Source organism: Tachyglossus aculeatus, chromosome 6 (assembly GCF_015852505.1).
Source record: "Tachyglossus aculeatus isolate mTacAcu1 chromosome 6, mTacAcu1.pri, whole genome shotgun sequence".
In the NCBI taxonomy this organism is placed as follows: Eukaryota; Metazoa; Chordata; class Mammalia; order Monotremata; family Tachyglossidae; genus Tachyglossus; species Tachyglossus aculeatus.
In genome coordinates, this window is record NC_052071.1 from 43,942,683 (window position 1) to 44,086,861 (window position 144,179).

At 45.6% G+C, this 144,179-nt stretch overlaps 1 protein-coding gene across 3 annotated transcripts; it reads left to right on the forward strand.

Moving 5' to 3' along the window:
• The first annotated feature begins 429 nt into the window (after positions 1–429).
• Positions 430–85,143, forward strand: LOC119930099 (Krueppel-like factor 5). Of its 3 annotated transcripts, none has more exons than XM_038748562.1 (5): positions 430–597; positions 61,894–61,938; positions 67,327–68,236; positions 74,376–74,435; positions 81,343–85,143. In XM_038748562.1, exons 1-5 carry the CDS (start codon positions 430–432, stop codon positions 81,519–81,521), a joined length of 1,362 nt encoding a protein of 453 aa, XP_038604490.1. In that variant the 3' UTR covers positions 81,522–85,143. The 3 variants fall into 3 exon arrangements, with proteins under 3 accessions (XP_038604490.1, XP_038604491.1, XP_038604492.1); XM_038748563.1 differs by lacking the exon at positions 430–597 and adding an exon at positions 53,563–53,646; XM_038748564.1 differs by lacking the exon at positions 430–597 and adding an exon at positions 53,622–53,660.
• The last annotated feature ends 59,036 nt before the right edge of the window (positions 85,144–144,179 follow it).

Here is a 144,179-nt window from a genome sequence, read left to right on the forward strand (position 1 = left end):
ACGCTTTTAGGAATCCCAGCCACAGGTAAAGGGCCTGGCGAATGGACACTGGGGCCCGCAGCTCAGCTGCTCATTTGATCTTCTCTTGCCCTAAGGAGATGTCTGCTGATTTAGTGGCCCTGGAGTAACTCCAGCTCCCTCTCGGATTGGCTGAGAGAACCTGTCATTGAAGCTGGCCGGGGTAGCGCCTACTGCAGGACAGGTAAGGCTTTCTCCTTGAACAGATCAGACTTCTTAAGGCTGCAGCGCACCTGGATTCCTAAGGATTAGCCATGGGACTTTAGCATGTTTGAATCTATTCCAGCTCCGTAAAGATTTTTTTTTTCCCCTCCCCGCCGTTTTTTCCCTTTCTCAGATTTGATTCAAGAGTCAGGAGCGGGGCAGCAGTAGGGGCGAGGTGGGGTGCGGGGGGGAAGAGAAGGTGGAAGGATGAGTAGCAATGGGCTCATTCTGAGCACACCGACTCCCGACGAAACCTCAGCAATTGTCCAGCTGAAACCAGTTGCTATGTCCGGGGAGACCGGGGAAGACACCTCCGTCTTCGAGGACATCAAACCGGCCATAAGGATCCTGGAAAATCCGCACGACCTGACCCAGGTAAGCGGGGGACCGGCGATTTCCCGACCCGGACGTGAACGCTTTTCAGAACCGTGTTTTCGGGGCGAAGGGTGGAGGGGACAGAACCGGCGAGGGGTGGATTTGTCTTTCCAGATCTTTCCATCCGATGCGTCCCTTCGAAACGTTCTTTAAGAGCATAAGTAAAACTGGAAAATATTTCTCAAAGTTTATCCACACGTTTGGCTACTTGTTTCTCTCTAAATAGCGGTGGAGAATGGATTTCAAAGGCGTTGGTGGGGACGAAAGAAGGAGAATTTTCTTGGAAGTCTTTGGAGAACTTATTTTGTTGTTAACTGTTCGTGGCATGATTGGAAGGTGCCACCGGGGTTCGAGAAAACTGTTTTCTCTGAACTGGCTTTCGGACAGGGAGTAGGGTGTGTACTTGCTGAGATGAAAAAAATGATTCTGGGAATTTGTGCTGGTGCAGGAGTCTCAGCGATCGAGTTGTACTAGTGGAGACAAGTATGGAATTCTCCTGAGTCGACTGGCCCCTCTTTAGGGGCTACAGCGGCACAGATGAAGAATAGGGAAGCCTGTGGGTGGGGGAGAGTTCAGGGGTACACTGATTCCAGGAGAAAGACGGCAATTTGCTGTTTAATTACAGTAGGAAGATGAGCGACTCGTTTTGGGAGAAGCCGACGGAGTCTTCTTTCTCTCTGCTTCCCCAGCCTTAAGCGTGATTCCTCCACTCAGAGAAGAGCTAGAAAGAAGAGGAAGAAGCTTTCTGTTGGGGGAGTTCAGTTTATCAGAGATCCTGGGAAAGTGAGACGAAGTGGGTGAGGGCCTGGAAGCAGGAAGGGGTACAGGGGGGAATGGTTCTTGAATGAAAAAAAAAATTCGTTGGGACCATTTGAGTCTGGTGCCCCGAGAAGGAACTTCCCCGTCCTCCCTGGAGTGACGTGCTAATGTTTAGGAGGCTGGATTTGGCGAGTGATTTCATAAATCGCCCTTAAGCAAGGTTACTCTTGAATTTTTTTCCCTCTTCATTTGGGTGGAATAGACAGGATGTGGAATGCGGGGAACTTGGCTCTCTCAATGAGTGAAGGCATCTCACAAAGAAGATAAAACTGGGGAGGAAGAACTTGGAAACAACCCCCTCCCCCCCCGGATCTGAAACATTACATTTCTCTGAGGAAAAAGTGGTCTCCATGCAGACAGAAGTCAGGTTTTGAGGGTGGCCCAGGTACTTTTTTTTTGAGTTGGGTCAGTTTGCTGGGAGATCAGGGTGGGGCCCTCTTCCCAAACGAACCTGTTGTACCCTGACCCATAAGCTTAGTGGTTTCATTCATTCATTCAATCATATTTATTGTGTGCTTACTTTGTGCAGAGCACTGTACTAAGTGCTTGGGAAGTACAGTTCAGCAACAGAGACAATTCCTGCCCACAATGGGTTCACAGTCTAGAAGTGGGGGAGACAGACAACAAAACAAGTTAACAGGCAACAGTGAAAATAGGGAACGCTTCACAAATTTGCGTGTCATTCATTCGTTCATTCAGTCGTATTTATTGAGCGCTTACTGTGTGCAGAGCACTATACTAAGCGCTTGGAAAGTACAATTCAGCAATAATGAGAGGCAATTCCTGTGCACACTGGCCAGGCTTACTGTCTAGAAGGGGGAGACAGACCTCAAAACAAGTAAACAGGCGTCAATCTAAATAAATAGAATTGTAGATATTTACACATCAAAACAAGTCATTCATTCAGTTGTATCTATTGAGTGCTTACTGTGTGTCATCCCCCCTACCCCGACCCCCCTCTGCCACCCTCGGAAAGTGGGGAGCTGAAGTTGGATCCCCTTAAACCAAAGCTGCAAATTGACTAATATTTAACATCATTCTCGAGTTTCGTTTTGCAGCTCCCGAAAGACCCCTAGGGATAGATGTATCGTCTGGGCCAAGTGGATGGAAGGCTAGCATGCATGGGAGGAGCAGGTGGGGTGTGATAGCAAAGCCCCCAAGACATTGATTTTGTGCAGGGAACATGTTTACCAACTCTGTTATGTTGTACTCTCCCAATCGCTTAATGCAGTGCTCTGCAGATAATAAGCGCTCAGTAAATAAGGTAGATTGATTGATTGTCGGGGCTAGAATTGGTGGTGAAGTTGGCCGTGAGCTTGGGGTGATCACGGGTGGGAAGGATCTCCCCAACAGGGAGGGTCGAGGAGGTCCTTAAAAGCCTCTAAATAATGTTTCCGTCTCCAGCCGAGGACAACTGTCCTCACCCCCTTCCCTGACCCACCATTCCTGCTTGGCTTGACTTTGCCCTTGACTCGTTCTGTGTAGGGACTTGTGACCATGGACGCTTTATTGGACATTTAGTGCGGTGCTTTTCATTCAGTTGCATTTATTGAGGGCTTACTGTGTGCCAAGCGCCATACTAAGTGCTTGGGAGAGTATGCTATAACGATAAGCGGACATTCGCTGCCCACAGTGGGCTTATAGTCTAGAAGGGGTGTCTGTTCTTTTTAGTGTCTCGAGCAGTGGAACAAATATGAGTTTCCTTCGAATCCGCTGTCCTGACTTCTTGCCCTCTCTACGCACTTTCCTTGAGGTGTCTCAGTGGGTGTGACAGCAAAATCTCCCTTTCAGTCTACTTCTGCTTCTCTTCCTGCTCATCTACCTTCCTCACTTTCTCTTTGGACCTCTCTAAGGGGGCAGCTCCATCCGAGTATCTCAGAGTAAGTAAGCTCTGGACAGTGTGAGGGAAGGTGGCAGCATGAACTTGTGGATAGAGCACGGGCTTGAGAGTCTGAAGGCCCTGAGTACTATGCCCGGCTCTGCCGCTTGTCTGCTGTGTGGCCTTGGGGAAGTCATTTCACTTCTCTGTGCCTGTGAGCCCTATGTGGGACAGGGATTGAGTCCAGCCTGATTAGTGCCTGTCTATCTCATAACGTAGAACAGTGCTGGGTAGGGACCGTCTCTATATGTTGCCAACTTGTACTTCCCAAGCGCTTAGTACAGTGTTCTGCACACAGTAAGTGCTCAATAAATATGATTGAATGAATGAATGAATACTACGTGCTTACCAGATACCATAAAAAAAAACAAACACTTAGCTAACCCAGTCTCTTGGCCTGTGGATCCACGATTCTCTTCTGGGTCACCGCCATTCCTCAGGGCAACTGGATAGCAAGGAAAAGTGAGAACAACATGAATTGTTGGAAAGGGCTTCCCACAGGGAAGGATGTTTTGTCAATCAGTGGTTAATTATTGAATGCGTACTGTGTGCAGGGCACTGTTCTAAGCTCGTGAGAGGGTAGAGTAGAACAGAGTTGGTAGACTCATTCCTTGCTCACAACGAGCTTACAGTCTAGAGGGCTGTCCTTAGCCAGATTCCCTGTCTTAGGCCTTTTTTCAGGTTTCCGGAGAGTGGGCTAGAGCCATGCCAGGGCAAAGAGAAGGGGAAAAAGGGATGGAGGGAAATCAGTGATGCCCAGAATCGCTTAGCAAAGTCTTTCTTTCGGGTGCAACTGCCAGCCCAGGTACTTATTTGTTCTGCCTCCGGTTTCTGGGAGGGTGAGAGAAGGGCTTCTCTCTCGCCTCCTAACCGATTGGCCGGCTCTGTTTTTTCAAAGAAACACAAGCGAGGTAATCAACTGTGTGTCGTCATAAGCCGGGCTCGGAGGACATTCCATCGTGCCCTGACTTCCCTTTTGCCTCTTGGACAGCGGTTATGACCCGTTTGGTGCTCATCTGGGCCCCGAGTCTGGCCAGCTGCTGGGGTCGGTTTGGATGTCATGGAAGAATGTTCCCTTGTCCTCACCTTCCAAGGAAACACCTCCATTAAACCAAAAAGGAGGGGCCGATGCAGACTGTGGATTGATTTGCATTAGTGCATTGAAGCAGCATGGTGTAGTGCAGAGCCCGGGCGTGAGAGTCAGAAGGTCATGGGTTCTAATTCCGACTCTGCCACTTGTCCGCTATGTGGCCTTGGGCAAGTCACTTCACTTCTCTGGGCCTCAGTTCCCTCATCTGTGTAAGACCGTGCGCTCCATGGAGGACACGGACTGTGTCCAACCTGATTTCCTTGTGTCTGCCCTTGTTTAGTACATAATAGTTGTGGCATTTGATAAGCACTTACTATGCACCAGAAACTGTACTAAGGTGTTTAAAAAAAAATAAAGCTTAGCCACTCTCTGAATTAGCTATTGGAGTATGGCAAGACTTCAAATACATTAAACTTTGGTGCAGATCCAAAGCCTGGCTCTTGGCCACACAAACCCATGGCATTCCTCTGCCAATTTTGCTCGTGTCCAAGCAAATTGGGTTGGACTCAGTCCCTGTCCCATGTGGGGCTCACAGTCTCAATCCCCATCTTACAGATGAGGGAACTGAGGCACAGAGAAGTAAAGTGATATGCCCAAGGTCACCCAGAAGACAAGTGGTGGGCCTGGGATTAAAGCCAATGACCTTCTGATTCCCAGGCCCATATCCACTATCATCATCATCATCAATCGTATTTATTGAGCACTTACTGTGTGCAGAGCACTGTACTAAGTGCTTGGGAAGTACAAGTTGGCAACATATAGAGACAGTCCCTACCCAACAGTGGGCTCACAGCCATGCTTCTTCTCTAAGTAAGCTTCTCATAGTAAGCACTTAGCAAATACCACCATTATTATTACTATTAGTGTGTCAGCAGGTGTTCCTGCCTCTTCCGGGATCATGTTCCCCCACAAAAATGTTTCCCTTGAGCAGTAAGGAAGCAGTGTGGCCTAGTGGAAAGAACTCGAGCCTGGGAGTCAGAGGACCTGCCTCCACCACTTACCTGCTGCGTGACCTTGGGCAAGTCACTTCACTTTTCCGTGCCTCAGTCCCCCTGTCTTCAAAATGGAGGTTCAATACCTGATCTTGCCAACTTGTACTTGTTGCCAACTTGTACTTCCCAAGCGCTTAGTACAGTGCTCTGCACACAGTATGCGCTCAATAAATACGATTGATTGATTGATTGATCTCCATCCTACTTCGACTGTAGGGGGACTTTTAGTCCCCCTAGGGGACTACTTAGACTGTAGGGGACAGAAGCAGCGTGGCTCAATGGAAAGAGCCCGGGCTTTGGAGTCAGAGGTCATGGGTTCAAATCCCGGCTCCGCCACTTGTCAGCTGGGTGACTTTGGGCAAGGCACCTAACGTCTGTGGGCCTCAGTTACCTCATCTGTAAAATGGGGATGAAGACTGTGAGCCCCCCGTGGGACAACCTGATCACTCTGTAACCTCCCCAGCGCTTAGAACAGTGCTTTGCACATAGTAAGCGCTTAATAAATGCCCTTATTATTATTATTATTATCTTGGAAGGGAATAGGGGAGAGGCTTAGAACTTTTTTATGGTATTTGTTAAGCGCTTACTATATACCAGGTACTTTACTAAACACTGGGGTAGATAGAAGCTAATTGGGTTGGACAGTCCCTGTCCAACATGGGACTCACAGTTTTCATCCCCATTTTACCGCTGAGGTAACTGAGACACGAGAAGTGAAGTGAGTTGCCCAAGGTCACTTACATCTGCCCAAACAGTACAGTTCTCGGCCCGTAGTAACAGCTTGACAAATACCACAGTTATTATTATTGTTAATAATAGCTCATGGGTACACCTCAGATACCACAGGAGTGGGAAAGAACCATTACTCAGGTTTATTGGACAAAGAAGGGTTTGGACATGGGGCAGAGGGCAGGGGGTTGGAAAGCAAGTGATACTTGGAGAGGAGGGAAGACTGAACGCCACTGAGGGCTGGAACATTTGAGGCCACTCCAGCAACGAGTCGCTTAGGCGGCGTCACTGTCACGGTTACCGAACCTGTCCAAGACGTCATCCGTCTTTATTAGAAATTGAGCTTTGCCGGACATCAGCCTGCATGGTCTGAGTCTGGGGACCCTGAGTTCAAATGCCCAGTCCTGAAGCCAAGTAATCTGTTCTTGATTTCCAGCATGTTAATCTCCTCTGCTTTGATTCTTTTTTTTTTCTTTAATGGTATTTGTCCTAAACTCTGGGGTAGATACAAGCTAATCAGGCTGGATACAATCCCTGTCCCACATGGGGCTCCAGTCTTAATCCCCATTTTACAGATGAGGTGATTGAGGCACAGAGAAGTGAAGTGATTTGCCCAAGGTCACACAGCAGACAAGTGGTAGAGCCAGGATTATAACCTCTGCTCTGCAAAGATGATGAGCCCATCGCAGGTGGGTGAGAATCCACAGGCGTTAAGCCACTGGATGATTATCTTTCAGGTTCCTCTAGGGTGGTTTCTCTTAAAACAAAATCCATTTAAAGCTTTAGATAGGATTTATTTGGAATAAGCAGCCCTTTAGATAAGGGCTGGAGATCCCATGTACATAGGCAGGTGCAATCTGAGCACACGAACCCTATACTGGTTTGCTTGACTGAATTTTCACCTTGTTCTCCCCTTCTTCTCTTGGCAGTTAAGGGCCTTGCAGGTCAAGGGTGACTCGAGAATTTCTTCGCAATGGAAATAACATTTGGTGTCTCTATTAGATCTGGCTTCTGAAGGATAAAAGGCGCTTTATGTGTTACGGTGTATTAAATCCTCATCTCTGCTACAATCTGGCAAGCTGGAATAGCTCTTTCCTACAGGTTTGGGAAATGCAGGACCAGAGACTCGGATGAGATTGAATTGCCAATCTGCACATATGGGTTTTGGGTGACCTCAGCTGGGAATTTTATGGATGGAATGAAAAACAAAGAAACCCAAAAGAGGAGAGATTTTCAGGGGCTGAATCTTATTTGCGGACATTATCATGGAAGGGAATAGGGGAGAGGCTTAGAACTTTTTTTATGGCATTTGTTAAGCGCTTACTATATGCCAGGTACTTTACTAAGCACTGGGGTAGGACACAGTCCCTGTCCAACATGGGGCTCACAGTCTTCATCCCCATTTTACCACTGAGGTAACTGAGACACGAGAAGCAAAGTGAGTTGCCCGAGGTCACACAGCAGAAAAGTGGCAAAGCTGGGATTAGAACCCAGTTCATCTAATTCCCAGGCCTGTGCTCTATCCACTAGGCCATGCTGCTTCTCTCTTCCTATCAATTCATCTTCTGTGCCCATCTGTGATCTGATCTCTCTGGATAGAGAGATATCAAATCTAGCCAAAGAATCTCTCCTCTTCTGGAGAGTGTGACATAATACAAAGAAAATATCGGAATATGTTTCCAATTCGTCACAGAAACCCTATTCTGTATCCAGTTCACCACGAAAGATGGTATCTCCAATCTCTACTGTCTCCCTTGGGAAAGCTTGTGGAGAAGGTAAGGTGGGAAGCAGTGTGGCTTAATGGAAAGAATATGATCCTTGGCATCAGAGGACCTGAGTTTTAATCCTGCTTCTTATCTACTGTGTGACCTTGGGAAAGTCATTTAACTTCTCTGTACCTCAGTTCCCTCACCTGCGAAATGGGAATTCAAAACCTGCTCTCCCTCCTACTTGGAGTATGAGCTCCGTGAAGGACCTGATGATCTTGGATCTGCCCCAGCGCTTAGTACAGTGCTTGGCCTCTACAAGTGCTTAAGAAATGCCACAGTTATTATTATTAGTAGTAACTTAAGGGGAATGACGTCCTTTTTGCACTGTCCTCGAGCTGTGTGGAAGGAGGCAGCAGCAGTAGCATATCTGGTCTGGTTGTATTTCCCCACCGCTCCCCAGTGATGTCACTAGAATGTTACCGATCCTCAGAAGTCTCTCCATCCTGAAAATTGTGCCCAGTGGCCTGGAATGTTGGGAATTTGCCCAGTCTCCTGAAGGAGGTAGTCCAACCCTGCGTGGAAGCCAGCAGGTCTGAACAGTCCTCTAGCACAAGAGTAGGCCTGCGTAGTTGTCAGCAGCCTCTTTTCTCTCCCCGTGTGACAGTATAACAACTGGTGGTCAACTCAGGGAACAGAATAAGACTGTGAGCCCCTTGTGGGACAACCTGATTACCTTGTATCTACCCCAGTGCTTAGAACAGTGCTTGGCACATAGTAAGTGCTTAACAAATACCATCATCATTATTATTATTATTAGGTAGCCGGGCCTCCTTTCAGAACAAAGCAGTAGACAAAAGCCCCTTGATTAGTTTGCTCTTTGATCTCAGACAGGCAAGTAGTTTTTTTTTCTCCCTTTTCCACTGTTGGTGGTTAAGAGATTGTAAAGATGGGGGAAGCGGCCCCTTGATTAGATAGCAGCCTCTGCTCCACAGGCTGGAGGTGATTGAATTCACCAGAAGGGTGTCTGTCAGGAAAGCCCCAGAAGCAAAGATCAGGGGATAATGGCTCTTTGGCGATGACCTCAGGTCTCTCCCATCACTTTGGAAGGGTTACACTTGGGGTTGCAGGAATGTCCAGCTGAAGGGTCAACTAGGCCCCGCTGGGTCCACTGGGTGGGGACGCCAGGTATTCATCGTGACCCTCACGAGAAGACCCACGCTCATGAGACGTCACGTGGGTTAACATTGGCCGAAATGAGCCACTCTGAAACTATGTCGCTCCATTTGCCATCCAAGCAGCGTTCTTCAGAGGAATGCTTGATCTGAAATCATAATGGCCACAGTAACAATAATTTAACCAGAATAATAGCAATGCTATGACTTGCTCTCTTTCAACATTCCCTTCCTTGGGCCTGATGTTACAGGTTGGCTTATGCCTATTAAAGACGCTAGGCCTGAGATCCCGCCCTCTGCCCCCTCTCTCTGCCTTTCCATTCTTCTCTAGCTCACCAACTTCTGTCACTCTCCTTGCCTTCAGAGCTCAACTGAAAACTCCTGGCTCCTGGAATTCATTAAGCACCTTTACGGCCCACTCTTCTTAGGCCCGTTTTCTTTTAGGCCGAGCCAAATTTCTCCTAGGGCCAGGGCACCCAGACATGTACTAATTTCAAAGATGGGTGTTAGGAGCTAACTCCAGTACAGGATCCTATTTGAGGCTCGTTAGCTATCAAGAGAAGCTTAGAGCCGCAGGGGGAATAAAGCCGTGATGTGACGGTAGCTTATGCTACGGTGCTTGGCACATAGTAAGCGCTTAACAAATACCACCATCATTTTTAGTATTAGAACCAAGCAATTTTGGTGTTCTCTGAGATGTCCTGAACCCTAGAGGGGTACAAGTGGTAGGTGGGTGTCTTCAGGGAAAGCCAAGGAGTTCTGTTGAGATTTATAATGATCGTGGTAATTTTTAAACCCTTACTAGGTGCCTAGCACTGGAATAGATACATTCCAGTCCAGGCAGTGCGACCTAGCAAATAGATCCTGGGCTTGGGAGTCAGAAGGACCTGGGTTCTAATTCTGGGTCTATCATCTGTCTGCTTTGTGACCTTGGGCACATTCCCTCAGTTCCCTCATCTGTGAAGTGGGGATTAAGACTGTGAGCCCTGCTGTGTGACCTTGGGCATATTCCTTCAGTTCCCTCATCTGTGAAATGGAGATTAAGACTGTGAGCCCCTTGTGGGACAGGAACTGTGTCCAACCCGATTAGCTTGGATCTACCCCAGGTCTAAGAACCGTGCCTGGCACAAAGTAAACGCTAAACAAATACCATTAAAAAAAAAAGGAAAAAGAATCAGATCAGACGTATGTCTGTCCCACATGGAACAGTCTAAAAGTGAAGGAGAGCAGGTATTTAATTCCCCTCTTTACATGTGAGGAAACTGAGACACAGAGATGTCAAGTGAGTTCCCCAAGGACACCCAGCAGGCAAGTGGTGGAGCTGGGATTAGAACCCGGTTCCTCTGATTCCCAGGCCTCTGCTCTTTCCACTAGCCCACTCTGTGGAAAGAGCACGGGATTGGGAGTCAGAGGTCGAGGGTTCTAATCCTGGCTCTGCCACTTGTCAGCTGTGTGACTTTGGGCAAGTCACTTGGCTTCTCTGTGCCCCAGTTACCTCATCTGTAAAATGGGGATTAATACTGCGAGCCCCACGTGGGACAACCTGATCACCTTGTATCTACCCTGGCGCTTAGAACGGTGCTCGGCACATAGTAAGCGCTTAACAAATGCCATCATTATTATCATTACTATTCCAATGGAGGCTCATTGTGCTTTGGAAATTTTCTTTTTGATCCTAAATCGTGTCCAGATAATTGAAGATGAGCCTCTGTTGGACAGTGAAACCGCTCTCCAGACAGCTCCCCTCCCTCCCCAAAGTCAACCACTCCCAATGGATTTGCCGTTTAATTGACCGATAGCATTTACTGGGCAACCACCGAATGCAGGAGGTTGAGAGACGAGAAGAGTAGACACCATCTCTGTCCTCAGAGAGCTTACAATCTGTCATCATCGTCATCATCAATCGTATTTATTGAGCGCTTACTATGTGCAGAGCACTGTACTAAGCGCTTGGGAAGTACAAATTGGCAACATATAGAGACAGTCCCTACCCAACAGTGGGCTCATAGTCTAAAAGGGGGAGACAGAGAACAAAACCAAACATACTAACAAAAAAAAAATAAATAGAAGAGATATGTACAAGTAAAATAAATAAATAAATCTAGCAGGGGAGACAGCCACAGATACAAATTACGGATAAGGAAGAAGAAGAAAAAGGGGATGTAGACTGGAGTGAGTGCGATATGTTACAATGGACCCAAGCGCACCTTTTCCCATTAACCTCAATGACTCCACCTCCGTGTTTGGCGACTCAGTTTCCCCTCTTTTCAGAAGAGGGCTGATTCGAGGAGCGCGTTCGGACCCTGGGGCCACGCGGTTCAGTGTGTGAAAACCCCTTGGGATGCGGGGCCTAGTTTGGAGTCAGGGCAGCACCGGGAGCCGGTCCGCGTGGATCTCGGAGGTGATGGCTCACGCGGTCGCGAGGATGCCAGGGCCCGGCCTGGAAGCAGTGAGAGAGTTAATATTTTGAGGCTCCCAGTGGTAAAGAGTTTAGCAAACCAGTTAGCTGGCTCTAATCTACAGTTTCAAGGATTATGGGAGCCATAAACTGGAGTCAATGGTTTACCTGGGTGGCAATGTATGGATTTAAATTGGAACCGGGCAGAGCGGTTAGTCAGAGAAGCAGGCCTGGCCTGGCCTGGCCACTTAACTCCTTCCCTGCTGGGGTGGCACACCTGAATTGCGAGCAATCCCTCCTCTCCTCTGACATTATTTCCACCCGGGGAACGTGGGCTCGGCCTCTCGGGCGCCCAAGAGAGGGAAACCCCCCCGCATCCCCGGTGAACATCCTGAGATTCATTCATTCATTCATTCAATCGTATTTATTGAGCGCTTGCTGCGTGCAGAGCACCGTACTAAGCGCGTGGGAATCAATCAATCAATCAATCGTATTTATCGAGCGCTCACTGTGTGCAGAGTACTGTACTAAGCGCTTGGGAAGTCCAAGTTGGCAACATATAGAGACAGTCCCTACCCAACAGTGGGCTCACAGTCTAAAAGGGGGAGACAGAGAACAAAGCCAAACATACTTACGAGTTGGGCACGTAGAGAGACGGTCCCTACACAACAGTGGGCTCACGGTCTAGAAGGGGGAGACAAAGAACAAAACAAAACATCTTAACGAAATAAAATAAATAGAATAAATATGCACAAATAAAATAAATAAATAAATAGAGATGCAGGTAGGGAGCCAGTGGGTAGACGGGAAGCTCCTTGTGGACAGGGAATGCATCCCTTTATCGTTGTACTGTACTTTCCCAAATGCTTAATACAGTGCAGTGCACACAGTAAGTGCTCAACAGCTATGATTGAATGAATGAATGATTGTCTGTTTATTGTTGCATTGTACTTTCCCAAGTGCTTAGTACAGTTCTCTGCACACAGTAAGCGCTCAATAAATACGATTGAATGAACAAATGTTTGTTTATTGTTGTATCGTACTTTCCCAAGCGCTTAGTACAGTGCTCTGCACACAGTAAGCACTCAATAAATACGATAGAATGAATGAATGTCTGTTTATTGTTGCATCATACTTTCCCAAGTGCTTACTACAGTGCTCTGCACACAGTAAGCGCTCAATAAATACGATAGAATGAATGAATGAATGTCTGTTTATTGTTGCATCGTACTTTCCCAAGTGCTTAGTTACAGTGCTGTGCACACAGTAAGTGCTCAATAAATACGATTGAACGAAGGAATGAGTGTCTGCTTATTGTTGTATCATACTTTCCCAAGTGCTTAGTTACAGTGCTCTGCACACAGTAAGTGCTCAATAAATATGATTGAATGAATGAATGTCTGTTTATTGTTATATCATACTTTCCCAAGCACTTTGTACAGTGCTCTGCACACAGTAAATGCTCAGTAAATTCGATTGAATGAACAAACGCCTGCTTATTGTTTTTTCGTACTTTCCCAAGCGCTTAGTACAGTGCTCTGCACACAGTAAGCGCTCAATAAATATGATTGATTGAATGAATGAGTGAATGAATAAATTCGACTGAATGAATAAATGTTTGCTTATTGTTGTATCGTACTTACCCAAGTGCTAAGTACAGTGCTCTGCACACAGTAAGTGCTCAATAAATACGATTGAATGAATGAATGAATGTCTTTATTGTTGCATCGTACTTTCCCAAGTGCTTAGTACAGTGCTCTGCACACAGTAAGTGCTCAATAAATATGATTGAGTGAACAAATTTCTGCTTATTGTTGTTTCGTATTTTCCCAGGTGCTTAGTACAGTGCTGTGCACACAGTAAGCACTCAGTAAATATGATTGATTGAATGAATGAATGAATAAATTTGATTGAATGAATATATGTCTGCTTATTGTTGTATCGTACTTTCCCAAGTGCTTAGTACAGGGCTGTGCACACAGTAAGTGCTCAATAAATACGATTGAATGAATGAATGAATGTCTGTTTATTGTTGCATCGTACTTTCCCAAGCACGATGCAACACACAGTAAGCGCTCAATAAATACGATTGAGTTGAACGAATGAACTCAAAGCCCAACAGGGCGGTGTGAGAGGCCCAAGGCCCAATCACCGAAAGCCTGGCGCCGTCTTCGATTCCACTGGGAGAAGATTCCGTCTGGACCCAAGTCCTCCACTTTCTTCTTCCCGTCTCCTCCCTCACCTCCAGCCTCCGAACAGTAAAGTCAGAGATTGCAAAATGTGGGACAGAATTGTACCAAGTTGGCGGGGAGGGATTCAAGGAAGTGATTCCGGGGATGGGGGGCGTAAAGGAGGCTTCAGACTCGGCCACAACTCCGCGGGAAGTCGATTTTCCTAGAACTCCGGGTCAGGACTGATCTCGGAATCGCCCAGAGGAAAGGCTTCTCCGGTTCGAAGTCTGTGGCCCACATTTGTTCAAGAGGATTTAGTGGATCCCTTTAAACAACCTGCTTAGACTATGAATCAGCCTTGCAAATAAGGACCCACGTATTACCAGCCCAACCGTCCTCTCCTCACTTTCTGCTGTTGCCAACTTGTACTTCCCAAGCGCTTAGTACAGTGCTCTGCACACAGTAAGCGCTCAATAAATACGATTGATTGATTGATTGATTGCTGTCTCATTGCCTTTCGCAAGGTAGCCGGGTAGAAAAAAGATAAAATCCACATATTTACTCCCTGCCTAGCGGAAATGGTAACTTGGGCCTGCAATTTGCAGTGGGAAAAATCCAGGAAACACATTTGCTGATTCTCCAGCAATTCTGGCCTGAAATCATTCATTCAATCATATTCGTTGAGCGCTTACTGTGTGCAGGGCACTGTACTAAGCGCTTGGGAAGTACAAGTTGGCAACATATAGAGACGGTTCCTACCCAACGACGGGCTCACAGTCTAGAAGGGGGAGACAGACAACAAAACAAAACATGGGGACAGGTGTCAAGTCATCACAATAAATAGAAATAAAGCTAGATGCACATCATTAACAAAATAAATAGAATAGTAAATATGTACAAGTAAAATAAATAGAGTAATAAATCTGTACAAACATATATACAGGTGCTGTGGGGAGGGGAAAGAGGTAGGGCCCAGGGGGATGGGGAGGAGGAGCGGAAAAAGGGGGCTCAGACTCAAATAGCAAATAGCATCATCACTTAGTGGTCCCTTTTTTTTACTGTGAATTTGAATGGCAGCAAGAGGGAGGCCAGTTCTTTCCCACTGCTTTTTTATTTCTATTTATTTTTTACAGTACTTGTTAAGCGCTTACTATGTGCCAGACACTGTACTAAGTGGTGGTGTAAATGCAAGCTAACCACTTTGGACACAATTCATGTTCACAGCATTAATCCCCACTTTACAGAGGAGGTAACTGAGGTGCAGAGAAGTGAAGTCACTTGCCCAAGGTCACAGGATAGACAAATGCCCGTTGTTGGGTAGGGACCGTCTCTATATGTTGCCAGCTGATACTTCCCAGGTGCTTAGTACAGTGCCCTGCATATAGTAAGCGCCCAATAAATGCGATTGAATGAATGAACTCACGGAGAGGGATTCGAACCTGAGCCCTGTGCTCTATCCACTAGTCCACGCTGCTTCCTTTATTGCTCACCATCTGCTAGCTGACCAGGAACGGGGTTCTTCAATCAATCAATCAATCGTATTTATTGAGCACTTACTGTGTGCAGAGCACTGTACTAAGCGCTTGGGAAGTACAAGTTGGCAACATATAGAGACGGTCCCTACCCAACAGTGGGCTCACAGTTCTTGGAAGGGAGGATTGGGGTGAGTGGGTAGGATCATCTAATGTGACAGGAGCTGGGAAAGGGATATTTTGATGGCTTCCCAAGTGGCTTTCCGGCTCATCCTAATCTCTGTTGGATGGCCCAGCTTCCAGGACCGTGACGACTGTTATTTGGAAGCTGAATGGATGATGAAATTAATTAATTATGGATCTTGTTAAGTGCTTACTATGATGATGATGATGGTATTTGTTAAGCGCTTACAGTGCCAAGCACTGTTCTAAGCGCTGGGGAAGATACAAGGTAATTAGGTTGTCCCCCGTGGGGCTCACAGTCTTCATCCCCATTTTCCAGATGAGGTAACTGAGGCTCAGAGAATAATAATAATGGTGGCATTTTTAAGCACTTACTATATGCAAAGCACTGTTCTAAGCGCCGGGGAGGTTACAAGGTGATCAGGCTGTCCCACGGGGGGCTCACAGTCTTAATCCCCATTTTACAGATGAGGCAACTGAGGCCCAGAGAAGTGAAGTGACTCGCCCAAAGTCACCCAGCCGACAATTGGCGGAGCCAGGATTTGAACCCATGATCTCTGACTCCAGAGCCCGGGCTCTTTCCACTGAGCCACGCTGCTTCTCTGTGCCAAGGGCTGTTCTAACCGCTGGGATAGATACACGTTTAATCAGGTTGGGCCCAGCCCCTGTCCCACATGGAGCTCACAGTCTCAATCCCCATTTTTCAGATGAGGTAATTGAGGCCCAGAGAAGTGAAGTGACTTGCCCAAGGTCACACAGCAGGCAAGCGGCAGAGTCGGGATTAGAACCCGTGACCTTCTGATTGCCGGGCCCGTGCTCCGTCCACTCTGGGGTAGCGGAGGCTTTCTGCAGGGTGCTTCCTGCACGGTGGGGATGGGTCTTGGCCAGGAAAGTTAGTTTCGCAAATAATCTTGGAGCCAATCGCGCTTGTCTGCGGCTCTTGGGGCAAACGCCACATTATGAAAAATGAGACTGCGGACAATGCGCTGTCTGTATGCACTGGAGATTTGCATTGATCAGTGACTGATTTATTTGTGTGTCAATGCTGTGTCATCGGACAGGGTGCTTGTCGGGGAAGCGAGCATAAATCTGATTAAGGTCATTTTTTCAACGGTGAGACAACACTCGTCACTTTCCTGGGCAAATCCACCGTGTCCCTAAACCGTGGTTTGGGAATGCTGCAGTCTCCAACTGGGCATCAAGCTTCGTCGACCAAATTGCCCCATTTAGGAAGGAGACACCCTTCTCTGAGGTGCTTTTACCTCTCCTCACCGTACCTCGCTCTCGCCTGTCCCGCCATCGACCCCCGGCCCACGTCATCCCCCGGGCCTGGAATGGCCTCCCTCTGCCCATCCGCCAAGCTAGCTCTCTTCCTCCCTTCAAGGCCCTGCTGAGAGTTCACCTCCTCCAGGAGGCCTTCCCAGACTGAGCCCCTTCCTTCCTCTCCCCCTCGTCCCTCTCTCCATCCCCCCCATTTTACCTCCTTCCCTTCCCCACAGCACCTGTATATATGTATATATGTTTGTACATATTTATTACTCTATTTATTTTACTTGTACATATCTATTCTATTTATTTTATTTTGTTAGTATGTTTGGTTTGTTCTCTGTCTCCCCCTTTTAGACTGTGAGCCCACTGTTGGGTAGGGACTGTCTCTATATGTTGCCAATTTGTACTTCCCAAGTGCTTAGTACAGTGCTCTGCACATAGTAAGCGCTCAATAAATACGATTGATGATGATGATGATGATGATGAAATACCAATTAGTCCCTTTTCTTCCGGCTGCCGGTTCTCTCAGCTCAGCGGGGCAAAGTCGGTTTCTCCGTCACTTTCCTCGCCCTGTTGCCCAGATTACCCTTTCAGTTGTGGAGTTGATGATGATGATGGTATTTGTTAGGCGCTTACTATGTGCAAAACACTGTTTTAAGCACTGGGGGGGGGGGGGGATACAAGGTGATCAAGGTGTCCCACATGGGGCTCACAGTCTTCATCCCCATTTTACAGATAGGGGAACTGAGGCGCTGAGAATTTACGTGACTTGCCCAAGGTCACACAGCAGACATGTGGCGGAGTCGGGATTCGAACCCATGACCTCTGACTCCAAAGCCCGTGCTCTTGTCACTGAGCCACGCTGCTTCTCAGTTAGGAAGTAACTCATCAAGGGCAAGGCACGTGACTGCTAATTGTGTTGTGATGGACTCTCCCAAGTGCTCAGTAGAGTGCTCTACGCATAGTAAGCATCATACACTCAGTATATACAACGGCTGGATTCATGGAGATTGGCAAGCACCGTCCTGGATCTGCAGACCAGGCACTTTTCATTTATTCAATCATATTTATTGAGTGCCTACTGTGTGCAGAGTGCTGTACTAAGCGCCCTGGAGAGTACAGAATAACAATAGACGCGTTCCCTGTTTTTGTGTTTATTCATTGTCGCATTTATTAAGCGCTTAATTTGCGCAGAGCACTGTACTAAGCGCCTGGGAGAGTACAAAATAACAATAGACGCATTCCCTGTTTTCATGTTTATTCATTCAGTCGCATTAATTAAGCGCTTAATTTGCGCAGAGCACTGTACTAAGTGCCTGGGAGAGTACAAAATAACAATAGATGCATTCCCTGTTTTCACGTTTATTCATTCAGTTGCATTTATTAAGCGCTTAATTTGTGCAGAGCACTGTACTAAGCGCCTGGGAGAGTACAAAATAACAATAGACGCATTCCCTGTTTTCACGTTTATTCATTCAGTCGCATTTATTAAGCGCTTAATTTGCGCAGAGCACTGTACTAAGCGCCTGGGAGAGTACAAAATAACAATAGACGCGTTCCCTGTTTTCATGTTTATTCATTCAGTCGCATTTATTAAGCGCTTAATTTGCGCAGAGCACTGTACTAAGCACAATACAACAGTAGAGAAGCAGCGTTGCTCAGTGGAAAGAACTGGGCTTGGGAGTCAGAGGTCATGGTTTCTAATCCCAGCTCCGCCACTTGTCAGCTGTGTGACTCTGGGCAAGTCACTTCACTTCTCTGGGCCTCAGTTCCCTCATCTGTAAAATGGGGACTAAGCCTGTGAGCCCCCCGTGGGACAACCTGATCTCCTTGTACCCCCCAGCGCTTAGAACAGCGCTTGGCACCTAGTAAGCGCTTAACAAATACTAACGTTATTGACAGTAGAGTGAGGATCCCTGCCCACAGTGAGCTCAGATGTCTTTCACTGCTTCTGCTGGAATAACTTCTGGTTTCCTAGAAATGGAACAAAAGCCGATGAAGAAGGAGAAAGGAATTCTGCCAAAGCAAATGGAGAAGGGGTTTGGTTTGCTTCAGTCGGGCTGGCAAACCGGTTTCGTCTTTGTTCTAGAATGAAACCCTTCTAGAACCCTCTGTGCTACTAAAGGGAACAGGTTTTGGAGCCTTTTCTCCGAGCACCGCATGAATAAAACCCTTTTTTGGCTCCCTGCACGGACCCCAGGAAAACATTCCCAATCCGGCCTGCTTTCTGGGTGCCCCTCCGCTCTTCCACCGCTAATCTCCTCACTGTACCTCGTTCTCGCCTGTCCCGCCATCGACCCCCGGCCCACGTCATCCCCCAGGCCTGGAATGCCCCCAGTCCCTCTGCCCCTCCGCCAAGCTAGCTCTCTTCCTCCCTTCAAGGCCCTGCTGAGAGCTCACCTCCTCCAGGAGGCCTTCCCAGACTGAGCCCCTTCCTTCCTCTCCCCCTCGTCCCCCTCTCCATCCCCCCATCTTACCTTCTTCCCTTCCCCACAGCACCTGTATATATGTATATATGGTTGTACATATTTATTACTCTATTTATTTATTTATTTATTTATTTTACTTGTACATTTCTATCCTATTTATTTTATTTTGTTGGTATGTTTGGTTCTGTTCTCTGTCTCCCCCTTTTAGACTGTGAGCCCACTGTTGGGTAGGGACTGTCTCTATGTGTTGCCAATTTGTACTTCCCAAGCGCTTAGTACAGTACTCTGCACATAGTAAGCGCTCAATAAATACGATTGATTGATTGCCCCGCAGAAGTAAGGGAAGCAGCTGGGAAGCAGCGTGGCTCCGTGGAAAGAGCCCGGGCTTTGGAGTCAGAGGTCGTGGTTTCAAATCCCGGCTCTGCCACTTGTCAGCTGGGTGACTTTGGGCAAGTCACTTCACTTCTCTGGGCCTCAGTTCCCTCATCTGGATAATGGGGATGAAGACTGTGAGCCCCACGTGGGGCAACCTGATCACCTTGTGTCTACCCCAGCGCTTAGAACAGTGCTTGGCACATCGTAAGCGCTTAACAAATGCCAACATTATTATTATTATAATTCTGTGGCAGAGGGCGGGGTGTGTTAACCATTGTGAGAGGAGAGGGAAGGGGAGGAGCCGTGAAATGAGGGCCAATCAATGGTATTTATTGATCGCCTACTGTGTGCAGAGCACTGTACCGATCACTCGAGAGTGTTCAATGCAACAGAGTTATTTAATAATAATAATAATAATGATGATGGCATTTGTTAAGTGCTTATTATGTGCAAAGCACTGTTCTAAGCGCTGGGGGGGTGGAGGGGAATACAACATGATCAGGTTGTCCCACGTGGGGCTCCCAGTCCTCATCCCCATTTTACAGGTGAGGGAACCGAGGCTCAGAGAAGTGAAGTGAGTTGCCCAAGGTCACACAGCAGACACGTGGCGGAGCCGGGATTCGAACCCATGGCCTCTGACTCCAAAGCCCGGGCTCCTTCCACTGAGCCGCGTTCCCTGCCCACGAGGAGCTTCTAGTCTAGAGGGTCCCCTGTGATTTCACGCTCGCTTTTCCCTCCGTATACCTCAGTACCCTTCGTATCTTGGTTCCTTAGAAGCAGGCCTAATGGTAGGCGAGATGTGATTAGACTGTGAGCCCACTGTTGGGTAGGGACCGTCTCTATATGTTGCCAACTTGGACTTCCCAAGCGCTTAGTACAGTGCTCTGCACACAGTAAGCGCTCAATAAATACGATTGATTGATTGATTACTTAGATTGGAAGCCCCAGGTGGGACAGGAATTGTGCCCGAGTGGATTAACTTGTATCTAGCCCAGCGCTTAGTAATAATAAGAGAAGCAGGGTGGTTCAGTGGAAAGATCACGGGATTGGGAGTCGGAGGTCATGGGTTCTAATCCCGTCTCTGCTGAGCCCACTGTTGGGGAGGGACTGTCTCTATATGTTGCCAACTTGTACTTCCCAAGCGCTTAGTACAGTGTTCTGCACACAGTAAGTGCTCAATAAATACGATTGATTGATTGATTGATTTGTCAGCTGTGTGACTTTGGGCAAGTCCCCCCTCTAGACTGTGAGCCCGCTGTTGGGTAGGGACCGTCTCTATATGTTGCCAACTTGTACTTCCCAAGCGCTTAGTACAGTGCTCTGCACACAGTAAGCGCTCAATAAATACGATTGAATGAATGAATGAACGAATGAACTTAACTCACCTGTGCCTCAGTTCCCTCATCTGTAAAATGGGGATTAAGACGGTGAGCCCCACGAGGGACAACCTGATTACCTTGTATCACCCCAGCGCTTAGAGCAGTGCTTGGCACATAGTAAGTGCTTAACAAATACCATCATTATAATAATAACAATCATGGTGGTATTAGAAGCAGCGTGGCTCAGTGGAAAGAGCACGGGCTTGGGAGTCAGAGGTCATGGGTTCTAATCCCATCTCTGCCATTTGTCAGCTGTGTGACTTTGGGCAAGTCACTTAACTTACCTGTGTTCCCTCATCTGTAAAATGGGGATTAAGCCTGTGAGCCCCATGTGGGACAACCTGATTACCTTGTATCCCCCCAGTGCTTAGAACAGTGCTTGGCACATAGTAAGTGCTTAACAAATACCATCATTATAATCATAACAATCGTGGTGGTATTTGTTAAGCATTTAGTGGATGTCAAGCACTGGAGTAGATACAAGATAATCAGGCTGTACACAGTCCCTATCCCACATGGGGCTCATAAGTTAAGTCAAAGGGAAAGCAGGTATTGAATTCTCATTTTACAGATGAGGAAACTGAGCCCCAGAGAAATGAAGTGACTAACCCAAGGTCACACAGCAAGAAAGCGTTTTTAAAAATTTTTTTTGGGGGGTATTTGTTAAGCGCTTACCATTTTCCAGGCACTGTTCTAAGCACTGGGGTGGATACAAGCAAGTTGGGTTGAACACGATCCCTGTCCAACATGGGGCTCACAATCTTAATCCCCATTTTACAGATGGGACAACTGAGACCCAAGGTCACCCAGCTGACAAGTGGCAGAACTGGGATTAGAACCCAGATCCTCCTGACCCAGGCCCATGCTCTATCTACTAGGCCAAGCTCCTTTCCAGTTTTTGGCACTTAGTAAATGCTTAACAGATGCAACTCTAATATAATAATGATGATGATGATTATTCTCCATCCTATTGAACTACATGGATCTCAGCAGCAGTCCTCCCCAGACTTTCTTTTTTCTTTTAAATGGCATTTATTAAGCGCTTACTATGTGCAAAGCATTGTTCTAAGTTACAAGGTGATCAGGTTGTCCCATGTGGGGCTCACAGTCTTAATCCCCATTTTACAGATGAGGTAACTGAGGCACAGAGAAGTGATGTGACTTGCCCAAAGTCACACAGCTGACAATTGGCGGAGCTGGGATTCGAACCCATGACCTCTGACCCCAAAGCCCGGGCTCTTTCCACTGAGCCACGCTGCTTCTCTTCATGGTGTGACGACATCCTGGGGTTCAAAGGAGGAATGTGATTTGTTAAAGCCTCCGCGGGTGATATCTGGGCTCTTCCAGGGTCTCCCTCTGCCTTTAATGACCCTAAATTTCCTAAGGAGGGGCTCTCTAGAGTGTTTGGCTACGTAACAGTAGGATAAGTAGGATAAGTAGGATCATGATCCCTAGGAATCAAGGAAGAGGAAAAGAAACAGGAAGAGGTGTACCTTTTGTCCATAAAAAAGGTTCATTAATTCAGTCGTATTTATTGAGCGCTTACTGTGTGCAGAGCACTGGACTAAGTGCTTGCACTGTACTAAGCCCTTAAGGTTGTGAAGCAATGGAATGGGTTCTTGAGAGACAACGTGGAGTCGCTTTCCCTGGCGTTCCAGAAGGTTTTGCTGACGATTCATTCATTCATTCAGTCGTATTTATTGAGCGCTTACTGTGTGCAGAGCACTGTACTAAGCGCTTGGAAAGTACAGTTTGGCAACAGACACATTCATTCATTCAATCGTATTTATCAAGCGCTTACTGTGTGCAGAGCACTGTACTAAGTGCTTGGAAAGTACAATTTGGCAACAGATAGACACATTCATTCACTCATTCAATCGTATTTATCGAGCGCTTACTGTGTGCAGAGCACTGTACTAAGCGCTTGGAAAGTACAATTTGGCAACAGATAGACACATTCATTCATTCATTCATTCAATCGTATTTATCGAGCGCTTACTGTGTACAGAGCACTGTACTAAGTGTTTGGAAAGTACAATTTGGCAACAGATAGACACATTCATTCGTTCAATCGTATTTATCGAACGCTGTGTACAGAGCACTGTACTAAGCGCTTGGAAAGTACAATTTGGCAACAGATAGACACGTTCATTCATTCAATCGTATTTATCGAGTGCTTACTGTGTGCAGAGCACTGTACTAAGCGCTTGGAAAGTACAATTTGGCCACAGATAGACACGTTCATTCATTCAATCGTATTTATCAAGCGCTGTGTGCAGAGCACTGTACTAAGCGCTTGGAGAGTACAATTTGGCAACAGATAGACACGCTCATTCATTCAATCATATTTATCGAGCGCTTACTGTGTGCAGAGCACTGTACTAAGTGCTTGGAAAGTACAATTTGGCAACAGATAGACACATTCATTCATTCAATCGTATTTATCTAGCGCTGTGTGCAGAGCACTGTACCAAGCGCTTGGAAAGTACAATTTGGCAACAGATGGTAACATTCATTCATTCAATCAATCGTATTGATCGAGTGCTTACTGTGTGCAGAGCACTGTACTAAGCGCTTGGAAAGTACAATTTGGCCACAGATAGACACGTTCATTCATTCATTCATTCAATCGTATTTATCGAGCACTTACTGTGTGCAGAGCACTGTACTAAGCGCTCAGAAAGTACAATTCGGCAACAGATAAGACACAATCCCTACCCAACAACAGGTATGTGATCGAGACGAGTGAGGGGAAGTGTCAGGGGGATGGGGCTCTGAGTCAGGGCAGACGGGATGGGGTCTCTTCCCGCCATTGGAAGCCCCCTGGGCCCTCTGACTCACGGAAATATTTCAGTGCACGGCAGCAAACGCAGAGAGTTCTCCCTCAGACCCCACCTCAATGCTGCTCAAATCCAACTGATAATTATCTCCTTCAAAGCCTTATTGAAGACACCTCTCCTCCCAGAGGGCTTCCCACACCAAACCCTCGCCTTCCTCTTCTCCCACTCCCTTTTGCGTCACCCTGACTTGCGTCCTTTTTCTTCCCCCTTCCCGATCCCACAGCGCTTATGTCCATATCTGCAATTTATTTATTTCTATTGATGTCTGTCTCCCCCTATTCTAGACCATGAGCTCGACGGAGGCAGGGAATGTGTCTGTTTATTGTTGTACTCTCCCAAGAGCTTAGTACAGGGCTCTGCACACAGTAAGCGCTCAATAAATATGACTGAATAAAGGATAAATAGCTGAATAAAGTGTTGGCCTTCAACACTACCATATCATCATCATCATCAATCGTATTTATTGAGCACTTACTGTGTGCAGAGCACTGTACTAAGCACTTGGGAAGTACAAGTTGGTAACATATAGAGACAGTCCCTACCCAGCAGTGGGCTCACAGTCTAAAAGGGGGAGACAGAGAACAAAACCAAACATACTAACAAAATAAAATAAATGGAATAGATATTTAATCAATAGAATAGATATGTAGGGACCATATGAGGGAGTCTCTTGGAGAAAATGATGGATGGGCCCGAGTCCTGCCAGTTCCAGTGTTTTGTGAGGCGTGCGTAGAGGCTAAGGTATTTAGAAATTGTGGGAAGTCCAAGGATGGGGCGGTTAGGGGAGCAGGGCAAAACTTCCATCCATCATGAGACACAAAGGGCTCACCTCTGATGACTTATTTTAAAAAAAGACCCATTAAATATTATTATTATCACGATCTCATTAGTAACGGCGTAATGGCATTTATTGAGGTTACAAAGTGCTTGGGAAAATCCAGCAGAAGCATAAGACATACTCCCTACCCACAAGGAGCTGCCACTCTAAAGGGGGAGGCAGGCATAAAAGTTTTCACTAAGAATCTTGCTACCTCTGTTTCTTCGTGATCATCATCATCATCATCAATCATATTTATTGAGCGCTTACTGTGTGCAGAGCACTGTACTAAGCGCTTGGGAAGTACAAGTTGGCAACATATAGAGACAGTCCCTACCCAACAGTGGGCTCACAGCTGTCCCTGACGTGAAATGGGCCTAGTTCTTAGGTACAGAGGAGTCATGTTTTCTGGGGAACTGTTTAATATAATACTACTATTACTACTACTAATAATAATGATGGCATTTATTAAGCGCTTACTATGTGCAAAGCACTGTTCTAAGTGCTGAGGAGGTTACAAGGTGATCAAGTTGTCCCACGGGGGGCTCACAGTCTTCATAGTAATTACAGTATTTGTTAATCACTTACTACATGCCAGGAACTGTACTAAACACTGGAGTGGTTACAAGCAAATTGGGTTGAACATAGTCCCTGTCCCACTTCATTCATCCGTTCATTCAGTCGTATTTATTGAGCGCTTACTGTGTGCAGAGCACTGTACTAAGCACTTGGGAAGTACAAATCGGCAACATATAGAGACGGTCCCTACCCAACAATGGGCTCCCAGTCTAGAAGGGGACTCACGGTCTCAGTCCCCATTTTACAGATGAGTTCGCTGAGGCCCAGAGAAGTAAAGTGGCTTGCCCAAGGTCACACAGCAGACAATCAATCAATCAATCAATCAATCAATCGTATTTATTGAGCGCTTACTATGTGCAGAGCACTGTACTAAGCACTTGGGAAGTACAAATTGGCATCACATAGAGACAGTCCCTACCCAACAGTGGGCTCACAGTCTAAAAGGGGGAGACAGAGAACAGAACCAAACATACCAACAAAATAAAATAAGTAGGATAGAAATGTACAAGTAAAATAAATAAATAAATAAATAAATAGAGTAATAAATATGTACAACCATATATACATATATACAGGTGCTGTGGGGAAGGGAAGGAGGTAAGACGGGGCGATGGAGAGGGGGACGAGGGGGAGAGGAAAGAAGGGGCTCAGTCTGGGAAGGCCTCCTGGAGGAGGTGAGCTCTCAGCAGGGCCTTGAAGGGAGGAAGAGAGCTAGCTTGGCGGATGGGCAGAGGGAGGCCATTCCAGGACAGGGGGAGGACGTGGGCCGGGGGTCGATGGCGGGACAGGCGAGAGCGAGGTACAGTGAGGAGATTAGTGGTGGAGGAGCGGAGGGTGCGGGCTGGGCAGTAGAAGGAGAGAAGGGAGGTGAGGTAGGAGGGGGCCAGACAAGTGGCGGAGCTGGGATCAGAACCCATGACCTTCTGATTCCAAGGCCCGTGCTCTATCCATACACTATGCTGCTTCTCAACGCCTCTTCTCAGGTCTGGTCTTCAGCATTTTCTGGGTGTGGGCGAGCCAGAGGGCATGTGAAGTGTCTACAGTGTGGTTTGATGGTCCCTGATTCATTTGTTGGGAACTCCCGTGTCTCACGTCTACTAAATCTATTGCATTAAACAAGGGTATTTATTGAACGCTTACTGTGTGCCGACCACTGTACCAAGCACTTGGGGAAATACAAAACGATAGAGTTGGTAGTCCAGATTGAGCCCCCTACATCCCCCCCGCCTTACCTCCTTCCCCTCCCACAGCACCTGTATATATGTATATATGTTTGTACGTATTGATTACTCTATTTATTACTCTATTACTCTAGCCACGGGGGAAGCAGCGTGGCTCATTGGAAAGAGCCTGGGCTTTGGAGTCAAAGATCAGGGGTTCAAATCCCAGCTTCGCCAATTGTCAGCTGTGTGACTTGGGGCAAGTGACTTCACTTCTCTGGGCCTCAGTTATCTCATCTGTAAAATGGGGACAAAGACTGTGAGCCCCACGCGGGACAACCTGATTACCTTGTATCTACCCCAGCGCTTAGAACAGTGCTTGGCACATAGTAAGCGCTTAACAAATACCAACATTATTATTATTATTATTATTTACTTTATTTGTACATATTTATTCTATTTATTTTATTTTGTTAATATGTTTTCTTTTGTTCTCTGTCTCCCCCTTCTACACTGTGAGCCCACTGTTGGGTAGGGACCGTCTCTATGTGTTGCCAACTTGTACTTCCCGAGCGCTTAGTACGGTGCTCTGCACACAGTAAGCGCTCAATAAATACGATTGAATGAATGAATGAATAGTCATGATCCCCGCCCACAAAGAGCCTACAGCCTAGGAGGCAGGAATTAAAATAAACTAGAGATAGGGGAAATTTCCTCTTCCATGCGGTTAGATTGGGAGCCCACTGTTGGGTAGGGACCGTCTCTATATGTTGCCAACTTGTACTTCCCAAGTGCTTAGTACAGTGCTCTGCACACAGTAAGCGCTCAATAAATATGATTGAATGAATGAATGAATGAATGAATGGTCCTCTGCCCACAGCTAGGCTCTCAGGAAAAATGATTAATTGGTTCTGAGCTCCCCCTTAAGACACTGGAACCCCACGTCTGACCTGAATAGATGGAATCTGCCCCAACATTTAGCACAGTGCTTTGTACCTTCGCACGTTCTGGCTCCAAAGACAGAAGCATTGGTTGTAAGCTCATCCCCGAGGATTATAAACCCCTTGTAGGCAGCGATCGCGCCTGCCAACTCTGTTCCATGGTACTCTCCCAAGTGCTTGGTCAGCCAGTCATATTTATTGAGCGCTTACTATGTGCAGAGCGCTGTATTAAGTGCTTGGGAGCGGCAGCATGGAGTCGTGGACAAAGCACCAGCCAGGGATCAGACGACCATGGGTTCTAATACCGGTTCTGCCACTTGTCTGCCGTTTGACCTTGAGCAGGTCACTGCACTTCTCCGCCTTGGTGACCTCATCTGTAAAATGGGGATTGAGACTCTGAGCCCCACATGGGATAGGGACCGTGTCCATCTTGATTGCTTGTATCCACCCCAGCGCTCAGTACAGTGCCTGCTTAACAAATACCATCGTTATTATTATTATGACTACAATACAACAATAAACACACATTCCCTGCCGTCAACGAGCTTAGGACAGTGCTCTGCACACCGTAAGTGCTCAGTAAATTTGGGTGATTGATTGATTGGTTAGCATTGGAAGCATTGGGTAGGGACTGTCTCTATATGTTGCCAACTTGTACTTCCCAAGCGCTTAGTACTGTGAGCCCACTGTTGGGTAGGGACTGTCTCTATATGTTGCCAACTTGTACTTCCCAAGTGCTTAGTACAGTGCTCTACACACAGTAAGCACTCAATAAATACGATTGATTGATAGTACAGTGCTCTGCACACAGTAAGCGCTCAATAAATACGATTGATTGATTGAGACCTACCCTTCATCATCAAGTTTGAAGTCTTCAGTGAGTGTTCATTCATTCAATCGTATTTATTGAGCACTTACTGTGTGCAGAGCACTGTACGAAGCGCTTGGGAAGTACAAGTTGGCAACATATAGAGACCAACAGTGGGCTCACAGTCTAGAAGGGGGAGACAGAGAACAAAACATATTAACAAAATAAAATAAATAGAATAAATATGTACAAATAAAATAGAGTAATAAATGCATATATACATATATACAGGTTCTGTGGGGACGGAAAGGAGGTAAGGCGGGGGGGGACGGGGAGGAGGAGGAGGGTTTTTGTGGGTTTTTTTTAATGGGAACATTGATGTTGGGGTAGCAAGTCCCTGAGAGGGGAGGGTGAGTGTTGGCCCTGACTTGTTTTGTGTCTTGGGGCGAGAAGATGACATGCAGGCTGCTAACCTACCCTTGAGTTTCCTTTTCACCTTCACCTAGTGAAGAGACATTACGTGCCATTGGATCATGCAATGTAATTGTGATTTAAAACACCTTGGGGATTGCCCAGTATTGCCCAGTTCAGTTTTAATCGCCTTTTTTATTGCCCACGAAATAACAAAGAGAGATTCTAGGTCAGGGCCTCCAATTGAAGTGGGAACAGAAATTCCTTCCTTCCTTCATTCATTCAATCGTATTTACTCAGCACTTACCGGGTGCAGAGCACTGTACTAAGCACTTGGAAAGTACAATTCAGCAACAAATAGAGACAATCCCTGCCCAACAATGGCCTCACAGTCTAGAAGCGGGGAGCCACACATCGAAACAAGTAAACAGGCATCAATAGCATCAATATAAATGTAGAGAATTATAGATATATACGCATCATTAATAAAATAAATAGAATAATAAGTATGTACATATATACCTGTATATATGTATATGTTTGTACATATTTGTACATATTTTGTACATATTTATGTTTGTACATATTTATGCAAATATTTGTACAAATATGTTTGTGCATATTTATTACTCTATTTATTTATTTATTTATTTATTTTGCCTGTACATATCTATTCTATTTATTTTATTTTGTTAGTATGTTTGGTTTTGTTCTCTGTCTCCCCCTTCTAGACTGTGAGCCCACTGTTGGGTAGGGACTGTCTCTATATGTTGCCAACTTGTACTTCCCAAGCACTTAGTACAGTGCTCTGCACACAGTAAGCGCTCAATAAATACGATTGATTGATTGATTGATTGATTGATATACACAAGTGCTATAGGGCGGGGAGGGGAGTAGAGCAGGGGAGCGAGTTGGGGCGATGGGGAGGGGAGGAGGAGCAGAGGAAAAAGGGGGTTTAGTCTGGGAAGGCCTCCTGGAGGAGGTGAGCTTTCTCCAGAGACCATTTATTTCTCCAGAGAACGTCCTCCTCCACTTACTTTTCCACCTCCATACCTGAGCCTCCAAGCCCACATTAATTAATCAGTTGTATTTATTGAGTGCTTACTGTGTGCAGAGCACTGTACTAAGCACTTGGGAAGTACAAGTTGAGTACCAAGAAACGCATAAAGCTTACTTCAAAAGAGCAAACGTAGATCCCACTCTTGCTTCTGACTAAACTTCAGTAGGTGGGAACATAAAACAGCTCATCGGAAAAATGAAGCAAGGGGTTCAAAACCTTTACAGACTCATTCCACAAGATTCTGACGTAATGCGGTTTTATTCTGCGAACAGCTTTTCTTCCTCGTGAAAGTGATTTATTAATACGGTCCAGGTAATGTAATTAGGAGTCAAGTCAGCGTTTCCCGAATCCAGTTTGTGCACCTTCGTTGCGTGACAGTACGTCCCCACCCTTTATGCAAAGTCCACGACACCCGGTCTCCAAAACGTTGCCCTTCTTCATGCCAAGGTAATCCCGCCCTCTGGATCACTGAAGCCGCATTCCCTATCTGAATGAGAATACTTCTCCCATCCACAGGAATTCTCCTCTCATCCGTATTAAGATGGAAGACGGCCTAGTGGAAAGAGCACGGGCCTGGGAATCAGAGGACCCAGGTTCAAATCCCTTCTTGGCCACCCGTCTGCTATGTCACCTTGGGCAAGTCACTTCAATTCTCTGTGCCTCAGTTACCTTATCTGTAAAATGGGGACTGTGAGCCCTCTGTGATTATCTTCTATTTACACCAGCGCTTAGCACAGTGCCTGGCACGTAGTACACGCTTATCAAATGCTAGTTAAAAAGAAAAAAAAAACGGGTCCAGAAGGGAGCCTACAAGCTCCGATCCACCAGGACACTCGAAACTGCCCCTCTGCACAGCCGAAAGATTGTGTATATTACCAAATCCTGAGGCAGTATCACATCCTTTCTCCTTTTCCCGGGACATTAAGGTCTTTGGGAAACCAGTCTTGACCTTGTACGTAAATAATATGCCTTCTTATAACTGTCTAGTGGGTTTTGTATGTGAATTAACACTGAAACACTCTTTTTAAAGGCTGTTGTTTAATATCAAGTGGAACTGAGGGAGAAGTACATGTCCTGACACTCTACAGGAAAAAAAAATCTTATCTGTTTAGTGAGATAAGAGCCTGAGTCGTAAATATGAAAATATTTCAAGCCCCAGAACAAGAAGGTTCTCTTCTAGATATGTGCCGTTGTGCTGTTGGCTGGACCGCTAATCTCGCTGCCCAGTTTTTTTTTATTACTTTATTTATGAGAACGCAGGGGTCAGAGTTTAGGTTGTAAAATGATTTCTTAAGAACAGGGATTTTCCAACCCTCTCTGCTAGTCTGGGGGCTAAAGACCAACTTGTACTCCCCAAGCGCTTAGTACAGTGGAGTGTACAGTACACGGAAGCAGCGTGGCTCCGTGGAAAGAGCACGGGCTTTGGAGTCAGAGGTCATGGGTTCGAATGCCGGCTCCGCCACATGTCCGCTGTGTGACCTTGGGCAACTCATTTAACTTCTCTGAGCCTCAGTTACCTTATCTGTAAAATGGGGATTAAGACTGTGAGCCCCACGTGGGGCAACCTGATCACCTTGTATCTCCCCAAGTGCTTAGAACAGTGCTTGGTACATAGTAAGCACCTAACAAATGCCATTATTATTACGGTGCTCTGCACACAGTAAGTGCTCAATAAATATGATTGAATGAATGAATAAAGACCTAAATTGAGGGCCCTCTGTGTTTCTTGGGCATCCACCTTCTGTGCATAGGGGCCTTTAGCTGTGTTTTTAGTCAGGGTGTCCTTCTTCTACCTCAAGGATAGAAAGTTTTGATCTTCAATCCAACAATCAATAACATATCAATCAATAACTTGGGAGAGGGTGCTAGAATTAGTAGACATGATCCCTGCCTCCATGAAATGTCCTAGTAGAGCCTGAGAAGGGCAATCATGGCCTAGTGGAGAGAGCCCAGTTTCTGGGAGTCAGAAGGACCCGGCTTCGAATCTCAGCTGCGCCACTTGTCTGCTGTACGACCTTGGGCAAGTGACTGCACGTCTCTGTGTCTCAGTTACCTCATCTGTAAAATGAGGATTAAGATTGTGAGCCCCATGTAGGACAAGGACTCTGGCCAACTCAATTACCTCGTATCTGCCCCAGCATTCAATACAGTGCCTGGTACATTCATTCAGTCAATCGTATTTATTGAGCACTTACTGTGTGCAGAGCATTGTACTAAGCGCTTGGGAAGTACAAGTTGGCAACATATAGAGACGGTCCCTACCCAACAGTGGGCTCACAGTCTAGAACATAATAAGCACAAGGAAGCGCTTAACAAATACCACAATCATTCTTATTCTTATTCATGGGTGCCAAGGCCAATTTGGGTTGATAGAAAACCAAAATGGCTAGGTACAGGGGGCAATTAATAATAATAATAATAATAGTATTTATTAAGTGCTGACTATGTGCCAGTCACTGTCCAAGCACTGGGGTGAATACAAGCGAATCGGGTCAGACCCTGTCACTTGTGTGCAGAGCACTGTACGAAGCACTTGGAAATTCAGTATTAAAGAGAGACAATCCCTGCCCACACTGGGCTTACAGTCTAGAAGGGGGGAGATAGACATCTAAGCAAGTCAACAGGCATCGATCTAAATAAATAGAATTATAGATATATGCACATCAAAACAAGTAAACAGGCATCAATATAAATAAATAGAATTATAGATATCTACTTATATACCTAAGTGCTGTGGGGCTCAAGTCGCTCCACTTCACCTCTCTGTGCCTCAGTTCTCTCATCTGTCAAATGGGGGTTAAGACTATGAACTCCATGTGGGACAGAGATTGTGTCCAACCCGATTTGCTTGTATCCACCCCAGCGCTTAGTACAGTGCCTGGAACATAGTGAGGCCTAAAGACACATCACAATTATTATTATTGCTATTACTACTGCTACTAGTAATAATAATGGCATTTGTTAAGCACTTATTATGTGTCAAGCACTGTTCTAAGCGCTGGAGTTTGTAAAAGTAAATCAGGTTAGTCACAGTCCCTGTTCCACATAAATAATAATGATGGTATTTGTTAAGCGCTTACTATGAGCAAAGCACTGTTCTAAGCGCTGGGGGGGATACAAGGTGATCAGGTTGTCCCACGTGGGGCTCACAATCTTAATCCCCATTTTACAGTTGAGATAACTGAGGCACAAAGAAGTTAAGTGACTTGCCCAAGGTCATGGGGCTCCTAATCAAGTAGGAGGGAGACTAGGCATTCATTCATTCATTCAGTCATATTTATTGAGCACTTACTGTTGAATCCCTATTTTACAGATAAGGTAACTGAGGCCCCAAGAAATGAAGTGACTTCCCCAAGGTCACTCAGCAGACGAGTGGCAGAGCCAGGATTAGAACATCCTCTCTCCCAGCCACACAGCATTTATGTACCTGTCTGTAATTTTATTTATTTGTATTGATGTCTGTCTCATTCATTCATTCAATCGTATTTATTGAGCACCTACTGTGTGCAGAGCACTGTACTAAGCGCTTGGGAAGTACAAGTTGGCAACATAGAGACGGTCCCCACCCAACAGTGGGCTCACAGTCTAGAAGTCTCCCCGCCTCTAGACAGTAAGCTCGTTGTGGGCAGGGAACGTCACTGTTTATTGTTGTGGCGTACTTTCTCACGTGCTTAGTACAATGCTCTGCACACAGTAAGTGCTCAATAAATATGATTGATTGAATGAGGGAATGAATGAATTAAAACCCAGATCCTCTGCTTCCCGGGCCCAGGGGGTTTCCACTAGGTCACTTCGCTCCTCCGTGTAGAGTGTGCTCTGTTCACATTGTGAAGGATCCCCAGATGGTTCATTCATTCATTCAGTCGTATTTATTGAGCGCTGACTGTGTGCAGAGCACTGTACTAAGCGCTTGGGAAGTACAAGTCGGCAACACATAGTCCCTACCCAACAACGGGCAATCAGTCTAGCCATTCTCACTGCTTCAACTGCCACTTTACACAGCTAACTCTCCCCCTTTTAGACTGTGAGCCCACTGTTGGGTAGGGACTGTCTCTATATGTTGCCAATTTGTACTCCCCAAGCGCTTAGTGCAGTGCTCTGCACATAGTAAGCACTCAATAAATACGATTGATGATGATGATGATAACTCTCGAACCCACTTCCCTAACCGTGATCTCTCTCCTTCTCGGAAATCTTACCTCACCTCCTGCCTCCGCGCCAATTCTACTGTGCCGTTCCACTGGCACCTCAGACGCTACATGTCCAAAACTGAACTCCTTACCGTCACACCCAAATCCTCTCCTCCTAAGTTTCCCATCATTTTTTTTTTTTAAATGGCATTTGTTAAGCGCTTACTGTGCGTCAGTCACCGTACTAAGTCCTGGGGTAGATACAAGATAATCAGATTGGACACAGTTCATGGCCCACAAGGGGCTCACGGTATTAATCCTCGTTTTACAGATGAGGTAACTGGGGACCAGAGAAGTAACTAGCCCAAGGTCTGTATGTTACTCCTCTGCAGAGCGACTTTTCTTTGCTTGACAGAGTGTGTATGTGTGTGTATAGAGGGTCTCGGGGAAGGGAAGGGACTTGGGGCTAGGTGAAACGAGTCAAAATTAGTCAAAATTGAACAGAAGTAGCATGGCCTAGTGGTTAGAGCAGTGGCCTGAGGAGATAGAAGGGCTTGGGTTCTCCCCATATCTGCTGTGTGACCTTGGGCAAGTCACAACATCTCTGAGCCTTAGTTACCTCATCTGTAAAATGGTGATTAAGACTGTGAGCCCCACGTGGGACAACTTGATCTCCTTGTATCCCCCCCAGCACTTAGAACAGTGCTCTGCACATAGTAAGCGCTTAACAACTGCTATCATTATTATTATTAATAGTCCTGGCTCCAGTGTGCGGCCTTGGCAAATAATAATAATAATAATAATAATAATAATAATAATAATAGCATTTATTAAGCGCTTACTATGTACAAAGCACTGTTCTAAGCACTGGGGAGGTTACAAGGTGATCCGATTGTCCCACGGGGGCTCACAGTCTTAATCCCCATTTTTACAGATGAGGTAACTGAGGCCCAGAGAAGTGAAGTGACTTGCCCAAAGTCACACAGATGACAGCTGGCGGAGCCGGGATTTGAACCCATGACCTCTGACTGCAAAGCCCATGCTCTTTCCACGGAGACACTTAACTTCTCTGGGCCTCCGTTCCCTCATCTGTAAAAAACGGGGATTAAGACTGTGAGCCCCATTAGGGGCATGGACCGTGTCCAAACTGATTACCTTGTATCTACTCCAGTGCTTAAAACAGTGCTTGGCACAGAGGAAGCACTTAATAAATAACATAAAAACAAAAACAAACAAACAAAAATTAAGCTGCCGTCAACACGGGTCCTTTCGCCACATGGCCTGCGGCGTCTCTTGAAAGCTTCATTCATCCCCGCGATAGAGGTACACCCAAAGAAAAGATGTCACTTACAATCCTTTGCCGGATGGAATGTGTCTTTTGCTATAAGAAATATATTCATTCATCCATTCAATCGTATTTATGGAGCGCTTACTGTGTGCGGAGCACTGTACTAAGCGCTTGGGAAGTACAATTTGGCAACATATAGAGATGGGCCCTACCCAGCAATGGGCCCACAGTCCGTCTGGGGAGATGGACAACAAAACAAAACATGTGGACAGGTGTCAAGTCATCAGAATAAATAGAAATGTATTCCTGGTCCCTGTGGGGTAAAATCCTGGCAAGAAGAAATCTCACGTACCCCAGAGGAGGGTATATCAGTTAATCAATCAATAGTATTTACTACTAATAATAATAATTATAGTATTTGTTAAGCGCTTACTATGTGCCAAGCACTGTTCTAAGCGCTGAGGTAGATACAAGGTCATCAGGTTGTCCCACCTGGGGCTCAGTCTTAATCCCCATTTTTCAGATGAGGTAACTGAGGCACAGAGAAGTTATGTGACTTGCCCAAAGTCACACAGCTGACGAGTGGTGGAGCCGGGATTAGAACCCATGACCTCTGACTCGCAAGCCCGGGCTCTTTCCACTAAGTCCCGCTGCTCAATTGAGCACTGTACTGAGCACTTGGGAGAGAACAACAGGGGGGGAAGGTACATAGAGAAGCAGCGTGGCTCATTGGAAAGAGCCCGGGCTTTGGAGTCAGAGGTCATGGGTTCGAAACCCTACTCCACCACATGTCTGCTGTGTGACCTTGGGCAAGTCACTTCACTTCTCTGAGCCTCAGTTCCCTCATCTGTAAAATGGGGATTGTCTGTGAGCCCCACGTGGGACAACTTGATCACCTTGTATCCCCCCCAGCGCTTAGAACAGTGCTCTGCACATAGTAAGCGATTAACAAACGCCATCATCATTATTATTATTATTATTATTACAATACCTGCCCTAAAGAGCTCAAAATCTGGTGGGGGAAACAGACATTAAAAGAACAGTGCTCTGCATATAGTAAGCACTTAACAAACGCCATCATTATTATTATTATTATTATTATTACAATACCTGCCCTAAAGAGCTCAAAACTGGTGGGGGAAACAGACATTAAAAGAACAGTGCTGTGCACATAGTAAGCGCTTAACAAACGCCATCATTATTATTATTATTATTATTATTACAATACCTGCCCTAAAGAGCTCAAAACTGGTGGGGGAAACAGACATTAAAAGAACACTGCTGTGCACATAGTAAGCGCTTAACAAACGCCATCATTATTATTATTATTATTATTACAATACCTGCCCTAAAGAGCTCAAAATCTGGTGGGGGAAACAGACATTAAAAGAACAGTGCTTTGCACATAGTAAGCGCTTAATAAATGCTATCATTATTATTATTATTATTTGCAGGTAGAAGGAAGGAAGGTGAATTTTTAGGCTGTGAGTGTGTCTTCTCGGCCTCTGTCTCAGTCTGCATCATCTCTGTCTTACCAACGTCCACCTATCGAGCAAGGCTCATCTCTGAGTGAAGGCTTGAGTTGCAAATTTAACCGTGGCTTCCGCGGATCCACCGCGTAATCTCGCGGTGCAATTTTCGGATTACCGGCCCCCGATTTCTGCGAGTTAGGTCCCTGGTGTAGCTTCCGCTGGGGTCAAGTGTGGGACAGACCCACTATTCTCTTGCTTTTAATGCTCTGTTACTGGTTTTGGTTTAACGCTTACTATGTACTAAGCGCTGGGGTAGACACCAGATCATCAGGTTGGACACAGTCCGTGTCCCGGCTGGGGCTCACCGTCTTAATCCCCATTTGACAGGTGAGGGAACTGAGGCACCGAGAAGTGAAGTGATTTGCCCAAGGTCACACAACAGGCAAGTGGCAGAATTAGAACCCAGGTCCTTCTAACTTCCAACTCCTTTCCCTATCGGGCCATGCTGCTTCTCTGCTGCTTTTCCCCCACCCTTCATGGAAAGGGGAAAAAGTACAAGGTATTTTCCCTAGCCTTCTTCACCAGTCAAATCATTCCCACCCTCCAAGTTTGTCATTGCAAAATGAAGATAATACTTGCCGCATTTTAGAAAATGAACTCCTTGAAGGCAGGGAGCAGGTTTCTTTAGGTTTCCTCATGCAGTCCCCAGCCCATCAACAGCTCTGCGTGGGGGAGCTTAATAAATACTAGTTGATTAAAAATAATAATAGGCATAATTCCTCTCCCCTACGATTCAAGTGAGATCATGTTAATGGGCCACTTGGAAGAAGAAAGACGTCCTGTGACAAAATCAACATTATCATCATCATCATCATTATTGGACAATTATGATTATTATTTTTAAAGCAACAGTAAGGAACCCTTCCCCTCCCCACAGCACCTGCATATATGCTTGTACGTATTTATTACTTTTAGCCCACAGTTGGGTAGGGACTGTCTCTATATGTTGCCAACTTGTACTTCCCAAGCACTTAGTACAGTGCTCTGCACACAGTAAGTGCTTAATAAATACGATTGATTGATTACTCTATTTTATTTGCGCTTAATAAACACGATTGATTGATTACTCTATTTATTTATTTTATTGGTACATATTTATTCTAATTATTTTATTTTGTTAATACATTTTGTTTTGTTCTCTATCTCCCCCTTCTACACTGTGAGCCCACTGTTGGGTAAGGACCGTCTCTATATGTTGCCAACTTGTACTTCCCGAGCGCTCAGTACAGTGCTCTGCACACAGTAAGCGCTCAATCAATACGATTGAATGAATGAATGAATGAACCAAGATATCTAAGCAGCAGTGTCTTCGTAATGTAAGGCACTGTTTCAGTGTAAATAATTATTTTAGCTTAGTTTCGCTTGGAATGGCCCCAAAACCTAGTGGAGGTAGGAGGGTGAGATTTTAATGAGATTTTGTTTAGCCACCAGGCAGAATGAGATTCCAGAAATGCTCTATTAAATATGGATGAGCCTGCTCTGCTTCACTATAGCAGTCAGAGTCATCAGGATACTAGGAAAATCCAGCCTGATCCAGGCTCAGATTGAACTCTGAGTTGATTCTCTTCATTTGGGTTTGAAATGGGGATTTCTTTATCCCCTCCTTTACTCGTCTTCATTATCTTTCCTGGTTTAGTCTGCCAACCAGAGAGCCAAGCGCGTAGCAGCTTCTAGCCTGTGAACCCGCTGTTGGGTAGGGACCGTCTCTATATGTTGCCAACTTGTACTTCCCAAGCGCTTAGTACAGTGCTCTGCACACAGTAAGCGCTCAATAAATACGATTGATTGATTGACCGTCTCTATATGTTACCAACTTGTACTTCCCAAGCACTAAGTACAGTGCTCTGCACACGGGGAAGCGCTCGATAAATACGATTGAATGAATGAATGAAAGTAGCAGAAAATCAATCAATCGTATTTATCAAGCGCTTCCTGTGTGCAGAGCACTGTACTAAGCGCTTGGGAAGTACAAGTTGGCAGAAAAGGTTGGGGGCTGATGTTTCTTGCCCGACAAGGAAGATGTTTTCTCTAGTCACTACTTGCAGCAATTTCAGCGGGATTGGCGGTCCGAGAGCCGGACCCCCACCCATTCTAGAGGCAACTAGAAGTTGTCAATCAATCAATCAATCAATCGTATTTATTGAGCGCTTACTGCGTGCAGAGCACTGTACTAAGCGCTTGGGAAGTACAAGTTGGCAACATATAGAGACGGTCCCTACCCAACAGTGGGCTCACAGTCTAGAAGGGGGAGAGAGAGTTGTCAGCGGGGAATGTGTCCTTCTTTGTGTTTTACATTCCCAACCTCTTTGCATACTACCTTGCCTCCAGCGGGCTCAATCAATCCTATTATTCCTTCTACTTCTAATAATAATAATAACGATGGCATTTATCCCGGCTCCGCCAATTGTCAGCTGTGGGACTTTGGGCAAGTCACTTAACTTCTCTGGGCCTCAGTTACCCCATCTGTAAAATAGGGATTAAGACTGTGAGCCCCCCGGGGGACAACCTGATCACCTTGTAACCTCCCCAGCGCTTAGAACAGTGCTTTGCACGTAATAAGTGCTTAATAAATGCCATCATTTATTAAGCGCTGGGGGCGATACAAGGTGATCAGGTTGTCCCACAGGTGGCTCCCAGTCAATCCTCATTTTACAGGTGAGGGAAGTGAGGCACAGAGAATCAATCAATCAATCAATCATATTTATTGAGCACTTACTGTGTGCAGAGCACTGTACTAAGCGCTTGGGAAGTACAAGTTGGCAACATATAGAGACAGCCCCTACCCAACAGTGGGCTCACAGTCTAGAAGTTGTGACTTGCCCAAAGTCACACTATTACTTCTACTACGCTTCTTCTTTTAATATTCTTTTAGACTGTGACTGGTGGGTAGGGACTGTCTCTATTTGTTGCCAACTTGTACTTCCCAAGCGCTTAGTACAGTGCTTTGCACACAGTAAGCGCTCAATAAATACGATTGATTGGTTGATTCTTCTCTTATGCTGTCGAGTCGTTTCCGCCCCAGAGCGACGCCACGGAGACATCTCCCCCACAACGTCCCGCTCTCCATCTGCAGTCGTTCTGGTAGGGGATCCAGAGAGTTTTCCTGGTTAAAGTACGGAAGTGGTGTACCACCGCTGCCTTCCGCGCAATAAACTCGAGTCTCCGCCCTCGACTCTCTCTTGGGCAGTTACTTCCCAGAATGGGTGAGTTTTGACGTGTAGCAGATAGGCTTCCACTCGCTAGCCACGGCCCAAACTAGGAATGGAGCGGGTAGGCCTCTGCTTCACCTTCTCTGCCGCTCACCTCTTCACCGGGCCTCATTCTCACCTGTCCCGCCGTCGACCCCCAGCCCACGTCCTCCCCGGGGCCTGGAATGCCCTCCCTCCGCCCATCCGCCAAGCTAACTCCCTTCCTCCCTTCAAGGCCCTACTGAGAGCTCACCTCCTCCAGGAAGCCTTCCCAGACTGAGCCCCTTCCTTCCTCTCCCCCTCATCTCCCTCTCCATCCCCCCATCTTACCTCCTTCCCTTCCCCACAGCACCTGTATATATATATGTACATATTTATTACTCTACTTACTTATTTATTTATCTTACTTGTACATATCTATTCTATTTATTTTATTTTGTTAGTATGTTTGGTTTTGTTCTCTGTCTCCCCCTTCTAGACTGTGAGCCCACTGTTGGGTAGGGACTGTCTCTATATGTTGCCAACTTGGACTTCCCAAGCGCTTAGTACAGTGCTCTGCACACAGTAAGCGCTCAATAAATATGATTGATTGATTGATTGATTGATTGATTGATTCACTCTCCCTCCCGTAGCCGAGACTGGTAGAGTATCGGAAACTCTCCAGGTGCGACCCTCTGAGGGGAATTGCACTTCTACTACTATTATTACTAGACTGTGAGCCCACTGTTGGGTAGGGACCATCTCTATATGTTGCCAGCTTGTACTTCCCAAGCGCTTAGTACAGTGCTCTGCACACAGTAAGCGCTCAATGAATACGACTGAATGAATGAATGAACTGTGCTACTACTACTACTTACGAGAAACAGTAAGCGCTCAATAAATACGACTGAATGAATGAATGAACTATGCTACTACTACTACTTACGAGAGACAGGATGGCATAGCGGATAGGACATGGGCCTGCAAGTCAGAAGGTCATGAGTTCTAATCCTGGCTCCGCCACTTGTCTGCTGTGTGACCTTGGGCATGTCACTTCACTTCTCTGGGCCTCAGTTTCCTCGTCTATAAAGTGGGGATTGAAACTGTGAGCCCCACGTGGGACAGGGATGGTGTCCAACCCAATTTGCTTGAATCCACCCAGCGCTTAGTTGAGCGCTTGGCACATAGTGGAGAAGCAGCATGGCTCAGTGGAAAGAGCACAGGCTTGGGAACCAGAGGTCATGGGTTCTAATCCCGGCTCTGCCACTTGTCAGCTGTGTGACTTTGGGCAAGTCGCTTCACTTCTCTGGGCCTCAGTTACCTCATCTGTAAAATGGGGATTAAGACCGTGAGCCCCGCGTGGGACAACCTGATCACCTTGTGTCCCCCCAGCGCTTAGAACAGTGCTTCGCACATAGTAAGCACTTAACAAATGCCATCGTTATTATTATTATTATTGTTATAGTAAGTGCTTCACAAATACCACAATTATTACCATTATTACTAAGACTCCTACTACTATTCCTAATGATAATTATAATCAGGTATTTGTGAATTGCTTACTATGTGCCAGGCACTATACTAAACGCTGGGGTAGATACAAGATAATCGGGTCAGGCACAGTCCCTATCCCACATAGGGTGAGCAGGGATTGTCTCTCTTTATTGCTGAATTGTACTTTTCAAGCACTTCGTCCACTGCTCTGCCACTTATCAGCTGCGTGACTTTGGGCAAGTCACTTAACTTCTCTGTGCCTCAGTTACCTCTTCTGTAAAATGGGGATTAAGACTGTGAGCCCCTCATGGGACAACCGGATTACCTTTTATCTACCCTAGAGCTTAGAACAGTGCTTGGCACACAGTAAGCACTTAACAAAATACCATCATTAATAATAAATATGATTGAATGTATGAATGAATAGGATTCGCAGTCTTAATCGCCATTTTACGGACGAGTTTACCGAGGCACGGAGAAGTGAAGTGACTTGCCCAGGGTCACACGGCGGGTAAATGGAGGGGCTGGGAGTAGAAGCCCAGTACTCTGAGTCTAAAGCCTGTGTTTTTTTCCAATAGGCGACGCCGTTACTACTATTATTACTTTTATTAAGACCACTACTACCCTTACTATCGGAGTTGAATCTCTGAATTTTCAACAATTCCATCCCACAATTCCCGCAAGTGCTGACAGGAAGAGAAGAAATTAGGTAAAAGGCAGATAATGACTTGAGCTCATTATCAAGACGGCATGATCGGTAGGGTAAATATTTACCAAGGTCAATATTTAACTTTAGGGATAATAAACTTTGATATGACCCAGACTGGTGTATGAAATGTGCTTTCTTATAAATGTCCTCTTAAAGGCACATTGTCAAGGCATCTATTGCGAGTTCTGAAGAGATTTTCAATTCCTGACGTAGGCCACCGATGAGAATAGAAGCAGCATGGCTCAGTGGAAAGAGCCCAGGCTTTGGAGTCAGAGGTCATGGGTTCAAATCCCGGCCCTGCCCATTGTCAGCTGTGTGACTTTGGGCAAGCCACTTCGCTTCTCTGGGCCTCAGTTCCCTCATCTGTAAAATGGGGATTATTAAGACTGTAAGCCCCATGTGGGACAACATGATCACCTTGTAAACTCCCCAGCTCTTAGAACAGTGCTTTGCACATAGTAAGCGCTTAATAAATGCCATCATCATCATCATCCTCATCATCACAGGCTTTGGAGTCAGAGGGCATGGGTTCAAATCTCGGCTCTGCCAATTGTCAGCTGTGTGACTTTGGGCAAGTCACTTCACTTCTCTGGGCCTCAGTTCCCTCATCTGTAAAATGGGGATTATTAAGACTGTGAGCCCCACGTGGGACAACCTGATCACCCTGTGTCCCTCCAGTTATTAGAACAGAACATAGTAAGCACTTAACAAATACCATTATTATAATTATTATTATTATTATTATTATTATTGTTATTATAGCTGCAGTATATGTTAAGCGCTTACTATAGGCCAAGCATTATGCTGAACACGATACAATCCAATCAGATCAGTCACATCCATATCCCCCCCCGTGGGACAGACTGATCACCTTGTAACCTCCCCAGAGCTTAGAACAGGGCTTTGCGCATAGTAAGCACTTAATAAATGCCATTATTATTATTATTATTATTATTATTATTATTATTATTATTATTATTACTGGCCATGCTAAGCTTCTCTCTATCGTTCCAATTTTGGTATATGAACTGCGGAAACAAGTGCATTGTATTGTACTCAATAAATCACTCAATAAGTACGAATGAATGAATGAATGAATATCCCACCATCTAAAGGGAAGGGAGAACAGGGGTTTATTGCCCATTTGACAGATGAGGAAACTGAGGCACAGAGAAGATAAATGACTCTCCTAAGGCCACAGTCCTGTGGTGGAGGGTGAAGTCCTGCCCCTGGGACTGGGGTGGGCAGAAGCCAGTGCTGCGGCAGTGTGGCCAAGGTCTCCTCTGCCCCGGGAGTCCCAGGGTCAATCAATCAATCAATCAATCAATTGTATTTATTGAGCGCTTACTGTGTGCTGAGCACTGAGGGTTGGCGGGGGGGACCTCCCAGCCCCCTGCCAGAATAGGGTCCCTTCCCGTTGGAGCTTGAAGGATGGAAGCTCCAGCTGCAGCCCACCCGTAACAACCGGAAAACACCGGAAAGGTCATGGCCCAGGAAGTAAGGGCAGGGTGAGAAGCCTGGAATCTTCCCTTTCCGCGGAAATGTATTCCAGTTTTTGTCCGTGTTACCATTACGGTCATTTCTTCTAGACTGTGAGCCCACTGTTGGGTAGGGACCGCCTCTATATGTTGCCAACTTGTACTTCCCAAGCGCTTAGTACAGTGCTCTGCACACAGTAAGCGCTCAATAAATGCGATTGAATGAATTTCCTGAGTTTGCTGAGCGCTTATTGTGTGCAAAGCCCTGTCCACAGTGCTGGGGGAAAGGTACAAGGAGGATAATTCTGATGCAGACCCTGACCTACAGTGGGCTTACAATCTAAAAGGCCATGGTGGACTGGTCCACACACACACACACACACACACAATATATATCCCAATAAAACAGAGCCAATGAATGAGGAACCTGTAATACTTTGCTGAAAGCACTTTTCCAGAGTGTTCACTGTCCCTCTAGATTGTCAGCTCACCCTCTGGACTATAATCTTGTTATGGGCAGGGAATGATGATGATGATGATGATGATGATGGCATTTATTAAGCGCTTACTATGTGCAAAGCACTGTTCTAAGCGCTGGGGGGATACAAGGTGATCAGGTTGTCCCACATGGGGCTCACAGTCTTAATCCTCATTTTACAGATGAGGGAACTGAGGCCCAGAGAAGTGAAGTGACTTGCCCAAAGTCACACAGCTGACAATTGGTGGAGCTGGGATTTGAACTCATGACCTCTGATGACGCTACCTTCTAATTCTGTCATAATCCCCCCTCCTCCCCCTCTCCGTCCCCCCCACCTTACCTCCTTCCCTTCCCCACAGCACCTGTATATATGTATATATGTTTGTACGTATTTATTACTCTATTCATTTATTTTACTTGTACATATCTATTCTATTTATTTTATTTTGTTAATATGTTTTGTTTTGTTCTCTGTCTCCCCCCTCTAGACTGTAAGCCCACTGTTGGGTAGGGACCATCTCTATATGTTGCCAACTTATACTTCCCAAGTGCTTAGTACAGTGCTCTGCACACAGTAAGTGCTCAATAAATACGATTGATTGATTGATTGATTGATAATCAATCAATTATATTTATTGAGGTCTTCATGCTTGCAGGGCACCATACTAAGCACTTGGAGAGTACAACACAATATCCCGGCCCACAACGAACTTGCAGTCTAGAGGGGAATCAGGCATTAATCATCATCAATCGTATTTATTGAGCGCTTACTGTGTGCAGAGCACTGTACTAAACGCTTGGGAAGTACAAATTGGCAACATATAGAGACAGTCCCTACCCAACAGGGGGCTCATATAAATGACTGAATTATGGATATGTGGAAAAGTGCCGTGGGCCTGGGGAGGGGGTGGATGGTGGATAAAGAGATCGAGTCAGGGAGACGCAGAATGGAGTGGGAAAAGAGGGGGAGCCCTCTTTGGAGGAGATGTACCTTCAATAAGGCTTCGATGGTGGGGAGAGTAACCATCTGTCAGAGTTGAAAAAGTAGGACATTCCAGGCCAGAGGCAGGATGTGGGCGAGAGGTTGGCGGCAGGATAGACCAGGCTGAAGTGCAGTGAGTAGAAAAATATACAACGCTTCATGGATTTTTCGGTCATCCTTGAAGAAGCAGCGTGGCTCAGCGGGAAAGAGCCCGGGCTTGGGAGTCAGAGGGTACGGGTTCTCATCCCGGCTCCGCCGCTTATCGGCTGTGTGACTTTGGGCAAGTCACTTCACTTCTCTGGGCCTCAGTTCCCTCATCTGGAAAATGGGGATGAAGACTGTGAGCCCCCTGTGGGACAACCTGATCACCTTGTAACCTCCCCAGAGCTTAGAACAGGGCTTTGCCTATAGTAAGCGCTTAATAAATGCCATTATTATAATTATAATAATAATAATTATTATTATTACTGACCATGCTAACCTTCTCTCTATCGTTCCAATTTTGGTATATGAACTGCTGAAACAAGCGCATTGTATTGTACTCTGCCTTCCCAGACTGAGCCCCCTTTTTCCTGACCTCCTTCCCATCCCCACCGCCCTACCTCCTTCCCCTCCCCACAGCACCTGTATATATGTTTATACAGATTTATTACTCTATTCATTTTACTCGTACATATTTATTATTCTATTAATTTTGTTAATGATGTGCATCTAGCTTTAATTCTATTTGTTCTGACGACTTGTCACCTGTCCACATGTTTTCTTTTGTTGTCTGTCTCCCCCTTCTAGACTGTGAGCCCATTGTCAGGTAGGGGCCGTCTCTATATGTTGCCGACTTGTACTTCCCAAGCGCTTAGTACAGTGCTCTGCATACAGTAAGCACTCAATAAATGCGATTGAATGAATGAATGAATACAGTGCTCTGTGCATAGTAAGTTCTCAATAAATACCATTGATCAATTGACTGATTGGTCAGTAGACTTCTGCATCTGATGGAGGAGTCTAACCCCAGAGCTTTGAATAGTGCTTGATTTATAGTAAATGCATGACTATTATTATTATTGTTATTATTTATTATTTCTCCACTAGACAATGCTGCCCCTTTTGAGGGCCTCAGCGTCACCATCTGCATTAGAGAAGCAGCATGGTGTCGTGGATGAAGCACAGGCCTGGGATTCAGAAGGTCATGAGTTCTAATCCTGGCTCTGCCACTTGTCTGCTGTGTGGCCTTGGAAAAGTCACTTCTCTGTGACGCAGTTACTTCTGTAACTGTAAAATGGGGATTGAGACCATGAGTCCTACGTGGGACAGGTACTATGAACACCCCAATTTGCTTGTATCCACGTCAGTGCTTAGTACAGTGCCTGACAAATAGTAAGCGCTTAACAAATACCATAATTATCATTATTAAGTGACAGAGCTGGGATTAGAACTCAGTTCTCCTGGCTCCCAGTTCTATGCTCTTTCCACTGGGCCATGATGCTTCCTCACGTGGTTTGAACCGAAGTGAGGAGGACACGGTGAGTGATCAGACCTTCAGAGCTCTTAATTCCTCAACTCCGATTTAGAAATCCAGCAGGAGTCCGGGTTGAGTCAGTTCAGCTCAAGGTCAGTTCAGTTCAGTTCAGCGAGAAGCTGCGTGGCCCAGTGGAAATAGCCTGGGCTTTGAAGTCAGAGGTCATGGGTTCAAAACCCTGCTTCACCAACTGTCAGCTGTGTGACTTTGGACAAGTCACTTAACATCTCGGAGCCTCAGTTCCCTCATTTGTAAAATGGGGGTTAAAACTGTGAGCCCCACGTGGGACAGCCTGATCACCTTGTAACCTCCCCAGTGCTTAGAACAGTGCTTTGCACATAGTAAATGCTTAATCAATCAGTCAATCGTATTTATTGAGCACTTCCTGTGTGCAGAGCACTGTAATAAGCGCTTGGGAAGTACAAGTTGGCAACATATAGAGACAGTCCCTACCCAACAGTGGGCTCACAGTCTAAAAGGGGGAGACAGAGAACAAAACCAAGCATACTAACAAAATAAAATAAATAGAATAGATATGTACAAGTAAAATGAATAAATAAATAGAGTAATAAATATGTACAAACATATATACATATATACAGGTATATACATATATATATACATATATACAGGTATACATATATATACATATATACAGGCTTAATAAATACCATTATTATTATTATTATTATTATTATTATTAGTTCCGTTCAATCAGAATGTCAGTACAGCCAACCCCGGCTGAGCAAATCCCATTACTGGATCAGACCGATATTCCATTCGACCCAGAATTCCATGGTCAACAGTAGCACCTAAGGACCCTTGGAGGAACATTCTCGTCATCAGGCATATTTATTGAGCACTTGCTGTGTGCCGAATACTGTACTAAGCTCTCGGGAGGTTTACGATACCACAGAGTGGGTAGACATGTTCCCTGCCCACCACCAGCTTGCAGTCTATAGCGGATCAGTATGATGGCTAGCCTCCTGGATGCCATTTTAGTTGAATTCTGTTCAGAAAGTTAGATCAGTCATTCACCCGTCTACATGTTTTGTTTTGTTGTCTGTCTCCCCCTTCTAGACTGTGAGCCCGTTGTTGGGTAGGGACCATCTCTATATGTTGCCAACTTATACTTCCCAAGTGCTTAGTACAGTGCTCTGCACACAGTAAGCGCTCAATAAATGCAATTGTATGATTGAACGAATAAATTCATTCATTCATTCGAGCGTATTGAATAAATACGGTCGAATGAATGAATGAATGAATCAATGGTATTGACTGAGTGCTTACTATATGTAGGGCACTGTACTGAGCACTTTGGAGAGTTCAGTACAACAGAATAAGCAGATGTCTCTATATGTTGCCAACTTGTACTTCCCAAGCGCTTAGTACAGTGCTGTGTACACAGTAAGCACTCAATAAATACGATTGATTGATTGATTGTCCACAACGAGCTTCCGGTTTCGAGGGGATGAGTTTGATGTCTGGTCCCCTGGACCTCAATTCAGCCGAGTCCTGTTCAGAAAGTTTATTCATTCAGTCGTGTCTAGTGAGCGCTTACTGTGTGCAAAGCACTGTACCGAGTTCAGTGAGTATTTATCGAGTTGTCTAGTGGATGGAGGGGGCAGCCACGTGCCAGGCGAGAGGGACTTCCAGGATACTTGGGATAGGGGTGAAAGAGATAATGCAGGAGGAGGACCAGATGGTTGCTATGGCAACTGCTGGATACCTCCCTTTTCATCCAAAAGTCATTCCAGGAGATGAGTGCCCCGAACTCTTCTCCGTCGTCCTATAGGATGGGAGACATCTATAGGACTCAACTCCGTGGCCCTTGGTGACACTCCTAACACTGGAACTAGCCTGGAACTCCCTCAGCGAAGCAGCGTGGCTTAGCGGCTACAGCCCGGGCCGGGAGTTGGAAGGCCCTGTGTTCTAATCCCGGCCCCGCCACTTGTCAGCTGTGTGACCTTGGGCAACCATTTCACTTCTCCGTGCCTCAGTTACCCATCTGTAAAAGGGGGATTAATAATAATAATAATAATAATAATAATAATAATGTTGGCATTTGTTAAGCGCTTACTATGTGCAAAGCACTGTTCTAAGCGCTTGGGGGGATACAAAGTGATCAGGTTGTCCCACGTGGGGCTCACAGTCTTAATCCCCATTTTGCAGATGAGGTAACTGAGGCTCAGAGAAGTTAAGTGACTTGCCCAAGGTCACACAGCAGACATGTGGTGGAGCCGGGATTCGAACCCATGACCTCTGACTCCAAAGCCCGTGTTCTTTCCACTGAGCCACGCTGCTTCTCGACTGAGACTCTGATTAAGACTCTGAGCCCCACGTGGGACAACCTGATTACCCTGTGTCTACCCCAGCACTTAGAACAGTGCCTGGTGCGTAGGAAGCGTTTAACAAAAACCATAATTATTATATGCTAGATCATCACTCTCTCCACTTTCAAAGCATTATTAAGGACACCTCTCCTCCAAGAAGCCTTCCCCGATTAAACCCTCTGTTGTCCCGCTCCCTCTCCCTTCTGCGTCATCTCCGCAATTGGATCTGTGACCTTTGGACATTTGATATTCACCCCGCCCCCAACCCACAGCACTTGCATATATACCTTTAAATTATATATTATAAATTGCTTTTGTATTCGCATTAATGTCTGTCTCCCCACCTAGACTGTAAGGTCGTTATGGGCAGGGAACGTGCCTGCTAATTCTGTTGTACTGTACTCTCCCAAGTGCTTAGTACAGTGCTCCGCACATAGTAATCGCTCAATAAATACCACTGACTATTTGATGGTTTCTTTGGGTAGATGCTTTCTGGAGCAGCTCCTTTTTTCCCCTTGGTTTGAGTTTAATAACCTGGTAAGCCAAAGGCGAATTATGACAAAGCACAGAGAATTTTATTGCTGAGATAAAATTAGAGAAAATTAGAGCTAAAATATAGAGAAGCAGCGTAGCTCAGTGGAAAGAGCCCGGGCTTGGGAGTCCGAGGTCATGGGTTCTAATCCCGGCTCCGCCACTTGTCAGCTGTGTGACTTTGGGCAAGTCACTTCACTTCTCTGGGCCTCAGTTTCCTCATGTATAAAATGGGGATTAAAATTGTGAGCCCCACGTGGGACAACCTGATTACCTTGTATCCCCCCAGCTCTTAGCACAGTGCTTTGCACAGAGTAAGCGCTTAACAAATACCATTATTATTATTATTATTATTATTATTAAATAGAGCCCAAGCAGGAGATGATAAAAAGGGAGTGGAGGATAATAGTGCAGCCCAACTTGGTAGCCGTGGACTGTGTCCTCCCCGTACCTCCAAATTTTGTTGCCCTCCATGTTCAATTCAGCAGGCAATTGTTAAAAAAAAAGTGAAAAGGGAGTGGAGAACAATAGTGCAGCCCAACATGAGGAGAAGCAGTGTGGCTCAGTGGATAGAGCACAGGCCTGGGAATCAGAAGGACCTGGGTTCTAATTCTGACACCACTACTTGCCCACTTGGTGTCCTTGCGCAAGTCACTTAACTGCTCTGTGCCTCAGTTATCTCATCGGTAAAATGGGGATTAAGATTGTAAACCCCATGTGGGACGGGGATTGTGTCAACCCGACTTGATTGTACCCACCCCAGCACTTAGTACAGTGCCTGGCACATTGTAAGTGCTTCACAAATACCGCAATTATTATTACTGTGATTGTTGACCATGGACCTTTGATGATGGGAATTGTTTTTCAAACAATAGGAGGCTAAGTGTAAAAAGTAAATACTATAGGCAGACTGCCACCGTGGCCTAGTGGATAAAGCACAGGCCCGGGAGTCAGAGGTCCTGGGTTCTAATCCTGCCTCCACTGCTTGTCTGATCGGTGACCTTGGGCAAGTCACTTTACTTTTCTGGGTCTCATCTGGAAAATGGGGATTAAGACCATGAGCCCATGTGGGACAGGGACTGTGTCCAACCTGATTTTCATTCATTCATTCATTCAATCATATTTGTTGAGCGCTTACTGTGTGCGAAGAAGTGTACGAAGTGCCTGGGACAGTGCAATATTACAACAAACACATTCTGCCCACAAGCTCACAGTCTTGAGGGTGAGACAGACATAAATAAATAAACAGATATGTTCATAATATATAAATACATATACATATGCATATATACATATGATAAATAAATAGATAACAGATTTTTACATTATATATATTATATATATATGTGGATATATACAGATATTCATTCATTCATTCATTGTCGTATTTATTGAGCACTTATTGTGTGTAGAGCACTGTACTAAGCGCTTGGGAAGTACAAGTTGGCAACATATAGAGACGGTACCTACCCAACAACGGGCTCACAGTCTAGAAGGGGGAGACAGACAACAAAACAAAACATATTAACAAAATAAATAGAATAGTAAAGATGTACAAGTAAAATAGAGTAATAAATCTGTACAAACATATATACAGGTGCTGTGGGGAGGGGAAGGAGGTAGGGCAGGAGGGATGGGGAGGGGGAGAGGAAGGAGGGGGCTCAGTCTGGGAAGGCCTCCAGATATAATATTAATAATAATAATAATAATAATAATAGCATTTATTAAGCACTTGCCATGTGCAAAGCACTGTGCTAAGCTCTGGGGAGGTTTCAAAGTGATCCGGTTGCCCCACAGAGGGCTCACAGTCTTAAGCCCCATTTTACAGATGAGGGAACTGAGGCACAGAGAAGTGAAGTGACTTGCCCAAAGTCACACAGCTGACAATTGGCGGAGCCGGGATTTGAACCCATGACCTCTGACTCCAAAGCCCAGGCTCTTTCCACTGAGCCACACTGCTTTTCTGTATACATATGATTTGCTTGTGTCCATCTCCTCACTTAGTACAGTGCTTGGCACATAGTAAGCACTTAATATATACCAGAGTTATGATTATTATTGTTATCTGGAGGGTTATGGATGTGAGCTTCCAGCAATCTTACAGGAGGTTGAACTTTCTCCAAATGGGTCATTGGCCGAGGTTATAGTACTGCAATGTGTCGCTCCATTTATCCATTTCCCGAAGCCCTTGGCCCTTCTTCCTGAGGATTTCCCACTTCAGAGAGAAAATAGTGTGGTTTATTGGAAAGAGCACAGATCAGGGAATTAGAGAGCCTAGGTTCTAATCCTAGCTCCGCCACTCGCTTGCTCTGTATGACTTGAGACAAGTCACTTAAACATCTCTGTTTAACTGGGCAAACTGGGAATTGGATAATGGTTCTATCTCCTCCTGAGCCCCATGAGCAACAGAGATTGTGTCTGACCTGATGATCTTGTCTCTACCCGGGTGCTTAGTTCAGGGCTTGGCACCCAGTAAGGACTTAATAAATACCACAGTTATTATTATTAAAGACCCCTGACACAAAATTGTATCGTGAGGGGAGCTCTTCATTCAATCGTATATTACGTATTTACTATTCTGTTTATTTTATTTTGTTAAAATGTTTTGTTTTGTTGTCTGTCTGCCCCTTCTAGACTGTGAGCCTGCTGTTGGGTAGGGACCGTCTCTATATGTTGCCAACTTGTACTTCCCAAGAGCTTAGTACAGTGCTCTGCACAAAGTAAGCGCTCAATAAATACGATTGAATGAATGAATGAATGAATGAATGAAATGAACCTGGGGGAGCCGCTTCTGTCTTAATACTGAAAAGCAGCTACTCAACAAACCACTTCCCACCTCTTAACTGTTCTACTAGGAATCAGAAGGTCATGAGTTCTAATCCTGCCTCTGCCCCTTGTCTGCTCCGTGACCCTGGGCAAGTCACTTAACTTCTCTGTGTCTCAGTTACCTCATCTGTAAAATGGGGATTGAGGCTGTAAGCCCCACGTGGGACAGGGACTGCGTCCAATCCTTTCAGCACTTAGTAGAGTGCCTGGCACACAGAAAGCACTTAAGAAATACCGTAATAATAATTATTATTATTCCACTTGCCCATTAACTGGAAATATTGCCAAGTCTAAGTGTTGGCTTTTGACCACAGTGCGCCTGAGTCAACTTGTTTTTCTGCTTATATTCATGCCAATGTCTTATCTTTCCCAAAGACCTCAAACAGTGCCATGCCCATATTGGACACTCAACAAATATTAACTGATGCAAATAGCTTGACTTGCCTTCAAGCCATTTTCTTTATTCCTTACCCAGGGCAAGATGGTCAGTCTAATACATTCTCTTCCCCGTTCCTTTTCTGAATTCTGATAGACTTTCTCAAGGTTCTTTTCGTGTTATTGGGAAAAAAGACTAGGAATTGATTGTATAATAAGCCTCTGATTTTCTTTTAGTGATATTTGTTAAGTGCTAGGTGCTACGTGCTGTAGTAAGTGCTGGGTAGATTCAAGGTAATGAGGTTGGCCATAGTCCCTGTCCCACATGGGGCTCGCCGTCTTAATTCCCATTGAGAAGCAGCATGGCTCAGTGGAAAGAGCACGGGCTTTGGAGTCAGAGGTCATGGGTTCGAATCCCAACTCAGCCACATGTCTGCTGTGTGACCTTGGGCTAATCACTTAACTTCTCTGAGCCTCTGTTACCTCATCTGTAAAATGGGGATTTAGACTGTGAGCCCCGCAGGGGACAACTTGATCACCTTGTATCCCCCCCCAGCGCTTAGAATAGTGCTCTGCACATAGTAAGCGCTTAACAAATGCCATCATTATTATTATTATTTTACAGACAAGGCAACTGAGGCACGGAAAAGTGAAGTGACTTCACCAAGGTCAGACAGCAGACGAGTGCAGAGCCAGATTTAAAACCAAGGTCCTTCTAACTCCCAGGCCGGGGCTCTATCCACCAGGCCACACTGCTTCTAATTGAAGCAGTGGGGAGAAATTAAAGGGGCTAACTGATGCCAGGATACATAATAATAATGACAGTTGTTAAGCATTGTATTTGGCATTGGTTTAGATACAAGATAATCAGGCCCCGCATGGGGCTGACAATCTAGATAGGAAGAGGCCAGGTTTTGAATCCCCATTTTGCAGACTGGAGAACTGAAGCACAAAGTTAAGTGACTTGTCCTGGGTCACAGAGCAGCTTTACGGCGGGATTGGGATAAGAATCCTGGTCGTCTGACTCCCAGGAGGTGCTCTTCCTTTCCGTTTGGCCACAATACTTCTCTAACACCCATCGTTTTGCCAAAAGCCATTTTTTTGGCTGGGGACTGGTAAAAAGATCTATTGCTCCATGCAGCTTATATACCCACCTGACTCTGCTTTAACTTCAGTGAGAGTTTCGTGTGGGAAAGGTTGTCGGGTAGGGAGCCAAAGTAAACCTCTCATGGCTGCTCTATGACTTTAAACCTAATCCGTCTAATCCCATTCACCCTACGTTGTGCAATTCCTCCATGCAAACCTCCGGTTTCTCAACTAAAAGATGGGAAAAATAGTCCGTTCCTTTCATCACAGCAAAATCCGTTGCCAAGGGAGGATAGTGATGTCATAACGGCGCAAGTTCTCGCCGTCATCGACCTGGTGTGCTAGAGAAAGACAGGAGATTCTGTGGAATGGTCCATCGTGGCGGCAGCTATCTTGTAGTGGGATGAATAGAAAAATGGAGAAAGAAGCGTTCTGAATGCCGGTTGGTACTCTAGGGTGAGATAAAAGGGATGATGGCGAGAAGATCCCATCTGATAGGCTTCCAATTCACTTTCTCGGCACTCTGTTCCTCTTCAAGGGAAACTTAGAAATCCAGCTGAGACTCGTTCTCCCGATTTCATGGAAATGAACAGGAGGATAGTCAAACCTCTATGCTCTTGGATCCGTTTAAGGGGGGATTTCATTTTTGGGGTTACCATCCTGTCCTACAGCTAACAAACACTTCCTTTTCTCCTACTCCTTTCAATATCACTCTTGCGTTTGGATTTACATCCTTTATTAACCCCTCCCTCAGCCTCAGAGCACTATGTCAGTGCTTAGAACAGCGCTGCGCACATAGTAAGCACTTAACAAATATCATTATTATTATTATCATGTTCCTATCCATAATTTATTCTTTTTAATATATGTACATATATTATATATATTCTATTTATATATATACATTAATATATGGCTGCCTCCCCCTTTAGACTATAAGCTCATTGTGGGCAGGGAGTGTGTCTGTTGCAGTGTACTCTCCCAGGCACATAGTATAGTGCTCTGCACACAGTAAGCTCTCAGTAAATACGATCGACTGATTGATTGATTGGGAGCCAGGATGCATCTTATGCCAAGCCTCAGTTTTACTTTAATCATCTGTAAACATAGATACCATTAAGTCTGAAAGCAAATAATATTACTAACAATGATGGCATTTGTTAGGCGCTTTCTATGTGCCAAGCACTGTTCTAAGCGCTGGGGTAGATACAGAGTAATCAGATTGTCCCACGTGGAGCTCACAGTCTTCATACCCATTTTACAGATGAGGGAACTGAGGGACAGAGAAGTGAAGTGACTTGCCCAAAGTCACACAGCTGACAAGTGGCGGAGCCGGGATTAGAACTCACGTCCTCTGACTCCCAAGCCTGGGCTCTTTCCGCTAAGGCACGCTGCTCCTCTAAAGTTCAGGGAATCAAAGGGAGCTCAGAAGAGAGATGATGAAGGATGACTGAAGTTAGGAGGTGGCCCTTCACTCACTTTACTAGCTGTCATGCTTTGCACATAGTAAGCGCTTAATAAATGCCATTAAAAAAAAAGTTGGAGCACTGAACTCATTAGCAGGAGACAGGGTGGTGTTTTTTTTTTCTTTTTTTCTTTTGGCTAAAGGCTCCCCGGGCCTTTGACCTGCACACAGTAAGCGCTCAATAAATACGATTGATTGATTGATTGATTGACCTACAAAGAGGAAGCGGGGTTGAGAACTCGGACAGGCTCCCAAGTACCAAGAGGTTGGCCACCTGAGTCTCGACTTTTGACAGCCAGGATTTCCTCCCGTGTGCTGCCAACTGCATTGCTGATGGGATTCGGTGACTGAAATCCTGGGATAATAGCATGGGGATTCTTCTTCTTATTATTATCATTATCATTATTGTTATAAAGAGGTCATTCAGGCCGCGGAATTTGTATTGACTGGGTGTTTAGCGTTGGGAGGGAGCCGTGAGATTAATTTTGGTATTCTCCAGGGGTTGTGCAATTAAAATTGCATGTGGTTTGGGAGATTAGCATGACACTGGGGTTGCACAATGAGTGTTGCAGGTGGTTAAATGGGATCAGTGTGACTTGTGTGTCACGGACTATTTTCCCATATTAAGCAGAGTTGCTGTTGTTTTATGTGCTTTGGCCTCAGCATGTTGAAATAAGTTCTACATTGACATGCAGTCAATCAGTGGTATTTATTGAGAGCTTAAATCATGCAGAACAATCAATCAGTCAATTGTATTTATTGAGTGCCTGCTATGTGCAGAGCACTGTACTAAGCGCTTGGAGAGTACAATATCTCAGTGGAAAGAACATGGGCTTGGGAGTCGGAGGTCATGGGTTCAAATCCTTGCTCTGCCACTTGTCAGCTGTGTGACTCTGGGCAAGTCACTTAATTTCTCTGTGCCTCAGTTACCTCATCTGTAAAATGGGGATGAAGACTGCGAGCCCCACGTGGGACAACCTGATAACCTTGTATCTACCCCGGTGCTTAGAACAGTGCTTGGCACATAGTAAGTGCTTTACAAATACAATTATTATTATTACTTATTCCCTGCTCCAGTCTTTTAGACTGTGAGCCCACTGTTGGGTAGGGACTGTCTCTATGTGTTGCCAATTTGTACTTCCCAAGCGCTTAGTACAGTGCTCTGCACATAGTAAGCGCTCAATAAATACAATTGATGATGATGATGATGCCCACAATGTGCTTGCAGTCTAGCGGGATGAGCTTACATGAGGGAGAAAACCATACAATATTCATTCAGTCCTATTTATTGAGTGTTTACTATGTGCAAAGCACTGTACTAAGCATTTGGGAGACAGATACGTTCCTTGCCCACAGCAAGTTTACAATAGAGTTGATTCATTCAGTTCATTCAATCATATTTATTGAGTGCTTACTGTGTGCAGAGCACCGTACTAGGCGCTTGGTAAGTACAGAGAAGCAGCGTGACTACAGAGAAGCAGTGTGGCTCAGTGGAAAGAGCACGGGCTTAGGAGTCAGAGGTCATGGGTTCTAATCCTGGCTCTGCCACTTCATTCATTCATTCAATCGTATTTATTGAGCGCTTACTGTGTGCAGAGCACTGTACTAAGCGCTTGGGAAGTACAAGTTGGCAACATATAGAGACTGGTCCCTATCCAACAGTGGGCTCACAGTCTAGAAGGGGGAGACAGACAACAAACTTGTCAGCTGTGTGACTTTGGGCAAGTTACTTCACTTCTCTGTGCCTCAGTTACCTCATCTGTAAAATAGGGATTAAAGACTGTGAGCCCCACATGGGACAACCTGGTTACCTTGTATCTCCCCCAGTGCTTAGAACAGTGCTTGGCACATAGTAAGCGCTTAACAAATAATATTATTGTTATTATTATTACAAATCAGCAACATATAAAGACGGTCCCTACCCAACAACAGGCTCACAGTCTAGAAGATATACACGCTTCCTGCTCACAATGAGTCTCCAGTCTACATGGCACAAACTTAAGGGGGTGTTGGCATTAGTTGAAGGACATAAGACGAGTTGACAGTGAAACAAGTGTTTAGTATGTACCAGGCACTGTATTAAGCACTGGGGTGGATACAAGCAAACCGGGTACTGCATGGTGCTCACCGTCTTAATCTCCATTTTACAGATGAGGTAACTGAGGCACAGAGAAGTGAAGTGACCTGACCAAGGCCACGCAGCTGACAAGTGGCGGAGCTGGGATTAGAACCCCTGACCTTCTGATTCCCAGGCCTGTGCTCTGTCCACTACGCCATGCTGCTTCCCTGTTTGATATAACTATATGACATGACACCAAAATTTGTCTGATGTGGCTGTATCCATTCTCAATTTTCCAGTTAACTGCCAACTCCCTGTTTCTCTTTCGTGCTGGGAAGACAGCTCATTCGATCCGAGACAAGGAATACCTAGGAGTTTTTCAACGTGTGCTTTTGACGATGGGCTTCTTATCATTGGGTAGCCAAACATGGAGAAAGAGAGGAAGGAGGTCTGAGGAGTCATTTGGAAGCCAAGAGCTGGGAAGATTATGCGAGAGGCTTTCTAAGAACTCGTGTTTAGAGCGAGTGCATAATGTTTGAACCTTGGAGGTCTTCCCTAGCCTAGGTTTATGATGAAACAGAGACAGGCCTATCCCTCGTAGTTTGGAGATAGTAGGTAATTTTTCTTCTGGTGTATAAAGGAGAAGCCAGTCAATCAGTAGTATTTATTGAACACTTACTGTGGGCACTATACTAAGTTCTTGGGAGAGTGCAGTATGACAGAATTAGTGGACACAGTCCCTGCCCATAATGAGTTTAGGAGCCCAGAAGGAATTGTGTGTTCTTCTGGTTCCTAGGAGGCTTTGCAACACAAGAGAAACGGTGGTTGAGTCCTGCGTTATTTGGCCAGAAGAAATTCTTTTCAGGGACCTAATTGGTCATTAGAACAACATCATGGGGCCGGGGATTTAATTGTTCCCTTTGCTTATGAACCAACTGCTGGGAAGTCAGTCAAGGAGCCCAAAAAGTGATGTCTAGGAGAAAGAGCCAGGGCCTGGGGGCCAGAAAACCCGGGTTCTAATCCCAGCCCCACCACTTTCCTGGTGTGTAACTGTGGACAAGTCACCTAACTTCTCCATGCCTCATCTCAATACCTGTCCTCCCTTCTCCTTAGGTTATCAGCCTGTTAGTATGTTTGGTTTTGTTCTCTGTCTCCCCCTTTTAGACTGTGAGCCCACTGTTGGGTAGGGACTGTCTCTATATGTTGCCAATTTGTACTTCCCAAACGCTTAGTACAGTGCTCTGCACATAGTAAGCACTCAATAAATACGATTGATGATGAGGATGATGATGATGATCAGCCCCATATGGGATAGATACCGTGTCTGACCAGGTTATCTTGTATCTATTCATTCAATCATATTTATTGAGCACCTACTGTGTGCAGAGCACTGTACTAAGTGCTTGGGAAGTACAAGTTGGCAACATATAGAGACGGTCCCTACCCAACAACGGGCTCACTGTCTAGAAGGGGGAGACAGACAACAAACCAAAATATATTAACAAAATAAAATAAATAGAATAGTAAATATGTACAAGTAAAATAGAGTAATAAATCTGTACAAACATATATATACAGGTGCTGTGGGGAGGGGAAGGAGGTAGGACGGGGGGATGGAGAGGGGGAGAGGAAGGAGGGGGTGCTATCTATCCCAGGGCTCGGCCCCTAATAAATGCTTAACAAATACCGCAGATATTATTATTACATTTCAGAAGAGATGGTGGATGAAGGGTGCTGAGGAGAGATTTTTCTGGGGAGGCAGTAAGATCTAGTGAAAAGAAAGGGGACAGGATGTCAGAAAACCTAGGATTCTAGTCCCAGCTCTGCCACTTGCCTGCAGTGTAACCTTGGACAAGTCATTTCACTTCCCTGGGCCTCAGCTTCCTCATCTGCAAAATAGGGAAAAAATACCGGTTCTCCAGGGACTGTGTCTGGTCTGATTATCTTTTACCTAGCCTGGCATTTGGCTCCAAATATTGTAATAAATAAATACTGCCATTATTTATATTTTCACATCTACAGTTAGAGTGGCTTGTACTCCTTATCTCTTCCCTTTTATTTTAACCCTCATCCATTCGTTTTCCTTCGAACAGAATTGCATTTGTTTTGGTTAAAAAAAGGTCAAGAAATCCACTTTCAAAGAAAGTTCTTTAGAGATGGCATTTGTTTAGCGTTTATATGTGCCAAGCACTGGGGTTGATACCAGCTAACCAGGTTGCACACAATTCATGTCCCAGGTCGGGCTCACAGTCTTAATCCCCATTTTGCAGATGAGGTAACTGAGGCTCAAAGAAGTGAAATGACTTGCTCAGGGCCACACAACAGACAAGTGGTGGACCGTCTGACACCCCGCTTTTTCCATCAGGCTGCGGCTCCTGGATTTCTCTACCTTGAAGGAATGTCTTTGCAGTTGGCAAAACAAAGCAGAGACCAGGGAATTCCAGTTTCCCTTTCCCTCCCCCGCTTCCTTTCCTCTTTCCTCCTCCTTTCTCCTCTCCTCTTACTAGGGAAGGATAAAACCATGGAAAGGCAGTAAACCAGAGATCTGTTATGCAAACAGAAGGAGAATGCATTAACTGGTCAGACTGGTTGGTTGACCTTTGGTTACTAAATGGAAAAAAAAAGAAGTGTACTGAAGCTGGTATATCAGGAAAAAAAGAAACATTAGTTCTAGGAGGTTGCTGGGACAGCAACAGTCTCTGTCAGTTAATTGTATTTGTTGAGCACTCACTGTGTGCAGAGCACTGTACTAAGTACTTGGGAGAGTATATTATAATAATAAACAGACACGTTCCCTGCCCACGGTGAAAGCAGCTTGGCTCAGTGGAAACAGCCCGGGCTTTGGAGTCAGAGGTCATGGGTTCAAATCCTGGCTCCGTAATTGTCAGCTCTGTGACTTTGGGCAAGTCGCTTCACTTCTCTGGGCCTCATCTGTAAAATAGGGATTAAGACTGTGAGCCCCCCGGGGGACAACCTGATCACCTTGTAACCTCCGCAGCGTTTAGAACAGTGCTTTGCACATAGTAAGCGCTTAAAATATGTCATTATTGTTATTATTACAGTATGAGCGTTGGTATCTCTCTGTGCATCTGGAGATCACAGATCTGACTCCTCTCCTCAGATTTGTCACCAATTAGCGTGAGCTTCTCTTCTCAGTGACTTAGCTTCCTGAAGGGTAAAATGGGAGTCATGTAGCCACTTCAAGGACTGATTCATACCCACAAGGATCCAAGCGGGGTAACTTTAGGAAAGAATTAGGGCGTAAGCTCCTTGAGGATAAGAATCTTGTCTACCAACTCTGTTGCGTGGTACATTCCCAAGCGCTTAGTACAGTGCTTTGCATGCCGAGTAAGTGCTGTAACAAATACCATAAAAAGCCAGAAATAGGAGGCATCCTCCTTCAAGTTAAATCAATGAAATCCACACTTTCCTTTGAAAAATAATTTTTTTGAATATTGGTAATGTTCAGAAAAAAAGTGCTGTAATTTAGTATTCCTAGCCAGGTGATTTTGTAGCTCTGTAAAAGGAACGAATGGTAAATGCTCTCTACAGATGTCTGTTGTTTAATGTAATAGGTTGTTGAGTGGTTAGAAAATAAACAAAATAACCACTAGAGAGAGTTTTCCTAATAAACTTTGGCTCCTTTATTTCTAATGCCAGAAATTAATGCACCGCATTCAGTGCCAGCTCACCAAGAAATACCTCTTTATTGTGCCAATGTGTCTGGATAATGTCAGTGTTAAATATAATAATGATGATGATGGTATTTGTTAAGCGCTTACTATGTGCCAAGCACTGTTCTAAGTGCTGAGGTGGATACAAGGTAATCAGGTGGGGCACAGTCCCTGTCTCCCATGGGGCTCACCAGCCTCAGTCCCCATTTTACAAATGAGGGAAATGAGGCACAGAGAAGTGAAATGACTCGCCGAAGGTCACACAGCAGACAAGTGGCAGAGCCGGGACTAGAGGCCAGATTCTTCGCACTCCCAGGCCCGTGCTCTATCCATTAGGCCACGCTGCTTCTTCACCTCATGAAAAATAGGTTTAGGTTTAGTTGATTGACCTGGCGATGTGATCTGGAGGCCATCTTTCTCTAGATTCAGTGGTTGGGAGAAGTGTGTCTGTGTGTGTGTGTGTGTGTATATGTGTGCGTGTTTAGTTAATGCCATCAGTCAAGGATTGCCCCAAATGCCCTGGCATCTTCAGAATCAATCAACCAATCAATCGTATTTATTGAGTACTTACCGTGTGCTGAGTCTTATACTAAGCTTATGGGAGAGGACAATATGGTGGAGCTGTTAGACATGATCCTTGCCCTCAAGGAAGTTACAGTCTGGTCGGGGAAGACTTTACCATCTAGTAGGAGGAGCTTCCAACCAATGTTGACCACTCTGAAAGTGTCCCAAGACACTTCAGTTGGGAGGATGCACATCCCAAATTTAGAAAAGTGAACACCTGGGTTTCTGTAAAAGTGAGTTCCTTTAAAGATCCTTGAGCTCAGAAAAATCATCTGTCTCCTGCCCTGCTTTCTCTAGAGTTAGCTATTTGTCATTTTTAATCTCTCCAGGTCCTCCCAGGGCCTGTGACAGAATTACATTCCTCTAAGCACCATGGAAGTTACAAGATGGAGTCTTAAAAAAAGGAGCAGGAAATTGCCGTGGCGAACATTAGGCACTTGAATTCTGGGGCCCGTGTCACTTTCTGTAGGAATTAGGAGATCCTAATTCCTAATCCTAATGTCTGTCTATCCTGTCTATCCTGCCTGTCTATCCTGTCTGTCACACACATCCAGTGGTGTGATAGACTTGATGATCTTGTACCAACCCCAATGCTTAGTGTGGTGCTTGTCACATACACGCACTAAAAAATACCGCAGTTATTATTTTCAGATTTATGGTATCGAAGAAGGCCATCTAGCCACAGTGTAAACCACCATTACTTTGGTCTGAGTGGAGAAGACAGCCGTGGAAATAGTGTGGTATTTGTTCAGCACTTAGTATGTGCCAGAAACTGTACTAAGCGCTGGGGTGAATACAAGGAATTGGGGTTGGACACAGCCACATGGGGCTCTCAGTCTTACTTAATCCCCATTTTACAGATGGAAATGTCCTACCTCTCTACCAGTTCCCCTAACTGCTTAGTAACAGAATCTCTTTCTTCCACAGCTTGACCCAGTGAGGATGGATCATCGACTGCAGCTTGCCATGGAGGTAAACTATATATACGTATTTTTAAAAATTATGATTTATTTTACTGTATTTAATTATCTACACTTCGGAAGAATTGATAGGCTCTGGATGCAATGGTCTTGCTTTTTTTCTGGATCTGACGGGGAAATGGACTTTTCCACTGATCAATCAATAAATCAGTGGTATTTATTGAGCACCTACTACATGCTGAGCACTGTACTAAGCGCTTGGGAGAGTACAATGCAACAGAATTAGCAGTCCCGTTCCCTGCCCATAATGAGCTTAATAATAATAATAATAAAATAATAATAATAATGGTATTTGTTAAGAGAAGCAGTGTGGCACAGTGGAAAGAGCTCAGGCTTTGGAGTCAGAGGTCATGAGTTCAAATCCTGGCTCCACCGATTGTCAGCTGTGTGACTTTGGGCAAGTCACTTCACTTCTCTGGGCCTCAGTTACCGCATCTGTAAAATGGGGATTAAGATTGTGAGCCCCACCATGGGACAACCTGATCACCTTGTAACCTCCCCCAGCGCTTAGTACAGTGCTTTGCACATAGTAAGCATTTAATAAATGCCATTGTTAATAAATGCCATCGTTATTAAGTGCTTAGTACAGTGCTTTCCATACAGTAAGCTCTCAATAAATATGAGAGAGGCAGCGTGGCTCAGTAGAAAGAGCACAGGCTTGGGAGTCAGAGGTCATTGGTTCAATCCCGGCTCCACCACTTGTCAGATGTGGGACTTTGGGCAAGTCACTTCACTTCTCTGGGCCTCAGTTCCCTCATCTGTCAAATGGGAATTAAGACTGTGAGCCCCACATGGGACAACCTGATTACCTTGTATCCCCCCAGCGCTTAGAACAGTGATTGGCACATAGTAAGTGCTTAACAAATACCAACATCATTATTATTATTATGATGGAATGAATGAATATGTGCCAGGAACTGTGCTTAGTGCTGGGGTAGATACAAGATAATAGGGTTGGAAACAGTCCACAGAGGGCTCAGAGTCTTAATCCCCATTTTACAGATGAGAGAACTGAGGCCCAGAGCAGTGAAGTGACTTGCCCAAGGTCATATAGAAGACAAGTGACAGAGCTGGGATTATTCATTCATTCATTCATTCAATCGTATTTATTGAGCGCTTACTGTGTGCAGAGCACTGTACTAAGTGCTTGGGAAGTACAAGTTGACAACGTATAGAGATGGTCCCTACCCAACAGTGGGCTCACAGTCTAGGAGGGGGAGACAGAGAACAAAACAAAACATATTAACAAAATAAAATAAATAGAATAAGTATGTACAAATAAAATAAATAAATAGCCACGAGATCTAGACTCAAGGAACTGTACTGCTCACTCTTTCCCTTAGCCCCAATTAACAAAAAGTCCCCTTGTACTCTTCCAAGTGCTTAGTACAGTGCTCTGCACACAGTAAGCACTCAATAAATACCACTGATTGATTGATTCTTCCCCTGGTTGGAATCCTGGGTAGTGCAGTTCTCAAGCAGCTCCAAATTCAGACCATCCTAGAAGAAGCGTTCCTAGGAATTTATTTAGATCGATGTCTATCTCCCCCACTAGACTGTATGCCCATTATGGGCAGGGAATATGTCTGTTGTATTGCTATATAGTACTCTCCCAAGCACTTAGTACAGTGCTCTGCACACAGTAAGTGTTCGTTAAATGCTGATTGACTGACGGAAGGGCAAGCGAGGCTGCCAGGGCTTCCATGTCGGCCAAAAGACAGTGGGAAAACTGGATATCACAGGGTGAGGGAAACAGGAGCGGGAGAGTGAGATCGAGCAGAGAAAATGGAAGACTGTGTCCAACTCCTCCTTTCCCCAATTCGTTCAAAGTACTGCCCTTAAAAACCTATCCCAACTGATATTCTTAAATATATGGAAACTCCGTGTCTCAAGAATCAAACCACCTCTATTTCCCACTTACTGGCATCTTCTTGGCTTGTCTTCCCAAATTCAGAAGAAGCTTTTTCCTGAAATGCAGTCTTTTCCAGGAACAAATCCATGTTGTCAGGAGAGGAATTTCCTTTACATTTTGCGGCACCATTCCTCCACCGAGTCATACTAAATGCTAAACTCCTTTTCTCTTCCTGAATGCTCCTCTAATAGTAATAATAATGATGTTGGTTATTTGTTAAGCACTGTTTTAAGCGCTGGGACAGATACAAGGTTATTAGGTTGTCCCACTTTGGGGCTCACAGTCTTGATCCCCATTTTACAGATGAGGGAAGTGAGGTACAGAGAAGTGAAGTGACTTGCCTAAAGTCACACAGCGGACAAGTGGCAGAGCCGGGATTAGAACCCATGACCTCTGACGTCCGTGCTCTTTCCACTAAGTCATGCTGCTTCTCGTATCAATCAATCAATCAATCGTATTTATTGAGTGCTTACTGTGTGCAGAGCACTGGACTAAGTGCTTGGGAAGTACAAGTTGGCAACATATAGAGACAGTCCCTACCCAACAGTGGGCTCACAGTCTAGAAGGGGGAGACAGAGAGCAAAACCAAACGTATTAACAAAATAAAATAATTAGAATAGATATGTACAAGTAAAATAAATAAATAAATAAAATAATAAATATGTACAAATATATATGCATATATACAGGTGCTGTGGGGAAGGGAAGGAGGTAAGACGGGGGGATGAAGGGGGGGCGAGGGGGAGAGACTCTCGTAGACTCTCAGAGACTTCTCTAGACTCCAAGCTTGCTGTGGACAGGGAACACGTCTATCAACCCTGTAATATTGTCATATTGTACTCCCCCGAGTGCTTAGAACAGTGATCCACACATAGGAAGCACTCAGTAACTGATCGACCGATGGGATAGGCCGAGCATCATTTGGAGGCTTGAAGTGTGAGATGAAGTGTGAGATGCCCGAGGGTTATCTTTTAGACCATGAACCCACTCTTTTAGACTGTGAACCCACTGTTGGGTAGGGATTGTCTCTATATTTTGCCAACTTGTACTTCCCAAGTGCGTAGTACAGTGCTCTGCACACAGTAAGCGCTCAATAAATACGATTGATTGATTGATTGATTATCAAAGTTCCAGTCATCATTCGGTTAAACTACTGGAAGATCAGGGGAGAGGGAAAGGGAAAGGAAGGTGGAGAAAAATCCACAAGTCCTGCCTAATTGCTTTTGTCTGGAGCAATTGCCCAAGGGAAATCCTGCCATCCCTTTTCTCTGCAACAAAGATAAGCAACCAGTTTCCAGGATTAAGAAGAGTTTAGATAGGAGATGGGAAGTTTCCCCTCTTCCCCCACCCCAGCTCCCCACCAAAAGAAAAACAACAAACCAACATAGACCCATTCCAGCTCTTTACTTTGTCCGAGAATGGGTCATTTCACTGCTGAATTATTTGAGGAATTTGGAGTGTTAGGGGGAGAGCCCTGGTACAGCCTGATTCCTGAATCGAAAAATACCATCTGCGTGGAACCTAGAGGAAACCAGGAAATAAAAGATCTTCTGTTCACTTAGCTCTTGATAAGCATAGAGTTGTTGAGAGTTTCTCAGGCACGTTGTTTCTTGGGAGGAAAGGAAGGAAATAATAATAATACTCATGGTGTTTTTTAAGGGTTTGCTATGGGACAAGAACTGCGTGTTCTAAGTGCTGGGGTAGATACAAGATAATCATTTTAGATGCAGTCCCTTCCCCACCTGGAGCTAATAGTCTAATAATAATAATAATAATGATGGCATTTATTAAGCGCTTCCTACGTGCAGAGCACTGTTCTAAGCGCAGGAGAGGTTGCAAGATGATCAGGTTGTCCCACGGGGGGCGCTCACAGTCTTCATCCCCATTTTACAGATGAGGGAACTGAGGCCCAGAGAAGTGAAGTGACTTGCCCAAAGTCACACAGCTAATTGGCGGAGCCGAGATTTGAACCCATGACCTCTGACTCCAAAGCCCAGGCTCTTTCCCACTGAGCCACGGAGGGAGGACAGGGCTTGAATCCCCATTTCACGGATGAGAAAACTGAGGCACAGAGACATTAACTGACCTTCCCAAGGTCATGCAGCAGGGAAGTGCCAGAGCCAGGATTAGAACCCAGTGCTCTGACTCTCAGGCTGGTGCACTTTCCACTAGGCCATTCCGCATTTAATCTAAAATGGGTTCTTCCTCTCCTCTCCACCCCCGCCCCTTTCGTAGCGACTCGGAAAACGACAGGCCCTTGGATTCCAGCCCTGGTTCTGCCCCTGATTCAAGACCGTTTCTAATAATAATAATAATAATAATAATACTTAATAATGATGCCATTTGTTAAGTGCTTACTGTTCTAAGTGCTGGGACTTGTTACTATGTTCTAAGCACTGGGGTAGAGACAGGTTAATCGGTTGGACACATTCCCTATCCCATATGGGGCTCACAGTCTCAATACCCATTTTACAGATGAGGCAACTGAGGCCCAGAGAAGTGAAGTGACTTGCCCAAGGGCACACAGCAGACAGGTGGCGGAGCTGGGGTTAGAACCCGTGACCTTCTGATTACCAGGCCCATGCTGTATCGACTACACCATGCTGCTTCTGGGTTCCAAACTTCCTCTCTTTATAAGAAAAATCTCTAAAGCTTCCAAAGGGCCTGAACACACTCAAGGAGGAAATTGTCACATGGGGATAATCTGGGTGAACCTTAAATGAATATCCATCTGTTGCCTGGGCATTTCCAAGGACCAGGCAGGGATGACCATGGTTCTTTGGGAGAAGCTGGGATGCTCCCTTAGAGAATAATGAAAATTGCTATTTTATTATTATTATTATTAATAAGGTATTTGTTAAGTGCTTACTATGTGCCAGGCACTGTTCTAAGCGCTGGGGTGGATGCAAACAAATTGGTTTGGACTGTGTGTTAAGTAAGCACTTGATAAATGCCATCATTATTATTATTTTTATGAAACAGCAGGCAAGTGGCAGAGCTGGGATTAGAACTCTTGACTCCCAGTTGGAAAATTAGACCATCCTACTGCCTACTAAATGAATGTGCTTATCATATGACTGACTAAACTTAACAGGCGTCAGTTTTGCAAGGAGATCAATTGTTGTTGGAACCGATCAGAGGGACGCCTCTCCCCTGCACCATGTGGGGCTCCCAGTCTCAATCCCCGTTTTCCAGCTGAGGCAATTGAGGCCCAGAGAAGTGAAGTGACTGGCCCAAGATCACACAGTAGAGGATTAGGACCCATGATGTAAGGAAGGGAAGGGGCTTGACTCTCTTGTCAGTCTTCTCCTGAGGGAGGGAGTGGCGATTGCAGACATGATGTTGTTCTTTCCCCCATGCCACGCCTTTCGCACGCCTCCCTCGCCTGCTGCCGAACTCAAGGGTGTTTTGGGTTGTGTTTCTGTTGCCGTTCCTCCTTTCCCCCGCTTCCTTCCCTCCTATTCCCAGGCCCAGGCTGAAATGGACAAATACCTGACCGGCCCGCTGCCCCCCGAGTCTTTGCTGGCCGACAAGAAATACCGCCGGGAGAGCGCCTCGGTGGTGGACGAGTTCTTCTCCACGGACAAGGGCCCCTCCGCGCCGTACAGCGTGAACATCAACGTGATCCTGCCGGACACCACCCACCTGCGCACGGGCCTCTACCGGCCCCCGAAGCCTCTCCCGGCCTTCCCGCAGATCAAGACGGAGCCCGGCACCGGCTTCGCCCAGCCCTGCCCCGCTGCGGCCTCCGCCACCCAGACCCTGCCGGACTTCACCAGCGTCTTCAGCATGCCGCAGTCGGTGGCGGTGAACAACATCTTCATCAAGCAGGAGATGGCGGGGGAGATGGCCCTGTCTGGCGGCCCGCCACCCACCCCGCTCTATCCGCTGCCCATGGGCGGGGGAGGCCTGGGGGCGGGCGACGTGGCCATGGCCGGGCCTTCCCCAGGGGGCACTTCCACCATTAACAGTCTCGGTGGCATCGCCATGACGGCGGGGAGCACCGGGGCCTCCCTCCACCGACCCTCGCGGCCCAGCGGGCCGGTGAAGCCTTTTCAGCATCTCCCCCAGGGGCAGGGGAGCTTTGGGCTCCCTGGGCAGTACTACCCCACCCCGGGGGTCTCTCTGCCCCCCTCGCCCCCCAATTCCCAGCCTGGCAGCCCGGAGAATCAGCCCGAGCTGATCAACACCTTGTCGCCGCCGCCCTCCTACGAAGCCACATTCGGACTGAAGCTCGTGCAGTCGGCCCAGATCCACCCCATCCCCAACGGCCTGGGGACCCTCCCGCCGGGCCACGTGATCATGCAGGCCCCGAAATTCAACCGGCGGAACAATCCCGAGCTTGAGAAGAGGAGGATTCACCACTGTGATTATCCAGGTAACTCACGGGGCCATCTCAAGATCCTTCTGTCCGGCGTCCAGTTTTTCCTCTAAAGCAATCGCTAATAAAGATTTAATAGTCACGGTACTTGTTAAGTGCTGAGTATGGGCCTGTACTAGGTGCTGGGGTTGATACAAGTTAGATCGATGTGTGTCTTTTCATAAAGAACACGCACAGACACACACACACACACTTTAGGAAACAGGCTTGGGAGTCAGAAGGTCATGGTTTCGAATCCCGGCTCCGCTACTTGTCAGGTGTGTGACCTTGGGCAAGCCACTTAACTTCTCTGTGCCTCAGTTCCCTCATCTGTAAAATGGGGATGAAGACTGTGTGCCCCACAGGGGATAACCTGATCACCTTGTATTCCCCCCAAGTGCTTAGAACAGGGCTTGGCACATAGTAAGCGCTTAACAAATACCATTATTATTGTTATTAGGTTGAAAGCCGTGTTGCCCAGTGGAAAGAGCACTAAGTGCTTAATTAGGTTGGACACAGTCCCTGTCCTGCATGGGGTTCATGGTCTCAATCCGCATTTTACAGATGAGGTAACTAAGCGCTGGGGTAGATACAAGTTAATCAGGCTGGACACAATCTCTGTCACAGATGGGGCTCACAGTTTAAATAGAAGGGTGTAGGATTTAATCCCCATTTTGCAGAAGAGGAAACTGAGGCACAGAGAATTAAGTGACTGGCCCAAGGTCACACAGCAGGCAAAGCCAGGATTAGAAGCCAGCTCCTCCGACTCCCGAGTCCATGCTCTTTATGCTAGGCCATGCTGCTTCCTAATATTGGTTGTATGAGACAGGGAGGTGGATGGGATCCCAGCTTCACTTTTTGTATCCATGAGAGTCATCCTGGGTCCAAATGGAACATCTTATTCTCTTTATAATAATAATGATAATAATGATGATGGCATTTGTTAAGCGCTTACTATGTGCCAAGCACTGTTCTAAGTGCTGGGGGGTTACAAGATAGTCAGTTTGTCCCACGTGGGGCTCACAGTCTTAATCCCCATTTTACAGATGAGGTAACTGAGGCACAGAGAAGTTAAGTGACTTACCCAGAGTCACTCAGATGATAAGTGGTGGAGCTGGCATTAGAACCCATGACCTCTGATTCCAAAGCCTGTGCTCTTTCCACTGAGCCACGCTGCTTCTCCTAGTCGGAGGAACTAGGATTGAATCCCCATTTTACAGTTGAGGAAAATGAGGCAAATAATAATAATAATAATAATAATAATGGCATTTATTAAGCACTTACTATGTGCAAAGCACTGTTCTAAGTGCTGGGGTAGATACAAGGTAATCAAGTTGTCCCACGTGGGGCTCACAGACTTAATCCCCATTTTCCAGTTGAGGGAACTGAGGTCCAGAGAAGTTAAGTGACTTGCCCAAAGCCACACAGCTGACAAGTGGCGGAGCCGGGATTTGAACCCATGACCTCTGACTCCAAAGCCCGAGCTCTTTCCACTGAGCCATGCTGCTTCTCAAAGTGGCGAAGAGACTCCCGAACCCAGGCTCTTTCCTCTGAGCCACGCTGCTTCTCCATATTATGATATTTATGAAGTGCTTACTATGTTTCAAACATTCTTCTTAGGGCTGGGGAAGATACAAGTTAATCAGGTTGGACACAGTCCCCGTCTCACAGAAGTTTCACAGTCCAAGTAATAATAATAATAATAATGATGGCATTTATTAAGCACTTACTATGTGCAAAGCACTGTTCTAAGCGCTGGGGAGGTTGCAGGGTGATCAGGTTGTCCCACGTGGGGCTCACAGTCTTCATTCCCATTTTCCAGATGAGGTAACTGAGGCACAGAGAAGTGAAATGACTTGCCCAAAGCCACACAGCTGGCAATTGGCAGAGCCGGGATTTGAACCCATGACCTCTGATTCCAAAACCTGTGCTCTTTCCACTGAGCCATGCTGCTTCTCCTAGTAGGAGGACCTAGGATTGAATCCCCATTTTACAGTTGAGGAAAATGAGGCAAAGAGAAGCTGAGTGATCAGTAACCCCCTTCTAGACTGTAAGCTCAATCAATCAATCAATCAATCAATCATATTTATTGAGCGCTTACTGTGTTCAGAGCACTGTACTAAGTGCTTGGGAAGTCCAAGTTGGCAACATATAGAGACAGTCCCTACCCAACAGTGGGCTCACAGTCTAGAAGGGGGAGACAGAGAACAAAACCAAACATATTAACAAAATAAAATGAATAGATATGTACAAGTAAAATAAATAAATAAATAGAGTAAAAAATATGTACAAACATATATACATATATACAGGTGCTGTGGGGAAGGGAAGGAGGTAAGACGGGGCAGGGGGGAATGGTAAGCTCGTCATGGGCAGGGAACGTGTCTTCCAACTCTGTTATATTGTCCTCTCCCAAGCATTTAATAGTGTTCTGCACATAATAAATGCTCAATAAAAGTGACTGGTTGCCCAAGATTACCTTGGACAAGTTCACACAGCAAACCTTTGGAAGGGCCAGGATTAGAACCCAGGACTTCCGACTCCTGGGACCATGCTCTTTCCATTAGGTCAAACTACTTCTCAGCCTAAAGCATGTTACGGTTAAATGTTTTCTAGAGTAAATGTGTGTGTGTGTGTGTTTTTTATAAGAAGTTAAGATTCAAGTTTACCACAGAAGTCACAGATCAATCAATCAAGTGTTTACTATGTGGAGAGCACTGTACTAAGTGTTTGGAGTACAACGCAGTAGAATTAGCAGATACGTTCCCTGCCCATAATGAGCTTTCCATCCAGAGGCCCAGAAGGCTTAAGTCTTCTACAGGGACGACCCCTCTTATTTTTTTTTTTTATTTCGAGAGCCCCCGTCTCTCCACCAATGAGTGTAATCTAGGAAATTGCAATGTTAGCTCATGGTTGCGGTCTACCCCACAATTGCCCAAGGCCATTGTGTGCCCATCAATCAATCAATCAATCGTATTTATTGAGCGCTTACTGTGTGCAGAGCACTGTACTAAGCGCTTGGGAAGTACAAGTTGGCAACATATAGAGACGGTCCCTACCCAACAGTGGGCTCACAGTCTAGAAGTGCCCAGGGTGGCTCCAGTATGATAATAATGATCCAAGCTGGGCCATAGTTCTGTTCAAACAATCTAAGTCAATCAATGGAAGGCGTATTTCACTCTAAAAAATACATGATAATAATAATAATGATTATGGTACTTGTTCATTCATTCAGTCATTTATTGAGTGCTTACTACATGCAGAGCCCTGTAATAAGCGCTTGGAAAGGACAATTTGGCCACAAATAGCGACGATCCCTACCCAACAATTGGCTCACCTGTTTAGCGCTTACTATGTACCAGGCACTTTTCTAGACTATGAGCCCACTGTTGGGTAGGGACCGTCTCTATATGTTGCCAACTTGTACTTCCCAAGCGCTTAGTACAGTGCTCTGGACACAGTAAGCACTCAATAAATACGATTAAATGAAAGTGCTGGGGTAGATACACATTAGGTTGGACACAGTCCCTGTCCCACATAGGGTTCACACCCTTAGTCCCTATTATACAGGTGAGATAATTGAGGCCCAGAGAAGTGAAGTGATTTGCCCGAGGTCACCCAGCAGACAAGTACTGAGCCAGAATTCGAACCCATGACCTTCTGACTCTCAGGCCTGTGTGCTCTCCACTAAGTCACGCTGCTTCTCCAGTGATTTAAAATACCATTAAAGACGGGGAGGAGGAAGTTGACTAGGGTCTGACAAATCAGTGGAATTTATTTTTTAATCATTCTTATTGGGCTCTGAAGTGCATTCCTCAGGAGAAGAAAATGTTGAAAAATCCATGGTTAACACCTACCATTTAGGTTGCTGCTCCAGAGAATCAAAGAATTGAAAAAGAGGAGGCTGTAAGCTCCTCTCGCGGGAGGGCAGGGAATGTGTCTGCTAGTTCTGTTGTGTTGTACTCTCCCAAGCGCTTAGTACAGTGCTGTGCATGTAGTGAGCACTCAATAAATGCGATTGATTCGTTGATTGAGACAGGAGGAAAAAACTATTAAAGAGACAGAAGGAGAAAGAACAAGGCTAGTGTTAGCAAGGAGAAGGAACTCAGACCTGGGAGCCTTGCCTGGGCTTTGAATGGAAAAATTAGAAAAATATTTATCCCTAGGTGCTTCCATTCAAAAGGTAATAATAACAATAATAATTATGGTATTTGTTAAGCGCTTACTATGTGCCAAGCACTGTTCTAGGCTCTGGGATAGATACACGGTTTTCAGGTTGTCCCACATGGGGCTCGCAGTCTTAATCCCCATTTTCCAGATGAAGGAACTGAGGCACAGAGAAGTTAAGTGACAAGTGGCGGAGCCGGGATTAGAACCCACGACCTCTGACTCCCAAGCCCGTGCTCTTTCCACTCTTACAACCAGGAGGAGCCTATAGTCTGATAAATGTGGTAATAATAATAATAATAATAATAATAATAATAATAATAATAATGTTGGCATTTGTGAAGTGCTTACTATGTGCAGAGCACTGTTCTAAGCGCTGGGGGGGGGGGGGGAATACAAGCTGATCAAGTTGTCCCATGTGGTAATTGGATCTGACAGAAGCCTGCCACTTTGGGGAATCCTGCATCAGCTCCACATTCAGGATTAGGTTTGCTCTGAGATTTATGAGTTTTGTCTGTCTTTTTGATGGTTGGTCAGTGTGTTAAGGCCTTAAAAGTATTCATTCATTCATTCATTCAATCGTATTTATTGAGTCCTTAATGTGTGCAGAGCACTGCACTAAGCGCTTAGGAAGTACAAGTCAGCAACATGTAGAAACGGGTCCCTACCCAACAACGGGCTCACAGTCTAGAAGGCGGAGACAGACAGCAAAACAAAACGTGTTTTGTTCCCATTCATTCATTCATTCAATCGCATTTATTGAGCACTTACTGTGTGCAGAGCACTGTACTAAGCGCTTGGGAAGTACAATATAGAGACAGTCCCTACCCAACAGTGGGCTCACAGTCTAGAAGGGGGAAACAGGCAACAAAACAAAACATGTAGACAGGTGTCAAAATCGTCAGAATAAATAGAATTAAAGCTATATGCACATCATTAACCAAATAAATAGAATAGTAAATATGTGCAAGGCAGCAAGGCAATGCTGCTTCTCCTTTGCCATCAGCAGGAGAACTCTGTACAGGTGGGAATGTTGAGAAGCAGCATGTCTCAGTGGAAAGAGTACGGGCCCGAGAGTCAGAAGACTTGGGTTCGAGTACCGTCTCTGCCTCTTGTCTGTTGAGTGACCTTGTAGAAGTCCCCTATTCTCTCTGTACCTTAGTTTCCTCATCTATAAAATGGGGATTAAATACCCGTTGTCCCTCCTACTTAAGAGTGTGAGCCCCATGTGGGGCAAGGACTGTAATCCATCTAATCAACCCATATCGACCACAGTGCTTAGAAGAGTGCTTGACACAGGATAAGTGCTTAATAAAGACCATAATTATTATTAATTATGATCAGAGACGCCAGATTTGGCAATGGCTTCACCTGTTCATGGCTTTCTCCCCCTTGTCTCCGGTTAGCTTCTCAGTCAAACTCATTCCTGTTCCGGGGCGGTGAATCGGAAAAGCAGTGTGGCCTATTGGAAAGAGCAAAGGCCTGCGAGTCAGAAGGATCTGGGTTTTAAACCCAGCTCCGCTACTTGTCCGCTATGTGACCTTGGGCAAGTCATTTTACTTCTCTGTGCCTCAGTTACCACATCTGTAAAATGGAGGTCAAGACTGTGAGCTCTATGGGAGACAGGGACTGTGTCCAACCCGATTAGCTTGTATCTACCCCAGGGCTTAATACAGTGTCTTGCACATAATAGTCATAATTGTGGTTTTGTGAAGTGCTGACTATGTGCTAAACACTCTACTAAGCCCTAGGGTAGGTACAAGATGGGCAGATTCCACATAGGGCTCACAGTCTAAGTAGGAGAGAGACCAGGCATTGAATCCTCATTTTGCAGATGAGGGAATTGAGGCATAGAGAAGTAGGTGACTTGCCCAAGTTCACACAGGAAAGTGGCATAAAACCCTTAACAGATGCCATTAAAAATAAATGGCTAGGGTTCTTTCAAAATAGAGGTGTAAGAAAGTAACCCTTTTTTTCTCTTCTTTTGCAGGTTGTACAAAGGTTTACACCAAGAGCTCTCACCTGAAAGCCCACCAGAGAACCCACACAGGTAAATGTTCCTTTGCGGAAAGAGTGGCTTCTGGCAGATTGGGTGGAAAATTGCTCGTATCAAGAGTGTAAGCTCTCTGTGGGCTGGGAACGTGTCTGTGCTTCAGTGTTCTCTTGCAGGAAGCGGGTCTTCTGGGGGATTGGGTAGAAAATCGCTCACACCAAAAGTGTGAGCTTCCTGTGGGCAGAGAATGAGTCCGTGCTTCAGTTGTTTCTTTTAAGTGCTCAGACTTACCCCTAGAAGGTGCTCAATGACTACCATGACTACTATTACTAATATAGAGGTTTCCAAACTGTCAAAAGTTATCAGATACCCTGGGCTTCCTGGTTCTGACCAGATTTGGAAGTCTCTATCTAAGTGTAATTGCAGTAGCAGAAGTATTAATAATAATAATAATAATAATAATAATAATAATAATAATAATAATGGCATTATTTGTTAAGCGCTTACTGCCAATTGTCAGCTGTGTGACTTCACTTCTCTGGGCCTCAGTGACCTCATCTGTAAAATGGAGATGAAGACTGTGAGCCCCCCGTGGGACAACCTGTTCACCTTGTAACCCCCCAGTGCTTAGAACAGTGCTTTGCATGTAGTAAGCACTTAATAAATACCATTATTATTATTATTATTATGTGCCAAGCACTGTTCTAAGCATTAGGGTAGATACAAGGTTATCAGGTGGTCCCACATGGGACTCACAGTCTCAATCCCCATTTTACAGATGAGGGAAGCGAGGCAAAGAGAAGTTAAGTGACTTGTCCAAAGTCACAAAGCTGACAAGTGGCGGACCCGGGATTAGAACCCACAACCACTGACTCTCACGCCCGTGCTCTTTCCACTGAGCCACGCTGTATTAAGCTCTTCCTGAGAACAAAGCACTGTACAAAGTGCTGAGAAAGAGTCATGTCAGGACTAAAATCAGGTTGGACCTTGAAGTCATTATGGCTACCGGGAAGCCACTCTCTGCTGAAAGAAATCAGAAGGGAACAATGATAACAACTATAATAATTTTGGTCTTTGTTAAGCACTTACTCTATGCCAAGTGCCAGGGTAGATACAAGGCAGTCAGGTCCCTAAGCAGGAGGGAGAACAGATATTGAATCCCCACTTTGCAGATGAGAGAATTGAGGCAGAGAGAAGTTCAGTTATCCACCCAAGGTCACACAGCAGTAAGTGGAAAAGCCGGGATGAGAACCCAGGCCAGGGCTCTTTTCACTAGGCCGTGCCGCTTCTCCTGTTGCAGGGAATTTCCATTCCCTGCCTCCCTTGATTCCAGAGGGCAGCTCACTTCTGGGACAAAGAATGAATGGAGAGAAGCACAAACCGGGTTCCAGATCCTCCTGCTTATAAATATCTATATCGTGCATTCCCAACTCAGGCAGAAACGTGCCTCTAGAGCCCTTTGAATCAATTCTGAGAGCTTATCAGCTCTCCCGCCTATGCAGAACTCACTGTTCCCTGGGCCTGTTTATGGAAGTGTTGATCTTTAGTGCCTGCAATAAAGACGTCCCTGGCTCCACTTGCCCTTTTTTAATAGCAGTGAAAGACCACTAACTGGAGTCCTGACTGGGAATATTCTCCACACTTGGCCTTGCTCCTATCACCCCTTATCAGTTCCTTTGAAAGGCAATCAAAGTCATTATTATTTTCCAAAGTTGAGAATGTGAACCATTCCCGCTTAGGAGCAACCCCTCTGGCATTTGGGGTGAGGAGGGAAGGGCAGGGGGCATATCTGCCCCTCTGAGAGTGCCGGGAAGGGTTGGAGGAGGCCGAGGGAAGGCCTGGATTGCAGCAGGGATCCCGAGGATACGGTTTGGAGGCTCTTTGCTGGTCCTCCCCCTCGATAGCATCCATACCAGGAAAAGGAAGATCAACCTGTCTTTCTCTTCCTGTAGTTGATCCCCTAGCAGGCCCGGTCTCCTTGGGCAAGTCACTTCACTTCTCTGTGCCTCAGTTAACCTGAACTGAGGGATTAAGACTGTGAGCCCCATGTGGGACCCGGACTGTGTCCAACCTGTCCACCCCAAGGCTTAATACAGTGCCTGGCACATAATTAGCACTCAGCAAATACCACAGTTATTATTATTATTGTATCGGCCATGGGATTGGTGCTCTTGGTGAAGTTTTAGCCCCAGAACCCAAAGAGCAGTTTTTTCTACAACAGATGGACCAAACTTAGGCCCAGGAGAGGTAAAGGCAACTGGCCAGTGGCCGTTCTTGGCACCAAGCCCAGTGGCCCCAAGGCCGTCCGAGCCCTCTTCGGGATCCCAGGTGCTTCCGAGAACTCGTGAAAGACTTTGTCTTCCAACTCTGTCCGTAAACCCAAGCCAGGGGGAATGCAGAGAAGGAGTTGCTGAAGCAGCTGCAGGGGAGGACAGGACCCTGGCTCACCTTCCTGAGGGGTCACTGACTTTGTCCAACTGCTCAGAAAGTGAGGCTGCCTAGCTCTCTGGCCAGGACTCTATAGAGACGCGACTCCAGATAAATAAAGGGAGCAGAAGGGGAGGTTTCTGGCAGTCAGTTCCCTCTCCCCTTTTTTTACAATGGACGATGCATTGGAGAAAGAAAAGAAAATTGATTTTGCAACAGCTTTCTTCAGCTCAGGTGGTATTATTGTTCCTAATGATGCATTGCCCCAGTGAAGGGTGTGTGTGTGTGTGTGTGTGTGTGTGTGTGTGTGTGTGTTTGTGTGTGTGTGTGTGTGTGTGTGTGTGTGTGTGTGTGTGTGTTAGGTTGCAGGTTGAAATACAACTGGAGATATTCCTCTTCCTCCTCCTCTCCTCTTCTTCCTTCACCTCTCAATTTTTCTCCCCTCCTCTTCCTTTCCCCCACTTCTTCCTCTTATTTCTCCTCCTTTTCCTCCTCTTTTTACTCTCCTCCTTCCTCCTCTCCTCTTCCACCTCCTCCTTCTCCTCCTTTTCTTATTTCTCTCTCATCCCCCTCACTTCTCCTCCTCTCCTTTCTCCTCCTCCTCTTCTTTCCCTTCTCCTCCTCCTTTTCCTCCTCCTCCTCTTCTTTCCTCCTTCCTCCTCCTCCCCCTCCTGCTCCTCCTGCTCCTCTATGTATTCCTTTTCCAGCCCACCTAACCCCGACCACCAAGGCAAAGAGATGGGTGATGAAACTGGCAGTTTCAGCAGGCTAAGCATGATGTCTTCATTCATTGAAGAGAGAGCTGAAAATAAAGGCCACCCAATATAAAAAATGCACGACTGACTGAATTCCCCTGCCAAACTTTTGTTGCTCAACCCAGAAGCCTGAGGATCCTAGTAGAATAGAGTCAGTTTCTGAGTCTGCTCCCCTTGCCCTCCTCCAGTGCTCTACTGATACTTCCCAAATTGGTATAAACCAGGCATTGAGTCCTCTCCCTGCCCACAAAAACCCCCCCAAAACTCATCACTTTGCCAACAGCCTTTTCAAAATGAGGCCCTAGGCTAATGGCATCCCTTTTGGTCTGCAGTAGGCAGCTGGAAATTATTTATCAAGCCCCATAAGATCCTAGCCTGTCTGTAGGACTAATGATGAGCTTTCTCCCTGGGGCTTGAGGGGTTCATAGGCATTTGCCAATCATCCGTACAGTAGAGCAAAGTGGTGGAAAGCTCCAGCCTTCTGTAATCAATCCCTTGTGATTGGTCTGTTGGCCCAGGACCCCTTGAGCTTGGGGGAGGGAAGGAGGTGAGGTTGCCCATAGACGCCAACCACCACATGGGCACCATTGTGAGATTAAATATCTAACCGAGACCCCCACTGGCCCACCTCCCAGGGAGCAGGATGCCAGTCAGCCTCATTGTTTGAGGCCGCCCTGCCGTGGTGTCCCCAGGAAAAAGAGCCAGTTCCCCGGACAATGGAAAACATTTTTATTTTCAGATGGGGCCGATCGGCCCTTTATTGTTTGAGAACTGGGGGCCTCCCCTGGTGGGGGCTGACCTAGCGGAGACTGACCTCCTGGAGACAATGGTTCTGGCCCAAAGGGGTAAAAGGCGGCCTTGGCGATTTGCTTTAGAGAGCGAAAGCGAAGCTCCCCGCCTCTAGATGCCAAAGGCGGGACATTTCGAACTGCTCCGCCATTCCTTCCTCAGCCCCTGGCCGCCGACCCGATCCCGTTGTCCACCTGAGAAATGCTTGGAGTTGTGATGGTGCTCCTGACCCATCCTCCTTTCTGACCAATTCTCCTCTGACCATTGCCATCCCGCAGGTGGTCGGAGGCCAAAAGCAGCCCCGAGCGGATCGTATGTGTGCACGTGTGTATTCCGTGTTGTCCGGGGAGGTTGGTTGGCACGTGTGTGAGCCACATCCCTGCCCACGCATGTGTTTTGACTGCACCCCGTTGGCTGGGGTTGGGTTATCAGCCTCAGCATGCGTCCTACCGATTCTCATTCATTCATTCAATCGTATTTATTGAGCGCTTACTGTGTGCAGAGCACTGTACTAAGCCCTTGGGAAGTACAAATAGACAACATGTAGAGACAGTCCCTACCCAACAAGAGGCTCACTGTCTAGAAGGGTGTCTCCCCGTGTTTCCGCGTGTGTTGGGGACACGGCTGTGCACACGTCTTGGAGGCGGGGGGAGGAGGTTCTGTGGCCGTGGGCACAAGCACATACCGTCTGTGAACGTGTGCCTGCATGTTTGTGTGCATGGCCTGGGACACTTGAGCGCATGTGTTTGTTTTTCAGCGCATACATGCTTGGCGTGTACGTGCATCGGAGTTGGTTTTTTTTTTCCAGTTGCCTGTAATTGGCCAATGAAATGTTAAATATTTGAGGTCAGGAAAGTCAGCAAATTCCCTGAACTCTGTCTGGTTGTTCAGGCTATTAAACGGCGAGGGCTAATATTTGAGGGAACCACACCCAACTCCGGCAAGGGCTGCTGCTTGTAGTACAGAGTTCAGCTCAGTTTCCCTGGGCAGGTGGGACGGAATCAAAGCCTCTCAGTTCCCTCCTGGCTCCTGTTCCTATCCAACAGGCTTAGGCTTTGCGCCTCCGGAAGATTCCTCGGTAGAGGTTTGGACCGATCCACTCAGAGAGCCTGGGGTTCATCTACACCCCGGACAACCCCAGAGTCCTGGACGCAGGCCGATTGTACGGGGCGATGGCCGGAGGGCACACATTCTCCATAACCAGGGCAGGAATGTTCTTTCTCTCTGAGTGCTGCTGACGGGGAGAAGAGAGGGCTTGAGTTAAGCACACGTAGTTTCTTAGCCATTTTGGCAGCGAGAGAAAATTAGCGTAAAACGCGGCCTGCCCTTGGGTTGATCTGGGACCGGTGCCGGAAGGAAGCCGGAATCGGGCCTGAGATCGGCTCGGAACGAGAAAAAGTTGCGGGATAGATGTTCCCAGGTGGTGGGGCTGGCTGGTAGACCCATCCTCAGCCCCTGTCTCCTACGGCCTCCTTGGTGACATCAGTTGCAGCCCCACTTCTCCTACTTTCCTGCTACCTGTGGCATGTATTAAGCGCTCACTATGTGCCAAGCACTGTACTAAGCACTAGGTTAGATACAACGCATGTAGATCGGACATAGTCCCTGCCCTATGTAGGGTTCACAGTCTAGGGGGACGGGAGGACAGGCATTTTATCCCCATTTTTATATACGTGGAAATACAGGTACGGAGAAGTTAAGTGATTTTGCCCATAGTCACACAATGGAAAAATGGCAGAGAGGGATTAGAACCTAGGTTTTCTCGCTCCCAGGCCTGTGCTTTTTCTACTAGGCTGGGCGGTGAGGCTCTGAGGTACAAGCAGCCCCTCTTTTCCCGCACCTTCCTTTGTAAACCTGCTCTCCCTCATGGAGGGGCGGAGGGGAGGGTACTTATTGAGTGCTGACTATATGTGGGTCACTGGGCTGAGCACTTCTCAGAGTACAACAGAATAAAGACACATGCTCCCTACCTTCTCCACTTAGTCTGTCTGTGCCCTCTTGTTCCAGACTTCCACATGATCAATTAATAAATCAATAATGATAATAATAATAGTATTTGTTAAGCACTTACTATGTGCCAAGCACTGTTCTAAGCACTGGGGTAGATACAAGGTAATCAGGTTGTCCCACGTGGAGCTCACAGTCATAATCCCCATTTTACAGATGAGGGAACTGAGGCCCAGAGAAGTTAAGTCACTTGCCCAGGGTCACAAAGCAGACAAAGTAATGATGGTAGTTATTAAGTGCTTACTATGTGTCAAGCACTGTTCTAAGTGCTGGGGTAGATACAACGTAATCAGGTTGGACACAGACCTTGTCCCAAATGGGGCTGACACTCTTAATCCCCATTTTACAGATGAGGTAACTGAGGCCCAGAGAAATTAGGTGACTTGCCCAAGGTCACAGAGCAGACAAGTGGCAGATCTGGGATTAGGACCCACGACCTTCTTACTCCCAATCCCGTGCTCTATCCGTTACGCCATGCTGCCTCTCAACCACTGGTATTTACTGAGTTCTTACCGTGATGTACTAAGCACTTGGGAGAGTTGGTAGACACGATCCCTACCCTCCAAGGAGCTTCCACCCCAAAAGTTCAGAAAGCCACAGGCCTCCAGGATTTGAGCGTAAAGTGGGGTAGGGTGGAGGAATAATAATAATAATAATAATGGTATTTGTTAAGCGCTTACTGTGTGCAAAGCACTGTTCTAAGCGCTGGGGAGGTTACAAGGTGATCAGGTTGTCCCATGGGGGGCTCACAGTTTTAATCGCCATTTTACAGATGAGGGAACTGAGGCCCAGAGAAGTTAAGTGACTTGTCCAAAGTCACACAGCTGACAGTTGGCGGAGCCGGGATTTGAACCCATGACCTCTGACTCCCAAGCCCGGGCTCTTTCCACTGAGCCACGCCGCTGAGGAAGGGAGGGGCAGCCGCTGAGTTGGGTTGGCTGGCTTCTCCTCAGTCCGAAACTCACTCCGGTGCTATTTCCCCACAGGAGAGAAGCCGTACAAATGCACCTGGGAAGGCTGCGACTGGCGCTTCGCCCGGTCCGACGAGCTCACCCGACACTACCGGAAGCACACGGGGGCCAAGCCCTTCAAGTGTGCCGCTTGCGGGCGCTGCTTCTCCCGCTCCGACCACCTGGCTCTCCACATGAAGAGGCATCAGAACTAAGTGTCACCCCCCCAACCACCTCTCCCGGCCCTGACCCCAGCCCACGGGGGGATCCCCTCCTTCCTCCTCCGCCGGCGGACAACTCCTCTCGGACCCTAAGACCATCGCTGAGCTGTGAACCGGCACCAGTTGCGACGGTTCCAGGACAGGTTCCCACACACAGGGGAAGAGACTGACTTACACCCACCGGACCAGCCCGAATTCCCCCTTTTTTTTCCCTCCTTAAACATATGTCCTAATCAAGGGGACTTGAAAAAAATATATATCTAGCGGCAAAGACCCCACCCACACAGAGGAAGCCTTCTTTGGACTATAAAGCACTTCATTTTCGAGTAACTGCTATTTATTGTCACTCGGGATCGACTTCTGCATTGTCGTCAAGCTCGCAGTTGGAGAGAGGTCTCTGGCCGCTACCCACCCGTTGCCCTGCCCTTGAACTGGTCGAATGGTGGGAAGGGGCAGACCAGTGATCTGGGGGCATCGTGAGGGGCTTATCAGTGTGGCATCGGCTGTGTCCCGGCTACCGGCGCCCGGCCCAAGCAACGGACACAGGATCCAGGACATGGCTCAGCCCCTAAGCTGGAGCCGAGATGTGGTTGCCACTGCCACGGCTCAGTGGTAGGGTCGATTTGAGCCACCCTGTCCCCCCGAGGATTCTGCACTCGTGATTATCGGTGATTGATTCCCGTTTGGGCTGCTTTTCCACCCTCCTCCTCCTCCTCCTCCTCCTCTCCACCTCCCTTAGAGACTCTCCCTGGTGGATTATCTGCTTCTCTCGAGTTGCCAGTTTGGGAAGAAGCAAATCTGGGGTGGGCTAGGACTGCCGGGGGCCTAGAAGACATCACAGTACGAGCCTTTCCCCAGATGGAACCCACTGAACAAAGCCAGCACTGGGCCAAGCTGCTACTGATTCCAGAGGACAACACTGGCCGCGGTCCCACCCCGTCCCCCCCGCGCCCAGGCTGACCACCTGGGGAAAGTCCAGCAGAGACTCTTCTCTTGTTTTTGGTGGGAAAGGGATGGGGGAAGTGGCTGATGACATCAAGCTCCTTGGAATTGATTTGGGGGGATGGATTGCAGCTTCTCTTGGCACTCATTTCTGGGGTACAGATGGAAGTTCTCTTCCTAAGATGGCAAGACTACAATGTGTGCCACCCCAGATTCCATCTGGACCAGGTGACTCTCTGAGGGGCTTCAAGGGATCGGACACGGCAGGGGGCATCTTTAAAGGAAAAGACTTGTTTTTCCAGAAGCCCCGTTCTTCCTCCAGCTGGCAAACCCCTGCAAAGACCCGGCTGCCTTTTTCCTTTTGTGAAAGCGGCTTCGAACACAGCATCTCAGTCACGGTAGTCTAAGATGTCAAATTAGCAATCCAAAAAACCTACCTCACCGGTTGATTCCTTAAGGCTTTTAGGAGCTGTCTCGTCTTCCTTAGAACAGCAAAGCATTCAGTGTACTCGTAGCTGTTCTTCTGATGCCTATAAAGTGTTGACCACCCCTGGGACAAGTAACGGTTATACTTTCTTAAGCAGCTATCATGTAAAAAAAAAAGTGTAATTATGTTCTGTTCACATCTGGGACACAGTAAATGGTGTAGCCAGTTTTATGTAGAGTGACGGCAATGTAGATGTCCCCGGCAAACAGTGTAAGTAATGTACATATGTGATATAATTCCAAAGGGCCCTGAAAAAGCAAAATGCTAGGACAACAGATCTTTTAGAGGCTTAAAACACTGGATGCCGTTGTTGACCGGTGAAGATGACGGCCCCGGGCACTCTTCGAGACAAAGGGGCACATGCTGCCGGTTCGAGGGTCCTGCAAACGGGTGGACGAGGCATGGTCTTCCCTTCAGCAGTGTTTGGGTGAACCGCATTGAAGCACTTGTATCAGTAACAACCCAGCTTGCCTGTCCCGCCGATGAGGTGAGTGAGACAAGGAGGGAGACTAGGGAGAAAGCAGAAGTATAGGCCGCGAACACTTTCCAACCAAGATGGCTCAGTGCCATCAATAATCATCTCTAAGGGATTGTGTCTGGGAAGAAGGGTGGTGCCCCGTCTAGTTCCTAGACTGTACTGGGAGCTTTTGTGTCCGTTTCTAAATTTTCAGTGCCGTGGCTCCTGCCACCGGGTTCCATGGCTCAAACATCACAGGGACCCGGGAAGAAAATGCAAAGGATATGGAGCAATCGCTAGGGCCAGGGTATCCCTCTAGGTTTGGCTAACATTGAGATGCCATCTGTGCATCTTTTCCAATGTGTTGGATGTGCCTAGTTGCACACTAAATGACTGGGACAGAAAGTCCTGTCGGTTGACTCGGTGGGAATTGACGCCCGCCAGTGAGGAGATGGTGCTGATTTTCCAGGGAACAATCCCAGAAGGCACTGGGGGAGATTCGCCTCTGGTTCTTGAAGGCCTAGAAAGTTGGCTCCATTCGGAGTCCGAGCAGGCCAGAGTGCCCATCGACCCATCGCACCGAATGAGCTCACACATGTTTGTACCATCTTCCTCGTTCTCGTGTTGAGGTGTCCAGGTTCTATTTAATTTTTCCTGTGGAGGTTAAGAGTAGTATTCGCAGAATCAATCAATCAATCGATCGTATTTATTGAGCGCTTACTAAGTGCAGAGCACTGTACTAAGCGCTTCTACTAAGCGCAGAACACAACGGGCCCTTCGTAAACTGTAAATTAAGGTGGAGGAAAGATTAGGATGAACCCAACTTCATTCAGCCCACCGAGTTGAAAGCTTTCAGGGCAGATGGTCAGGCTGACGGTCAGCTCGTTGACAGGAAGAATGATTGCCATATGGCCCATGGAGGAACTCCGTTGAGAGAGATTGGGAGAGGGAGAATAAGGACCATTCTAAGGCCCCCAGTTAACTCCAAGGAGATAAGAGCAGTTTGAGTCAGCAGGAATGATGCTCACCGAACCAAGTTCACAGTGCTCGAGGACCACTTGCTGTAGCAGCCTAACGCCCCTCTCTCTCCTCAGTCGATCGGGAGTTCGGTTTTCCCGGAAAGAAGGAAGCCAGGACAGCGGTGTGGTTTCGGCTCAGCTCAAAGCTGTCCTTGTCTGGGAGCTTATTTGAAGTCAACACGGAGGCCGGGGATCGGTGGGATAACGGCTATTAATGTGGTCATTCCACTGTCTCCTTTACCGGTATCTCCAAGTGCCGAGTCGAGGGATGGAGGGAAAACAGTGAAGTGGTTAGTCCCGTTCAGAGCTGGACACTAAATTTGCTTGCCCATGGGAAGTCTTCACCATGCATTCGAGTTTGGAGAGGAGCCTTCTCACTGTTCCCATCCTCTTGACTGAGTTTCAGTGGGAATCTGGAGAGCTTGGGTTGCAGGAAACCAGGCTACTTCTTTTTAGGCTTACCTGCCATGACCTTATTCAAAGAATTCACCCTCGGCTCCAGCTTTCCCCACTGGTAGCTGTTTCCAAGGCCGGGAAGAGAGACCACTAAAAGGCAGTGAATTACCTGAGTTGTTCATCCTCCCTCTGCCACTCTTCCTTCTGATGGGTAGGATTCAAGGGGTCAGAGCTGGGCAGAAAGGGGAAAACTAGTAGAGCCATGTACAAATCCCCTAAGAGAAGCAGCGTGGCTCACTGGAAAGAGCACGGGCTTTGGAGTCAGAGGTTATGGGTTCAAATCCCAGCTCTGCCAACTGTCAGCTGTGTGACTTTGGGCAAATCATCTAACCTCTCTGTGCCTCAGTTACCTCATCTGTAAAAATGGGGATTAAAACTCTGAGCCCCCCGTGGGACAACCTGATCACCTTTGTAACCTCCCCAGCGCTTAGAACAGTGCTTTGCACATAGTAAGTGCTTAACAAATGCCATTATTATTATTATTATAAGGAAGACGTATTGGCACTCTGGATGGCAGAATAGAACCAGGCTTATTCACCAAGGAGGTGGGCCCCAGCTATGCACTATGAAAAGTTCTTGAATGCATCAGGCTACCATCTTTAATTTCCCCATTCTGTCACGTGGCAGTAATGGAGCTGGGGTGGGGGGCAAGGGAGGCCCCTAGAATGGGGGTGAGATCTCCGGTCTGGGTGCCAGCATTTTGGATTTCGTTGTTCCTTCAAACTTAATGATGGTAGCTGCCAAAGTTGGTGAGCTCCTTATTGCAGAAGTTGAGTTCCCCGAGAAAATCTGCATCAGGGAGTGTTGCCCCTAGATAACAAAAGAAAAGTGAAGTAAGGTGCTCCATACTAGGGAACCTCTGAAATTGTAGCTACTTAGAAATTTCCCATCCAGTTTGTCTAGAAGCTCACGTTTGGATCCGTTGCCTTCGGGGGAGATGGGCTACTTGCTTTTCCCTTTACCCGTTCTCTCCTGCACTGTTAGGTTGCCCTAGAGGAGCCATCCCTGGCACTGATGATTAGATTCTCACAAGCCCCGACTGTCTGGGGATTGTCATTTCAGGGAGGAGTACAGACAACTGAAGGACTCCGGCAAATCCTGTAGACTCAAAGCTCTGGGATCTTTTGGGAACAGCACTTCTGCTTCCCTTCTCTTGAGCTCCTGTTAAAAGAGTGGCACGAAGGAAATCTTGAGATTTGGGGGGTTCTGTTAGAAATGTAGCCCAGAAAGGACTGCAAGTAGAGCTTGTATTGTATATAAAATTGATCGTGTAAATATGTCTGGATGAGGACTCAAAGCTATGTTTACTTTATGAACAAGAATCATTTGAGACCGAAAACAGCAACAGTTGGGTGGTAGTTTTCAATTTTTTTTGGTTTTATGTTTATGTTTCATTTTTATGCATCTGGAGTTTTATAATGCAGCAGTTCTGAGGAGGGAGATGGTCACTGGGCTCCTGAATGGGCTGTCCGGACAATGCTGTCCCCTTTCTTTGACCAGACAATCTTGACTTTTCTGATTTATCCTTGATTGTCTTGGGTTTATGTGTGTGTGTGAAAGTGTTTTCTGGAAGTCCATGGCTCCCAAAAAGGTCATCATTTCCAGGGTCTTGGTTATGATTGGTCCATCAATCTCAAATCCTATTCCAAACTGCGGTGGGAGGGGGCAACCTAAATGAGAAAGACATGCCCCACGGCTGCAATGGGAAAAGAGGAACACAGGGGAAGGATTTTAATGGGAAGGGTCTGTGCTTCTGTAGTACAACGATTGACAAACAGGCCAGCTTTTCATTTTCCTTAATTAGTTCCACCAAAAAATTAGGTGAATGCAAGAGCAAAATATTCATTCACTCAAAGTTGTGTGTTCTGTATCCCTCTACTGGAGCATTCTCTAGCCCAATGACAATCCAGTACATATTTTGTTTTAGTTGGACTCGCCCATCCCTGGGAAATTCAAAATGCTTCCTTGTCTTGTTCCTCTCACCGCCTCCCTGAAAACATCATTATGTTTCATTGGCATATTTCTTGAGTTAAATAAAGCCATGGAAGATCCACTACCACCCTCTCCTGTAGAATCTGTGGGTAAATAAGTTGTCCAAATCTCTCAGTTAGTTGGATGTAGGTGATTTTGTCGGGGCGTGAGGGGAGGGAGTGGGATGGAGGAGAATTGAAGGTTGACTGCTCTTCCCTTATGCCAAAAAAAGGTAATAACGAAATAGGAGTGAGTGTGAGAAAAGGAGAGAGTGAGAGAAAAAAATGTTAAATTTCTCCACTGGATGTATATTTGAATCTCTTGTGGTTGTTATACTAAAAATATACTTTTTTTTTACAAAAGGGAATAAAATAAACAAATCTTTATATGCGATTTCCGGGTGGTGGTGTTTCCTTCAGAATGGTTTTTGGTGAGCTAGGAGCCCTATAGGATTGACTCCTCTTTAATACTAAGCGCCGCGCATCATATTATGCAGTTATTGGGCATGAAGATGGAAGCCCATGTGAAAATTAGCTTATCCCCCCACTAATTTTTGGAGGAGATATGATTCACTGCAAGATACAGATGGTGAGAGCTCTTTTTAGGTACTAGCCTAAGGTGGTCTGCTCAGCTACAAGAGTTGAGATTCAGATGAAACCTATTCTGGATATCTATAGCTCCTTCAAGGAGAGAACAAGTGCTTCTGAGATAGAAATGGACTATTCACCTACTGTGTGAACTTGGATAAGTCACTTAACTTTTCTGTGCCTCATTTTACTCATCCGGAAAATGGGGATTAAATACCCCTTTCACCTACCCCTGTGCTAGAACAGCGCATAGTAAATGCTTCACAAATACTATTGTTGTGTCTGTGGTTTACCATTCCCCACTAAGGCAATTGTTCATCCCAATCCTCTCCCCTGCTGTGTCAGAATTGTACCTGGGAACTACATTCAGCTCCCATAAGAAGCTTCCAAGATGGAGGGGAGTGGATGAAGGGGACAGTGACATGACACCACTTCTCTGTCCCACAAAATAAACTCTCTGACTCTGGGAATGTGGGAAGCAAAGAGATGGAGTAAAACTGCCCTCAGCTGAAGAGGACGGCTAAGTGGAGGAGCCCCTCCTCACCTTCTCTCTTGTTCGCGGACTCAAATCCAAGGTCAACAGCCCAGTTCAGTCTTCCCAGGCAGGTAAGCTGAGCTCCCCACAGTGCACGAGTATCTTTCAGATAAAACTCAAGTCCTGTGTAAATGTTAAAGCGCTGCCCCTCCTTTCCCCCCGACCTGCTCTTTTCATAAAAGCAAGGACTTTGCTGGTATCCTCGACCCAAATTCCAAGAAGCCGGCTGAAATCCGAGAGCCCCTCAGAGCCGCACTCTATTGGAAAAGTGAAGTTTATCCTTTACCCCGTGTGCTCCCAAATGGCTCCCAAAAAGCCATTTTTGTTTATATTTCATTTTTATGCATCTGGAGTTTTATAATGCAGCAGTTCTGAGGAGGGAGATGGTCACTGGGCTCCTGAATGGGCTGTCTGGACAATGCTGTCCCCTTTCTTTGACCAGGCAATCTTGACTTTTCTGATTTATCCTTGATTGTCTTGGGTTTATGTGGGTCTTGTGGGTCCTGAGCTGCCCAGGGGACAGAGTGCAAGGGACTGGCTTCTGTGGGTGGGGTGGGAAATGGGAAGAGTGCGTCATCGGGCTTCGGGGGAGAATGAAGCCAGGTGAGTGGCCATTTTCCCCTCGCGCCTTCCTGCCCGTCTGCTTCCCGCCAACGTAGGGCCAAAAAGCACAAAGGTGTCACTCACTGGGCCCGAAATAGAATTGGGGGTTTTCTCCGCTTCTGATGCCTCTTGGGGAATGGGAGGAAGTCAGTCCGTCAGTCGTATTCACTGAGCTCTTATTGTGGAGACAGACATTAATATAAATAAACTACATGTAATAATTAATAATTGTGGTATTTGTTAAGCGGTTGCTGTGTATCAGGCACTGTACTAAGCTCTGGGTGGATACAAGCAAATTGGGTTGGACACAGTCCCTGCCCCAAGTGGGGCTCATAGTCTCAAGCCCCAATTTACAGATGAGATAACTGAGGCCCAGAGAAGTGAAGTGACTTGTCCAAAGTCACACAGCAGACAAAAGTGGCAGAGCTGGGATTAGAACCCATGGCCTTCTGACACCTGGGCCCATTCTCTATCCACTATGCCATGCTGCTTCTCTTATATGTACATGTATATGGAAGGTGAGTAGGGAGGTAGTCGTGACCCTTTGGATTGTGTGTGACCCTTTTTTTAATGGTATTTGTTAAACACTTGCTACATGCCAGGCACTGTACTAAGCGTAGGGGTAGATATAGGTTGGACAAAGTCCATATCCCACATGGGGCTCCCAGATTTAATCCCCATTTTACAGATGAGGTAACTGAGACGCAGAGAAGTGAATTGACTTGCTTGAGGTCACACAGCATTCATTCATTCATTCAATCGTATTTGTTGAGTGCTTACTGTGTGCAGAGCACTGTACTAAGCGCTTGGGAAGTACAAGTCGGCAACATATAGAGATGGTCCCTACCCAACAACGGGCTCGCAGTCTAGAAGGGCAAGACAGAGAACAAAACAAGATATGTGGACAGGTGTCAAGTCATCAGAACAAATAGAATTAAAGCTAAATACACATCATTAACAAAATAAATAGAATAGTAAATATGTACAAATGAAATAAATAGAGTAATTGATCTGTACAAACATCTATACAGGTGCTGTGGGGAGGGGAAGGAAGTAGGGCGGGGGAGTGGGGAGGAGGAGAGGGAAAAGGGGGCTCAGTTTGGGAAGGCCTCTTGGAGGAGGTGAGCTCTCAGTAGGGCTTTGAAGGGAGGAAGAGAGCTAGCTTGGCTGATGTGCGGAGGGAGGGCATTCCAGGACAGGGGGAGGCTGGGGGCCGGGGGTCGACCGCGGGACAGGCGAGAACGAGGTACAGTGAGGAGGTTAGTGGCAGAGGAGCGGAGGATGCAGGCTGGGCTGGAGAAAGAGAGAAGGGAGTAGAAGGAGAGAAGGGTTAGAGCCTTCGTCCTTCTGCCTCCCCTTCTGATTTCTAATTGGAAACCTGTGGAGAGGAGGGGCTTGGGGGTGTGAAGGGGTGAGGAGCAGTGTCCGTGACATCAATAAATCTGACAAGACAATGTGACAAGAGAAAAGGAAGGGAATGGAAGAGGAGAGGCAGAGATGTAGGGGGTGGGTAGAGAGAAAGAGGGAGACAGCAACATGGCTTAGTGGAAAGATCCTAGGTCCAGAGTCATAGGACCTGAGTTCTAATCGCAGCTCTACCACTTGTCTGCTGTGTGATCTTGGGCAAGCCACTTAACTTCTTTGTACCTCAGTTTCCTCAGCTGTAAAATGGAGATTAAGACTGTGAGCCCTATGTGGGGCAGAGACTGTGTCCAACCTGTTTATCCTGTGTTCATTCATTCATGCAATCATATTTATTGAGCGCTTACTGTGTGCAGAGCACTGTACTAAGTCCTTGGAAAGTACAATACAGCAATAAAGTGAGACAATCCCTGCCCACAACAGGCTCACAGTCTAAGGGGGAAGACAGGCATCAAAACAAGTAAACAGGCATCAACATAAATTAATAGAATTATAGCTATATACATATATACATAAGTGCTGTGGGGCAGGAAGGGGGAAAAGAGCAAAGGATATCTACACCAGTTGTTAGAACATTGCCTGGGACATGGTAAGCACTTACAAATTCCATTTGAAAAAAAAGAAAGGGATTGAGAGAAAGAAAGAGATGGGTGGATTGAGAGAAAGAGAAAGAAAGGGATTATGAGAAAGAGAAAAAGAGAGGGATTAAAAGAAAGGGAAAGAGAGATAAAAATAAACAGGGAAAGAGAAAGAGGGAGACTGAGAGAAAAAGAGAGGGATTATGAGAAAGAAAAAGAGAGGGAAAGAAAGAGGAAAAGAGAAAGCGAGGGAGATTGAAAGACAGAAAGAAGGAGGAAAAAGGGGAATGAGACAAAAAGAGAAGGCATGAGAAAGAGTGCGACAGAGAGAGAGAGAGAGAGAGAGAGAAGGAATAACAAAAACAAGCTGTATGCACAAAGGAGAAAGTGGAAACCTAAGATCCGCCATATCCACAGCAATGAGCCTATGAAACTCAGGCCACTCGTTTCAGTCAGCTCTGCCCCTTCCCTCAGCATCTGATTGGAACAGCTTCCTTTGTCTTCTGTGAAGGGCTGGCAAGCGGGTGACTGTGGAAAGGACAGCCTGTTTCCCTAAGGGACACTTGCTAATGCATGGGATACTAGGTAACCTATTTGAGTCATGCCTCAGGATTTTCCCAGCTTGCCATTAGCTGTGGGGCGGAGATTCCACCCCACCAAAGACATCCTAATGTGGTCGTTTGAGAAGTCCCACCTAGGATGGTAATGACGATCCTGCCCGAAGGCAGGAGGATGGACAATTTGACCTTCTAGGATCCCTTCCACTCTAGGACTCTGTGGTTCTTCAACCAGCTGAAGGGCAAACTGATAAAGGAGCACAATTTATTTAGCCAAATATCAGGCTTGGTTGGCACCGAGTTATCTCAGGGCTTCTGGATTCAATTACCGTCTGCCATGCGCCCTGCTGTGTGACTTAGTCTCTCTCTACAGCAGTTTCACCACCAGAAATGAAAATGTGCTGTGTTTGTAAACCATACTCTGGTGAACAAGCATGGAAAAATTTACAAAGTATGTTTCTATCCCTCCTCACTTCCCTCTCCTCCCCCTCCCCCAGTTCTCCTCAGAGGTCCTCAGGGAGCAAAATAATGAAATCAGTGTTCTTTACTATTCACCGGGCACAAATAGTAATTGTCCCTGGGTGAAAGGGTGAGTGGTTATATGCTATGTTGCTTTTATGGTGTTAAACACACATCAGATCCCTTTTCCCAGCTCCTTTCTTTCTGCGGCGCCAAGAGATGATATCAAGTCTATTCAAAAAAAAAAGACACAAATCTTGCGTAAATCCTTTTGGGGACCCAAAGCTACAGTAAGGGACAAAGTATTGGGATGAGGTGGTAAAGGGGGATTTTGTTTTTTAAGGATTCGCCGTCATTTTCAAGAGGCCTCGGCAGTAATGCTTCGTATCAAAGATTTCTAAACAAGCCGAGTAACCATAGAACCAGAGAGGGGTGGTTCTCTCATGGATAGACTATTAGCTAAAGGATAGGAAACAAAGGAGAAGGATAAACAGTCACTTTTTGTCATAGGGAAGTGCATATTGAGCGTTCCCTGAGGATAAGTGCTAGAACCAGTTTTAGCTAACTCTTTTACTGACGATCTAGAAAACTGAGTGTGCAGTGAAACCTCCACAATGTGGGTGACAGTTCCTTCTGCAGGCTGTTGAGGAAGAGGACGGGAAAGACCTCATACATTGCACACAGTAAGCTCTCAAGAAATACGATTGAGTGAAATTTGGTGAACGTATAGAAAACCGGTGGTGCAGCTTCGATCTGATCAAGTTCAAGGTAGCACTAGGGAAATGAGTCACTCTATAACCACATTGAGATGGGCTTGGCAGCCCGAGTCATGACTTAGAAAAGAGTCATGGTCAACAGTTCCAGGGAATTATTGGCTTAATATGTGGCAGCTGCCCATAAAGAATGGGATTATGAAAATAAGGTAGAAAATCATGGGCTGCCCACACCCAACAGGACTGCAAAGAGTTGCAAGACTGCCAACTTTTCATTTTGAGAAAGGGGTGTGGTCAGGGAATACGTTTAGTACAAGCGTCAATGCACTGCTCTGCACACAGTATGTGCTCAATAAATATGACTGACTGAATGAAAGGGAATGAAATTTTTTTTTCAGTCAGGGGCCCAAGTCGGGCGACATTAGAAGTGGCAGACAGGCTTTAAAAAACTAAAGGATCAGGAAGCCCTGATTTGGGTCTTTTCTGCCCTTTTTAAGACTCCTACTCAAAAGAAGACCATAGGTCTTCTTGCACGCTTGGTGGGAGAGAGAAGCAGTGAGGACTAGTGGATAGAGCATGGGCCTGGAGTCAAAAGGACCTGGGTTCTAATCCTGGCTCCGCCACATGTCTGCGGTGTGACCTGTGGCAAGTCACTTCACTTCTCTGTGCCTAATCTGTAAAATGAATATTAAGACTGTGAGCCCCATGTGGGACATGGACAGCATGATTTAGTGGAAGAGCAAGGGCTTGGGAGTCAGAGGTCGTGGGTTTTAATCCCAACTCCGCCACTTGTCAGCTGTGTGATGTTGGGCAAGTTGCTTAACTTCTCTGTGCCTCAGTTACCTCAACTGTAAAATGGGGATTAAGACTGTGAGCCCCATGTAGGACAACCTGATAACCTTGTATCTTCCCCAGCACTTAGAACAGTGCTTGGAACATAGTAAGTGCATAACAAATATCATTATTATTATTATTATTATGGACTGTGTCCAACCTGATTACTTTGTGTTTACTTCAGTGCTTAGAACAGTGCCTGGAGTGTTGTAAATGCTTACCAAAAACCATTAAAAAAAACAGTCTGGGAGACCAGGAAGCTGTCATGTCCACTCCAGTTTGAGTGGAGCCTTCCTTGTCCAACTAGCTTGACACAGCTTTGGAAAGACGTAATGGACTGGAGAAGACACAGACAAAGCAGTCAAAATGATCACAGGAAAGGTCAGCTTGTTTACGAGACAGAGGAGATTGACTCTTCATCTGGAAAAGCCAAAGTCAGTGGGGGACATGATGAAAATTTGCAATAAATGGAATATCAACAGAGCAAACCCATACAAGGAGGAGATGCTCACGGAAGTTTGAAAGTAAAAAAAGGAGAAATGACTTCGAGTCCTACAGAAATTATATACTTATCCTTATACTCTGCCATTTTCCCTACCTGTAATTTATTTTAATCTCTGTCTCCTCCGTTAGACTGAAAGTTCCTTGTAGTCAGGGAATGCACCCACCACCTCTGTTCCATTGTACTCTTCCGAGTGCTTGAGATTGGTTGATTGATTGAATAAGTACGTGGATTTGTGGCCTGAAGAATTGTTCCTGGTGGAACACATTCTATACGGTTCAAGAAGCACTTAAATAAATTCAAGTATGAGGGGTCCATAATAGATTACAAGATGAAAAACTTAATGATGTCTTCGGAACTGGGTTCTAATCCTGACTCCTCCATTTGTCAGCTATGTGACCGTGGCAAGTCACTTAACTTCTCTGCCTCAGTTCCCTCATCTGCAAAATGGGGATTCAATATCTGTTCTCCCTCTTATTTTGACTGTGAGCCCCATGTGAGCCCCGTGTATCTACTCCAGTACTTAGTATAGTGCTTGACAGACAGTAAGGGCTTAACAAATGCCATAATTATTTTATTATTATTATTGTGGTAGTCATCATAGCAATAGTATTTATTAACAGACCACAACCATGATGATAACTATTGAGGAAGGCAATTATCATGTGGCCCCAGGAGTTAAACCACGGGATATCTCACAGAGCTCCACATCTCTGCTACTGTTTTGTGGTGGGAATGGGGAGGAAAATCTAAGAAGTATGGCTTGCTGCCCTTAAAAAGCAGGAACCTGGCATCTTTTCCATCTTTTAGTATTTTCCACTAAGCCTTGAGTTTCAACAAAATCAAGTTCCCTCATGCTTCCTGTTGGCAGCTTTCCATAATTCCAGCAGATTTTCCAGCTCCCACTACCGGGATGTGAGCTAAGCACTCCCGGAGACTGTATTGACTCTTCCAGGCCTCTTACTGAACGATGTTCCAGCACCCAGGAATAGTGGGAAAAATCCATTCCTCCCCCTTCTAGACTGTGAGCCCGCTGTTGGGTAGGGACCATCTCTACACGTTGCCAACTTGTACTTCCCAAGCGCTTAGTACAGTGCTCTGCACCCAGTAAGCGCTCAATAAATAACGATTGAATGAATGAATGAATGAAGCACAATAACTTCCAGTTCTTTAAGGCTGAGCGTTCTGACATTCATTCATTCATTCAATCGTATTTATTGAGCGCTTATTGGGTGCAGAGCACTGTACTAAGCGCTTGGGAAGTACAAGAAGCAGCGTGGCTCAGTGGAAAGAACCCAGGCTTTGGAGTCAGAGGTCATGGGTTCAAATCCCTGCTCTGCCAATTGCCAGCTGGGTGACTTTGGGCAAGTCACTTCACTTCTCTGTACCTCAGTTACCTCATCTGTAAAATGAGAATTAGGACTGTGAGCCCCCCGTGGGACAACCTGATCACCTTATAACCTTCCCGGCATTTAGAACAGTGCTTTGCACATAGTAAGTGCTTAATAAATGCCATTATTATTATTATTATTATTATTATTATTACAAGTCGGCAACATATAGAGATGGTCCCTACCCAACAACGGGCTCACAGTCTAGAAGGGGGAGACAGACAACAAAACAAAACATGTAGACAGGTGTCAAAATCATCAGAACAAATAGAAGTATAGCTATTTGATGAAACCTTGGCAGGCAAGATTCCCTAGTCTCTTGGACTACTGCCAAGCTTGGATGGTTCTAATAAACGTGTGAACGGACATTATTCGGCCAATTCGCTTCCCAAGTGCCAAGTTCCACCTCTCGGTCAGTATCCAGTCTATAATGCTGATGGGTTTTCTAACCCAGGACAAGGCATTATAAGTATTAGAGAAGCAGTGGCTAGAGCCCGGACCTAGGAGTGACAAGTCATTTAACCTCCCTGTGCCTCCGTTCCCTCATCTGTAAAATGGTGATTAAGACTCTGAGCCCCATGTGGGACAGGGACTGTGTCCAACCTGATTAGCTTGTATCTACCCCAACGCTAAGCACAGTGCTTGACACATAGTAAGCGCTTAACAAATGCCATTAGCTACTACCGGGGCAGCGTGGCTGGGAGGCTGGGGACTTGGGTTCTAGCTCCAGCTCTGCTACTGATCTATCATATGTATATGTGTATCAAATGTATATATGTTTGTACGTATTTATTACTCTATTTTACTTGTCCATATTTATTCTATTTATTTTATTCTGTTAATATGTTTTGTTCTCTGTCTCCCCCTTCTAGACTGTGAGCCCACTGTTGGGTAGGGACTGTCTCTATATGTTGCCAACTTGTATTTCCCAAGCGCTTAGTACAGTGCTCTGCACACAGTAGGCGCTCAATAAATACGATTGAATGAATGAATGAATCATGTGGCTTGAGGCATGTTCATTCATTCCTTCACTCGCCTTTATTGAGGGCTTACTGTGTGCAGAGCACTGTGCTATGTGCCTGGGAGAGTACAATACAACAATAAACAGACTCATTCCATTATTATTATTATGCTCCGTCACCTCTTTGTTCCTCAGTTTCCTGACCTGTAAAGTGGGGATAAAACGCCAGATTTTCCTACTGCTTAAACTGTGAGGCCCGTCTCTGATGACCTCATATATACACCGGAGATTAGAGATCAATCAATCAATCAGTGGTATTGACTGAGTGCTTACTGTGAATAGTAATACCACTGATTGATTGCCAAGCTTAATCATCTCCTTTAAAACCCCAACTTTTGGTCTGCTTCTCAGACATTGCTCCCCTCTGCTGCAAGGAGGCAGTGAGATCCTTCTGCCAGTAGTAAACCCTGAATTAATGCCTTTGATTGATTGATTGATTGATTGGCTTCCTTGTTGGGTAGCAGCATAGCCTAATAGCAGTATCATGGACCTTGGAATCAGAGGACCAGCGTTCTAATCTCAGCTCTGCCACTTGTCTGCTGCACGACTTTGGGCAAGTCACTTAACTTTTCCATGCTTCAGTTCCTTCAACTGTAAAATGGGGGTTCCATACCTGTTCTCCCTCATACTTAGACTATGAGTCCCATGTGGGACAGGAATTGTGGCCAAACTTGACGCTTAGTACAGTGCTTGGCACATAGCATGCGCTTAGCAAATCTACTTAGGCTGGGAGCCCCATGCGAGACAGTGACCGCGCTCATCTAATTAATTTGTACATACTCCGGTGCTCAGAAGTGTCTGACACATAGTAACTGCTTAACATTGTGGACACCTCCTTCTCCTAGAAACAATAATAATTATTATAATGATGGTATTTGTTAAACATTTACTATGTGGCAGGCACTGTACTAAGCACTGTACAAGCAAATTGGATTAGACACAGTCCCTATCCCACAATGGGCTCACACTCTTAATCCCTATTTTTTTACAGATGAGGTAACCGAAAAATACAATTATTATTATTATTCTCCCCCTCGTCCCCCTCTCCATCCCCTCGTCTTACCTCCTTCCCTTCCCCACAGCACCTGTATATATGTATATATGTTTGTACATACTTATTACTCTATTTATTTATTTATTTATTTTACTTGTACATATCTATTCTATTTATTTTATTTTGTTAATATGTTTGGTTTTGTTCTCTGTCTCCCCCTTCTAGACTGTGAGCCCACTGTCGGGTAGGGACTGTCTCTATATGTTGCCAACTTGTACTTCCCAAGCGCTTAGTACAGTGCTCTGCACACAGTAAGTGCTCAATAAATGCGATTGATTGATTGATTGATAAATGTCTCTTTCGCCTCATGCTTATGTTTGTCTCCCCATGTAGACTGTTAGCTCGTTGTGGGCAGGTCATGTGTCTGTTTATTGTTATAGTACACTCTCTGAAGTGCTTTGTACAGTGCTCTTCACACAGTAAGCGCTCAAAAAATACGATTCAATGAATGAATGAATGAATCCTAAGTTTTCCAATCCTCTTGGATCTTAGTTTTATTTCTTCCTTCCTTCCTTTATTTTCTGTGGGGTTCTAATTTCAGTTAATAGTAGAAGCGGGACTCACCAAAGGGTTAGGATTAGACCTCTTCTAGACTGTGAGCCCGCTGTTGGGTAGGAAGCATCTCTATATGCTGCCAACTTGTACTTCCCAAGTGCTTAGTACAGTGCTCTGCACACAGTAAGCGCTCAATAGATACGATTGACTGAATGAATGAATGAACTTCTAGCCATTCTCTTTGGCAGAGCCCCACAAAAATGCTAATAATTTTGGTATTTCTTGTCAGTCAATCGTATTTATTGAGCGCTTACTGTGTGCAAAGCACTGTACTAAGCGCTTGCACTGTACTAAGTGCTTTCTTATGCACTTCTTATTTGCTTATCTCTGGGATGGATACAATGCAGTCAGACCTATGTGGTCCCTGTCTCACCTGGGCTTCACAGTCCCTTGTGGAACCTAGACCGTGTCCAACCTGATTTACTTTTATCCACCCCAGGGCCTGGCACATAATTAGCACTTAACAAATACCACAATCATTATTATTATTGTATCGGCCATGGGATTGGTGCTCTTGGTGAAGTTTTAGCCCCAGACTCCGCAGTTTTCTACAACAGAGGGCCCAAACTTAGGCCCAGGAGAGGTAAAGGCGACTGGCCAGTGGCCATTCTTGGCCACTACGTGGTCCCTGTCTCACCTGGGGTTCGCAGTCCTTTCTAGACTGTAAGCCCGTTGTTGGGTAGGGACCGTCTCTATATGTTGCCAACTTGACTTCCCAAGCGCTTAGTACAGTGCTCTGCATACAGTAAGCGCTCAATAAATACGATTGATTGAATGAATGAATAAGGGGATGGGAGGATAGATGGTTAATTCCCATTTTACAGATGAGTAACGTGAAGCACGAAGAAGAAGAAGAAGAATTGCGGTATCTGTAAAGTGCCAAGCACTGTACTAAGCAAATGTGGCTGAAATACTGCTTCCCCTCAGACTGAGTGTGGCCCTGGAGCCTCCCTAGCCTCAGTGATATCTTTAGGAGAAAGCCCTTCTCACTCCCCCAAAGCTGGCAGGCTGGGACCCCATTCTACAGATAGCAGGGAGAGAGAGTGAGGGGGCAGTGGCATGACGATAACCATTAGGCCATCCTGAACTGTCTGAATTGTTGCTCTTTCTGGCAGACCAGAGGTTGGGAGGGGTGGAAAAAGAAGAACCAGACTCCTGTTCCAGGTGAAGAGAAAGTACCGGCCCGTTTCCCCGCAAATCTTTCCCCGACGCCAACACCCAAGTTGATGCAGCTAGAGGAATTTTAAGGTTTTTTTTTTTTCATTAACTTCCACATCAGGCTGAGGGGCTTTTTATAATTAACAAAGCGCTTTGGGTTTTTTTTTTCATTCTTTTTCTCTTCCTTGTCCAAACTGAACAAATAAACCGTAAATCACGGCTTCATGGTTTCAAGTCTGGACAGCTGGTAAAGAACCTTTTTCCTTTGAAAAAAAATTCCTCTAGAGCTATTGAATACACCCATCCATCCAACACGGCAGCGTCCCAGGGCCCCAGCGCACCCGCCTCCCAGCTCCAGTGAGATCATTCGACCGTGGTTACTGAACCCGGTATGTTCTTTCTGCTGACACCCATCTAGATTGCATTCCCCGCTCTGGGGACTTATCGCTCAGTCAAGAGCAATTCCCAAATTCCCGTATTTGAGGTGGAGGAAGGGCGCGCTAGGGAATGAGAGAAAGATGGAGAAAGTCAGTGTGGCCGTGTTTGAGGGTTGAACGGGTGGTAATGTGGCGATGATACAGACTGATGTGTGAGGGGGTGGTTATTATGTACATTAGGGTGTGTGAAAGTGCGGGTATTAAGAATTCATGGTTGGAAGCACAAGGGAGTTTGGTGGTATGAATATGAGCATGGGAATGGGTATTTGTGGTCAGCGTACTTTTGTTTTGTTTGTTTTTTTTTTGCAGTATTTGTTCAGCACTTACTATGTGCCGGGCACTGTACTTTCCACTGGAGTAGATACAAAATAATCTGGTTGTACAAAATCCATGTCCCATTAATCACAGCATTAATCCCGAGCATTAAACCCTAGGGAAAAGTTTCACAATATATCAAGAACCCAGTAGCACTTTTGCTTTAGATTTGCTCAGTAGTTTGTGCTCACTTTGTTTCCAAAGGGCATTACAGTGAATAATCTAGAGTTTTTTTAATGGTATTTATGTACCAAGCACTGGGGTAGACACAGGTTGGACACAGTCGAGTCCCACATTGGGCTCACAATCTTAATTCCCAGTTTACAGATGAGGCACAGAGAAGTCAAGGACTGGACTAAGGAAGGGCTCATTAAATATGATTGAATGAATGTGTGCTGGACTAGATACAAGATAGTCACATCAGACAGTCCCTGTCCCAGACAGGGTTCGCAGTCTGAGGGGGAGGAAGAGCAGGTATTAAATTCCCACTTTACAGATGAAGTAACTGAAGCACAGAGAAGTTAAGTGATTTGCCCAAGGTGACACACCGGACAAGTGGTGAAGCTGGGATTAGAACCCAGGTCCTCTGATTCCCAGGCCTGGAATCTTTCCACTAGGCCAAGCTGCTTCCAATGTGTCTTTCCAACATGCATGTTGGAAAGAGTTTACGGTCCAAGCGAGTCATCTGGAAAAATTTTGATATGCTGCAAAATCCTTGAGGGCAGGGCAGGGATCCTGCCTTCCCAACTGTATAGTACTGTACTCTCCTGAGGGATTAGTGTAGTTCCCTGCAGACGGTAAGTACTCAATAAATACCATTGATTGAGTCCAGGAAGTTTTGGTTTGGATTGTCCTCTTCCTCTTTTTCCTCCTCCTCCCAAATCTTCCCCTCAGTAGAAAGGTATCCGGGGGAGTTGAGTAGTGTGGGAAAGGGGTGAGACGGAAAATGCCAATAGCTGTTCTAAAAATGAATGGGTAAAAAAGTCCATGACGAGTTATTAGAAGAAACAAGGACGTTAGTGGGAAAAATTAAGGTTGTAAGAAGGCTCAGCTCTAACCAGAAAAACTGATAATAATGATAATGATAGCATTTATTAAGCGCTTACTATGTGCAAAGCACTGTTCTAAGCGCTGGGGAGATTGCAAGGTGATCAGGTTGTCCCACGGGGGGCTCACAGTCTTCATCCCCATTTTCCAGATGAGGTAACTGAGGCCCAGAGAAGTGAAGTGACTTGCCCAAAGTCACACAACTGACAATTGGAGGAGCCAGGATTTGAACCCATGACCTCTGACTCCAAAGCCCGGGCTCTTTCCAATGAGCCACGCTGCTTCTCATAAGATAAAATGTAAGATGAATAACATCACACTGACCCTTCATATCAGTCAGACTTAGAGAAGCAGCATGGAAAAAATATGGGCTTGGGAGTCCGAGGACCTGGGTTCTAATCCTGGCTCTGCCAATTGGTTGCTGTGTGACCTTGGGGAAATGACTTAACCTCTCTGTGCCTCAGTTTCCTCAACTCTACAATGGGAATTAAATCCTGCTCCTTCCTGCTTAGACTGTAAATCTCAAGTGGGACAGAGACTCTGTCCAACCTTGTAAACCTGGATCTACACCAGAGCTTGACACAGTAAGCACTTAACAAATACCATAAAACAAACAAATGCCATAAAACAAACCTAATAATGACCTCACTCATGTTCAAATTAGATGGGGGAGAGCAGAATGGCCTAGTTGAAAGAGCGCAGGACTGGGGTCAGAGGACCTGGGTTCTAATCCTGCCTCGCCACTTCCCTGCTGTGTGACCTTGCACAAGTCACTTCACTTCTCTGTGCCTCAGTTTCCTCAAATGCAAAATGGGGATTCCATACCTAGTTTCCCTCTTACTTAGACTGTGAGGCCTATGTGGGACAACCCAATTAACTTGTACCTGTCCTAGTGCTTAGTACGGTGTTCTGTTGTCCTTCACTAAATTGTAAGCTTGTTATGGGCAGGGAAATGTCTACAGACTCTGCTATATTGTACTCTCCCAATCACTGAGTACGATGCTCTGCACAGAGTGAGCACTCAATAAAAATGATTGATTGATTTATTGATGGTAAGCACTTAACAATAATAATAATAATAATAATAATAATGTTAATAATACTGGATAGGCGGAGTCTTCCGGGACCACCCAGATCTTAACCTCCATCATTACCACCCTGGAGCTTATGAGGGTTTTGGGGTGCGGGTTGTCTTCATCTGCAGCTTGGCAGCCCCAGTTGGAGACCCCCTAGAATTCCAGTCCACATTCTGATCTGTACCTTCCTTCTCAAAGAACGACTCTGGCCTGTCCTGTTCCTTTCACTATATTATTATTATTATGGTATTTGTTAAGCACTTACTCCGTGCCGGGGTAGGTAAGCAGGTTGTCCCACTTGGGGCTCATAGTCTTAATCCCCATTTTGCAGATGAGGTAACAGGCCCAGAGAAGTTAAGTGCCTTGCCCAAGGTCACACAGCAGACAAGAGGCCAAGCCAGGATTAGAATCCATGTCCTCTGACTCCCAAGCCTGGGCTCTAGCCACTAAGCCACGCTGCTTCTCTATTTAATGCCATCATGTACCCTAAACTGTGACCGGTGCCAAAGAGCCCCAAAGGAAGTTATGTAAGCCTAAAGAAAATCTGTCAGTATGATTAAGGAAATGTAATAAATGTCGCCTCTCTTTTCTGTAAAGCTTTTGTTTGGTTTCATGGGAATTTGTATTTGTGGGTATGAATATGCAGCTGGCATACCTTCACATGTATACAATGGGGAAGGGACTTTTTTGGCCATGACTAAAAGAAGAAATCACATCAACAGCAGCTTCATTTTCTAATACAAATATTCTAGCACAAATAACATGCAGACAGCCTAGGAGCTTTCTGTCTCTTTTCTCTTTTCCTTTCTCTCTCCTTCTCTCTCTCTCTCTCCCTCCCTCCCTCTCCCTCCACCCTCCTTTGGCTTAGTTACATGGAAATCAGGAGAATAGAGAGCATAGAAAGGAGGGGGTGGAAATGTCATGGTAAACAAATGCGTATCTATTCAGTTTTTGGTAAAAGATCATGATAATAATAATTATTATTATTAATAATAATAATGGCACTTATTAAGTGCTTACTATGTGCAAAGCACTGTTCTAGGCGCTGGGGAGGTTACAAGGTGATCAGGTTGTCCCACATGGGGCTCATAGTCTTCATCCCCATTTTACAGCTGAGGGAACTGAGGCCCAAAGAAGTTAAGTGACTTGCTTAAATGCACACAGCTGACAAGTGGCGGAGACAGGATTTGAACCCATGACCTCTGACTCCAAAACCCTGGCTCTTTCCACTGAACCACGCTGTTTCTCTAAGATAATTGTAGTTTTTAAGTGTTTACTATGTGCTCAGCACCATGCTAAGCAAAGGGGTAGATTCAATATGAGCAGATTAGATAATTCCTGTCCCATATCAATCAATCAATCAATTAATGATGTTTGTTGAGTGTTTACTTTGTTCAGAGAACTGTAGTAAGTGCTTGGTAATAATAATAATGGCATTTATTAAGTGCTTACTATGTGCAAAGCACTGTTCTAAGCGCTGGAGGGGGTTATAAGGTGATCAGATTGTCCCTCGTGGGGCTCACAGTCTTAATCCCCATTTTACAGATGAGGGAACTGAGGCCCAGAGAAGTGAAGTGACTTGCCCAAAGTCACACAGCTGACAATTGGCGGAGCCGGGATTTGAACCGACAACCTCTGACTCCAAAGCCCGGGCTCTTTCCACTGAGCAACGCTGCTTGGTAGAGTACAATGCGGCAGTATTGGTAGACACTTAGAGAAGCAGCAAGCCATAGTGGTTAGAGCACGGGCCCGGGAGTTAGAAGGACATAATAATAATGATAATAACGGTATTTGTTAAGCGCTTACTATGTGCCAAGCACTCTTCTAAACCCTGGGGTAGATACAAGGTTATCAGGTTATCCCACGCGGGGCTCACAATCTTCATCCCCATTTTATAGATGAGGTAACAGGCACAGACAAGTTAAGTTAATTGCCCAAAGTCACACAGCTGACAAGTGGCGGAGTCAGAATTAGAACCCATGACCTCTGATTCCCAAGCCCATGTTCTTGCCACTAAACCACTCTGCTTTCTAATCCCGGCTCCGCCACGTGTCTGCTGTGGGACATTTGGCAAGTCGCTTCCTGTCTCTGTGCCTCTGGTACCTCACCTGTGAAATGGAGATTGAGACCGTGAGCCCCATTGTGGGACTGTGTCCAACCCTATCTGCTTTGTAGCCATCCACCCCCGTGCTTTGCACAGTGCCTGGCTCATAGTAGGCACTCACCAAATAGCATAATTATATAGGGGAAAAGAGGGTTTAATAGAGAAAGGCTTCTTGGAGGAAATGCGGCTTTGAAGATGGGGAGAGCGGTGGTCTGTTTTATAAGAAGGGGGAGAGAGTTCCAGGCCAGAGGAAGGACTTGATCGGCAGCAGGAGACACATCAAGGTATCTCAGTCAATCAGTGGTATTTATTGAGCTCCTACTGTGTGCAGAGCACTGTACTAAGTGCTTCGGAGAGAATGACAATCTTCCCCTCTTCCCCCTCCCCCTCCCCCCTGCCTTACCTCCTTCCCTTCCCCACAGCACCTGTATATATGTATATATGTTTGTATGTATTTATTACTCTATTTTACTTGTACATATTTATTCTATTTATTTTCCCTCCCCACAGCACCTGTATATATGTTTGTATATATTTATTACTCTATTTGTTTACTTATTTATTTTGCTTGTACATATTTATTCTATGTATTTTATTTTGTTAATATGTTTTGTTTTGTTGTCTGTCTCCCCCTTCTAGACTGTGAACCTGCTGTTGGGTAGGGACCGTCTCTAGATGTTGCCAACTTGTACTTCCCAAGCGCTGAGTACAGTGCTCTGCACACAGTAAGTGCTCAATAAATATGATTGAATGACTGAATGAATGAATGACAGAACGGAATCGGTAGACATGATTCCTGCCTACATTGGGCTTACACTCTAGATGGGGAGACAGACCCCTGAAAAGGACTTCACAGTGCCCTGGAATGGGTGTAGATGGAGCATAGAAAGGTATCCAGAATAATAATGATAATAATAATAATAATGATGGCATTTATTAAGCGCTTACTATGTGCAAAGCACTGTTCTAAGTGCTGGGGAGGTTACATTCATTCATCCAATCGTATTTATTGAGCACTTACCATGTGCAGAGCACTGTACTAAGTGCTTGGGAAGTACAAGTTGGCAACATATAGAGATGGTCCCTACCCAACAGCCGGCTCACAGTCTAGAAGGGGGCGACAGACAACAAAACAAAGCGTATTAACAAAATAAAATAAATAGAATAAATATGTACAAGTAAAATAGAGTAATAAATATGTACAAACATATACATATAGGGTTCTAATTCCTGCTCCACCACTCGTCCGCTGAGTGACTTTGGGCAAGTCACGTCACCTCTCTGGGCCTCGGTTGCCTCATCTGGAAAATGAGGACTAACATCTTGAGCCCCATGTGGAACTGGGACTGCGTTCAACCTGATCAGCCTGCATCTACCCCAGCGCCCAGTACAGTGCCCAGCACGTACCAAGCGCTTAACAGATCATCATCATCAAGGGTGATCAGGTTGTCCCTCAGGGGGCTCACAGTCTTCACCCCCATTTTACAGATGAGGGAACTGAGGCACGGAGAAGTTAAGTGACTTGCCCAAAGTCACACAGCCGACAATTGGCGGAGCTGGGATTTGAACCCATGACCTCTGACTCCAAAGCCCAGGCTCTTTTCCACTGACTGAGCCTCAAGGGACTCTCATTGTTAGGGGTGGGGAGACCAAGGAGGAGCCCTCCAAAGAAACTGAGAAACAGCCAAAGAGATGAGGAGAACCAGGAGAGGACAGTGTCAGTGAAGCCAAAGTATCTCTTGTGTGCAGAGCACTGTAATAATAATAATGATAGCATTTATTAAGCGCTTACTATGTGCAAAGCACTGTTCTAAGCACTGGGGAGGTTACAAGGTGATCAGGTTGTCCCACAGGGGGGCTCACAGTCTTTATCCCCATTTTACAGTTGAGGGAACTGAGGCCCAGAGAAGTTAAGTGACTTGCCCAAAGTCACACAGCTGACAAGTGGCGGAGCCGGGATTCAAACCCATGACCTCGGACTCCAATCAATCAATCAATCAATCGTATTTATTGAGCACTTACTATGTGCAGAGCACTGTACTAAGCGCTTGGGAAGTACAAATTGGCATCACATAGAGACAGTCCCTACCCAACAGTGGGCTCACAGTCTAAAAGACTCCAAAGCCCGGACTCTTTCCACTGAGCCGTGCTGCTTCTCTAAGCACTAAGCACTTGGAAGAATGCAATGGAGTTAGTAGGCACTATCCTCTCAGTCATACCTGGAGCATTTCCAGTACTCAACTTGTACTTCCCAAGCGCTTAGTACAGTACTCTGCACACAGTAAGCACTCAATAAATACGATTGAATGAAGGGATGAATGAATACCGTTCTCGGCTGTGGGCGGCAGAGTCAAGCCTACCCATTCCATTCCCAGCTTGGGCAGTGACGGGAGAGGGGAAGGGCATCTGCTATAAGTCATCATCATCATCAATCATATTTATTGAGCGCTTACTGTGTGCAGAGCACTGTACTAAGCGCTTGGGAAGTACAAGTTGGCAACATAGAGAGACAGTCCCTACCCAAGAGTGGGCTCACAGTCTAAATTCCCCTGCGCTGGGCAGCAGCGACACGGGAGGAGAGCCGAGGGCGGAGACTCAAGTTGACTGCGCGGAAGGAGGCCATCCGGATTTTTACCACAAAAACTCTGTGGCTCCACTACCAGAACGATTGCAGATGGAGTTGGGGCATTCGGGGAGAGATGTGAGCCTTCTAGACTGTAAGCCCACTGTTGGGTAGGGACCGTCTCTATATGTTGCCAACTTGTACCTCCCAAGCGCTTAGTACAGTGCTCTGCACACAGTAAGCGCTCAATAAATACGATTGAATGACTGAATGAATGAATATGTCCAAGGGGTGGCTATGGATCAGACACGACTCAGTGAACTACAACAAGACAAATAGGCACGACTTAATTGAATTTATTTGGATTGGCTTCTGGTAAGATGATGTTCTGGAACTTCTTCAATCCACACAATTATAGAGAAGCAGCGTGGCTCAGTGGAAAGAGCCCGGGCTTGGGAATCAGAGGTCACGGGTTCGAATCCCAGCTCTGCCACTTGTCAGCTGGGTGACTTTGAGCAAGTCACTTCACTTCTCTGGGCCTCAGTTCCCTCATCTGTAAAATGGGGATTGAGACTGTGAGCTCCAGGTGGGATGACCTCATTACCGTGTATCCCCTCCAGCGCTTAGAACAGTGCTTGACACATAGTGAGCGCTTAACAAATATCATCATTATTATACAGAGAACCTCACACTTTTCTGCTGCCAACTTATATGTTGCCAACTTGTACTCCCCAAGCGCTTAGTACAGTGCTCTGCACACGGTAAGCGCTCAATAAATACAATTGAATGACTGAATGAATGAATGTGTCCAAGGGGTCGCTATGGGTCAGACACGACTCAGTGGACTAAAACAAGACAAATAGGCACGACTTAATTGAATTTATTTGGATTGGCTTCTGGTAAGATGATGTTCTGGAACTTCTTCAATCCACACAATTATAGAGAAGCAGCGTGGCTCAGTGGAAAGAGCCCAGGCTGGGGAATCAGAGGTCATGGGTTCGAATCCCAGCTCCGCCACTTGTCAGCTGGGTGACTTTGGGCAAGTCACTTCACTTCTCTGGGCCTCAGTTCCCTCATCTGTAAAATGGGGATGGAGACTGGGATCCCCAAGTGGGACAACCTCATTAGCTTTTATCCTCTCCAGTGCTTAGAACAGTGCTTGACACATAGTGAGCGCTAAACAAATATCATCATTATACAGAGAACCTCACACCTTTCTGCTGCCAACTTATATGTTACCAACTTGTACTCCCCAAGCGCTTAGTACAATGCTCTGCACACAGTAAGCACTCAATAAATACGATTGAATGACTGAATGAATGAATATGTCCAAGGGGTGGCTATGGGTCAGACACGACTCAGTGGACTAAAACAAGACAAATAGGCACGACTTAATTGAATTTATTTGGATTGGCTTCTGGTAAGATGATGTTCTGGAACTTCTTCAATCCACACAATTACAGAGAAGCAGCATGGCTCGGTGGACAGAGCCCAGGCTTGGGAATCAGAGGTCATGGGTTCGAATCCCAGTTCCGCCACTTGTCAGCTGGGTGACTTTGGGCAAGTCACTTCACTTCTCTGTGCCTCAGTTCCCTCATCTGTAAAATGGGGATTGAGACTGTGAGCCCCAGGTGGGACGACCTCATTACCTTGTATCCCCTCCAGCGCTTAGAACAGTGCTTGACACATAGTGAGTGCTTAACAAATATCATCATTATTATACAGAGAACCTCACACTTTTCTGCTGCCAATTTATATGTTGCCAACTTGTACTCCCCAAGCGCTTAGCACAGTGCTCTGCACACGGTAAGCACTCAATAAATATGAATGAATGAATGAATGAATGCTGTGTGATCCTGGGCAAGTTGCTTCACTTCTCTGGGTCTCAGTTACCTCATCTGTAAAATGGGGATTGTAAGTGGGAGCCCTAAGCGGAACAGGGACTGTGTCTAATATGGTTTGCTTGTATCCATCCCAGCACTTAGAACAGTGCCTGGCACATAGTAAGGAGTTAACAAATTTATTATTATTATTATTATTATTATTATTATTATTATTATTATTATCATGAAACCAAATGATTAATTCTGGGATTTTTGCTGGTTTATATTGCAGGCCAGTGATGGACCTGATGAAGCAAATGGTATTTTGCTTCTCCTCCCTCTTACATGCATTGCAAGAATGAGAAGCAGCACGGGTTTGAGAGTCAGAGGTCATGAGTTCTAATCCCGGCTCTGCCACTTGTCAGCTGTGTGACTTGGGGCAAGTCACTTCCCTTCTCTGTGCCTCAGTTATATCATCTGTAAAATGGAAATTAAGCCCCAAGTGGGACAACCTAATTACCTTGTATCTCCCCCAGTGCTTAAAACAGTGCTTGGCACATAATAATGGTAGCATTTATTAAGCGCCTGCTATGTGCAAAGCACTGTTCTAAGTGCTAGGGAGGTTACAAGGTGATCAGGTTGCCCCACGGGGGGCTCACAGTCATTATCCCCATTTTACAGATGAGGCAACTGAGGCCTCATCTTTTAGACTGTGAGCCCACTTTCGGGTAGGGACTATCTCTATATGTTGCCAACTTGTACTTCCCAAGCTCTTACTACAGTGCTCTGCACACAGTAAGCGCTCAATAAATACAATTGATTGATTGACTGATTGAGGCTCAGAGAAGTGAAGTGACTTGCCCAAAGTCACACAGCTGACAAGTGGCGGAGCCGGGATTTGAACCCATGACCTCTGACTCCAAAGCCCAGGCTCTTTCCACTGAGCCACGCTGCTTGCGCTTAACAAATACCATCATCATCATTATTCTTCATTCATTCATTCAATCGTATTTATTGAGCGCTTACTGTGTGCAGAGCACTGTACTAAGCGCTTGGGAAGTACAAGTTGGCAACATATAGAGACGGTCCCTACCCAACAGTGGGCTCACAGTCTAGTCTATTATTATTCTAGGGGTGGAGGTGGATGAGCTAAGTGACCCCCGGGGTAGCTCACATGCTATTGATATCTTTTATGTCAGCACACCTCTGTGCCTGTATCTCTGTCTATCTCCCTTGATCCTTGTCTTCCTTACTCCGCCTCTAGATCTGCATCTCTCTGCATTTTTATATCTGACTCTATCTCAATCTGAGCTGCGGCTTTGGAAAATCCCCTCTCCGACCCCTGTTTTCCCACGTTGCATTCTTAATTCCTGCATTACTGCCAACTCCCCTTCTAGACTGGGAGCCCACTGTTGGGTAGGGACCGTCTCTCTATGTTGCCAACTTGGACTTCCCAAGCGCTTAGTCCAGTGCTCTGCACACCGTAAGCGCTCAATAAATTAAGACTGTGAGCCCCAGGTTGTGGGACAACCTGATCCCCCCGGCGCTTGGAACAGTGCTTTGCACATAGTAAGCGCTTAACAAATGCCATTATTATTATTATTACTACAGAAGATAATTACGTAGGACACAGTCCCTGTCCCACACAGGGCTCACAGTCTTAATCCCCATTTTACAGATGAGGGAGCTGAGGCCCAGAGAAGTGAAGAGATTTGCCCAAGGTCACACAGCAGACAATTTTACTTGTACATATTTACTATTCCATTTATTTCGTTAGTGATGTTCTAGACTGTGAGCCCACTATTGGGTAGGGACCGTCTCTATATGTTGCCAACTTGTACTTCCCAAGCGCTTAGTACAGTGCTCTGCACACAGTAAGCGCTCAATAAATGCGATTGAATGAATGAATGAATAAATATGATTGAATGAATGAATGAACTCTCCCAAGTGCTTCGTGCAGGGCCCTGCATATTGTAAACACTCAATAAATGTGATTGATTGAATGAATGAATTAACTTATTCTTGCTTTTTTCATTGTGTCTCTCCTCCCCACTTTAGATTGCGAGTCTCCTGTGGGACAGGAACTGCCTGAAAGAAAAATAATAATAACAGTGATAATAATATTTGTTAAACTCGTGTTCCAAGCAAGCAGAGTTGCTCAATGGAAACAGCCCTGGCTTTGGAGTCAGAGGTCTTGGGTTCAAATATCCCGGCTCTGCCACTAATCAGCTCTGTGACTTTGGGCAAGTCACTTAACTTCTCTGGGCCTCAGTCACCTCATCTGTAAAATGGGGATTTTCATTCATTCATTCATTCAATTATTGAGCGCTTATTGTGTGCAGAGCACTGTACTAAGCGCTTGGGAAGTACAAGTTGGCAACATGTAGAGATGGTCCCTGCCCAACAGCGGGCTCACAGTCTAGAAGGGGGAGACAGGCAACAAAACAAAACATATTAACAAAATAAAATAAATAGAATAAATATGTACAAATTAATTAAATGAATAGAGTAATAAATGCGTACGAACATATATACATATATACAGGTGCTGTGGGGAGGGGAAGGAGGTAAGGTGGGGGCATGGGGAGGGGGAGGAGGGGGAGAGGAAGGAGGGGATTAAGACTGTGAGCCCCCCCCCCCCCACCGTGGGACAACATGATCACTTTGGAACTTCTCCAGCGCTTAGAACAGTGCTTTGCATATAGTGAGCACTTAATAAATGCCATCATTATTATTATTATTACTACGCACTGGAGTTGATACAAGATAATCAGGTTGGACATAATCCCCGAAAACAAATAGGATTCACCGTCTAAATAGGAGGCAATAGGATTTAATCCTCATTTTATAGATGAGGAAACTGAAGCACAGAGAAATTAAGTGAAATGCTTAAGGTCACACAGCAGACAATGGTAAATGTGGCATTTGTTAAGCCTTTACAAACAAAGGAAGAAAAGTTCTAAGCACTGGAGTGAGCCCACTGTTGGGTAGGGACTGTATATGTTGCCAATTTGTACTTCCCAAGCGCTTAGTATAGTGCTCTGCACACAGTAAGCGCTCAATAAATACGATTGATGATGATGATGATACAAGGCTATCAGGTAGGGCACTTTCTCTGTCCTTAATGGGGCCCACAGGCTAGGTAGGAAGGGAGTAAAGTTTAATCCCCATTTACAGATGAGGAAACTGAGGAACAGAAAAGCCAAGTGACTTGACCAAGGTCACAAAGCTCAAGTAGTAGTCGAGAAGCAGCATGGCTCAGTGGAAAGAGCACGGGCTTTGGAGTCAGAGGTCATGGGTTCAAATCCCGCCTCCGCCACTTGGCAGCTGTGTGAATTTGGGCAAGTCACTTAACTTCTCTGTTCCTCAGTTATCTCATCCGTAAAATTGGGATTAAGTCTGTGTGTCCCACGTGGGACAACTTGATTACCTTGCATCTACCCCAGCGCTTAGAACAGTGCTTTGCACATAGTAAGCGCCTAATAAATGCCATCATTATTATTAAGTAGCAGAGCCCAAGGTCCTCCGACCCCAAGGCCCGTGCTCTTTCTATTAGTCCACACTGCTTCTCAAGTGTTGATTTCTGTCTACTTTGGTGTTGAGCCCCATGCGGAACACTACCCAGCTATTCGAGAGTTTGGTTCTGAATCAGTTAAGGGTTTGGACCAGTTTGTATTTCAGCAAGAACAGCAAAAATCCGGAAGAGTTTGAACATGCCTTTAACTCTGCTCTCAGCACATCCTAATCTCGCTACTGGTAAAGCTCTCCCTTGCGATTTTATAGGTTTGTTTATAACCTTCAGTTGCCTCCTCAATCTTTCCTTGTCCTTTGATTTTCCTAATTTAAATATTTTGAGGCTCACTAATGACTTAAAGACTAACCAGGCAACTGGCAGCCAGAGATGCCATAAAGATTAGGAACGTTTCTTTCAGTTTGAGTTGGGGCAAGAGGCCACTTCTCATCCATTTCCTCAGGGACTGGATTAAAATGGGGGAGAATAATAATAATAATGGCATTTATTAAGCGCTTACTACGTGCAAAGCACTGTTCTAAGCACTGGGGAGGTTACAGGGTGATCAGGTTGTCCCACTGGGGGGCTCACAGTCTTCATCCCCATTTTCCAGATGAGGGAACTGAGGCCCAGAGAAGTTAAGTGACTTGCTCAAGGTCACACAGCTGACAATTGCCTGGGGGACAGATGCCCTGCGTCCCCACCCCAGTATTGGGGGGGTCCCCCAGACCTGGGGCAGCAGCTCTTTGGGAAAAAGAGAAAACTCCTCTCACCTCCATGGAGAAGTCTCACCATGTTCATTCATCCATTCATTCATTCAATCGTATTTATTGAGCGCTTACTGTGTGCAGAGCACCGTACTAAGCGCTTGGGAAGTGCAAGTTGGCAACATATAGAGACGGTCCCTACCCAACCGTGAGCTCACAGTCTAAAAGGGGGAGACAGAGAACAAAACATATTAACAAAATAAAATAAATAGAATATGTACAAGTAAAATAGGGTATTAAATACGTTAGATGTGGGAAGCAGCAGGGCCTAGTCGATAGACTGAGCCCACTGTTGGGTAGGGACTGGCTCTATATGTTGCCAACTTGTACTTCCCAAGCGCTTAGTACAGTGCTCTGCACACAGTAAGCGCTCAATAAATATGATTGATTGATTGATTGATTGATTGATAGAGCCCGGGCCTGGGCGTCAGAAGAACTGGGGTTCTAATTCTGGCTCCTTCACTTGTCTGCTGTGTGACCCTAGGCAAGTCACTTCACTTCTCTGTGCCTGTTACCTCTTCTGCAAAATCATAAGTATCGTATTTGCTATACACCCACTATGTTCCAAGCTCACCGTACTAAGCTCTGGGGTCGTTACAATGTAAACCAAAGGAAACACTATCACTATTTAGCCTATTTTTGTTGAGTATTAATCAGTCACTCATACTTATTAAGCACTAACGGCTGTGCACAGTTGGCATTACAACTGTGAGCTTTATCTATTGAATGAATGAATGAATAGATGTATACATGTTTGTCCGTATTTACTGATCTATTTATTTATTTTATTTGCACATATTTATTTTATTTTGTGAATATGTTTTGTTTTGTTGTCCGTCTCCCCCCTTCTGAACCGTGAGCCCACTGTTGGGTAGGGACCATCTCTAGACGTTGCCGACTTGTACTTCCCAAGCGCTTAGTACAGTGCTCTGCACACAGTAAGCGCTCAATAAATACGATTGAATGAATGAATGAATGAATGAATCTGGGTTAGGGGCTGTGTCCAACTTGACTAACCTGTCATATTGTTATATTGTTATATTGTACTCTCCCAAGTGCTCTGCACACAGTAAGCACTCAATAAACATGATTGACTGATTGACTGATTAACTTGTATCTATCCCAGTGCTCAGTGTAGTATCCGGCACGTAGTAATTGCTTAATAAATGCCATGAGAGGAAAAAAAGTGAGGGACAGCCGACCTCTGGATAAGTAATAATAGTTTTGGTATTTGTTAAGTGCTTTCTACGTGCCAGGAACTGAGCTAAGCACTGAGGTAGACACAAGGCAATCAGGTGGACACAGTCCCTGTCCCACTTCAATGCTTGCTTGGCACATTGTAAGTGTTTAACGAATTCCATCATTATCATTATTATTATAGGGCTTCCAGTCTCGATCCCCATTTTACAGATGAGATAACTGAGGCTCAGAGAAGTAAAGTGACTTGTCCAAGGTCCACACAGCAGACAAGTGGCAGAGCCAGGTCCTTCTGGCTCCTAGGCCTGTGCTCTATCCACTAGACCACGCTGCTTCTTCTCTATCCCTCTAGACTTTAAGCTCCTTGTGGGCGGGAAATGTATCTGTTTATTGTTATAAATGTATTTTTTTTACATAATGGTATTTGTGAAGTACTTACCATGTGCAAGGCACTGTACCGAGCAGTGGGGTAGATACAAGCATATTGGGTTGGACACAATCCCCGTCCCACATGGGGCTCACAGTCTCAATCCCCATTTTACAAATGAGGTAACAACAATAACAATAACAATGATGGCATTTATTAAGCGCTTAGTATGTGCAAAGCACTGCTCTAAGCGCTGGGGAGGTTACAAGGTGATCAGGTTGTCCCCCGGAGGGCTCACAGTCTTCATCCCCATTTTACAGATGAGGTAACTGAGGCCCAGAGAAGTGAAGTGACTTGCCCAAAGTCACACAGCTGACAGTTGGCGGATCCAGGATTTGAACTCCCGACCTCGGACTCCAAAGCCCAGGCTCTTTCCAGTGAGCCACGCTGCCCAGAGAAGCAAAGTGACTTGCCCAAGATCACACAGCAGACAAGTGACAGAGCTGGGATTAGGATCAATCAATCAATCAATCAATCAACCGTATTTATTGAGCACTTACTTTGTGCAGAGCACTGTACTAAGCGCTTGGGAATTACAAGTTGGCAACATATAGAGACAGTCCCTACCCAACAGTGGGCTCACAGTCTAAAAGGGGGAGACAGAGAACAAAACCAAACATACTAACAAAATAAAATGAATAGATATGCACAAGCAAAATAAATAAATAAATAAATAGATTAATAAATATGTACAAACATATATACAGAATGCATGAGCATTTTTTCTCCCATGCCCCTGTTCTATCCACTATGCCATTAATCATCATCATCATCATCAATCGTATTTATTGAGCACTTACTATGTGCAGAGCACTGCACTAAGCTCTTGGGAAGTACAAATTGGCAACATATAGAGACAGTCCCTACCCAACAGTGGGCTCACAGTCTAAAAGGGGGAGACAGAGAACAAAACCAAACATACTAACAAAATAAAATAAATAGGATAGATATGTACAAGTAAAATAAATAAATACATAAATAGAGTAATAAATATGTACAAACATATATACATATATACAGGTGCTGTGGGGAAGGGAAATTGGTAAGATGGGGGGATGGAGAGGGGGACGAGGGGGAGAGGAAGGAAGGGGCTCAGTCTGGGAAGGCCTCCTGGAGGAGGTGAGCTCTCAGTAGGGCCTTGAAGGGAGGAAGAGAGCTAGCTTGGCGGATGGGCAGAGGGAGGGCATTCCAGGCCCAGGGGATGATGTGGGCCGGGGGTCGATGGCGGGACAGGCGAGAGCGAGGTATGGTGAGGAGATTAGCGGCGGAGGAGCGGAGGGTGCGGGCTGGGCTGGAGAAGGAGAGAAGGGAGGTGAGGTAGGAGGGGGCGAGGGGATGGACAGCCTTGAAGCCCAGGGTGAGGAGTTTCTGCCTGATGCGCAGATTGATTGGTAGCCACTGGAGATTTTTGAGGAGGGGAGTAATATGCCCAGAGCGTTTCTGGACAAAGATAATCCGGGCAGCAGCATGAAGTATGGATTGAAGTGGAGAGAGACATGAGGATGGGAGATCAGAGAGAAGGCTGATGCAGTAGTCCAGACGGGATAGGATGAGAGCTTGAATGAGCAGGGTAGCAGTTTGGATGGAGAGGAAAGGGAGGATCTTGGCAATGTTGCAGAGCTGAGACCGGCAGGTTTTGGTGACGGCTTGGATGTGAGGGGTGAATGAGAGAGCGGAGTCGAGGATGACACCAAGGTTGCGGGCTTGTGAGACGGGAAGGATGGTAGTGCCGTCAACAGAGATGGGAAAGTCAGGGAGAGGACAAGGTTTGGGAGGGAAGACAAGGAGTTCAGTCTTCGACATGTTGAGCTTTAGGTGGCGGGCAGACATCCAGATGGAGATGTCCTGAAGGCAGGACGAGATGCGATCCTGGAGAGAGGGGGAGAGAGCAGGGGCAGAGATGTAGATCTGGGTGTCATCAGCGTAGAGATGATAGTTGAAGCCGTGGGAGCGAATGAGGTCACCGAGGGAGTGCGTGTAGATTGAGAACAGAAGGGGACCAAGCACTGAACCTTGGGGAACCCCCACAGTAAGAGGATGGGAGGGGGAGGAGGAGCCTGCAAAAGAGACTGAGAAAGAACGACTGGAGAGATAAGAGGAGAACCAGGAGAGGACCGAGTCTGTGAAGCCAAGGTCAGATAGCGTGTTGAGAAGAAGGGGGTGGTCCACAGTGTCAAAAGCAGCTGAGAGGTCGAGGAGGAATAGGACAGAGTATGAGCCGTTGGATTTGGCAAGCAGGAGGTCATTGGTGACCTTTGAGAGGGCAGTTTCCGTGGAATGAAGGGGATGGAAGCCAGACTGGAGGGGGTCGAGGAGAGAGTTGACTATAAATACGATTGATTGATTGATTGATTGACATGGCCAAGTGGTGGGCAGTGAGACAGATGAGATTGAGGTACCGTGAATAGGTTGGCATTAGAAGAGCTGAGGTGAGGCAGGAGGGGGCAAGGTGATTGAGAAGTTATTGAAATAAGCATGACCAGTGTCTCTCTGTGTCCCTAATGAGGACCAGCAATTGTGGTGGGCCTGAGACTCAGAAGATCATGGGTTCTAATCAATCAATCAATCAATCAGTCAATCAATCAATCGTATTCATTGAGCACTTACTGTGTGCAGAGCACTGTACTAAGCACTTGGGAAGTACAAGTTGGCAACATATAGAGACGGTCCCTACCCAACAGTGGTCTCACAGTCTAGAAGGGGGAGACAGAGAACAAAACAAAACAAATTAACAGAATAAAATAAATAGACATGTACAAGTAAAATAAATAAATAGGGTAATAAATAAATAAATAGAGTAATAAATAAATAAATAGGGTAATAAATAAATAGAGTGATATAAATAGAGTAATAAATAAATGGAGTAATATAAATAGAGTAATAATAAATAGAGTAATAATAAATAGAGTAATAGTAAATAAATAGAGTAATATCCAGGTTCCGCCACTTGTCAGCTGTGTGATTCTGGACAAGTCACTTTACTTCTCTGTACCTCAGTTACCTCATCTGTAAAATGGGGATTAAGACTGTGAGCCCCATGTGGGGCAACCTAATTGTCTTGTATCTACCCCAGTGCTTAGAACAGTGCTTGACACATAGTAAGCGCTTAACAAATACCAATATTATTATAATTATTATTCTAACCCCGGCTCCACCACCTCTCTGCTGTGTGACCTTGGGCAAGTCACAATTTCCCTGTGCCTCGGTTACCTCATCTGTAAAAAGGGGATGGAGAAGGTGAGCCCCACATGGGGCAGGGACTGTGCCCAAACCAATTTGGTTGCATCCACTCCAACGCATATAGTAAGCACTTAACAAGTACCACAACTGTTATTATTATTATTATTCACAAGGCCCCTTCTTAGGGAGCACATTCCATCAGTTTTCTATTCATCGGTGTTATCCTCCATCCAATCTGAGCAATTAAACTGACCAGGATCAAAGGCCCCTGCCTGCCCTCGGGTCTCTTTATCTCTCTTTATCTCTAGCAACATTTCCTGATCAACTTCCCTTAAGTGCCCTGGAGGCCCTGTCTCCATCCAAGTCACCAGCACAGTGTAATTTGAAGGCCCTCGCCTGAGCTGGTATTTGGTTTTTTTGGGTTGGTTGCTGTAGAGGCTGCTGGAATAGCTCTCCAGAGACCCCGGGGGCTTGGGAGACAAGCCAAATGGAGCTGCCTCCTGGTTCCAGGAAAATCCAACGGGAAAAGCGCCTGGAAATTGTTCAGCTCCTCACCAGACTACGCTCTCTGTGGGCCGGAATTGTTCCTACCAACTCTAATAATGATAATTATGGTATTTGTTAAGCGCTTCTTATGTGCCAGGCACTGTACTAAGCACTGGGGTACATACACGCAAATCAGGTTGGACACAGCCCCTGTCCCAAGTGGGACTCACAGTCTCAATCCCCATTTTATAGATGGGGTAACCGAGGCACAGAGAAGTGAAGTGACTTGCCCAAGGTCACGCAGCAGACAAGTGGCAGAGTTACCGTTTTAGATCCGCCCAAATGTTTTGCAGTGAGAGTAATAATTGTGGAATTTGTTCAGCACTTGCTATGTTCCAGGCACTCTATTGAACGCTGAGGTAGATACAGCCCTTGATACAATCCCCATCCCACATGGGGCTCATAGTCTAATCAATCAATCAATCAATCGTATTTATTGAGCGCTTACTATGTGCAGAACACTGTACTAAGCGCTTGGGAAGTACAAATTGGCATCACATAGAGACAGTCCCTACCCAACAGTGGGCTCACAGTCTAAAAGGGGGAGAGAACAGATATTTTATTTCTATTTTACAGATGAGGTTGGGCACAGTCCATGTCCTACATCGGGCTCACGGTGTTAATCCCCATTTTACAGATGAGGTCACTGAGGCACAGAGAATAATAATAATGGCCTTTATTAAGCTCTTCCTATATGCAAAGCACTGTTCTAAGCGCTGGGGAGATTACAAGGAGATCAGGTTGTCCCACGGGGGGGTTCACAGTCTTAACCCCCATTACACAGCAGACAAGTAGCAGAACCAGGATTAGAACCCGGGTCCTTCTGACTTCTAGGCCTGTGCTCTCCCCCTTTTAGACTGTGAGCCCACTGTTGGGTAGGGACTGTCTCTATATGTTGCCAATTTGTACTTCCCAAGCGCTTAGTACAGTGCTCTGCACATAGTAAGTGCTCAATAAATACGATTGATTGATTGATTGATTGCTCTGCCCACTAGACAACACTGCTAAGGGCTCAATAAAAACCACTGATTGACTGCTGCGTATGTGTGAGATTGAAGAGAAGCAGCGTGGCTCAGTGGAAAGAGCCTGGGCTTTGGAGTCAGAGGTCATGGGTTCAAATCCCACCTTTGTCAGCTGTGTGACTTTGGGCAAGTCACTTCACTTCTCTGGGCCTCAGTTCCCTCATCAGTAAAATGGGGATGAAGACTGTGAGCCCCCCGTGGGACAACCTGATCACCTTGTAACCTCCCCAGCGCTTAGAACAGTGCTTTGCACATAGTAAGTGCTTAATAAATGCCATTATTATCATTATTATTATTTATTGGAGTGTGTGTGTGTGTGTGTGTGAGATTGAGTTTTCTTTAATGGGGAGTTCCCCAGCGCCTAGAACTGTGGTTTGCACATAGTAAGCACTTAATAAATGCCATTATTATTATTATTATTAGTATTTATTGAAGTGTGTGTGTGTGAGATTGAGTTTTCTTTAATGGGGAGTTTAGCAAAAATGCAACCTCTGAGTTTTAAGATATGTAATAACACACAAATGCACCTACACTGTTTCTTGTATTTGAAGATCCTTTCTGTAAGTTGTTTCCTATGTGCCAAGCACCAGGGCAATCAATCAATTCTATTGATTGATTGAGTTGAAACTCACTATGACCCTAGTTTACCCAAATCGAACTCAAGGCTGAAGCAGGAAGAAACAGCCACATGGGGCTCAGAGTCAAAAAAGAAGGGAGAACAGGTATTTTATCGTCATTTTACAGATGAGGGAACTGAGATATGGAGATGTGAAATGACTTTCCCAAGGTCACCCAGCTGACAAGTGGGAGAGCCAAGATTAAAACCCCGAGAATCAGTGTTGCCTAATGGAAAGAGCACAGGTCTGGAAGACAGAGGACCTGAGTTTTAAACACGCCTCCGCTCTTTGCTTGCTGTTTGACCTTGGATAAGTCACTTAAATTCTCAGTGCCCCTGTTGCCTTATCTGTAAAATAGAAATAAAAATCTGTTCTCTCTCCTATTTAGACTATGAGCCCCATGTGGGACAGGGACTGTATCCAATCTTCTCTTAGTGTATCAACACCAGTGTTCAGTACATATATAATAATAATGATAATAATAATAATACACTCCAGGACTGGGATTCCAAATAAACTCTTGTTTACTGGTTTGCTCATTGACCAATTCAGTTTCATAGCAATAAGAAGAGTGATTGCCATGACCTGAAGACACTTCGAACTGCCAAAGGTCTCTGTAACAATTCAAGCTGTTATTAAACCTCCTGGGGCAGGTCATTAGTATCACTGAGTGCTTTAATTAGAACTAATATGATTGTTCCCCAGGGCAAGAGCTGCTGTAGCAGAGGTCCAAGAACAACTAATAAAACCTCCATTTTATACTCTATTCATTGGGGAGAGTTCTTTTGATTCTCAACTAAAAGAACTTTACACTACCTATGATCAGTAGCTCTATTTCACAGCTGTTGTCAGAGGGAGAAACTCCCAGTAATCCAATTATAGTAAAGGGTGAAACATTGAAAATGGAAAATAAGCTTTTATTTCATTGGAACTGTTGCCCACTGGAAATTTTGGAATGCATTCAGAAGGGACCATTCTCTGAATTCTTCCCAGCTTCTCTGAGAGTACAGTGAATGAGCCCATTGTTGGTAGGGACCGTCCCTATATGTTGCCAGCTTGTAATTCCCAAGTGCTTAGTACAGTGCTCTGCACACAGTAAGCACTCAATAAATATGATTGAATGAATGAATGAATGAATGAATGAATGGTCAGTGTTGGGGTGAGGGACGGGGGGAGGTCCAGTACTGAGTCATGCTAGAAGTTGGACAGTTTAATGTTAGGTACCTGGGAAGGAGCATAGGTTATTCAATCAATCAATCAATCAATCATATTTATTGAGCACTTACTGTGTGCAGAGCATTGTACTAAGCGCTTGGGAAGTACAAGTTGACAAGGTTATTCGATAGAGCACGGGCCTCGTAGGGACAGGGACCTGGATTCCAATCCTGACTCTGCCGCTTGTCTTCTGGGGGACCTTGGGTAAGTCACTTCACTTTTCTGTGCCTCAGTTACCTCATCTGTAAAATGGGGATGAAGTCTCTGAGCCCCATGTAGGAGAGGAACTGTGATCAACCTGATGACCTTGTATCTACTCCAGTGCTTAGAATGGTGATTGATACATAGTAAGTGACCCCCCCCCAACTTTTTCCTCTCCTCCTCCCCATCCCCCTCCCCACCTCCTTCCCCTCCCCACAGCACCTGTATATATGTTTGTACAGATTTATTACTCTATTTATTTTACTTGTACATATTTACTATTCTATTTATTTTATTAATGATGTGTATATAGCTATAATTCTATTTATTCTGATGGTATTGGCACCTGTCTACTTGTTTTGTTTTGTTGTTTATCTCCCCCTTCCAGACTGTGAGCCCGTTGTTGGGTAGGAACCGTCTCTATATGTTGCCAACTTGTACTTCCCAAGCACTTAGTACAGTGCTCTGCACACAGTAAGCACTCAATAAATATGATTGAATGAATGAATGAATGAAAGTGCTTAACAAATACCATCATTATTTTAACTGCTATTCAGCCTTGGGAGAGCCACTTTTATTTTTCAAAGAATATTTTCCCAGAGCAACAATGTGCCCCCTTTTTCATGCTGTTTAGGGGACTGTTCTGCAGTAAATCTGAGTTCTCGCCTTTCTCAAGGTCACATGAAATTGCGAGAAGCAGCACTGCCTAATGGATAGAGGACAGGGCTGGGAGTCAGTGGGACTGAGGTTCTCATCCCAGCTCTGTTGTGTGACCATGGGCAAGTCACTTCTCTGTGCCTCAGTTACCTCATCTGTAAAATGGGATGAACTCTGTGAGCCCCATGTCGGACAGGGACTGTGTCCAACCTGATTAACTTGTGTCTACCCAGTGCTTAGTACAGTGTCTGGCACATAGTAAGTGCTTAGCAAATACCTTAAAAAAGTAAAAAAATAAACAGCCAGATCCAGGAAAAGAAAGGACATCATGACAATGGATGACATGCTCGACTATTCAGTTTAGTGAAAATTGGTTGTTTATTTCTATTTTTTTAAGATGGTATTTGTTAAGATCTTGCTAGATGCTTGGCACTGTGTCTGTTATATAATAATGATGGCATTTATTAAGCGTTTACTATGTGCAAAGCACTGTTCTCTACATTGCACTCTTCCGAGTGCTTAGTATAGTGTTCTGCACACGGTAAGCATTCAATAAATATTATGGACTCATTGACTGACTGTACTAAGCTCTGGGGTAGATACAAGCCAATCAGGTTGGGCACGGTCCCTATCCCACATGAGGCTCACAGTTTTAAATCCCATTTACAGATGAGGTAAATGAGGCACAGAAAAATTAATAATAATAATAATAATGGTATTTGTTAAGCACTTACTATGTGTGAAACATTGTTCTAAATGCTAGGATAGATAAACGGTCCCACATGGGGTTCACAGTCAATCCCCATTTTACAGATGAGGCAGCTGAGGCACAGAGAAGTTAAACGACTCGCCCAAGTTTCTACAGCAGACAAGTGGCGGAGCCAGGACTGAACTCAGGTCCTTCTGATTCCCATGCTCTTTCTACTAGGCCGCACTTTGCTTCTATTGTGGAGATAGTACTGTTTAATTGAGAAAAAGAATGAAAGTGGCCCTCCTCCACATTGTTGGGGGCATATTGGAGTGTCTCCTGCCCTTAGAGAAGGGGATAGCTGAAGGCCCGCAAAGCTGTCTGGGAGTGAATGTGTCTGAAAGAGCACCGTCCATAATAATAATAATAATAATAGTAATAATAATGTTGTTGGTATTTGTTAAGCGTTTACTATGTGCTGAGCACTGTTTTAAGTGCTGGGTTAGATACAGGCTTATCAGGTTGTCCCACATGGGGCTCACAGTCTTAATCCCCATTTTAAAGATGAGGTAACTGAGGCACCGAGAAGTTAAGTGACTTGCCCAAAGTCACACAGCTGACAAGTGGCGGAGGCAGGATTAGAACCCACAACCTCTGACTCCTAAACCCGGGCTTTTTCCACTAAGCCGTGCTGCTTCTCCATCTACAGCAACCTTGTCTCTCTCCCACAGTTAGCTGCCTGCCTTCCACAGCTGTTTGCTCTAAAAAGATACCAAGCAGCCAAGAGGAAAAGAGCACAGGCCTCAAAGTCAGAGGCCATGGTTTCTAATCCCGGCTCTGCCACTTTTCTGCTGTGTGACCTAGGGCAAGTCACTTCTCTGTGCCTCTGTTACCTCATCTGTAAAATGGGGATTAAGACTGTTAGCCCCATGTGGGACATGGACTGTTTTCTACCTGATTACCTTGTTTCTACACCAGAGCATAGTTTGGTGTTTGGTTTATAGTAAGCACTTAAAAAATGCCATTTAAAAAAAAAAGGAGTGGGACCTTAGATCTTATGTATATAACTGTAATTTATTTATCTATTTATTTCTATCAGTGTCTGTCTCCCCCTTTAGACTGTGAGCTTATTGTGAATAGGAATGTTTCTATTTGTTGTCATAGTGTACTTTCCCAATTGCTTAGTACAGTGCTTTGCACACAGTAAGCACTCATTAAATACAATTGAATTTAAACTACAAACTCACTGGGGGCAGGAAACACATCATCCAACTCTGTTACTCTACTCTCCCTAGAATTTAAGACAGTGCTTTGCCTCTAGGAAGTGCTCAATAAATATGATTCCTTAATTGGTTGATTGAAGGGGAAGATTTATACTCATTTGGAGGGATAGAGTACAGGTGTGGGAAGGAAAGGCACATGATACAATTCACATTAAGCCTCCCCTAGCACTGATTCTCTTTCCTGAGCAGTGACCCTAAAGCAGCAAGAGTGGAGAGACTCCAGTCTGAGCTGTAGTAAGGAGTGTAAAATGCCTTTGTACAATCTTGGTTTCTTGTGTTTTTTTTTTTCCATTGAGTGTTAGCGCCACTTCAGCCGCCTTGTACCCTCTGGCTACTTTGTATTCAACTTTGTTATCTCTTCGGAGCCTCTATTGAATGAGAAACCTCCATCCCAACATGTCCCTGTTCCAGCTGGGAGAAGGTACTTTTTATATGTTTTCTTTTGCGTTGGAGGCTTAGGGCTGGAAAGGCGGGGGTTCTGTGAGGGTGAAATCAATTTGGCCCTAATCCAGCCAATTCTCTTACCCTTTTATTGTATTTCAAGGCTGGGGGCCTCTGCGGAAAATGCTACCGGGAAAGTATGTAATAAAAAATCTTATCTCCTTTGGGGAATGTCCGATAGCTTTAAACAGTTAAAATGGGGGAGAAAAGGGGAAGAAAGAAGGAGGCCGAAGGGGAGGACTTCTTGCAATACATAAGTGTGGTGAGAGGGCAGACAAAGGAATAAATAGGGGGTGGTAGTGGGGAGATGATGGAGTATGAACAGGGTGGAGTAAGCTATTTTGAAGGCCTCAGTATAGTAAACAGCTTCTCTCCCCCTGTATGAGCTATTCATTCCCTCACTGGTGTTCTGGTGACTCTCATGGTTTCTAATGTCACCAAAGCCCCTTGATGGAATTACAGACTTCGTTGTGGAGGCTGGCGTGAGGCGGGTGTGGGGCTGTGGGAGGGAACGCTTTTTCCTTCTCTGCAATCGGGGAGAATCAGCGCATACCAGAAACGTGAGCTCTCTCCACACAGATGTAGAATTCGTCCCTCGCCTTTGGTGTGAAACTCAAATCCACTTTCTTTATGTCAAGCGAGGAGCACGAGTTGTTTGCTTCAAACTCCACCGGCACCTCGTTTCCTCGCCCGAAATAAAGCAAGTGGAGGTACATCACAGATGTGAAAGAATCAGATGGCTTGCTCTGTGTGTGGGTAGTACATGAAGGGATTACGTATGATAAGATCCAATGGAAAAGTTTGTGAATTTCTAAGAACCTGGAAGTGAGGCCTTCCACCCTGGCCTCACCTTACTCTGACTTCTCTCTTCCTCTAACTTCCGAGCGAGACAAAATAGTAATTCTGCCAGTGGAGTATGGCAGCCTTCAGTTATCTCTTCTCCTAATCTATTTGCTTCCCTACCCTTGGTCTACATTTTGACTCACTTTTTTAGTGTGGGAGTTGTAGTAGCGGCACTTACTGAGCACTTACTTGGTGAGGTGCACTATATTAGGCATTTGGGAAGTACAGAAAAGCAGCACTGTCTAATAATGCTTCATCATTGTGATATTGTGATATTTTACAGATGAGAAAATGGAGCTTTTTTTTAATGGTACCTGTTAAGCACTTACTATGGGGCAAAACACCATACAAAGCACTGGGGTAGATACAAGAAAGTCAAGACTAAGTCTAAGTAGGAGGGAGAACAGGCAACCGATCCCCATTTTGCAGGTGAGGAAACTGAGGCACAGATTTTTTTATGATATTTGAGTACTTACTATGCGTCAAGTCCTGTTCTAAGCACTGGGGTAAGTACATGTTAATTAGGTCAGATGCAGTCCCTGTCCTGGGAGAACAGGGATTGAATCCCCATTTAACATTTGAGGAAACTGTGGCCCAGAGAAGTTAAGTGACGTGTTCAAGGTCACTCAGCAAACAATATTCCCCATTTTACAGATGAGTTAACTGAGGCACAGAGAATTGATGTGACTTGCCCAAGGTCACCCAGCAGCTGAGAAGAAGCAGAGATAGAGTTAAAACCCTGGTCCTCTTACTCCCGGGCCCATGCTCTTTTCACTAGGCCACAGTGCTACTTGATTGACTGATACTGCTCTGGTCAAAAATAGAGGCTACTGGAGGGGCTGAGTCCTGCCAAATTTCTGAGGAAAAGGCCTGTTTGTTTAAAGTTCACTCTCTGGAGCCTGCTGATTGACGGTTTGAGTTCTCGACCTCCCTCATGGTGGGGTTGGTGGAAGTAAACCCGGTTTGGTAACTTTTTATTACATGCCATAATTCTGGGAGCAACATGCATGATTCTCATGATTTATTGCACTTAACCTGAATTCCTGGAAGCTCTCCCTGAGGCCAGTTTCTGAAGTTACTCTGTGACCAGGAGTGTCCAATCTGGGCAGGCAGGTGATAGGCTTTTTTTTAAAAAAAAACGGTATTTCTTAGGTGCTTATTATGTGCTGTACTAAGTACTGGGGTAAACATAAGCTAATCGGGTTGGACACAGTCCCGTCCGTGTGGGGCTCACAGTCATATTCCCCATTTTACAGATGAGTTAACTGGGGCACAGAGAATTGATGTGACTTGCCCAAGGTCACCCAGCAGCAGACAAGAGGCGGATCCAGGATTAGAATCCAGGTTCTTCTGATTCCCATACTCATGCTCTATCCACTAAACCTTTTCCACTAAAAGAGGCAAATCAGGACCTCAAGCTAGTGGATTTCAACTACTGTCTGCTGACTTTTGTTCAGTTGAAAATGAAGATGTGAATGCTTACGCTTTATATTCTATTTTTTTTTTCTTTCCCTCTCAGCAGACATTTCATCCTTCATAGATCTGGCCAAGATTTATTCTGCAATTACGTTCCTTTTATGGCCTACATTTAATGTTGACTTTTCTGTGAGTAATCGGCTTTGAGGTGGAGAATGCAGATTAAACACTTGGTGATGCAGCTACAGTACACGTAGGAAGGCAGTTTGTGGTTGTGGAGACCAAAAGGTGTCTGGGCGCATAGGTCTTTCTCTGGGACTACCTTTTTCGTGTTCCTAGATATCCAAAGATGTGACCAGTTTTTTGGGCTGCTTTGTGGGAGAATCGGCAAGTGAGAACTGCACGCCAGATGAGTTCTGTTGTAACAATAATAATGATAATTGTGGTATTTGTAAAGACCTTACTATGTGCCAGACACTGTTCTAAGCGCTGGGGTGGGTACAAGCTAACCGGGTAGGACATAGTCTCTGTCCCACATGATGCTCACAGTCTTAATCCCCTATTATAGATGAGGTAACTGCGGCCTGGAGAAGTGAAGCAACTTGCCCAAGGTCACACAGCAGACAAGTGGCAGAGCTGGGATTCGAACCCACGTCCTTCTGACTTCCAAGCCTGTGCTCTATCCATACAGCTTCTTATTATACTCTCCCAAGTGCTTAGTACAGTGCTCTGCAAGAAAGAAGGGCACAATAAATACTACTGAATGACAAAACTGGGTAAGGAAGGATCACTGGGGCAGCCCAAATAGCCCCTGAGTGAATTCATTTAATTCAGTCAATTGTCTTTATTAAGTGCTGATTGTGCACAGATTACTGTACTAAGTAAGGGACCAACCAACTTTCCCCCTCAAGGTAGGGCCTGTTGTAGCAGTGAACACAGAGAATAACAATTCCGTTACTATTATTATACTATTATTGTAGTATCTATATGATAATTACTACAATTATACTATTATTGTAGTATCTGTTCAGTGCTTTCTGTGTGCCGAGCACTAGGGAAGATCTAAGACAGTATCCGTTCCACATGGGTCCCTCATTCTAAAGGAGAGGAAGACTAGGTATTTCTATCCCCATTTTACAGAGAAGGAAACTGAGCCATGGAGGAGTTAAGTTGAGGACTTGTCCAAGATCCCGCAGCAGGCAAGCGGTGGAACCGGGATTAACAACCTGGGTTCTGCTGATTCCTAGGCCCGTGCTCTTTCTACTAGCCTGCTCTGTTTCTCACTTGTTTGTAAATGATGATAATAATAATAATGACTGTGATACTTGAGTGCTTACTATGTTCCAGGCACTGTACTAAGGGCTGGGGTGGATATAAGCAAATTAGTTTGTAACAAAACAGTCCTTGTCCCTCACACTTCCAGCCCTGGGTACTCAACCTCTCTCTCTCCCTCACTACCTTGTTTCTCCAGGATCTTCCCATCTGTTGTACTGACAACTAAACTTTGACATGTTTGCAACAATTTCACATTACTCAGCAGCCACAGTATGCTTTTTGATCTCTGGATTTGCAATCTTGAAATTACCTTGTGCTCTTCCTTCTCTTTTCACACTTTCACTCTTATGTAATAATAATTATGTACTTGTTAAGCTCTTACTGTGTGCCAAAGCACTTTTCCAAGTGCTGGGGAAGATACAGGTTAATCAGGTTGGATACAGACCCTATCCCACATGGGGCTCACACTCTAAATTCCCATTTTATAGATGAGGTAATGAAGCCCAGAGAAGTACTTCCCAAGTGCTTAGTACAGTGCTCTGCACACAGTAAACGCTCAAGAAATACGATTGAATGAATGAAAGTGAAGTGACTTGCCCAAGTTACACAGCAGACACGATTAAAATCTAGGGCCTACTGTCTCCTAAACCCACATGCTATCCACCAAGATATGCCTATGTGTGGATCACACATCCTCTAGAATAATAATAATAATGACAATGACGATGTTATTTGTTAAGCACCTACTATGTGTCAAGCACTGTTCTAAGAGCTGGGATAGATACAAGTAATCAGGTTGTCCCACGAGGGGCCCCCCGTCTTAATCCCCATTTTACAGATGAGGTAACTGAGGCACAGAGAAGGTAAATGACTTGCCCCAAGTCACACAGCTGACAAGCAGCGGAGGCGGGATTAGAATCCACGACCTCTGACTCCCAAGCCCATGGCTAAGAGGAGAGGAAGGTGCTGAAATGATAATGTTCAAGAAATCAGGTTCTAAAATTATAACGGAGAGACAAGTACCTGCTTTGCTTCATGTTCAATGGGCATTACACTTATTTTCTCCCATAATTCCTGGGTTTTCAGGGCTTACTTTACAGAGAGAAAACTTAAATCCAGTTACCTGATGAAAAACATGGCAAGTCACTTCACTTCTCTGCACCTGTTACCTCACCTGCAAAATGGGGATTAAGATTGTGAGCCCCATGGGAGACATGGGCTGTGTCCAACCTGATTAGCTTTTATATAGCCCAGCAGTTAGTGCAGTGCCTGGGACATAGTAAGCACTTAACAAAGACCATAAAAAACAAAAACAAAAAACTACCACGGCCTTTGGAAATTTTGTAGAAATTGATGGAATGGAGCTTGGTGAAGAGAGTCTACTAGTCTTCCATTTAAATCTGGGGTATTAAGGATGTCCTGTTCCTCAAATGTCAAATGTGCAGCGGATGAAGAGGAACTGATTTTTAGCTTCCAAATGACTGGTGTCAACAAAGCGGTGATACCTTCTGGCTAAATGGCCAAGAATAATCTAAGAAATGTCACGGGTTATGACAGGGGCCTTCTTAAAATTACAGCGGGAACTCAGGGGAATTAGATGATTGAGAAATGCTTATCGGTTCCCTGCAGACTCTTAAAATGCTGTTCATTGGGTAGATTTTCCTCGGAACCTGCCCTAATTTAGTGTGTAAGATCCTTGTGGGCAGGGAATGTACCATTTTATTCTGTGCTTTCCAAGCATCAAGTACCGAAATTTGGCCCCCATTTACGTTTCTTGTGGAACCCCCAAACTGGTCATGGCTTGCCAACCTTGCTGATGCTTGTGGCGTGAGTAGGTCTTTGCTGTGCGGCTGCGAAGCTGCGTGTCTTAGTAGAGGGGGCGCAGGACAGATAATCTGGAGACCTGGGTTTTAATTCGGTCCCTCCGTCATTTGCCTGCTGTAAATTCATATGAGCAAATCACTTTACCTCTCTTGGCCTCAGTTTCCTCATCTGTAAAATGGTTATATAGCTGTTTTCCTTCTCCTATGGACTGTGAGCCTCGTGTGGGATAGAGACTGCATTCAATTTGATTATTCTATATCTAGCTCAGCATTTAGTACAGTGCTTGGCACATAGCAAGACCTTTTAGCAGATACTATTATAATTATTATTGCAACTAATAATAATATTATTTGGCTTTGGAGAGCCCCAGTGTATTACCATGCTACATGTCCTCTGTCCTGCTGTTCTCTTTTAAACTGTGGTAATTTATTAATAATGATGGCATTTATTAAGCACTTACTATGTGCAAAGCACTGTTCTAAGTGCTGGGGGGTTACAAGGTGATCAGGTTGTCCCACGGGGGGCTCACAGTCAACCCCCATTTTACAGATGAGGGAACTGAGGCCCAGAGAAGTTAAGTGACTTGCCCAAGGTCACACAGCTGACAATTGGCAGAGCCGGGATTTGAACCCACGACCACTGACTCCAAAGCCCGTGCTCTTTCCACTGAGCCACGCTGTTTCTCTTATTATTAGGCACTTACTCTGTGCCAGGCACTGTACTAAACACAGGAGTGAATACAAACAAATCAAATTGGACACAGTCCCTGTCCCACATTGGGCTCACGGTCTTAATTCCCCATTTTCCAGATGAGGTAACTGAGCCACATAGAAGTGAAGCGATGTGCACAAAGCCATACACAGCAAATAGGTGGCGGAGCTGTGATTAGAACCCAGGACCTTCCAACTCCCGGAACCGTGCTCCATCCACTGTGCCACGCTGCTTCAGCCGGCCTGACATTTGTGTTTAGGATCTTTCTTGACTAATTCGAGGCAATGAGTGCTGGATTCGAGGTGGCTCGCCAGGGAATAATTGCAGGCAACTAAACAGAAATCAATCAGTGGTATTTAATGAGCACTTACTCTGTGCTCTGAGCCTGGGAGAATGCAGTACAGCAGGGTTCATAGTCACATTCCCTGCCCAACTAAAATTTAATGTAGTGGTTCTCTTTCCCACTAGATTGTACTGTTCTTTGAGGACAGGCATCGTGTCTCATAACTTTATTATACTCTGTCAAGTGCAGAGTAAGCCCTCGATAATAAGCAATAGTCGACTTGCTGAAAGAACCAGGGTCTCTTTGTTATTGTTGTTGTTGTTGTTGTCTTATGCTGTCTGATCCACAGCGATGCCATAAACACATCTCTCCCAGAAAGCCCCACCTCCACCTTCAACCATGCTGGTAGTGGATCCAGAGACTTTTCTTGGTAAAAATATGGAAGCGGTTTATCACTGCCTCCTTCCGTGCAGTAGACAAGTCTCCGCTCTCGACTCTCTCCCGTGCCACTGTTGCCCGGCACAGGTGAGTTTTGCCAAACAGCTAAAGGGGACATTTGCTCAGGATCCTTGGCTATGAAGAGTGATCCTATCAATGAATCAGTGCTATTTACTGAGCGTTCACTGGGTGCAGAGAACTGTAGTAAGCCCTTGGAAGAGAAGCTTCAGGGCCTATCCACTTTTGCCGATTCATCAGAATCTTCCTCTCTCCAGACTCGTTTCTGTAACCAGGTGTTTCCTGTCCAACAAGAGCTTAGTATAGTGCTCTGCACACAGTAAGCGCTCAATAAATACGATTGAATGAATGATTGAATAATAATAATGGCATTTATTAAGTGCTTACTATGTGCAAAGCACTGTTCTAAGCATTGGGGAGGTTACAAGGTGATCAGGTTGTCCCACATGGGGCTCAGTCTTAATCCCCATTTTACAGATGAGGTAACTGAGGCACAGAGAAGTTGTGATTTGCCCAAAGTCACACAGCTGACAAGTGGTGGAGCCGGGATTCGAACCAATGACCTCTGACTCCAAGGCCCGTTGTGCTCTTTCCACTGAGCTACGCTGCTGCCATGCTCCTAAAATGTGCCCCCAGAAGGCACATATGGAGCTATAGGTGGATTCTGGGGAGAAGGTCCGTGATTTCAGGTCGCTTTCAGGTCCTGGATTTTCGTGCCTTACCCTCTTGGACCCTTCATTCATTCATTCAATCGTATTTATTGAGAGCTTACTGTGTGCAGAGCACTGTACTAAGTGCTTGGGAAGTACAAGTCGGCAACATATAGAGACGGTCCCTACCCAACAGTGGGCTCACAGTCTAGAAGGGGAAGACAGAGAACGAAACAAAACATATTAACAAAATAAAATAAATAGAATAAATATGTACAAATAAAATAAATGAATAGAGTAATAAATAAGTACAAACATATATACATATATACAGGTGCTGTGGGGAGGGGAAGGTCTTTGTTCTCAACTCTCCATCAACTCTAACCTCAGTGCTTAACCTCACCCCCTGACTTGTCTCTTATTTCTCCTTTTAATAATAATGATGGTATTTAAGTGCTTACTATGTGCCAAGCACTGTTCTAAGCACTGGGGTAGATACAAGGTAATCGGGTTGTCCCCCGTGGGGCTCACGGTTTTAATCCCCATTTTACAGATGAGGTAACTGAGGCGTTGAGAAGTTGAGTGACTTGCCCAAAGTCACACAGCTGACAGGTGGCGGAGGCGGAATTAGAACCCACAACCTCTGCTGCCCAAGCCCGTGCGTTTTCCATTATGCCACACTGCTTCTAAGGGTTGCCCCTTGGATAGACACACTAGTTCCTTTCTGCTTATTTACTGATTATTCACCTCGCTGCTCCCCTGATATAACCCAGCCTGTACACTTCAGGCCTCTAATGCCACCTATCTCGACATTATCTCATTCATTCATTCGTTCATTCATTCAATCGTATTTATTGAGCGCTTACTGTGTGCAGAGCACTGTACTAAGCGCTTGGGAAGTACAAGTTGGCAACATATAGAGACGGTCCCTACCCAACAGTGGGCTCACAGTCTTCAGGCGTGGAACGCCCTCCCTCTTCATATCAGACAGACAATTACTCTCCCCACCTTCAAACCCTAATTGAAAGCACATCTTCCCTGACAAAGCCCTCATTTCCTCTTTTCCCACTCCCTTCTTCCTCACCCTGATTTGCTCCCTTTATTCATCTCCAACCCTCAGCCCCACAGCACTTCTATACATATCTATAATTTCTTTATATTAATGTCTTTCAGTTAGTCATTCATATTTGAGTGCTTACTGTGGGCAGAGCGCTGTACTAAGTGCTTTTCAATCATTCATTCATTCAATTGTATTTATTGAGCACTTACTGTGTGCAGAGCACTGTACTAAGCACTTGGGAAGTGCAAGTTTGCAACATATAGAGACGGTCCCTACCCAACAGTGGGCTCACAGTCTAGAAGGGGGAGACAGACAACAAAACAAAACATACAAACCACATAAAATAAATAGAATAAATATGTACAAGTAAAATAATTCTCTGGGCAGACAAGGCGTACCCATTTCGAACCATACTTGGATCATTCTCCAAGAATACTTGGAGTACTCTCCCAACCACATCTGGGAGAGTACAATGTAATGGACATTTTCCCTGCCCACAGTGAGTTTACCGTGTGTCTCTCCGATGAGAAGCAGCGTGGCTCAGCGGAAAGAGCCCAGACTTGGGAGTCGGATGTCATGGGTTCTAATCCTAGCTCCGCTACTTGTCAGCTGTGTGACATTGGGCAAGTCACTTATCTTCTCTGGGCCTCAGTTCCCTCATCTGTCAAATGGGGATTAAGACTGTGAGCCCCACGGGGGACAACCTGATCATCCTGTATCCTCCCCAGCGCTTAGAACAGTGCTCTGCACATAGTAAGCACTTAACAAAAGCCATCGTTATTATTCTCACTGTCCCCACCCTCCCTCCCTCTCCTGGCCTGACGCCAGGTAGTAAGGTCATTCTGGGCAGGGAATACATCTGTCACGTTGTTATACCGTTCTTTCCCAAACTCTTGGTACAGTGCTTTGGACAGTCAGCGCTCAATAAATATGACCGATTACGGCAAATTTCATGGGTGGGGACATTCTTAGAGAAGCAGTGTGTTGTAGTTGAGAGAGCACAGGCCCTGGAGTCAGAAGGTCATGGGTTCTAATCCCACTCCCCCACTTGTCTGCTGTGTGACCTTGGGCAATTCACTTCACTCTTCTGGGCCTCAGTTCCCTCGTCTTTAAAATGCGGCTCGAGACTGTGGGCCCCACATAGGACAGGGACTGTATCCAACTCGATTTGCTTGTAACCACCCCGGTGCTTAATACAGTGCCTGGCACATAGTAAGAGCTGAACAAATATTATCATTATTTATTAACACTCAAATAACAGTTCCCACCTGGAGAACATAGAGAATGACTTGAAATTCCCTACCTCCTGCCAACTCTTCAGTGAAATTGGGTCGGTGGAGGAAGCTGCCACAAGACAGGGCCAGATAGCACAATGCCAGGTAACAAACACAAGGCAGTTGTGGAGCAGTTGTTGGCTCCCAGGGGAAAGCCTGAGCCTAATTCCTGATCCCTGCCTGGCGGGAACTTCCTCTTCCCATCGAAGGAACGGAGCAAGGGCAGACAGCCAGGTAAGAATCCAAGAGGGATTTCCCAGCCAGGCTGAATGACCTCACGGCCCTCCCTCCTGACAACTCCCTGCCCAGGCCCTGAGCCGGATGTGGTCCAGAACTGTGGTCGGCCCCCTGCCTCTCTTCTGGTTTCATCACGGCCCGTTAAACTCCAGCTCCTTCCCCTGCTGTATGAATTCATCAATCAATCAATCAATCGCATTTATTGAGCGCTTACTGTATGCATTCATCCCCAGAGCATGGTCCTGGGAGTCATAAGGACCTGGGTTCTAATCCCAGTTGTGCCGCTTCTATGCTGTGTGACCTTGGGAAAGTCACTTCACTTCTCTGGTCCTCTGTTACCTCATCTGTAAAATGGGGATTAAGACTGGGAGCCCCATGTGGGATAGGGACTGTGTCCAACCTGATTACCTTGAGCCCGCTGTTGGGTAGGGACCGTCTCTATGTGTTGCCAACTTGTACTTCCCAAGCGCTTAGTACAGTGCTCTGCACACAGTAAGCGCTCAATAAATATGATTGAATGAATGAATTACCTTGTATCTGCCCCAGTGCTTAGTACTGTGCCTGACACAGAGTAAGCACTTAATGAATACTATTATTATTATTATTTTATTATCCCTCACCAAATGGGAGGCTGATTCAGATGGCAGTGATACTGCCCATCTAGACTGTGAGCCCACTGTTGGGTAGCGACTGTCTCTATATGTTTCCAACTTGTACTTCCCAAGCGCTTAGTACAGTGCTCTGCACACAGTAAACGCTCAATAAATATGATTGATTGATTGTCCATGACTGGGAAGCCGAAAGGCCTAGTGGAAAAAGCCCAGACCCAAGAGTCAGGGGGTATGGGTTCTAATCCCAGCTCTGCCACTTACTTGCTGCGTGACCTTGTGCAAGTCACTTAATTTCTTTGGTCCTCAGGAAGCAGCAAGACCTTGTGGTTAGAGCACGGGCCTGGGCATCAGAAGGATCTGGGTTCTAATCCTAGTTCCACCACTTGTTTGCTGTATGACCTTGGGCAAGTCACTTCACTTCTCTGTGCCTCAGATACCTCGTCTGTAAAATGGGGATTCAGACTGGGAGCCCCATGTGGGACTAGCTTGGATTTACCCCAGTGCTTAGAACAATGCTTGTCACAAAATAAGCACTTAACAAATACCATCATCACATCATCATCAGTTCCCTCATCTGTAAAATGGGGATTTAACACTTCCTCTCCCTCTTTCTTAGACTGTGAGTCCAGCGTGGAGCATGGACTGTGTCCAACCTGATTATCTTGTATCGACCCAAGTGCTTGTCCCATAGAAAGTGCTTAAAAAAATCACGGGTTTTTTTAATTGTTAGGTTGGGGCCATTCAGAGATACTGTGATTTCAATTTCTTCTCTCCAGAACCCCAAGCCTCATAGGAACATATTAATGACCAGCAGAAACAAGCATGTCTAAGCAGTATGTCACAGTTATTAGGGGACAACATTACAAGACACATAGACACATACGTGCATGTGTGCACCATTAATCTGTACAGACGATTCTGCCACGTGGGGCCTTTTTCTTCTACAACATTTCGCTTAGAGTCATTTTCACAGTTAACACAATTGGTTCAACTTGGCCTCTCCAGGTTTGAGTTTTGGAGGTGAAGCAACTGCCAGCAGTAAATCCCCGTTTCTTACTATCAATGGTTCCAGGCAGTCCAGAGGTTATAAAAATAGTGGGCAAGCCAAAGCCCAAGGCGGTCAAGGACAAGGAAGTGGACTTTGAGAGGAAATGAAAGGTAAACAAACGTAGTTATAAATGAAACACAACTAGAGCAAGGAGTCCAGGGACGTAGTCTGCCTGAACTGAATTAACAGGACAATGGGCGGAGAGAGATTGTAAAAGAGCACAGACTCTCTGCCAGACATCGCTCCTTCCAAGTAAAAATCTTTCACAGAATCACAAGCTCCAGATGCATAGCTGTTAGCTTTTTCCTTCCTCAGCATGGAGATTAAAATTATTTTAGGGAGACTGAACTACTATGCTACAGAATTGCCATTTTGGATCACTTTTGGAGTTGCCATTTTGGATCACTTCCATCCTGACAGGAAATTCTCAGGTTTTGCCGGAGACCTGGGATGAGCAATACTGAAAGTCCAGCTCACATGGCTATGGTGGGGTCGTCGGCCCCATACCGAGGAGATGAGATTTCTATACTGGAGTCATCAAAGAAGAAGAATGGAAACTTCCTGGAAGAAGCTGTCTTCCTCCCCCTCTGCTTGTAAGGAAAGGTGTTCAAGGGATCCAACCGTTGTCAGCCATTTTTCAGCTCATTAAAATGGTAGAAAGATGTAATTGATTCACTCCTCTTCCCCACTTCCTGGGGAGGAAAAAAAAGGAAGAAATCAGCTCAGCCTAGTGGATAGAGCACAGTCCTGGGAGTCAGGAGGACCCGGGTTCTAATTTCGACTCTGCCCTGTGTCTGCTGTGTGGCCTTGAACAAGTCATTTCACGCCTCTGGGCCTCAGTTACCTCATCTGTAAAATAATAAAAAATAGTAAAATATCATACTTGTTAAGTGCTATGTGCCAAGCCCTGTTCTAAGTGCTGGGGTAGATCCAAGTTAATAAAGTTGGACCCAGTCCCTATCCCACATGGAGCTCACAATCTTAATCCCTATTTTATAAATGTAGTAACTGAGGCCCATAAAAGTGAAGTGACTTGCACAAAGTCATATAGAGATGTGGCGGAGTCAGGATTAGAACTCAGGTCCTTCTTACTCCCACACCTGTGCTCTATCTACTAATTCATTCAATCGTATTTACTAAGAGCTTACTGTGTTCAGAGCACTGTACTAAGTGCTTGATCCATGCTGCTTAAGCAGTGAGCCCTGTATGAGACATGGAGCCCTGTATGAGACATGGGATAACCTGACTCTCTTGTATCTACCTCAGCACTTAATACAGAGCCTGGAATGTAGTAAGTGCTTAACAAATACCTTCAAAAAATAAAGGAGTTAAGTTTATTATCCCCATTTCGCCAAAGAGTTGATAGAGGTGCAGAGGGATCATGAGACTTCATCAAGGTCCTACAGGGACCCAATTGTTAATTTACTAATTAAATCAGTGGTGAATGGGTCTGATTGGGGCGGGCATTTTTGTGACAGGGGGGTGGCCCAGGAAGAAAAAAAATAGCTGGGTAATGTGGCCATCGAAGGCCACAGTGGCTACCAAGGCAATTGCTTCCTGGGTCTTGGAGCAATAATCCAACATAGGTATGATGCTCTGATCACTTTATCCACAAATGGGCTCTATCCCATTAGTCAAAATCCTTTGCTTGCAATTTGTAGTATCCTGAATCCCTGCCCATCCACTTCTTTGTTGCTCAACATGAGTAAACATGGCTAATAAGGTTCAATCAACAGTCTTGGAGTTCTTACTATGGGCAGAGCATTGTAATAGGCACTTGGGAAAAGTTCATTACGATGGAGTTGGTCGATGTAATCCCTGCCGATGATGAGTTTACAAGTGTCTCCGCTCAAGCCACTTGCCCCAGAACCTGTTCCTTGAGGCAGATTTTCAAGCCTGAAATGTGGAGAATGAGGTTCTTTTGCTTTGCTTGATAGAATAACTCCACCATCGTGCAGTCGTGTCCCAGATGGACACGTTGCAGTGCTATCTTACATCATGACACAATAGGATGATATCCAATCAGACTTTTACTGTGTCACGGAACACGTTTTTAATGCACAAAAACGTGCCAAGCGTGTGTGTGGGCACAGGAAAATCTGCAGAGCTCTAATCCCTGTGGGTTGAAGACTGGACTCTATCTCCTGGCCTCTCCAAATACCAGTCACCTGTCTGTGGAAAATAACGTTTGCAACTCTGACTCTAAGCTGTCTTTTAAATATTGCTTAAAAACACATTTGCAAAAATATCTGTCAGCCGCTGTTCTGTTTGATGTTTCAAGACCCTGGTTGCAAAGTTATCCATTGACCTGGTAAAACACAGTTTATTACATTTTGAGGCTGGAGCCACTGAACTGGTTATTCAGGTGTCTATTGAAGGGGAGCCGGAGGAGGGATTAAGTCAGAGCTTGAAGGGGGGCAACAGTTGTTCTCTCTGAACTACTCTGTCAATCAATGGTATTTACACTTATTGTGTGAAGAACTGTACTAAATGCTTTCCAGAGTGCAATGCAATAGAGTTGGTAGACATGTTCCCTGCCCCTGCGCTTGGCCTAGAGCACGGCCCTGACAGTCAGAAGGGCCTGGGTTCTAATCCTGTCTCCGCCCCTTGTCTGCTGTGTGACCTTGGACAAGTCACTTCATTTCTCTTTGCCTCAGTTACCTCATCTGTAAAAGGGGAATTAAGACTGGGAGCCCCATGTGGGACAGGAACTGTGTCCAAACCTGATTAGCTTGTATCTACTGTGCTTAGAACAGTAGTTGACATATAGTTAGTTCTTAGTAAGTGTCTTGGATCTACCCTAGGGCTCAGAGCAGTGCTTGGCACATAGTAAGCACTTAACAAATGCCATTAAAAAAAAAAGGAGCATATACAATAGAGTTGGTAGACACGTTCCCTGCTGTTGTTGAGCTTACAGTCTAGAGGGAGAGTATAACGCAACAGATTTGGTAGGCATGTTCCCTGCCCATAATAACAATAATGGCATTTTTTAAGTTCTTACTATGTGCAAAGCACTGTTCTAAATGCTGGGGGGTTACAAGGTAATCAGGTTGTCCCACATGGGGCTCACAGTCTTGATCCCCATTTTACAGATGAAGTAAGTGAGGCACACAGAAGTGAAGTGACTTAGCCCAAAATCACACAGCTGACAAGTGGTGGAGCCGGGATTAAAACCCATGACCTCTGACTCCCAATCCCGGGCTCTTCCCACTGAGCCACAGTCTAGAGGAGGAGTATAATATGATTGAATGAATGAATACAACACAATAGAATTGGTAATGATAATAATGATGGTATTTGTTAAGCGCTTACTATGTGCCAAGCACTGTTCTAAGCTCAGGGGTAGATACAAGATAATCAGGTTGTCCCACGTGGGGCTCACAGTCTTAATCTCCATTTTACAGATGAGGGATCTGAGGCCCGGAGAAATTGTGACTTGCCCAAAGCCACACAGCTAACAAGTGGCGGGGCCGGGATTAGAACCCACGACTTCTGACTCCCAAGCCTGGGCTCTTGTCACTCAGCCACGCTGCTTCTCCAAGCATGGTAGACATGCTTCCTACCCACAGTGAGCTTCCAGTCTAGAGGGAGAGTACAACACAATAAAGTTGATAGACATGTTCCCTGCCAACATGAGCTTCCAGGCTAGAGTGAGAATACACACAATAAAGTTGGTAAACCCGGTCCCTGCCCACAATGAGCTTACAGTCTTGGGTGGCTATTCCAGTGTATCTCAGCCCAGAGCCAAACGTACAAGACAGATGGTCTTTGGGTCTCACTCCCCTCCCACTTCCACGTTCCCTGCTGGACTTGAAGCACCGTTTGGCGAGAGAAATCCTTCTCAGTTTCAGGCCACGGGAAAAGGGTCACGTCCATCACTGTCCTTAAGAGGTAGGGGTAGGGCCAAGGAATGAAATGGACCTCTGTCCTCCCAACTTGGAATGTGGAGATTCCAGACACCCCCTCAATGTTCCCGAGCAGTCAGTGTGAGAGCGGATGGGGAGATGGTCAGCCCTGCTTTGGTCAGCTTCTTTGTCCCAAGGTGGGTCGCTCTTGTTATGAGTGGAAGGACCGGGAAACAGCCTGCAGGAGGAGATTCCATTTCCTACCACTGCCAGACAGGAAGGGAATTTCTTCTCACTGTTGTCCTTGCCTCCGATCGGCGAAGGCGGGGTGGGGGGAACGGGGGCAATGAAAATCACTGGAGGGAGCCTTCAGAAAAGAATCACCATTTTTCCCACCACCCCAGTGCTGTAGTAATTAAATTAGAAAGGATCTCTCCCAGCGCTCAGAGCAGCACTCATTTTTTTTTTTAAACTTATTATGGGCAGGAAACGTGTCTGCTAATTCTGTTGTATTGTCCCAAGCACTTAGTACAGTGCTCTGCACATAGTAAGCACTAAATAAATGGCATTCATTCATTCAATCGTATTTATTAAGCACTTACTGTGTGCAGAGCACTGTACTAAGTGCTTGGGAAGTACAAGTCGGCAACATATAGATATGCTCCCTACCCAACAATGGGCTCACAGTCTAGAAGGGGAAGACAGAAGACAAAACCAAACATGTAGACAGGTGTCAAAACCACCAGAATGAATAGAATTATAGCTATATGCAAATCAATAAAATAGAGTAGTAAATATGTACAAGTAAACTAAGTAGAGTAATAGCTACAAATATATACAAGTGCTGCGGGGAGGGCAAGGAGGTAGGGCAGGAGGGCGGCAAGGGGGAGGAGGAGGGGAAACAGGGGGGTAAGTCTGGGAAGGCCTCTTGGAGGAGGTGAGCTGTCAGTAGGGCTTTGAAGGGAGGAAGAGAGCTATTTTGGCGGATGTGTGGAGGGAGGGCATTCCAGGCCAGGGGAAGGACGTGGGCTGGGGGTCGACAGCGGGACAGGCGAGAACGAGGCCTAACGGTGAGGAGATTCGCAGAAGAGGAGCGGAGGGTGCGGGCTGGGCTGGAGAAAGAGAGAAGGGAGATGAGGTAGGAGGGGGCGAGGTGATGGACAGCCTGGAAGCCGAGAGTGAGGAGTTTTTGCTTGCTTTGTAGGTTGACAGGCAACCACTGGATATTTTTGAGGAGGGGAGTGACATGCCCAGAGTGTTTCTGTACAAAGATAATCTGGGCAGCAGAGTGAAGTATAGGCTGAAGCGGAGAGAGACAGGAAGATGGGAAATCAGAGAGGAGGCTGATGCAGTAATCCAGTCAGGAGAGGATGAGAGATTGAACCAGCAAGGTAGCGGTTTGGATGGAGAGGAAAGGGCGGATCTTGGCAATGTTGTGGAGGTGAGACAGGCAGGTTCTGGTGACGGATTGGATGTGTAGGGTGAACGAGAAAGCGGAGTCGAGGATGACACCGAGGTTGAGGGCTTGTGAGAAGGGAAGGGTGGTAGTGCTGTCTACAGTGATGGGAAAGTCAGGGAGAGGACAGGGTTTGGGAGGGAAGATAAGGAGCTCAGTCTCATTCAATCATATTTAATAAATGAATGACTGTTAAACTCTTCCTATGTGTCAGGTACTGTAGTAAGCACTGTGGTAAATAAAAGATAATTATTACTATTATTATGGAGTACCCTCCCTCTTCTTATCTGACAATTCCTCTTCCCACCTTCAAAGCCTCATCTCCTCCAAAAGGCCTTCCCTAACTAAGCTCTAGTTTCCTCTTTTCCCAATACCTTTTACATCTTTCTGATTCGCTCCCTTTATTCTCCCTTCCCTCAGCCCCACAGTACTTACATGTCCCTATCCGTAATCTATTTATATTAATGTCCGTCTCCCCCTCTAGACCGTGAGCTTGCTGTGGGCAGGGAAGGTGTCTGTCAACTCTGTTGTACTGTACTCTCCTAAGTGCTTAATACAGTGCTCTGCACACGGTAAGCGCTCAGTAAGCGGTCAGCAGGGACGGGAGGTGGGGAAGCTGATTTGGCTTGAGTCACCCTGCTACTGAAGGTGACAGTGAGAGTGAGGTTTACAGTTCTCTATACTGTAAACTCGTTGTGGGTAGGGTGTGTCTGTTTTTTGTTATATTGCATTCTTCCAAGCGCTGAGCACAGTGCTCTGCACACAGTAAGCGCTCAATAAATACCATTAAATGAATGAATACTGAAGGGGGGCTCATTCACGAATCCGTGGTGGGTGAGGGCATGTAGCAGCCAGAACATCTTGTTCCCACTGCCCCTGGGTCTTTATCTTCTCCCATTTTCTTACTTTTTTTGTTGTCCTTTTTTGTCAAAAGTAGCAAGAACAAGAGTCGAAAACCCCTAAGGTCTCTTGACTGGCGCCATGACAGGTGGAGTCTGGGGAAGTGCGGCCATTAAAGTTAACTATTACCCAGGCCAACTATTTATTTGGCACAATAAAGACACTGAGAAAGTAGGGAAGAGGAAAATGCTTGGGTTTTATTTATTTATTTTTGGTTCCAGACAGTAACAGCAGTGTAGCACAGCCCTAAGCGGCAGTCAGGGCCTAAGTGGTGCTTAAATAAGATTAATGTTTAAGTAATAGATAGTAAATGCTGTATTGCCTCTCCGGCTGAGTGCCTGTAAGAGGCTCCCCCGGTGTGAGGAGAAAACAGGGTTTCCAAGGAGCCGCTTCCTTTTCGGTCACTCAGTTGTATTTACTGAGCGCTTACTGTGGGCAGAGCACTGTACTAAGCACTTGGGAGAGTACGGTACAACAAAAGAACAGACGCATTCTCTGCCCACAGCGATCTTACTTCTTGGTCTTGGAAGGGCTTGTTGCTGACATCCTAGATCCCCGTCCCATATTCATTCATTCAATCGTATTTATTGAGCGCTTACTGTGTGCAGAGCACTGTACTAAGCGCTTGGGAAGTCCAAGTTGGCAACATATAGAGACAGTCCCTACCCAACAGTGGGCTTACAGTCTAGAAGACTGCCAGGGAATCTGAACTCCATTGGGGAGGGGGTGACATGAGGTTGTCTGATTTTTGCAAGATGGCACCCAAGCTTGGAGATTGATTTCTCATCCCAGAAGGAAAAACAGCGTGGCCTAGTGACTAGAACAGGATCCTGGGAGTCAGAAGGACTCGGGTTCTAATCCTGGCTCTGGGATTTGTCTCCTGTGGGACCTTGGGCAAGTTGCTTAACCTCTCTGGACCTCATTTCCTACATTTGTAAAGTGGGGGATTAATACCGTGAGCTCCATATGGGACATTCATTCATTTATTCATTCAATCGTATTGAACGCTTACTGTGTGCACAGCACTGTACTAAGTGCTTGGGAAGTACATGTAGGCAATGGTGTCCACTCTGATGAGCTTATATCTACCCCAGGGCTTAGTACAGTGCCTGTACATTGTAAGCACTTTATGAAATATTACGTAAAAAAAGGGATTGTTTATCAAATCACCCCATCTAAAATCAGTGATATGGCATCTTCCAATATGGCTGTATTATGTCAAGGGTTGAGATTCTAAATCACTATGTGTTCAATGCACTGCTAGTGGATCAGCACCAGAAATAATAATAATAATAATAATAATAATAATAATAATAATAATAATAATAATAATAATAATAATAATAATAATTGTGGTATTTAAGTGCTTACTGTGTGCCAGACACTGTAGTAAGCACTGGGGTGGATACAAGCAAATCGGGTTGGACACAGTCCCTGTTCTCATGCGGGGCTCACAATCTCAATCCCCATTTTACAGATGAGGGAACGGAGGCCCAGAGAAGTGAAATGACTTGCTTAGGGTCACATAGAAGAGAAGTGGCGGAGCAGAGATTATTTATTCATTCATTCAATTGTATTCATTGAGCGCTCACTGTGTGCAGAACACTGTACTAAGCACTTGGGAAGTGCAAGTTGGCAACATATAGAGACGGTCCCTGCCCAACAGTGGTCTCACAGTCTAGAAGATATATACATACATATATCACTATATATCACTATATTTCTACCTACCTATAATCTACAGCATATATATGTATACATATATACATATATATGCTGTAGATTATATAGAATTAGAATTATAGATTATATATATATATATTCTATATATATAATCTATAATTCTAATTCTATATAACCTACAGCATATATATATATATATATATATATATATACATATATATACACACAAACACTTATATACCTTCAGTTATATATTTATGCTACGGTACAGCTACATAAGGAGAGGCACTGAGAGATAGAACTCATGACCTTCTGACTCCCAGCCTGAGCTCTATCCACTACACCACCCTGCTTCTGTAGAAAACACACCCGGACCAGGCACAGGGAAGGACTAGAAAAATCCAGGCCGAATGGAAGGAGGAGGGGCCAAGGAGAACCGGGTTCTCATCCCAGCTGGGCCAGTCATTCATTCAATCGTATTTATTGAGCGCTTACTGTGTGCAGAGCACTGTACTAAGCGCTTGGGAAGTACAAGGTGGCAACATATAGAGACGCCTGTCATGTCATCTTGGGCAAGTCCTTTCACTTCTCTATGCCTGTGTCCTCATCTGTAAAATGGAGATTCAATAACTGGTCTCTCTCCCCTTAAGCCTGTGAGCCTC

Coding starts and splice junctions, on each gene's coding strand:
- LOC119930099 (XM_038748562.1), top strand. CDS start 430: ATGAGTAGCAATGGGCTCATTCTGAGCACACCGACTCCCGACGAAACC. Junction 598..61,893: donor ATCCGCACGACCTGACCCAG/GTAAGCGGGGGA, acceptor TTTCTTCCACAG/CTTGACCCAGTGAGGATGGA. Junction 61,939..67,326: donor GACTGCAGCTTGCCATGGAG/GTAAACTATATA, acceptor TCCTATTCCCAG/GCCCAGGCTGAAATGGACAA.